This window comes from Tursiops truncatus, chromosome 2 (assembly GCF_011762595.2).
Source record: "Tursiops truncatus isolate mTurTru1 chromosome 2, mTurTru1.mat.Y, whole genome shotgun sequence".
NCBI classification, from domain to species: Eukaryota; Metazoa; Chordata; class Mammalia; order Artiodactyla; family Delphinidae; genus Tursiops; species Tursiops truncatus.
The window spans coordinates 10,784,230-10,925,701 of record NC_047035.1 but is presented as its reverse complement, the minus strand read 5'-3'; the positions used below and the strand labels follow the sequence as shown (position 1 = coordinate 10,925,701).

At 52.4% G+C, this 141,472-nt stretch overlaps 3 protein-coding genes and 1 non-coding gene across 8 annotated transcripts; 3 read left to right on the top strand and 1 right to left on the bottom strand.

Moving 5' to 3' along the window:
- Nucleotides 1-56,221: 56,221 nt before the first annotated feature.
- FAM181A (family with sequence similarity 181 member A) lies at nt 56,222-58,276 on the top strand. Its single transcript, XM_073799917.1, has 2 exons — nt 56,222-56,230; nt 56,996-58,276. Exon 2 carries the CDS (start codon nt 57,082-57,084, stop codon nt 57,958-57,960), a length of 879 nt encoding a protein of 292 aa, XP_073656018.1. The 5' UTR covers nt 56,222-56,230; nt 56,996-57,081; the 3' UTR covers nt 57,961-58,276.
- A 2,185-nt stretch (nt 58,277-60,461) lies between these two features.
- On the bottom strand, nt 60,462-110,685 carry ASB2 (ankyrin repeat and SOCS box containing 2). Of its 5 annotated transcripts, XM_033850682.2 has the most exons (11): nt 110,572-110,685; nt 108,603-108,736; nt 91,799-92,075; nt 84,768-84,866; nt 81,492-81,658; nt 80,506-80,661; nt 78,215-78,460; nt 75,046-75,217; nt 67,193-67,757; nt 66,087-66,240; nt 60,462-63,383 (listed from the first exon to the last, which is right to left on the bottom strand). In XM_033850682.2, exons 3-11 carry the CDS (start codon nt 92,002-92,004, stop codon nt 63,247-63,249), a joined length of 1,902 nt encoding a protein of 633 aa, XP_033706573.1. In that variant the 5' UTR covers nt 92,005-92,075; nt 108,603-108,736; nt 110,572-110,685; the 3' UTR covers nt 60,462-63,246. The 5 variants fall into 5 exon arrangements, with proteins under 5 accessions (XP_033706573.1, XP_073656193.1, XP_033706574.1 ...); XM_073800092.1 differs by lacking the exons at nt 108,603-108,736; nt 110,572-110,685 and adding an exon at nt 105,680-105,989 and having other exon boundaries at nt 60,462-63,380; XM_033850683.2 differs by lacking the exons at nt 108,603-108,736; nt 110,572-110,685 and adding an exon at nt 105,680-105,986.
- Nucleotides 110,686-121,606: 10,921 nt separating this feature from the next.
- On the top strand, nt 121,607-136,791 carry CCDC197 (coiled-coil domain containing 197). The gene is given in 10 exon segments (XM_073800091.1): nt 121,607-126,511; nt 127,242-127,493; nt 128,799-128,818; nt 128,821-128,874; nt 130,246-130,391; nt 130,393-130,428; nt 132,039-132,149; nt 132,865-132,930; nt 133,216-133,332; nt 136,488-136,791. Coding segments are annotated over 9 exon segments (945 nt in total). The 5' UTR covers nt 121,607-126,511; nt 127,242-127,386; the 3' UTR covers nt 136,776-136,791.
- TRNAR-UCU (transfer RNA arginine (anticodon UCU)) lies at nt 131,395-131,466 on the top strand. The gene has a single exon. It is a non-coding gene; the product is annotated as a tRNA-Arg (tRNA).
- Nucleotides 136,792-141,472: the final 4,681 nt, after the last annotated feature.

Sequence of the window (141,472 nt, the reverse complement as noted above, 5' to 3'; positions counted from 1 at the left end):
TTTAATTTATTTTTAATTTTTATTGTGAAATTTCCAGACATTCAAAAGTAGAGACAACAGTGAGCTGCCATGTGCCCAGCACCCAGCTTCAACAGCCATCAGGACTTTGCCACCATAGCTTTGTCCCACCTCACCTTTCCCTGGAGTATTTTAAAGCCGATTGCAAACTTCATTTCACTCATGAATACTTGCAGTTGCATCTCAGCAAAGAGGGGTGTGTGGACATTTTCTTACGTAACCTTGGTGTTTCATCTAATAACATGAACTATAATTCATCAACATAGCCTGCTATTCAGTTCGTATTTACATTTCTCTGAGGCCTTATTTGGGCTCACTGTATTCTCAGACACAAAGGAGGCAGCAACTGTAGAGATACTTTAAAACATTCAGCATTAAACCCATAGTCATATGATATGAGAGGATCCTATTTCCCAAACCTCGGAGATTCTTGTCCTGTTCTATTGCTCCTTCCTGGGCAAGGAGCAGGGTGATGAGCTCTGGTTGGAGACAGGACAGGTAGGAGATGGGAGGCAACATAATCCAGTAGAAAGAGGTCTTCAAAAGAAGACTGATCTGGCTCTGCTGTGTGACCTTGAGCGTGTTACTTAACTGCTCTGTGCTTCAGTTTCTTCTGCCAAGTGCGGAAAGTAATCCAAGCCAGTGATTTGTCTGTTTGTCCTTAGATCTGCTGTCTGCTCTTCGTCATCTGTGTCCAGAGGGCAGCAGCTTGAGGACCAAAGCTGTGCCCTGAGGATGGCCCAGGGGAAGGTTGGGAAGAATCCAGTTCTTGCTGCTGTTGTTGGGAGCATCAGAACCACTGATTAACTAACCCAGAGCCGCCCACCTCTGGGCTTCCTGCTGTGAGATACAAATATGCTGACAGCTTCACTAAAGGAATGGGAGTTTGGGCGATTATTGAAGCCAAATCCATTCTAATTAAGATGGATTTAAGTGTAAGAGATTTTCAAATACAATTCAGAGGGGCCTCAGAGCCTAAACAATTTAAGGAAGTTTTCCTCCTCATCTTTCCCCCAGACCTCCCCCAGGTCTGTGGTCATGTTTAAATCAGAGTCTTCATTAAGACTGAAGATAGGGCACACTGGCTCACAGACACGTTGAGGATACATTCTGAGAGCTATTAACACAAAGTATTTAAGCAGGTAAGTCCCTGGGGGTGAAGATAGCCCAAAGCAGGAAAGGAAGATGGAGGAACAGAGATTTCTCACACAGGGGTGACCAGGGACTGTCACCGGGAGAATGCTCTGGGGTTTTCCTCTTCGTAAAGCCTGGGTTTCAGACAGCGCCTGTCTTTGAAGAATGAAGCTGTGGCAATTTCATGGGTAGATCAAGGAAAAGACATGCTCCTGTTTCTCAAATTATCGAGGTCAACTGGGACACAGTTTCCAAGGCTGAAATACTCCAGGCTTGTCTTACTTCCCCCAGCTCTATCACATCAGAGTGTCACGGTGGAGGAAGACTCCCGGTACCAGCAGCCACTGCTCGGCTGTTGTGGGCATCTGAGGCCCAGAGAAAACGTGTGCCCGAGGACTTTCCTCACCTGGAACAGGGGATGTGCAGGGTGCTGCCCCCCGACTCACCCACCACCAACCTCACCCATGACCTGCTCCAGCACTGTTCTCTGACCACTTTACAGAAGGGAAGACTGAGGCTCAGAGAGCTTCTGCCTTGTCAAGGACACATGGCTTCTAGTGGCAGAGCTGATGTGCAATCCAGATGTATTGGCATCTGTAGGAGGTATTGTTTCCACTGTAGGGAAGTACCTGGCCTTATCGGGACCTGGAGCAATTCTTTTAATTGGAGAAAGGAAGGAAGGAAGGAAGGAAGGAAGGAAGGAAGGAAGGGAAAAGAAAAAGAAACCCATGGAAAATTAGTTGAGAAAAACTGAACTTCCACAAGAACTGAGTGTACCTGTATTTATACATGCTTTCAGAGAGACTTCATTTGAGCATGAATATTAAGTAGTGAACGACATAGTAATAACTGATGCAAAGTAATAGCTAGAGTCTGATTCTGTGGTCCACCACTAATTCTTTAACCAGAGTCCATTAACCCTGCCATTTGTTCATTCATCCCATGACTATTTATTGAGCACCAACCGTGTACCTGACACCATGCTAGATACTGAGAAATACAAAGATGAAAGTTACAAAAGATTACAGGCTTCAGAGATTGGGAGGCAGATCTGTAACTGGCTGGTAACTGCTAGAGAGGGGTAAGCACTCTGAGTGGTGATCGTAAGTCCCAGTTTGCTTGGGACAGTCTCATTTTATGCCTGTTGTCCTGGAGTGAATCATTAATAGTGGCTTTCCTTTACTCTCAAAAGGGTTCTGGTTTGATTGCTAATTACATGATCCCCTTAATAATGAGAGAAATATGAACAAAGTTCAGTGGTTTAAAAAAAAGTCACGATTCTTCTACATTATACTGGTAGTGTGTTGTCACTTTTACTCCATCCTGGTCCAGGCTGGCCTAGGCATGTGTCCGTGAGGGAATTGTCTCATGGACACAATCTTTTCTTTTTTTTAGTTTCTGTTTTGATACTAAATTTATACCTTGAACATAAAGAGTCAAATGCTGTATCTCATTGAATCTAGGATGATATTGATTGTAAGGTGAATTCTAATTTTATATACCAGTGAGAAAGAAAATAATGCTACCAGTTGTAACTGTCCGATGCCATTGATGGTTAAGCAGAATTTTAGTTTCAGAGATGTTAACTTGTGAAAAAGATGTCTTAGAATTTATGAAATAAAGTAGTTCTAAAAAGCTTGCTATGGAAATGGCAGTCCCCTGAGGCCTCTCACCACCATTTTCAAATGCCCTGAATCGAGCGCTTTCAACTCTTTCAGCTGACTTTCCCCCCATTGGTATCTGTGATGGTTAATTTTGTGTTAACATGACTAGGCTACAAGGTGCCCAGATATTTGGGCCAGCATTATTCTGGGTGTGTCTGTGAGGGTATAACTGGATGAAATTAGCATTTAAATTGGTAGGCTAGGGAATTCCCAGGTGGTGCAGTGGTTTAGAATCTGCCTGCCAAAGCAGGGGACACGGGTCTGGGAAGATCCCACATGCCGCGGGGCAACTAAGCCCACGTGCCACAACTACTGAGTCTGCGCTCTAGAGCCCACGCACCACAACTGCTGAAGCCCACATGCCGAGAGCCCGTGCTCCGCAACAAGAGAAGCCACCGCAATGAGAAGCCCGCGCACCACAACGAAGAGCAGCCCCCGCTCGCTGCAACTAGAGAAAGCCCGCGCGCGGCAACAAAGACTCAATGCAGCCAAAAATAAATAAATATAATTATATATATAAAAAAAAATTCGTAGGCTAAGTAAAGCAGATTGCCCTACCTGGTGTGTGGGGTGGGCCTCATCCAATCAGCTGAAGGCCTGAATACAACAAAGGCTGAGTTAGAAGGCACTCCTTCTGCCCAACTGCCTTTGAGCTGGGACACTGGATTTTTTCCTGCCTTCACACTTGACTGGGTCTTGAGCCTGCTGGCCTTTGGATGGAAACTAAACCATCAGCTTTCCTTGGTCTCCAGCTTGCCAATTTACCCTGCAGTTGTTGGGACTGGCTCATCCTTAATTGTGTGAGCTAATTCTTTATCATAAATAAATAAATATATATAAAACACAGATTACCGCAATGCATCGTCTCATACAGTTTCTACATTTCAGGAATCTAGGAGTGTCTTAGATGGGTGCTTCTGGATCAGTCTCTCATGAGGTTGCAGTAAAGCTGTCGGGCAGAGCTGCAGTCATCTGAAGGCTTGACATGGGGTCGGGGGTGCATTGCCAAGAGGCCCACTCACACGGCTGTGGAAGGAGACCTGAGTTCTTTGCTGGCTGTCGGCAGAAGTCCTCTGATTTGCCCATCACATGAGCCTCTCCTCAGTGCTGCATGAGTGCCCTCACAGCAGAGCAGCTGGCTTCCCCCGGGGGGTGGAATAGCAAGAAGCAGGGATCACGGGGGTCATCTTGGGCATTGGCTACCACAGGAGGCAAACAATTTGAGACTTTGCATTTCGGAGAGTCTAACTGGCAGTAAACTTAAGTGATAGTCTACTGGCTGCATATTTCTACACTGGAGGTCACTTTTCTTCAGAATCTTGAAGCTCTTCCTCCATTATTCCTGGCTTCTGTTGTTGCTGTTGAGAAATCCAACAACGTTTGGATTTGTCATCCTTTTCTCTCTTCTCACATCTCCTCTTTTGGCCCCCTGCATCCTGAAATTTCCCCAGCATGTTGGGGATAGAGGTATCAGCCCAGAGGCCATCTCTATGAATATTTGTTGAATGACTCATGGATGGATGGATGGATGGATGGATGGATGGATGCATGGATGACCAAGTAATGATCAGTCCCAGGCAGCGCGTAGAGGCATGCTAAACGACTGCTGTGCAAGTCATGAGCCTTGCAAGAGGAGAAGGGAACTGCAGCTAAGCTGCAGAATCCAGCTCCTGGCTCCAAGGCTGGGCTCAGCTTCTTCTAGCTATTAACTCACTAGTGAACAGGCGTTCTCAGTCTGGGTTCTCTCAACCCCCAAGTGGTCTGAAGATAGAATTCAGGAGTGTCCATGAACTTGGTGGGAAAAATTATATCATAGGCAACAAACCACGGTAATGTTAGCACTACTTTGAAACCAAGAAAAATCACAGATATTTTTGTATCATATTATAGTTGTCACAGGTATCTCAAAATATCATTTATGCTCCGCACTACTTTAATATTAGATTGTTATTAGATAGTGTGAGATATAGATTACTCTTGTCCAGTCTTACCATTAATGCACGGAAAAAATATATATAGTACTAGATCACAAAACTGGTTTTTACAATATTTTGATGAGTTTATTCCAATATCATTGTTGTAGGGTTTTTTTGGGTAATTCTGTGTATTTTGTTGTATGCACTTACAAATATTACTCAGAGAAGGGGTCCATCGGTTCCATCACATTTTACTCAGGGGTCCACGGACAGAGATGGTTAAGAATGCCTACAAGGGCAGGCCCAGAGTGTCCGGAAGCCCAGGAAGAGAGCTAAGCTCTGGTTAGACAGCCCCGGCTGGCTTGGCCGCTCTCACCCACTGCTCCTCTGAGCCCAGCGCACAGAAGTCGAGTCTCACGGGATGTGGAAGGAGAGGAGAGCCCATCACCGAGAGCCCCGAGCTGGGCCAGGCTCCCTCCTCAGCACCTGCACCCGGGCCAGTGGCAGCTCCAACAGCAAGAGTCCTTTAGGTGGACACTTCGAGGGTTCTGACATTCAGAAGAGAACGCTTCCTCCTAGGCCCAAGAGGCTAATGACTAGGTATTTTTGGGTCTCTTGGAGCCATGGGCCAAAGCTTGCCCCAGCTCTGCCGAAAAGGACACAGAGACAGAAAGCACATTTGGCTCAGGTAGTCAGAGCTGGAATTAGCGCCTAGAATAAGAGCTTGCGCAGTGCACTACCCAGCTGCCCCTGCAGGACCCAGGCATTCCCTCATTCTCCTGGCTGCCGGGACCTCCGACCGCTGGGGGCTCACAACTGAGTCCCTCGCCAGGCACTGCCTTCAGCTGGAGGGAGCTGACTCCCCTAAGGCCACTCCTCACCTCTGGGCAGCCTGCATCCAATGACTGTCCCTGTAGGGGTAGGAAGGTCCAGCCCCTTGTCTCAATATGGAACACTCTGAGGGCCTCCCCAGCTCCGGAGCTCCTGTGGGACCGGTTGGGGCCTCTGTTGCGTCTTGATCAGAGTTCAACTTCTCTTTCTGCCTAATCCTGGGGCTGGCTAATGGAGGTGGAATGACTGAGGGGTCCCCAAGCCACGTATGTCACCAAATTAAAGATGATGTCAGTAACGCACAAGCACACGGCCTGTCTGTGACCCGGGAAGAGCATCACAAACAATGGACAGTTGACCATAATCTGGGGACGCCTACGGACCCCTTCTCAGAATAGCGTTTGTAAGTGCACACAGTAAAGTGCAGAGAATTATGACTTTGGCTTTGGGTAAACGGCCAGTGGATACATGGTAGACCCCCATGTCATTAGGGCCTAGAGCTGAGAAGGTGGGTGTGACGTGTCAGATCCGACACACGAGGGAGACTGGTGGCGACTGTTAACTGCTCCCAGCATCCTCTTTTCTCTTCTTTCTAGTAGAATCACCACTCTCCCCTAAGTTTAAGTGAGGAGCACAGCCACCCAGTTGTGGCCTGCATTCGTTCGCTTGGGCTGCCATCCCAAAGCACCACACACTGGGAGGCTTCAATAACAGAAACTTATTTTCTCACAATTCTGGAAGCTGGAAGTGCGAGATCAAGGTCTTTGCAGGGTTGATTTCCTCTGACGGCTCTCTGCTTGGCTTGCAGACGGCCGTCTTCTCCCTGTGTCTTCACAGGGTCTTCCCTGTGTGTGTCTGTGTCCTAATCTCCTCTTATATAAGGACACCAGTCATTCTGGATTAGGGCCCACACCAGTGGCCTCATTTTAACTTAATCACCTCTTTAAAGGCCCTATCTCCAAATACAGTCACATTATGAGGTACTGGGGTTTGGGACGTCAACATATGAATTTAAGGGGACATAATTCAGCCCATAACAAGCCTACATTCCCCAGCCCCCTTGCAAGCCACGTAACTGAATTCAGTCCTATGGGCTATGCACAGAAGTGCTGTGCACAGCTGCCTACAGCTTCCGGGTCAATTCCCTAAAGGTAAGCCACGCAGCCGCCTGTCTTTGGTTTTTCCCCTCCCAGTGGCTCTGGAGCAGCTGCCTTGGACACAGATGGAAGTCACATGTTAGGATGGCGGAGCTCACTGCTAACCTGGGCCCACGGACAACTCCATGAAGCACAGCCGTCTGCCCATCCTGGATTGTCACTGTAATAATGACAAAATCTGCGTGGCCCTCAGCAGTCAGCATGTATTCCATTCATGTGTCTGCAGGCTGGCTGAGAGTCACGCAAGGCCTCTTATGAGCTCTTGTTTCACTGGCTTGTTTCACGTGTGGCTTCCACCCACATGCCATTGGTCATGACAAGTCAACTCACTGAGTATTATTAAGTGACGGTGCAAGGCAGTAAAATACCTGGCACCTCCAGTGGGGAAAGTGTAAAGACACACAGCAAAGAGGACAAATACAGGAAGGGGTGATCAGATAGGCCAATAATTTACTATGTTTGCCTACATTTAGACGATTATGCGAGAAACAGTGAAGCCTCTTTCACATGTCTTTTTGGATGCCGTGTTACAGTAGTTTGGCCTGTAGCCTAATACAAGACCAAGTGCATACCCGCCAGAGCAGCCAGCAGCGGGGAGCACTGAAGGGTGAGCCTGCAGACCAGGGCCAGAGAAGCTCGACCTCATCACCATGCCCATCACTGTGTCCAAGAGGCTAGTGGGGCCAGAAACAGGGGGCCAGCCTGAGAGGGCCAGGAGACAAGGAAGAGAAGACCACAAGTCAATCCATAACACAGAACGTGAAGCCAGTGCAGAAGAAAGATCCAGAGTTTATTGAGCACAAGGGAGGCGCTGGCCTCAGAGTAGGTAAGAGAACAGTAGGCAGTGAAGAATTCTGCCTAACGTCTCTCCAGGGCTGAAGGGTGATCAGGCGTCCAGAGTGGTAACTGGGAGCCTTGGAAGGCATTGGAGCAGGGGAGAAGCCCGTTTACATTTGTGCTTTGGAAAGATCTCATGAGGGGAAGGGAGCAGCTGTGTGACCACCATGCACCATCACCCCAGGGCAGCAACTACTGGTACATCTTGCCTGGAGCACAGATTGAGACAGGTGGGGCTGCTGGGGAGAAGGATCCACATAGATCTGACGTGACGGGGACTTGTGTCCACAGAAATCCCCTAGGACCGCTCTTCATCAGAACAGGCACGAATTCAAGGGATCAAAAGAGCTGGTGGCCTGTTGAGTTGAATTGGCATTAACACCCGTGAAATATAGTCTCTGAAGTCTCGCAGTCCATCTCTCATCTCGAAAGCTCTTGCAAACCCATAAAATTAATGGCAAATCGTTTAAAATCGGTTCAGTTAACTCTCGGAGCTTTATCTCAGCCTTGCCCTCCGGAAGCCAAGCCGCAGCTGCGGTGGCAACTGTTGATCATTGTCTTAGTTTTCCAGAAGCAGGGGACGGTCTTCAGTACGCTGCGTGGTTGATTTCTTTTTCAGGCCTTCTCCGTAGGGGTGGCTGAATTTGTGGCAGGTCAAGTGACTTTCCCCAGGGAGTGTGTCCTCTGGTCTGGTAGACTCTGCGCTGCCCGCTGAGAGAGGAGAAGTGTTCGGGCCAGCTACAGGAGGGGCCCGACCTGCTGGGCTTTACGTTTCAGAACAAGCGAGAGCCCTTCTGGGTTTAAATTCAGGGCAGCACAGCCCATCACTTCTCTCTCTTTGGGTCCCTGTCTCTCTCTATTACTCCTCTGTCCCTGCGAGGCGGCCCCTCTCTTTCTTCACGTGCCTTCACATTTGTCTTGGCCCTGCCTCTCTCTCTGCATTGAAATCTGAATCACTGTGCGTGCGTTTCTCTGTCTCTGTCTCTCCCTGTCCCCGCTCTCTTTATGTCTGTCTCTCTGTGTCCTTCTGCCTGTCTGCCTGTCCCTTTACCTTTAAGCCTCCAGCTCTCTGTGTCCATGTCTTCCTCTGAATCTCTGTGTCAGCGTATGTCACGGTGCCGGATTTTGGTCGTTGTTGTCCCCGGTGGTGACTTGTATCGGGAAACCCTAGAGCCCCCTCTTGGAGATTCAGGACACCCACATTAGCACGTCAAGAGCACAGTATTGCCCTGCAGAAGAGAAGCCTTTCTGGGTCCTGTTTTACCCTGTGCTTTCCACCTGACTTGTTTGGAAACAGAACCACATCCCCACCCGCAAACACCTACGAATAACCCGCAGAATAAGCTTAGACTTTCTGCTCTGTGCCCTGGCCCTGCTCATTGATATTTCTGCCTTTCCAGTTCTCCCTTTTCCTTTCTGCGTCTCTGTGTCTCTGTTTCTTTCTTTCTTGAGTACCTGCCCTTCCCCCAGCCCACTCCCATCTCTCTGTTCTCTCTCTCTTTTTCTCTCTCGGTCTCGTGTCCCCTACGCCTCGGGACAGCCTTGGCTGTGGGATGGGGGTTCCTTGGCCTCTCCCAGAAGCCAGGGGGCTGGGAGGGAGACGTGGTGAGCACGTGGGTCAGGGTGAGGCCGAGTGGAGTGGAGTCTCCAGCGGAGGATTGAGAGCCAGAGGATCACGATGCTGCGGCCACCGCGTGTGCTTCCAAGTCCCGAGCGGCAAGCGCAGTGGGAAGCACGTGGGGTCAGCTCGCCTGCCGCAGGACTGGGGAGGTGCCCGGCCCCGCTGGCTTCCACAGACACCGCCAGAGATCAACCCGGGCCACAGGGGCCGAGGAGTAACACGAACAGCGGTAAAATGGGGGAAGAGTGAAAATGGGCTTTGGAAAGCACATTGCTGTTTCTTCTTGCTGTCCACATTGTCCTTTCCCCTCTCTCCTGTAACTTACCCTATAACTCCTCTCCTTATTTTCCGCCTGAGGCCCTACTTCGTTTACCTTGGTCTTTTGCAAGCGGTTCACGTGTCTCTGCCCTCTGAGAGTGCCCTAGCAGGAAGGCCTGGCACCTACCTGATGCTTTAGACTTTAGATGTCACCAAGAACTTTACACACGCTGTTGCAACAACCCAGTGAGAGAGCAGCCCTGCTCCCATTTCACAGACGAGAAAAACCGAGACCCAGAGAGAGTGAGTGACTTGCCCAACATCACTCAGTAAACAAGAGAAGCTCAAGTCAGCCAACCCGACCAGCTCCCCCCGCCCCGGTGCACCTGTGGCCTCCTCCGGGGAGGGGCCTTTCGCTCTAGGAGGAAAACGTCACTTCTCTCATCCTCGTCCTGGTCCCAGTACTCCTAGCTTGGTGACTCCGGACAAACACTCAGATGACTCCAGAGCCCCCTGCACTGAGTCGGGGCCCAGGCCGTGGGGATGGGAGTCTGCCCCCTGGCCCTGGCAGGTGCTTTACTGACCTATCTTCTTTTTCTCCAGCCTCCGCTCGATTACGCCAGGAGGAGCTGGCCCCTGTACAGATCTTTCTGGATCCTGGAACACTGACCGTCAGCGACTTTGGTGGCAGGTGAATTTCCAATCCTGTCTTACATAAGGAAACACAAAATTCATATTCCCAAACATCCCAGAAGACGGTTCCTTAGCTATGACCTGCCCTCATTAGGGACAAGATGAGGATGAGTGGGTGGGGCAGGATGGGCCGGGAAAGCAGGGGTCTCAGGGTGGGGCTAAGCTGGCTCTCAGATGGGCAGCCGCAGAAGGCGGGTACGGATCCAGTAGCTGATGGCGCTGAGCAGCTGGGAAGAGCTGGTCCAGTGCGAGGCGCGGTGGACGTCTCATCTCCTTTAACCCTCAGAGCAGCCCTGCAGGCAGGGGCTGCCGTCCTCCATCTTTAGAGCAGGGATCTGAGGCTGAGCCCCCAGGCCTCCAAGGCCCCCAAACCAACCGTGTCTGAATGCAAACCCTGTTGGCCCTGCAGTGAAGCGACTTTCCCTTGGGGGTGACGAGGGCTTCGTTCCCGGGCTGTGGAAGCCATGACGCAGGCTGTTGTATAAATGGCAACAAACCTCAGAGGAGGCTTGCGCTAAACGCCTTTGGCCTCAGGAACTTGATTCTGACCATCCTTAGCCCGCCAGTGTGGCCGGAGCCCAGGCCTTTGCTGCGCATATGGGCTGGAGGAGGACCAGAGTTTACCTGGGGCTCCAGCGTCGATCTGGAAGGCACTCACCTGGGAAAGGAAATTATAAGACTTGAACGTGGTACTGCCACTTCGTTTACCAGAGCGAAGAATGGGGGAAAGCCTCGGTGCCCATCAGGAAGAGTCTAGATAAATAAGCAATAGATCAGCAACAACAAAGGCTTAGGGAGCTCTCTGAAACTGACAAGGAGAGAAGTCCAAGATATATCATTGTGTGATGAAAGCAAGTTGCAGAATATGATGTAACATGGGATGTCGTTTAGATTAAAAGACACACAAAGCCTTAGGTTTCTGTATGTAGTTATAAATGTGTGTGAACGCATAGTAAGAAGTCTGGAAAGAGACACCCCAAAGTGACGACGGCGTTCTCTAGGGAAAAGACTGGAATGAAGGGGGGCATAGGGTGATGGCTGGAGGGGCGTTGACAAGGGGGAATTGGGATTTCTCTGTGGAGTTTGAATTGCTTACAGCAAAAATATAATTATGTTCTTCTTGAATAATTAAAAATAAATGCATAAGATAATAACAAAAAATGGCAAATCTGCTTTGTGGATAATAAACACAGGGGGTGGCAGCTTGGTACGTTTGATTGATTCATTCATTCATTCACTCATTCAGCCAATAAACATTAAAGAGTGTGTATCCTTTGGGACAGGTCCTGTCTAGGGGCAGGAGCTGCAGAGATGAAAGATGGAGCTTAGGATCCAGTGAGGAAGGTAAATGTCAAAGAATGACAGTCCAGGGTGATAAAGTCATCCTAGGAGTTGTGACGGCCCAGGGAATCACATAATCCAGCTGGCCCGCAAGTACCCTGGAATTTTTATTAAGAGGTTAACATTTAGGTGGGGCTCTGCAGAATGAGTAGGAGCCCAACTTGCAGACAGAGAGAAGGGTCCCGGCAGAGGGGACAGCATGAGCAAACGCTGCAGAGCTGCAGAGCCCAGGGCCATTCTCCAGGGGGCTGGGACCCGTTTTCCCCTCCAGCTCCCTTTCTCCTGGAGCCAATGCATCTGATGGCAGTGTCCACCATGGCACCTGTATGAAGACACCAGATTCTAGTCTGACTCTGCCCTCTCAGTCACATAATCTCTCTGATCCTGTTTCTTGTCTGGAAAAGGGCGGAAAGCGGGGGTGGGAGGCAGGTGTTAATTCCTGTCAAATTTCCAGGATTGTGATGAAGATCAAGTGGGATAATGGTTGGAAAAGCGTTTCATAAAACACCAATATTATTTAGATTCCAGTCTTGCTTCTAGAAGCTGAGCTAGTTGCCTAAACAGAAAAATTAAATGAAAGAAGGAAAAGCTGAATATGCCCCTCTCATATCCCCAGACCCCCATTAACCAGGGACAGGCAAAACCATTTCAGGCCGTCTCCTTCCTGAGAGGTTAGGGATGCAGGGGAGAAGGGGTGGGGGTGAGGCAGGGAGGGCACAGCCTCGTCACAGCCATGCGTCGTGAGGACAGCTGTCCTTTCCAGCTAGCCTGTGTTGGGGCCAGGCCAGGCTCGGGCCCAGCTATGAAGTCACCAAATAAGATTTTCTTTGCGCTCAGACTTGGCTCTTTTCCATTTTTTTTTACGTCTTACCAAGGAAACCAACTCTTGGAAGATTCTGCGCTCTTTCCATCCTACAGAGGGGAGTTCCGGTCTTCCTTTTGGGGGTACCCAAGGGCCCCCCTGCTGACAGGGCCATGGTCATCTCTGGACTTCGATGGCTCGGGATGTGAGCGGAAGCGCCTCTCAGAGCCCCCAGGGCCCTCTGACTTTCTCAGGGATCAGAGCTGTGAGGTGAAGGGAGACGGCGCAATCAGCAGTGGGGACGGGGATGGTGATGGAGGCCCCAAGGCTCTGCTGAGCTTGTACAGCGTAGCTCACTGTGGATTTCCATCCAGAACCTCAGACCAGTGCTTGTGTGTAACTGCCCCTCACATACAGCGTTGGCCTGAGAAACCCAGGTTTATCATTTGTCGAGCAAAAATCAGAAGGCAGTTTAGGGAAAATCTATAGTAAGCTAGAGCCTTGTCTGTTGAATCCAGCTTGAGGTACGAGGGAGCAGCGTGGATGGTGGGATCTTGGGATGAAGATCTGGGTACCTGGGATCCTAGCTCATGGGCTGAGGGGGTGGGAGTGGGGTACAGACATGTGACAAAGCAGATATGAATGCTGTGGTGGCAGAAGCATTCAAGGGTCCCCAAGTCCAGGCTTGGGTTTAGGGTTAGGACTCACGTGACTCAGAGAGCTATTTTATTCATGGTTATGGTTTACAACAGTGAAAGGACACAGATGAATGGGTTAAGAGGCACAGGGTAGAGTCAGGAGAGACCAGGCACGAGCTTCCGCTTGTCCTCGCCCAGCAGAGTCCTACAGACAGAGCTGATTCATGTAGCAACGTGTGGCAACCAAAGATGCTCACCTGAGCTTCGGTGTCCGCATCAGTTGTGTGGGCATGGCTGACCTTAGTCTCCAGCCCCTCCAGAGGTCAAACTGGTACCCCGTGGCCCAAAGCCCCCAGCATAAATCATATTGTTTGTGTAGACTACCTGGCATGGCTCAAAGACACTCTCATCAGGAAGAATATTTCAAGGGTGAACGGGTTATCTCCCAGGAGCTAGTCCATGGCCACACCTCTCAGGGTGTGGACAACCCTGATCTGCTGCAAGTCAGCCTTTGCCAGCAGAACTCAGAGAGAACTCAGAGCCTGATTTCTTTTCCCTGCTGGATAAGACTGGGTGGAGAGAGAGGGCAGGAGAGAAGCTGGCCCGGCTGGGCCACAGCTGGCAGGAGAAAACTGCTTACCCAGACCTGCAGCTGCATTAGCCCAAGGGAGGATTGAGAGCAAGAAAGCACTCGGGGAAGACGCAAGCACCTCGGGGAAGAGGGAAGAGATATGGGAACATATGTATATGTATAACTGATTCACTTTGCTATAAAGCAGAAACTAACATGCCATTGGAAAGCAATTATACCCCAATAAAGATGTTAAAAAAAAAAGAAAGCACTCAGGAGGACCAAAGCGCCTCCATTCAGGGAGGGATGTTCAACTGGGTCAAATGTTGTTATAAAGATGCTGTGTAAGAAGAAGGGCAACTAGGACGGGGCTGAGGTGGACGGCACAGCTAGCCATCCTTGGCCCCTGGCATGGCCACTGTTGCATGTGAGCTGATCTCCAACCCAGAGAAAAAAGCAAGCTGGGGTAGCTCCTCAGACAACTAGGAATAAAATCAGGAGGGAGGCTTGGGCTCACATGCGAAAGAAGTTACTAACGACCAGAACTTCCAAAGGTAGGCAGGACTGCCTTGGCTGGTAGTGAGCTCCCTGTCACTGGAGCATGCAAACAGAGGCTGGGCAGCCACCTGTCAGCGATGCTGTGGAAGTAATTCTCACTCTGGGAGGAAGAATGAACTTAGACGAACCACTCCTCCTACTCTTTCCCCAGGTGACTGCACCTGGGCTGGGGCATTAACCACCTTTTATATGTTCAAAACTCCCCAATTTTAAATTCCAACCAAGACCACTCTCCTTAGCTCCAGTATCAAGTCGGTTTTTCCCATCGAATGTCCAGTACTATCTACAGCATGTCTGATACAAAGTGGGTGTTCAGTAAATATTTTTGAACAATTGGTTGAACAGAAGTCCCACCCCCACCCCACTTCTCTTTTCCACTGGTTTTGTACCATCATCACCACTTTGGGCAAACAGCTTTCCTCTTGCGAACCATGACCCATGACGCTTATACCAGCTGTGCCAGCTTCATCCTTCTCCACTCCATACCTCCACCCAACTGCCGGGACCCCCAGGGGCACAGACCAGACATTCTATGTTGCTTGCCCTCGTCCAGTGCCCTGCCACTGTGCACGAACCATCTTGTTGTGTGTTTGCCTTCTCCCAATACTGGGAGTTTCTGGAGGTAGTGATTGTACCTGATTTGTCATTGCATACCCAATGGCCAGCCCAGGCACTGGCATAGAGCAGGTGCTCAGAACCCCAGTGTGGCATCAAACTGCAGCATTCCCAGCTCTGACCTTAGCCCAGATGAGCTGGGGCTGGCTGCTCCTCCTCGTGCCTTCTGCCAGCAGAGCATGTATCAAATTAATGAACTAGCTTTTCCAGTGCTAGGAAATCTATTTCACTTTAATGAAATCCAATTAGTGCCTTCGCTGTGGAGCCCTGGCCCTTTCAGACTAAAGATGCCGAACTAGGGGACACCTCTTCCTGTAACCCAGATGTGCCTTCCCCGTCCCCATCTTCCTTCCAGGAACAGCATTGCCAACAACTATTTCTCAGCTTCTTTTATCCAAAAATACACATCTGCTTCCTACATTTCTCTATCTCATGATTCTATGAGTGTTACTCTGCAGAGTAATATGGGGAGGGTGTTCTTTCACTTATGCATCTAATCACCCACCTTCTCATTCTTGCACTTATTCATTCTCCGATCTGCCCACATATTCATCCATTCATTCACCCTTCTGTCTGAACATTCATTCATTTACCCACCTGCTCTCCTAAAGACGTATCTACCCAATCATCCAACCCACCCAAGTATCTACCCAGCTATCCACCCATAATTCCACCCACGCATCCACGCATCCACCCACCCATCTATCCACGCATCCATCCATTCACCCATCTATCCATGCAGCCATCCACCCCCCCATCCATCCATCCATCCACACATCCATCCATCCACCACCCATCCATCCACACACCCATCCATTCACCCATCTATCCATGCACCCATCCATTCACCCATATATCACCCACCCATCCATCCAACCATCTATCCCTGCACCCATCCACCCATGCACCCATCCATTCACCCATCCATCACCCACCCATCCATCCAACCATCTATCCCTGCACCCATCCACCCATGCACCCATCCATTCACCCATACATCACCCACCCATCCATCTAACCATCTATCCCTGCACCCATCCACCCATGCACCCATCCATCCACCCATCCATCCACCCATACACCCATGCACCCACCCATTCACCCATCCATCACCCACCCATCCATTCACCCATCCACCCATGCACCCACCCATTCACCCATCCATCACCCACACATCCATCCACCCACCTATCCATGCACCCATCCATCACCCACCCACCCATCCAACCCCCCATCCATCCATGCACCCATCCATCCATGCAAACATAGCCCACAGACGTTTCCTTGAGCACCTACTTTATGTGAAGTCCTTTGCCTGCCCTAGGGAAACAAGATGAACAAGATTCAGTTACTCCCCTGGAGAAACTTCCAGTCTAGCAAGAAAAAAGGAACACACAATGTTGTGCTCTTGCATTAATGAGCTCTTAGCTTAGGAAAATCTGGTGTAAAATACCAGCCCAACTACTCAGTAGCTCAAATTGCTTCACGTCTTTGTGCCTCCGTTTTCTCATTGCAAGTAGTGCCCGCCTCATGCGTAATGGGATGATTAAATGAGATATTCATGTAAAGTGCTTAGTGGGAATCCTTGTATGTATTAAGTGATCAACAAGTGATCAATAATATTATTCTTCATAATATTGTTACCATGATCATTATTATTCCCCCATACATTAATGATAAGATTTGATTACTTAGGCATTTAATGATTACTTTATACACTCAGTGAGTATTTATTGAGTATATGCTGCATATCCCAGCCTGTGCTAAGCCCTGTGCCCTTCAGGAGTTTAGAATCTTATTGTGTAGGCAAGACAGATACACTTGAAATAGTTCCGTAGTAGTAATAACCACAGAAATGTTTGCAATAATAATGACAGCTAATATTTATTGAGAGCTTATTATGTGCTGGGTGCTGTTCCAAGCATTTTCTCTATATGAACTCATTTCATGCTTATAACAGCTCTGAGACAGGTCATGGTATTTTTCCCATTTTACAAATTAGAAAATCAGGACAATATTGCAGAGCTGATAAGTAGAGGAGGTGGGATTTGAACCACTTTCAACAAAAGGGGGCTCACCCAGAATGCACTACTGGAATGTGCAGAGGGAGAAATTCCTGCCAGCAAGCCACTTGGAGAAGGCGGCCAGGTGCGGACGGAACGTCCTTGTGGAGACAAGCATTTGGCACAGCCCTTCCCCAGATGTGGGCCGTGGACTGGCTGCAACAGAGTCAGCTGTTCCTGAAACTCGGCCAGACACTCTGAATCAAAATCACTGGGCGGGGCCTAGGAATCTGCATTTTATGCACAACCTCCCACTTACCAAATCTTGAAAACCACGGCTCTGGTGTTGAAAGCAGAGGCTCGTCCCCAGCTTCACTACCTACTCCCTGTGGGATGTCAGGCACATCACTTAGCCCCTCCGGGAGTCAGTTTCCCCTCTGGGAAGTGGGGATAATAATATTTGCCTCTTGGCCCACAGTGGCTCCCAGGGTGGTGGAAGGGAGGTCAAGGGCAAGTGTGGGTGCTTTCAGAGTCTGAGGATCTCTTGTGAGCTTTGTGTCAGATCCATCAGGCTCCCTCTGGGTTTCCAGGCCTTCAAGGTACCTGCAGAAACTTCAGCACTGACCCTTCCTCACTGGGTGACTTGCCTGATGGCTCGGTTCTCCTTGGAACCTTCTTCCAGGACGAGTGGAACAGTGTGCTTGGGATCTGACGGGAGCTCATTGCCCTCGCCACACTCCAGCCCAGATGGCATCTGCGGTGGGTCCCCCACCACATGGCTAGGAAAGCTTTCTCACCCCTCCCAGCTTGTGAGTAGCAGACAGGGTGTTTTAGGATGCAGCCCTTGCTTCTGCCGGGTGAATGATGAGGTCGCCCCAGAAAGAGGGCTCTCTTGGGGCGGGGGTGGGGACATGACCGGGGGTCACCGTAACAGCTGAGAGATGGAAATTCATCTGTCAGTGCGCCTGTCACCTTGACTGTCACTGTGACGGAACAGCTCAGAGATCTGCCAGGCGCTCCTGGTGGCCTGTTTATTGTCTTTTTGAAGAAGACGGTGTCACCTTGGCAGCCAAGGGCAGCGTTAGGCTGGTATCTGGCCCAGAAAGAGCACCCACGTCGTGGCGTTCTGAGATTTGGATTAGCCTGGGTTTGGGAATCAGAGTCACTGCCAGTGACACGGGCATCAGGGCTGCAGCAAGGGAGGGGAGGCCTGCATGGTGTGGCAGGGGCAGGGGGCTGGGGGCACTGGAGAAATGCCACCAAGCCTGAGCCCGAGGCCCCAGGGGGGGTGGAGCGACTGGGGACCCCCAGATTCCAGGGGGTCTCTGGGGAGGGCACATCCACATCCACGTGTGTAAAGGGTGCTGACTTCAAAAAAATGCACAATGTGAGAGTTGTGAGTTAAGTTTTATTTGGGGCAAAATGAGGAATATGACCCGGGAGACAGCATTTCAGATAGCTCTGAGAAACTGCTCCAAAGAGGTGGGGGGAAGGTCAGTATATATGTGATTCTGGTGAAGGGGGAGTGCATGCAATCAGACACATATTTTTTTGCAGGTTTCTGCTAATCTCGTGAAGGTTACTGCTAGTCACAAGAAGCAGACATCATCACCATGAAGGGTTTTAGTGCTTTTCTAGGTATGAGGAGATGCAAGAATTGAGCTCATAAAATCGTCTCCTGAAAATATCTAACTCTCTGGAGGCCTGTTCTGCTAGTTTTTCCCAGAGCACAGAGGGCCTCATCTCTGCCCTCCACCCTGAAGTCCTCTCAGGGGGTGTTGCAAGTCAGCAGCTGCAGCAGTTCACGGTTTAATCCTTGTAGAGCTCGATGGTAAGTGCCCATGGCAAGTGACAGCTTATAGTTGACAAGGGGGTCCACAGCAGGCTCTCAGGGGTGTCTGAGGAGCCCTATGTGTGAGGAAGGCTTCAGTCCCAACCCTCATGCCTTTCAAGAATAAAGGCCCCTTCCGATCTCAATGGGAGTTTCTCACGCTGACGATGTCTGACAGGGAGGTGTATTAGTTCCCGGGGCTGCAGTGTCAGAGCATCACAGGCTGCGCGGCTTAACAAGAGAAATGCATTACCTCACAGCTCCGGAGGCCAGAAATCTGGAATCAAGTTATCAGCAGGGCTGGTTCTTCTGAGGCTGTGAGGGAGAATCCGCTCCAGGCCACCCCCCCGCCTCCTGGGGGTTTGCTGGCAATCTTTGGGGATCCTTGTCTGTAGCATTAACACGGAGATTGAGTCTCCACCTTCAGCACATGGTGTTCTCTCTGTGTGCGTGTCTGTGTCCAAATGACCCCTTTCCATAAGGATAAAGGTGACTTCGCTGGCATTTGTCCTGGGCACAAGCGGACAAGTAAACATTTACACCACGCCCCCATCCACTTAAATACCGGGTAGCCTAGACTTGAGGTGGCTGACAACTGCAGGATGAGTAATTCATGCTCCTCAGGGCTTCAATTATGCAGAAGCGCCGCTCCGTCTAGAGGTAGAGATATTTAGAGCAGGCCCTCCCACTGCTAGTCTGCGAGCATCGGCCTCTGTGGCAGTGTCTTGCCACCTGGGAGTCGCTCGAGAGTGGGACTTTGCCATCCTCCCTGAGGTCAGCCTGGCCCGGGGTGACCCCTGCCTACAGGCTGGCTGTGGAGACCCTCTTAGCATAGGTTAGTTTAGCCTAGGTTTGAGACGTTGCAAAGTCAGAATTATTGTTACAGGTTTGGGGGGCATTTACTGACCTGAGGAATCAGCTGGGACTCTGCTCAGAGCTCAGCAGGATGCAAGGAAGCTCATCCAACCATAGAAATAAGAAGGTCTGGGTGGGTTCAAGCCTTCTTCCTGCTGTGTGGTCTCGGGTAGGTCATTTAACCTCTCTGATCCTCTGTTTTCTCAGCTGGAATATTGGGGTAATGTGAACCATTGCCGTGTAGGGAGGGTCAGTGGAGATGACAATGTGAAGACGTTTGATGATGTACAAAGAGTTCAAATTCTAAAGGATTTCGCAAAACAAAACATTCAATAGGCAAAAAGTGAGCAAAGGATTCTAATATTTTAAAATTCTTTTTTTTTTTTTTTTTTTTTTTTACGGTACGCAGGCCTCTCACTGTTGTGGCCTCTCCCGTTGCGGAGCACAGGCTCCGGACGCGCAGGCTCAGTGGCCATGGCTCACGGGCCCAGCCGCTCCGCGGCACATGGGATCCTCCTGGACTGGGGCACGAACCCGCATCCCCTGCAACGGCAGGCGGACTCTCAACCACTGCGCTACCAGGGAAGCCCTTAAATTCATTTTTTAAAAACTTTTCCTGTGTGCATATATGGAGAGAGAGAGACTGAGAGGGCTGCTTACTTTTCAGAAGGCGTCTCACCTGAGTAATCTTGCTCTGACACCTACAAGACCTCTGGAGGGAAGGAGGAACAGGGATGATTTATCCCTATTGCACAGCTGAGGAAAGTGAGGCTCGGAGCTGCCTTGTGACTTGCTCCAGCTAGAGAACGCTCTGGCTTGGATTTGGGGTCACATGACAGCTTGGTGGGTAGGGAGGGCAGGACGGAGGACAGATGGTACAGATGCCTACTGGGCACTTCCTCGGCCCTGGGGTGAGTGCCAGGGCCTGGCTATGCCACTGGATGAGACCCATTCTTGCCCTCAGGAGGCTCACAGTCAAAGGCAGAGAGACAGAGTAGGCAGAAGTAACTATGGGCTCCCCAGGAAAGAACAGGGACCAGGGACTCGGGCCTGGGTGTCCTCAGGCCCACAGAGCCAGGCCTGGCCTCTGGAGGGCACTGGGACTGTCTGGGGAAGGCACAGCAACGGGTTATAGGCACAAACTGGATTGATCCCAGGGCTACCTGGGTGGCAGGCCCTGCCCACTGAAAGGGTAGGGGCTGGAGAGGAAAAACGGCAGCCCAGAATTCCTTCTCAGCACATTAGGATCAGGCAGGATCTCTTTCCCCTGAAATCCTCCCCATCCCTCAAGGCCAGCCAGTGTTCCCTCCTCCATGCAGCCTACCTGGATTCCCTCTGCTGGCAGGACCCATCCTTCCTCTAATTCCCAGGGCACGATACCTGTGCCTCTCTTTGGCTGGAATTACATCAGGCCATGCCATTGCCCCCGTCAGTCCCTAAGCCAGGAGGGCAGTCACCTGTGACGTAGCTTCTCTTCATCTGAACCTCCGGAAAAGGAGGCAGCCAACATTTGTTGAGTTCATGACACTTGACCATATGATCATCTGGTTTAATCCCCCGAGCAATGTCCCTTTGGCAGCTGTGGTGATGTTGTCACTGCTCATAGACCAGACTTTGAAATCATTCTTGGGTTAAACCTCAGATCCAGGGCTCCTACGGTGGGTGGACCTGCACTAGTTCCGGAGCCTCTCAGAGCTTGGATCTCCTCATCAGCAGGCCGGGACATCACATTTGGGCCTCACAGTAACTATGACTGTTACAGAAACTGGGCTCAGAGCAGGTGGTAATAAATGTATATTCAATGAATGGACACACAAAAGTGCAAATGTTCCTTGGCCTTGAGCAAACTTTTTGCAACTGGAAGGAGGCAGATGTCAGGGGAAACGATGGTGCAAATTGGAATTCAGATGGTGCTAAACCACTAGGCTTGGGGAAGGCGGCTGCGAAGTCATCCTCTTCTCATTTAAAGTGAGTTATAGGTCCATCCACCTCACTACAAATAACTCAATTTCGTTTCTTTTTATGGCTGAGTAATATTCCATTGTATATATGTGCCACATCTTCTTTATCCATTCATCCAATGATGGACCTAGAGTCTGTCATACAGAGTGAAGTAAGTCAGAAAGAGAAAGACAAATACCGTATGCTAACACATATATATGGAATCTAAGAAAAAAAACAGTCATGAAGAACCTAGGGATAAGATGGGAATAAAGACACAGACCTACTAGAGAATGGACTTGAGGATATGGGGAGGGGAAAGGGTAAGCTGTGACAAAGTGAGAGAGTGGCATGGACCTATATACACTACCAAACGTAAAATAGATAGCTGGTGGGAAGCAGCCGCATAGCACAGGGAGATCAGCTCGGGGCTTTGTGACCACCTGGAGGGGTGGGATAGGGAGAGTGGGAGGGAGGGAGATGCAGGAGGGAGGAGATATGGGAACATATGTATATGTATAACTGATTCACTTTGTTATAAAGCAGAAACTAACACACCATTGTAAAGCAATTATACTCCAATAAAGATGTAAAACAACAAAAACAAAAACAATAATAAAAATGACAACAATAAAGAAAAAACAGTGAGTTATAATTCTCCAGCAAACAGGGGACAGGGCACTCGCTCTAGCGGAGAAATGGAACCTGGTTGGCCAGGCAAGGCCAGCAGAGCATCCCTACCTCTTGTGCCCTGATTGCGTCCCCAGGGTCATCAGTACCAGAAGGAGAAGGCGGGCAGACCCCCGAGGGTCCAGGAGGAGCTGGTGGGGGCCTAGCCCAGTGCCAGGTCCCAGGGGAACACCAGGAATCTCTGCTCTGGGTGCTGTGAGGAGGGGGACTTACGGGCACACCCCTTCCCTGCCCAATTCTATCAGAAGGTGACCAGGATGAACAGAATCGAGTCGGGAAGAGGGCCTCCCTCATTGACAATAAAGAATGCCAACCCTAACAGTGAAATTTTGAAAAGGCTTTTGGGCACGAGGCCTGAGGGAAAGAGGTTAAATACTTTTCAGCACGATAACGATCAGGGAGAGTGGAGTGGCGGTTGGGAGTAGGCGACGGGATGCAAAATCCTTCCTAAGAAGGAAAAAACTGTCTTTCCTCCAAATGGAAAAGACTAGACTTTAAAGTAAACTCAAGATGTGTCTTGGGAAAGGAGGGTTATCTGTGAGGGCCCCTCCTCCACCTGAGGTGAGGAGACTGGCCCCTGGGTCGGGGGAGACACCCATTCACCCTCATGCCTGGTCCGTCCTCCCCCCTCCCCTGGGAGCCTGTGTGATGCTCCAGGGACAAATGTTTGGGGTCTCTTCTGCTCTAGGGATGGTGTGAACAAGCCCCTGATCAGCAGAGATTGCCCACTGGGGGAGGAAACCTGGGGGGGAGCCCAGCTGTGACGGTCCTGCTAGCAAGCCCACCAGGCCAGGATGAATTACTGGGGGTCAGCGCTGGAGGGGGTGTCTGAGATTGCCCCCAAACTGGGAGACTGAGAAACCTCCATTCCCAATGTCTGGTCCAGACCCGCCAGCCAGGGTCACAGGGGACCCAGGACAGCTCCCAGGGTTTCTGAGGCCCCTGCCCAGGACACACCTGCCTAATTGCTTCTTTCCCTCTCTGCAGGAACCTCTGGGAAGGAGGTGCCCGGTGGGGAGTGGAGAAGGGTCCACTGTGGGCTGGCAACTAGCTTCAGGTGGATCACAGCAACAAGTTTTGAGCACCTGCTGTGTGCCAGGCCCTGGGAAGGGACCAGACTGTGCTGTGATTGAAGCCCAGAGGAGAACCTAATGCAGCAGGGGTGGGGTGTGTTTGGGGGCATTGGGGGGGAGCAGGATGGAGGTGACCCTCTTCCTCCCCCACAGGGTCAGTTGCTAATTCCTGAGCCTGCAGGAGGGACCCAGTCCAGACGGCAGCAACCAGACGAGGTCCCAGCAGACGCTGCTGCCAGGGGGCCCTCTCCCCCTGGGGTCCTGGGGTCCAGCACAGACACAGCGGAAGTGTGCTGAGTCCCTCCTGTAGAATGATGCACGTTACCTAGGTTTCCAGGGCTACTTGCCTGCATCGGGGAGTGTCCTCAGGGCAAAGGAACGGAGCCCTGATGGGGTAATTTTGTGCAGGGGCAGAAAGCATCAGGCAGCCAGGTTCCAGTCCCGTCTCCCCTTTCCTCACTCTGTGACCTTGAGCTGACTCCTGAGCCTCAGTTTCCCCAAGGTCGGCCTGAGCTGGTGGATTTAGCTGGGTCCAACCCAAGCCTTTAAAAGGAGTGCTTCAGGGTCAGGGCATCTTTGCCCTCTTCCAGGCCCCTCAGGGATTCATTTGCATTCTTGGAATAAAAATGTGACTGTACTCCACGCTCAGCTGCACATTTAAATGCTTATGCGAGGTTTATTTTGGAGAAGTACCTCTTGGGACTGCTGGCTGGGCTGGCGCCACCGCCTCCCCTGGGTGAGGCAATCAGCCCCCCGCTGAGGCTGGAGCCCACAGGGGCCGAGCCTCCAGACTTGGGGGAGGTACCGTCCAATGAGAGCCTCACCCCAGGGGCTGTCGCGAGGCTGTTGGGAAATGTCTCATTTTTATATGTAAATAAATCCTTTCCAGAGATTGCTCTGATCACAGCAGCCTGCTGCTAAAATGTTTTAAGTGCGTCCTCTGCCACCGTAAACTTTGTTAAGCATCATTATCAAGTTCGGTTGTTTTCCTCTGCTGATTTCACAGAAATCGCCCCCTCCCGCGGCTCTAGTCTGTTCTGTCTTTGTACCCCGGCTGCACACCTCTGGGGACGGGGACCAAGCCACCCATTCCATAGTAGGGCACCCTGACTGACGGAAGAGTGAGCTGGAATGGAAATTCTCTTCCTGTAGCTGTCGTTTCTGCACCCTGAGCCACGTCTTGCTCTGGCCTCTCAGAACCAGCTTTTGCCCCCTTGGCCACCCTCCATGTATGGGACCAGGTTCCTACCTCCTTCCAAGGCCGGTCATATCCTCCATCATTTGGTTGTGGCCTCTTCCTCACCCTCACCTGCTTTCCCCCCTTACTTCCTAGGCTCTGAAGCTGTCTATCCCTCAAATACACAAAGCACAGTCCCACCTTGGGCTTTTGCACATGCGGTTCCCTGTGCCAGGACACTCTTTGCAGGTTTCCTTCTCGACGATCCCTCCTCAAATGTCGCTTCCTCAGAGTGGCCCTCCCTGGCCATCCTCGGTAAAGTGGCCCCTAACCCCATCACTCTTTATCATCTTATCCTATGTCATTTCCTTCAGAGCAGGTGCCATGGTTTAACTATAAAACAGTGCAATGTTTACCTAGTCACATGTTGCTGTCTGCCTAATCAGAACGTGAGTCTTCCGCCAGGGATTGGTCTTTATCTTGTTCCCACTATAATCTTGGGTCTAGCATCCGGGAGATGCCCAATAAATGCTTGTTCCAGGAATGCAGTGCCATGTCCTCAGAGCCTCCTTGCTGCTGGTTCCTCAATGGTCACTTGCAAAAAGTGGGTTCAGGGCCCTCATATCCACAGCCCCCTCTCTGGACATGTTTCCCTTTGTCTATATCACAGATGTCCAAACTCACTTAGCAGGAGCAGCTGTTTTCCAAATAAAATCTTAGCGGCAGGCCCACGATATAAAACAGATAAACAGGAAGGTAATCTGGCTGAAGTGAGGGAGGAAAGCAGGGTACCCCAGCTCCCAGTGTGCCCTACCAGGCACCTCCAGAGATATCTGGTTCTGCCTGCCAATACTCATGCCCTCTTTGGTAACAGGTCCTGATTTTCCTCCGGGGACCCACCCTTACCCATTCTCAGGCAGAGATTCCATGCACCAGACCTGGTCAATCAGCCAGTGCCACACTCTGGTTGCAGTGATTGGCGCTGGAAAGGCACGTGACCTGTGTTGGTCCAGAGTCCAGCGCTGGAACTTTTCCTAGAAGCACCAAATAAGAAGTCTGCTCTTTGTTCTGGGGTTGCTGGGTAGGTTGAGTGAAAGCCAGAATCTGTGGGCATCCACAGAAGAGAGCCTTCCTGATAAAGCCAAATCAGAGGATAGCAGACTCAGGAGATGGAGAGAAAGTAAGCAAGGACTAATGACATTGTTTGGACTCCTGGATCTGGCTGCACCTGCAACCCTGCACTTTACAGTTACCTGAGCTGATAGATTTCCTACTTTGCTTAAGCCTGTTTCAACTGGGCTTTCTCTCACTTAACAACTGAAGGAACCCTGACTGTTACATTAGGGTTCACAGAACAAGGTTTAAGAACCACTGTTCTATATCATCCTTCAGGTCAGGCAGAATGCATTGGATGTTTTAATTTCTGCTAGTTTGTTCTCATGGATAATAATAATACCAACAATAACTATCAGTTCTTCAGTAGTTTTCGGCTTTCATCAAGTTTTCAGAACACTATGAAAAAAATAACTGTTTCTGCCTGTAGATGAGGAAACTGAAGCTCAGTGAGGTTGAGGGAATTGCACAGTCACCTGATGAATAAATCACAGACACGCCTCTGCAAGGGTTTTTTAGAAGTTATGACCAATAAGAAAGAAATTGATTTATATTGATACTTTAATTACATAAAGAGCTCACAGAAATTGGCAAACTAAACAAATAAAAAAACAATCTTCCAGTAAATAAATGAGCTATAGAAAATTCTCTAAAGAAGTGATTTAAAAAATAAATTAAAAAATGAAAAAAGTATACAGGCTCACTAGTATTTTAAGAAATTCAAAGGGAAACAGGAAGATACTATGTTTCTCATTTTTTTTAATGTGTATATATGAAAGCAAAGCAAACAAACAAGCACTGAATGCTGTCCCGGATGCAGAAAGATTGATGCTCTTCCATGACAATCCTTTTGAAAAGAATTTGGCAAAAGTATGTTTAAAACAGGGGTTGGCAAATGTTTTCTGCAAACGGCTAGATAATAAATATTTTCAGCTGATTGAACCATATGGTGTCTGTTGCAACTACGCAATCTGCCACCGTAGTACAAAAGCAGCCATAGGGACTTCCCTGGTGGCTCAGCGGTTAAGAATCTGCTTTCTAAAGCAAGGGACGCGGGTTTGATCCCTGGTCGGGGAACTAAGATCCCACATGCTGAAGGGCAACTAAGCCCATACACCACAACTACTGAGCCCTCATGCCACAACTAGAGAGAAGCCCATACACTGCAACGAAGATCCTGCGTGCTGCAACTAAGACTTGATGCAGCCAAATAAATGAATTTTTTTTTAAAAAAAAAGCACCCATAGATGTGGGCAATGCTGTGTTCCAATAAAACTTTATTTATAAGAACAGGTGATGGGCTGGATTTGCCCCAGGGGCTGCGGGTTGCCAATCCCTAGTTTTAAACACTTACGCTTGAATTATTAAAATGATAGTCATAAAAACATGTACTTACAAGGAAACATACTTCGAATATAAAGTTAAATGAAAAATAGCAAGTTATCCAATTGTGTATAAGCATAACCATGCAAGAAAACCCATAGACAAATATGAGAGGAAGCAAATATACCTGAATTAGTTAGCTATGGCTACATAGAAATCTAAACTTTAGGAGCTTAAACCAACCATCATCACTTCTCCCAAGACCATGGGTTGGCTGGGCTGTTCTGTTGATCGGGGCCAGTCTTAGCTGTTTCCAGAGGTTTAACTGGGACTGGCACGTCTGAACTGGCCAGAAGGATGGCTCATCTCTGCCACATGTGGTTGCCTTTCCTCCAGCAGGTCAACCCAGGCACGGTCACCTGGGGATGCTGACAGCAGTCAGAGAGCAAAGAAAAAAAAGCTTATTTCTTTTTATTACTGAATAATATGTCATTCTTTTTGGATGTACTGCAGATTATATATTCATTCGTCTTTTGAAGGACATCTTGGTTGCTTCCAGTTTTGGTGAATTAGGAATGAAGTTGCTATAAACATTTGTGTGTGGGTTTTTGTGTGAGCATAAATTTTCAACTCTTTGGGTAAATACCAAGGAGTGAGAATGCTTAATCGTATGGTAAGAATACTTTTAGTTTTGTTAGAAACCACCAAGCTGTCTTTCAAAGTGGCTGTGTCATTTTGCATTCCCACCTGTTGTCCCACATCCTCGTCAGCATTGGATGTCCATATTCCAGATTTTGGCCATTCTAAGAGGTGTGTAGCTGTATCATTGTTGTTTTAATTTGCATTTCCCTAATGCCATACGATGTTGAACATATTTTCATATGCTTCTTCACTATCTGTTTCTCTTCTTTGGAGAGATGTCTGTTCAGATCTTCTGTTCATTTTTAAATTGGGTTGTTTTGTTTTCTTACCGTTAAGTTTTAAGGGTTCTTTATGTATAATGTACATGAGTCCTTTATCAGATATATGTTTTGCGAATATTTTCTCCCAGTCTGTAGCTAACCTTTTCATCCTCTTGACTATTTTTTCATTTTAATTAAGTCCAAGTTATCAATTTTTCTTTCATGGATTGTGCTTTTGGTGACGTACCTATAAACTCACTGCCAAACCCAAGGTCACCTATGTTACCTTCTAGAAGTTTTATTGTCTTATATTTTACATTAAGATCTCTTGTGAGTTCATTTTTATAAAAAGCAAAAGGTCATTATCTAGATCCTTTTGTGTTTTTTGTTTTGCTTTCTTTTGGTGGGGGGGTGGTGGTGGTGGTGAGTGGATGTCCAGTTATTCTAGCATCATTTGTTGAAGAGATCATCTTTTCTCCATTTTATCACCTTTGCTCCTTTGTCAAAGATCATTTGACTATACATGTATGGGTCTGTTTCTGGGCTCTTTATTCTGTTCCTTTGATCTACTTGTCTATTTTTTCATCAATACTACACTGTTTTGATTACTATAGGTGTAAAATAAGTCTTGAAGTTGAGTAGTTGAGTCAGTCCTCTGACTTTGTTCTTTTTCAGTGTTGTGTTGGCTGTTCCTGGGTCTTTTATCTTTCCAAATAAACTTTAGAACCAGTTCGGTGATTTCTAAAAAATAACTTGCTGGGATTTTGATTGGGATTTCATTGAATGTATAGATCAAGTTGCGTAAATGTACCTTTTTATAAATGTATGGTTGATGCTGGCAGGTGAAAATCATAATATAGATTCCATTGCGCACACATGCACATGAACATCTGCAGATTGCAGGCAGTGGCTTGGAAAAAAATCCTAGGGACAATGGCAGCATTGCCAGTGCCCACAATGGGCCAGAACCGACACCGTGTGGACAAACACGGACGTTATGACTCCAAGGCAAAGGTGGGCCCTGGGTGTGGAGAAGGTCTGAGAATGCCTTAATTGATTTATTTTGCTTATATTTTCCTTTTAATGTATGCAGAAGGGTGATACATGATTTAAAAAAACTCTAAGTCTAAACAAGTCTAAAGCAGTTATTTCAATAAATGTGAAGTGAGAAAAGGTGACAGGGAAGCGTCATAATTTATGGGTCTCCTTTGTGTCATCGTTATGACAGAGGCTCATTCTTTCTTAGAGGGACGTAGAAATAATAGTGCACCTTAAAGTTGATGCCCCTAGATTCTACGATGTACAGTAAAGGGCTGTATCTGTCAGCATCCCGGGAGAAAGCCCGTAGTATACGTAGCATATGTGGAAGAGGTCATGAGTTTAATAGAGGGGATATTTACAAAGTTGTGGGCAGGGTTAAGGGAAATCAACAAGGGTGGTGCAGCTTCTTGGGTTGGCCATGCCTGGGAGCCTGAGGGGCAAGAAGAAGGAACAGTTACCAAAACCCGGAGAGACTGTAGGAGAGGACGGCCTGACTCGTGCTGCCATCTTTGCAGGAAGGAGCGAGGGGAATGAACACCCCTGCCTCTCTCTCTGGTACCCCGATCCTATGCTCACGCCTACCGTTGTGGGACCCCACTGAGAAGTAGAGGCAAGAAGTCATTGAGGGCTTCCCTGGTGGCGCAGTGGTTGAGAATCTGCCTGCCGATGCAGGGGACATGGGTTCGTGCCCCGGTCCGGGAAGATCCCACATACCGCGGAGCGGCTGGGCCCGTGAGCCATGGCCGCTGAGCCTGCGCGTCCAGAGCCTGTGCTCCGCAAGGGAGAGGCCACAACAGTGAGAGGCCCACATACGGCAAAAAAAAAAAAAAGAAGAAGAAGAAGTCATTGAAATGCCCCCAGCGATTCCCCTGCTGGACACAGAAGTGTGTGGAGAGTGGGCGTGGCTCTGGAGGGGCAAATGGAAACCATCCCGCAGAGGGTGGGCCAGTGTTCCAGTGGGCTGCTTCTTTTTTGTTTTTAGTTTTTACTTTATTGTATGAAGTTTAAAAGTTTCTGAGTTCTGTTTGTTTGTTTTTTTTACTTTTTGCAAATAATCTTTAAGGAAAAAGTTGAGCTTGTTTTCACAAACTTACTTTTTTTTTCCACATTGAAGTATAGTTGATTTACGTTATGTTAATTACTGCTGTACAGCAAAGTGATTCACTTATACATATATATATATATATATATATATATATATATATATATACACATCCTTTTCTAAAAAAATATTCTCTTCCATTATTATCTGTGGGCTGCTTTGAATTCCACCTGCTGCTCTCACCACGGCGCCCTGTGCTGAGGTCCCACAGGCAGACGCTTGACCAGGTGCACGGGAGCCTTGAGCTCCATCACTGTCGAGAAGGCCCGCTAGCTCTCCTGCACCCTCTGTGGACTGTGCTGCTCCCACCCTGTGCACAGCGTGGCCAAGGTCCAGCCTCAGGAGGCTCCTCCCTCCCCTCTCCTGGCCCAGCACCTGATATACAACATGGGACTCTGTGGGGAGACATGAAGTGTCAGCTTTGGGGCTGAAACTCGGCTCAGGGCTGGCAGACGTCAGCTCACAGGCTGGGCGATGGATAGCTGGAACTCAGATCGCGGGCTGTGTATAGTTTATAAGGCGAGTTGTGCATATTTCAGTCTTGGCCCAAACACCTGCTTGCCTGATGACTTCTCAGGCAAAGTCTGTTCTGATTTAGCGCTCTGGACCTGCCAACTTGACCTTGGAAGCTAACTCTGCTGTTTGCCAAATCCACCTCAGATACGGGATCGAAGGATCTGCGTGCGTCAGAGCTGTGTCATCATTCCAGGGCTCCCTGTCACTGGACAGACCAGGAAACTGAGGCCCAGAAAGGGAAGATGCTGGCCCCAGGCCACAGCATGTGGGGTGGAACAAAGAACCTGGGGGTTGGAGTCTGCTGCCTGCGTTCAAGACCTAGCTGTGGGATCTTGGATAAGTCACCTGTCCTCAGTTTCCTACTCTGGGGCTGAGAATACCAAGCTCATTGGTTGTGAGACTCACATGAGCTCTGAGCCAGGCGGGCTGTGAGCAATTTTGAGCAATGCTGGTTCATGTCCATGTCCCCTGTGAGCAAGCCCAGAGTGGGCCTTAGTGTTTGTTGAGTTACTAACTGAGCGTGGAAAGGGTTTTACAGACTGTAAAGTGTGAAGGACATGCTACTCATTATGTTAATTGGTGCTCTGTAATGAGGTCGAGTTTCTGCAGAGAAGTGAATCTCACCAGCCCTATCCGTGGGCTTGAAGGTCTCCAAAATGAATGTCCTGTTTGCTCTTCTCAGTGGCAAATCCAGATGTTTCACTCATGGGATTTAAAGGAGATACTGATGGTTTGAACAAGAGCCACCCGGCTGTCAGGTGCTGCGGTAGCAACTGCTCAGCCTGGACATTTAACGCTGGTCTGGCAGCCAAGGCAGTCAGGAAGCCCTGGGTCATGGCCACAGCCCGGAGGAAGCAGCTGATGCAGGGAGTGAGTCCCCGGGGTTCCCAGGAATATGTGGGTTGGACTGAGCCCAGCAGAGGGTCTGCTCTGCAGTGTGTAGGCCCATGGAAAAGTCTCAGCTCCCAGGACTGGCAGGGAGTGGCCAAGAGAGGCCATGTGACCCTGTCAGTGCTGAAGTGGTCATGACCCTGGCGGGGTTGCTGCAAGTTCCATAGAGAAAAGTGAATTCTGGCAATGGGAACACAGAAGCTGAACGAGGCCTCAGAGACCCGCTTGTCCCAGTTACTTTATGGAGAAAGGGTCAGAGGCCCAGAAAAGGGAAGGTCTTGCCATGTAACACAGCAGGTCAGCCTTGAACTCAGGTCCGCGGTTTCCTGAGTCAGGGCTTTTCCTAGTCTCTCCAATCACATTAGAGAATAGTTTCCAGGCTCCCGGGAGTAGGCATTGCAGGTGTTCTGTGTGGAACATGTCCATGGAACAGCCAGGATGCTCTCAGCAGAGTGGCTGCCGTGCATGGCTCCCTCCTACTCTAGTCTAAAGAGATGGCAGTGCCTGGAGTTGTGCAGTGCGTAGCCTGTGCAGCTGTACACAGCAGCCCTGGCTGGTCTCGCACAAAATACACTCTCGTGACAGTGTGTAGGGTATGTCCAGGAGTGGCCCATTTGTAGTGTAGATGTCTCCATCATTCTTGCTAGCTGGTGTTTTCCTTAAGACATAGGGATATACTCTAATTAGACAACTCAGGAAGGTCCACACTATAAAGGCCTTTGAGGCCATGTCATCCACCCTTTTTTTTTTTTTTTTAACTAAATGATAAGGAAACTAAGGCTGAGAGGAGAGAAGGAATTTGCCTATGATCACAAAGTGAGTTGGTCCCAATTACTCTTTAGCAACTCCTCTGCAGACCCCTCTGTGGCCCTGGACATTTCCGTGAGCCTGCCCTTGGTCTCACTCACTTGGAGTCCACCCATGTCCCCTGCACTCCTGGATGCGTGCCCACCTCTGCATCCTCTCCTCTTCCAGCTGCTCTGTGCGCCACTGCGGAGGGAATTTTCCTACCATCTCTCCTGCTCCTCTTGTCAATCCTTCCTCTTCCCTCTGCTCCAGATTCATCTTCCTAAGGGGCCATCCTCGAGCTGGGCTCACCAAGCCACAAGCTCTCAGGGCCCCTCACACCCAGATGTTGTCAGCTGTCGGGTGCCCTGCCCCCTGCCCCCTCCTTCTTCCCTCTGGCCCGTCTGGTTGCTCTGTGGTTCTCAGCCCATCCATTCCTGCTGTGGACCAGCATCCCGTAGATGTCACAACCGAAACGTCTCCCATCTCTGCTGTCACTTCCGCTGCTCTGGCTCCCCGCTGCTCCTTCTATCTGACCTCCTTGTCCCTCAGTCCATGCCCTCGAGGAGATGAGAAGCCTTCAGAGGTCCTCGTGGGTTTCTGTGTAAAATCTGAGCATCCCAGCGTGGATTAGGAGCCCTTCCAGGTCCAGCCCCCCACAGAGCTCTCCCACCCATTGCCCGTCTTCTGCACCCTTCTCTCCAGCCTTTTCCAAATACATGTGGTTCTCATTAGGCTTTGGCAGTCCCCTGTCCCTTTGCACATGTGCTCTCATTTCCTGGAGCATCCTCTCACCTCCTTGAAGACTCAGATCCAGAATCCCCTCTACCTAATGTCATCCCTTAACACCCCCCTCCCCACCCAGTGATGTATAATGCTTGAAGCACAGAGACTCTCCATCTTTTCCACTGCCCCAAGGCAGTCTCAGCAGGACACATGCCTGTGGGTTGGACCCAGCTCTCTGCAGGGTCATGCTAAATCTACCCCAGAACATTCTGGAAAATGTGTCTTGCGTGAGAGTGATGTTTGTATAGGAATAACTTGAAATCTGCTTTCATTTGTTGAGTCCATCACGGACAAGTGCTGGGCTTTTGGCAGTGGTTAGTAAGAGTTGCCTTGCCTCGCAACTCATAGCAGATCACAGCGTCCCAGCGTGTATCCTGTCCCACTGCAAGGTCACCACTTCCCAGGCAGGGCCATAACAGTTTACATGTCTGCCTCCTGCCAGACTGAGAGTGGGGCTGTGCAAGGTGTCATGGTGACCCTTCTTCTGCCCTGGGGGAAGATAGCTCTGGTGCACGGGGCCAGCTCTGCACCAGGGCTGCGGGTCGGGACACCTCCCTTGTGAGTATTCTGTGTCGAGCCATATTCACCTCCACCGCTTGCCTGTGAGGAGGCAGGACCCTCACGGACGGATTTGCCTGCTCCATACTCTCTGCATCTGACTCTGGGTCCCAGGCTGTGCTTATCGACAAGCTCCCAGAGGATCTGACTATGGTCTGGAATTTGGGAACTTTGGGGCTGCCATTCCCACAGGGCTCCACATCCATTATTGTCGTAATAACTCTGAGTCAGGTGGCTATTAGCACACCTGTTCACAGGTGGGTGAGGGAGGCTGAGAGAGAGGAGGTAATGTGCTCAGGCCCCCTGTGCTTCTGCACCCCCCGAAAATTTAAGATTTGAACTTTCAGTGTTCTGTCGATTGAATTTACAATGAGGGGAGAGGGTGGGGACCAACGCTGAGCACTCTGCCCTCTTGCAGTCCCTAGGGGTGGAAACTGGATCTTTGGACCCTGAAGCTGTGGTTGGCAATGCCTGGGGCCACCTGGTGGCGGCCCTGGGAACTGCAGGCAAGTACCCAGGAAGACATAAGGGGCTTGTCTGGCACCAGCCCCGGGACCCCCGATCTGTGCACCTTTGGGTGGCAGAGGCCCGTCCATTTCCTATGGTGACAAGATGCCTCCACAGACCCACCAACATCCATTTGAGGTGTTTGCTCCTTTTGATTCTAGTTTAGACATCTAGAGTCTTTGAGTCGGGTCTGGCTGGGCTCCAAGCAAGTCAGGGCTCTTTGGGGCCTCAGTTTCCCTGCTTGTCAGAGAAAAGGCTGGCTTCGACCTCTGGGGAGTCCTCTTGGCTCTGAACATTTTCTATGTTATGACTAAGGACAAAAGATGGCACTCTGATGGAGCTAAAATAATTCTTTCTCAAGTCTAGGTTCAGGATTTGGCGAGAGGTCGCAGACCCCAGAGCTGGGAAACGTGCTTTATCCACTCCACGAGGAAGGGAAACACGGGCTGAGTCACACCCGGCTCTCCTCCTGGACTCCTGTGCTCGCCAGGCATTTTCTGTAGATGATCAAATTAAAGTATAATTGAAAAACGAGGCTGTAACTCCGGGATAAGAGGTGGCAGGGCTCAGGGCTGCTGACTTAATCAGCAGAGAGCGGCTCACTGGGGCTCGGACACTTTCCAGCTGGTGGGGCTGCTCTTCTGCCGCTTTTCACAGCAAACAAATGCCACTTGGGTTCTTTCTCCATTCCAGAAAATTCCCTGGAGTGAGATGAACATATGGGTGAAGCTGGACTTTTTCTGCTTCTCTCTAAAAGCTTGAGCAGGAAAAGCTAGGAAGAAAGGATGGTTTCTCCTCTGCCCGCGGGGCCCCAAGCCCAGGCTCCTGCCCCAGCCCTGGAGAAGCGGAGGCAGCTCACATGGGGAGGCACCCCTTTCCTGCTCTCCCTCGTCCTCTCTCCCTCTCCTCTCCCCTTCCTTATCCTCGGCACCCCCTCCTCTCTGTCCCCCTCCCCTGCCTCTGCTAACACACAACTGTGACCTCATCAAGCCCCAGACAAACAAAGGCTGGCATGGCTGCTCTGGGCTCTGCCATCTCCCAAATGCTGGGGTCCTCCAGGCTTGGACCTGGACCCTGGGCCTCATTTTAATTTGGGGAAATTTAACAGAGAAAAATCCTCATAGGAAAATGATGACATCACGTGTCCCCGCTACTCCGAACTAACTGCTGTTATTATGTGACAATTGGGCATTTTCACTCACAGGATTTCTTTTTTTTTTAAATCACTCTCTTCCTTTTTATTCAAAATGATACACACTCATTTAAGAGTAAAGGTTAAACAACACTCACCACCTGTTTCCCACCCGGAATTGGCATCACTGATACTTTCGCATATTTCCTCCCAGCCTTTTTGCTCTGTGTGTATTAAAGAAGCAAAAGAGAACAGTATCTAAATATATTATCCCTTAAAAAAATCAGAACATTATAGATATAATTAGAATTCCCAGGTCCAGCCCCATGTATTGCAGTGACACCCCTACCATGAAACCATGGTGGTCACTTTGTGGTGTCTCCTTTGAGCCCATTTAAAATGCATTTGCAGTATAGCACAGGGACCTATACTCAATATTTTATAGTTACCTGTAAGAAAAAAGAATCTGAAAAAAGAATATATAATGTATATTTATGTATAGCTGTGCTGTACCCCTGAAACTAACACAACATTGTAAATCAACTATACTTCAACTTAAAAAAATAATAAAATAAAATAAACTGCCTTTACATACAGTTAGGAATTCATAGAAAATGAGTAGATCATTTGGTGTTTTATTTTTATCATTCCGTACTTGTCATTCTCAACTTGCTTTAATCGCTCCATGTATCTTGAGCTCTATTCCCATTGATCTGTCTTGAGTCAATTCCCTCCCTCCCCTCCCCTCCCCCTCCTCTCTCCTTCCTCCCTCTCCTCCCCCTCCTCTCCTTTCCCTCTCCTTCCATCCTTTCCTCTCTCTCGCTCCTTCCCTCATGGCCTGTCCACTCCCCTGGCCTTTCTTCCCGACCTGGAATGGTTGACATGTCCATCTGTGGCTGCCGCAGCCCAGACCCGCCTCTGAGCTTCCTGGCCATTCTCCCACCCAGAAAGCCTTCCCCAACCATCCTCTCTCCTCCACCTCTGATTTTGTGTTATTCTTTTGTGTGTGTCCACTTCTACTATTGCACTTATCACATTATGAGGTTCTGGACTAAGAAGACAGAACAGCTTGTGTAGTGAGTTGAATTGTGTCTCTCAAAAAGATATGTTGAAGTTCTAACCCCAATATCTGTGAATGTGACCTTATTTGGGAGTAGGGTCTTGGAAGATGTAATAAAGTTAAGATGAGGTCATACAAGATTGAGGTGGGCCCTAAATCCAATGACTGAGGCCTGTGTAAGAGAAAGGAGAGGGAGATTCGGATACAGACACACAGAGGAGGCACCCAGGAGAAGGTCATGCAAAGATGGAGGCAGAGATTGGAGGGATGCAGCCACAAGCCAAGAAACACCAAGGATTGCTGGCAACTGCCGGAAGCTGGAAGAGAGCAAGGAAGCATTCTCCCCTAGAGCTTTCGGAAAGAGCACGGCCTGCTGACACCTTGATTTCAGACTTCTAGCTTCTAGAACTGTGAGAATCAATTTCTGTTGTTTTAAGCCATCTAGTTTGTGGTACTTTGTTATGGTGGCCCTAGTAACCCGATACAGCTTGTTACACAGCAAAAACTAGCTGATACACCCATAGATTCATTAAAAGATAATCATGTGACCTTATAAGAGCCAATGAGACTGTGTAGGGACTGCTGGCTGCTCACCAAAAGTTCATTTCCTCTTCTTCCTGGGCAGATGCCAAGCTTGGTGTGGCCCCATGGCTGGGGCTACTTAATGGAGTCTGGGCTGCAGTGACTTGTGCCACTGCTGGGCCAAGACTTGGAAGAAGTGGGTGTGTCACCTACTAGTTTTTCTTTTCCCTTCCACTGTCTAGATACAGATGACAAGCCTCTAGGGCAAGGGGGCAGCCAACTAAGGCCTGTGAGCCAGGTCTGGCCTGTGGGCCTATTTTTGCTTGATCCACAAGCTAAGAAAGGTTTCCAAACGAAGAAGAAGGAAAGGATGTGATAGAGAACTACAAAGCCTAAATATGTACCATCTGACCCTTTACAGGAAAATTTTGTAGATTCTTGCCCTGACAATGGTAGGATCACAAGATACAAAGAGTCAGAATTCTTGAACAACCATATGGAGGAAGGACCAGGAATACCCACCATGGATATTACACGAGAGTGAAATACAATTTAATAGTTTGAACTGTTATCACATCATTCTGGGGTCTATTTGTTACTGCAGTTTAGCTTTGTCTAATCAATACAGAGACAGTGAGATTCTCACTTAGATTTCTGGGAAAGAGATTTTTATTCTTATCTCCTAGACCTGGAAACTGAGATGAGGTAGGGACAGAACTGATGGCCATCCTGCTACAGGTGAATCCTGGGGCCTAAGCTACAGAGGGGAGGATGTGGAAGAGTTAGAGAGCAACCTGGTCCTGATAACATACATTGTCTGGATCCTGGAGCCAGCCATACCTGCAGCTGACACTACTTTGGACTTCTCAGCTTACAAGAGCAAATAAATTCTCCCTTTTATTTAAGACAGCTTGGGACTGTTTCTATTACAGGCAACCAAAAGATTCCTAACCCATTTTTGTATTATTAGAGCAATAACTTTAAATCTTCTGACATTCATTCAGAAAAACAATTAAATCATTCACAAAGCTTTGGTGCTTTACGTACTAGTTGTTACAATTAATTGGCAACAGACCTCCCAATAGCAGGATTTTACAGGGGCATTTGAGGACCATGGCTTGGAATAGCTGCTTTGGAAACAGAATCCTGGCTTCAGGAAGGGGAGACCAATTAAGAGCCTGCCTTTATGCAGGAGCTCATTTACAAACTGCTGTGGACTAATCACTAAAATAAAGTCAGTAGAACACGTTAGCACAGACCCGTGGTCAGACGGAGTGTGCTGCCCTTTGCGGACAAACGTACACAGACGGGAGGAGAACATGCGTGTCTACACTGGCAGCTTGGAGCTGCCTAGACCACCTCTGGAAGGATATGCCAAGAACTGGAAATGTGGCGGCCTCCAGGGAGGGGACCTGGGAGGCTGGGGCAGGGGAGGGTGTGAGAGTCTCTTTTCACTCTCTATTCTTTTGCATCTTTAGGGGACAACGCATGTGTAACTCTCCTTGGCCATGGAGGCTGATGGGGGCTCCAGAGGCAGGGCAGGCTTGGGTCTGGGATCTGAGGCTCACACTTTGGGCCACACCTGGAAGTGGATCCTTCCACTGGGGCTGCCTTCCTTTCTCCTGCATTTCTGTTCATGGTGACATCCTCCCTGCCGGGGTCAGAGAGACCAAGCTTCTCACCAAATCAGAGACGACCCGGGAAGACCGAACATCCTTGATAAAGAAGCTGAAAATCGCGGCAGTGACCACTAACACGATGGACACCCCCTCAACAGATTTTATTTATTTATTTATTCTTGGCTGCATTGGGTCTTCATCGCTGCACGCGAGCTTTCTGTAGTTGCAGTGAACAGGGGCTACTCTTCGTTGCAGTGCATAGGCTTCTCATTGCGGTGGCTTCTCTTGTTGCGGAGCACAGGCTCTAGGCACGTGGGCTCAGTAGTTGTGGCTTGCAGGCTCTAGAGCGCAGGCTCAGTAGTTGTGGCGCACGGGCTTCGTTGCTCAGCGGCATGTGGGATCTTCCCGGACGAGGGCTTGAACTCGTGTCCCCTGCACTGACAGGCGGATTCTCAACCACTGTGCCACCAGGGAAGCCCCTTGTACCCTGTTTAATGCCCTGTGTGGGGCCCATCATTGCCAGAAGCCCTGATGTGTTCAGGGCCTGTCTCTGGCACATGATGGAACAGGCTGGGCCTTCTCTGGTTCCTGCTGTGTCCCAGCATCCGGGGAAGCCCAGGCACAGAGCAGCGCCGCAGGTGCATCTGCTGGGTGTCAGGCGGAATGACCAGGGAGTCCTCAGGGCTGGGAGCTCAGGCACCTGGAGCGTGTACGTGGGAGGAACTGAGAAGAAGCTTAGACAGGATGGGGAGGGGTGGTGGCCTAGCCCTCAGAGCGCTGTCGACTCCAGCCATTCATTTCCCGGCTACAAGCCCGACTCATAAGCGCCCAAGTCCATTCTCCTTTTAAAGTCAGATACACGCATTTGGAAAGGAAAGCATCATCTGTGAGGTCACCGCACGTGGGGCTGTCTTCTGCCTTGGGAGTCAAGGCTGGAAATGCCCCTGTAGTGCCTGGCTTGTGGCCCCGTGGCCCCTCGTGCGCCCCTACTCTTCATGCTGTGCCCTCATCGTCCGTGTCGGGGTCTTACTCACCCCACGACCCACATCCTCCCGCCTGCCTTGAGCACCCAGTGCGGGCCCTGAGAACCCAGCGTCCTCCACCCTAGGCCATTGGACCAACTCCTCCAGCAGGCGTTTGAGGAGGTTCGAGTGCCCTCTGCTGGCTGCTGGCTGAGTTCCTACATGTCAGAGAAACAGCTAGGAGTTGAGAGAGGTGAGCCCCACCTCTGTCCTTGTCCCTGCCCCCTCTCGAGCCCCATTGCGCACCACCTCCCCCTGTGGTCCTTAATATGCAAGATACATCTCCCTTCTTGGAATGCTTTCCCCCTCAAGGCTCCTGCATTCCCACTGGTCCATCTGATACACTCCAGTCATCTCTAAGACTGTACTCACTTCCTCCAGGAAGCATCCCTTGATTTCACCCAGGGAAACTGACCTCGCCTGCTTTCTGTCCCTGCTGTCCCCGGGAAAACACCTATGACAGCTTCTGACAGGCTGTAAGGTCCTTATCTGTTGACGTGCCTTTCCCTGTGGGGCCTTGTCCCTCCTGTCCTCCACACCCAGCACAGAGCTCACGGAGACAGGGGCTCACACAAGGAAATGTTTGGGGAATGAATGATTTTAGTGTCAACCTACTTCAAAAGTTCTGCGCAAGAACATTCTGAGGCAGGTGTCTCGGCGCAAAACCATATATAATATTTATTATATTGGGTTGGCCAAATGTTTGTTCTGCTTTTTCCGTAACATCATACAGAAAAATCTGAACGAATTTTTGGCCAGCCCAGTATATATGGGACAAAAACATTGTGCATAAAAACGTGCTCATTAAGAAAAAAATCAAATAATATGAATGTTTATGAACTGAAAAATGAAATCTTCTTCAACCCTCTCCCATCCCTACAGTCTTTCATAAATCACCACTGTTATCAGTTTGGGGTATATTCCCTCCAAACTTTTCCTCAGCATTCCCTTCTACTTTATTTTACCTTTACTTTTTTCTTTTCTTTTCTTTTCTTTTTTTTTTTTTTTACCACAAATGGGGTCACACTATACACATAATTCTGTCCTTTTTTTTTTTTCATGAAATGATCCATCTTGAGATCCTTCTAAGTCAGCACCTGTAGGTTTATGCCATTCTTTTCAGTAGCTGTAGAACATTCCATACTCCAGCACTACTGCACTGTATAAATTCCAAGTGTTTGGGGTTTTTGTCTTTGTCTGTTTTTTTGTTTGTTTCTTGAGCGCGAACAAGATTTCCAAAAACATCTTCACGCACAATTCATGTGCACATATTTCTGTAAAACTGACTCTTGGGAGTAGAGTTGCTCAGTCTAAGGGCAAACCCACTTCACTTTTAATAGATGCTGCTGAAGGATTCTCCAAAGAGTTGATGCCAATTTACACGCACACCAGCAATGCTTAAGTGTGTCCCTGAGTGTTATTAGACTTTCTAAAAATTCTGACCTATGTGATCATCTCAACCTTCAAATCCAGCTGAAGTCTGGTTAAAATGGGCATTTAGGGTGGCTTCCATAGGAAGAGGTTTGGAAAGGGTGCAGGGTAGGTATGTGAACCTCCAGCCTCTCAAAGCACTGGTCCCACTCCTCCTTGACCAGGAAGAGAAAGGCCCTCCGCAAACCCTGCTGACCCCTTGATCCTGGATCCATTGCCCAGGACCCTCAGCGGGCCTCCCACCCGGGGGCAGGGGGGCTCCTGGACAAACCAGAGCCCCCAGAGAGGCTGCTTGGTCTCTGGCAATGCCTTCCTGCCCACGTGGGTGAGATCCCAGATGACTCCGTCCTGCTCTTTGGGAGGGGAATGTATTTGGGAGAAGTGGAGAATAATACACTCGGTGATACATGGCCGGGTGAGGAGAGAATCCAAAACAAAGAGAACTCCAGGCTTTAGAATGTAAGCATGCTTCCTGTGATGTTTAAAGTGGTCCACTGGGCACATGGAGGGGGCGGCTGCAGCATCCCGCTGGCTCACCTCTCATTCTACCCATACCCCAGACCAGGAGGACTGTGTTTGGAGAATGAAATTTGGAAATCGCTTGTCATTTGTGTGGTTTAAAAAGATGGAAAAGGGGCGATGGGGCAATGCCAACATTCAAACAGTGCTCCTCACCCCAGACTCAGGTCTTCCTGGCCAGCACCCTTGGGGTGCAGGGGGCACAGTGCCCATAGTCGCCTGGGATCATTTCCATAGTCTAAAGATCATTTCTTTAGTCTTCTAAGAGCTGCAAGATGGCCTCCAGGGAGGCTGGCTTGCCTTTCTTCCTGCTTTTATTCTAATAGGCCTTAGGAAGGACCTCACAATGACTCAGGAAAAAGCCAAGGTAGGAAAGAGGGGTGGACAGCCTTGGTGCGGTCAGCAGCAGGGTCCCTGAGGGGAATGTCATTAGGGACCCAGGAAATGCATCTGCCAGCAGGTCAGGGGAGGGAGGGTGTGTGCTGGGGACCGTGAACTGGAGGCTTACTGGGTATAGCCCTGCGAATGATGCAAACCCTGGTGCTGAAATATATATCCCCATGTTGGCATGGCTTTTTAGAGTTTCCAACATGCTTCCGTTTTCAGTCATTGCGCCTTCTTTCATTCTAAGAAGAAGCAGAGTAGGTGTTAATTATTATTCCCATTTACAGATGGGGAGAAGTGTCCAGAGTGGGAGTCCTCACCCAGAGGCAAGGGTCTCCCCTCGTGGCTGTTTTGAACCGGGGGCCTTCTTTACTTGGCCAACTCCTTTGCTTCCTTTAGGATTCAAATCAGGAGAACCGGCCTCCAGAAGCCCGCCCTGGGTCTCCCACCCCCGGCCCCTCTGCTTGCTTCGCAGTAAGGCACTGAAGAGCATCCTGTCATCAGGGTTGTAGCTAAGTCTGCTCCCCTCCTGGAACGTTCCCTCTATGAGGCAGGGGCGGTGTCCCATGGATGATGCCCCTGGGCCCTCCTCCATCCCCCAGGCCTGGCCCCGCCCACCCGCGGGTGCTGAGCAGATGTTGGTGGGTAGAGGGATGGGGGTGTGGGTGGAAGCAACGAGCAAACAGCATCACTGTGATCCTGGACAAAAACAATGCGGGGTTCCCGAGGATCCCAAGACTACTCAGGAAACAGAGATTAGATAATCCTGGGGTGGAGGGGCTGGAGGGTGGAGGTGAGAGGGAGATAAGCAGGGACTCTGGAATCCCTTCAAGGTGCTGGGGTGGGGTGGGACGTGGAGGGCTCCCTTTAGAGTCCTGAAGGGGCAGGAGCATGGGCTGCGCGCCTGGGAGGCCATGAACCTTGGGGCAGATGGACCTAAAGGCTCGCTCACCCTGAATGCTGGAGACCCTGAGCAATTCTGAGGGCGCCCTCTCGTGGCCCCTTGACGCCAAAGCCGAGCGCTCACAGAAGAATCCTGCACTTTCCTCTCCAGACCAACACACGGTGCAGGAAAGGGGCTTGGAAGAGAGGGTGGGAGCGCTGGTTTTGGAGTTGGGAGGCTCGCCATGCCACTCATACACCAGGGTGCTTTGGGCAAAAGCCATTTCGCCTCTCAGCTTCGGTTTCCTCATCCGATCAACAAGGGGCTTGGATAAAATGAATGGCCTTCACAAGGGGAAATGACCACTGGCCAGCCCTGGGCTAAGCACACGCCCGTGTTACCTGGGCGTCCTCCAAGGGCAAGACAAGTAGGTGACAGAGGGGGAAACTGAGGCTCAGATTGCTTGAGTGGCTTTCCTTTGGTCACCCAGGTGATAAGTGGCAGAAAGGAGGCTGTGATTCCAAAGCCCTCTCTCTCCACCTCCATATGGGGTTTCTCATGGCCTTCAAGGTCCCTGCCACCTCTGTCCTGTGGTTCAAGGTGTCTGATGGAGAGAAAGAGACTAACAAGAGCCCTTAGGGTCCTGGCAGGCAGTTAAGACAGGAAGTAAAGAGCCAGTCAACAGGGCTTTCATATACAAAATGCACTGTCTATGGGAGTTCCCTGGTGGCCTAGTGGTTAGGATTGCAGACTTCCACTGCGTGGCCCAGGTTCAATCACTGGTCGAGGAACTGAGATTCAGCAAGCCACGTGGTGTGGCCAAAAAATAAAACAAAACAGGGCTTCCCTGGTGGCGCAGTGGTTGAGAGTCCACCTGCTGATGCAGGGGATGCGGGTTCATGCCCTGGTCCAGGAAGATCCCACATACCGCAGAGCGGCTGGGCCTGTGGGCCATGGCCGCTGAGCCTGCGCATCCGGAGCCTGTGCTCTAAAACGGGAGAGGCCACAACAATGAGAGTCCCGCGTACTGCAAACTAGACAAAACAAAACAAAACAAACAACAAAAAAAGCAAAAATGCACTGTCTTTGCAGAAGAAATTATGACCACCACTCAACTAGCCATCAAAACTATGTTCTCTGGGCCAACTGCTTACCCAGGAGAAGATCCGGCTGCCCCAGGGCGCAGCTCTTGTCCTCCGCCCCGCACAAGTGGAGGATTTGATGAGTGAACTTGAGTCCCAGTGTGTCTCCTTACAGTGGAAGTAAGGCTCTGGCCGGTGCTTTCTGGTCTCAGGGAGCATCAGCTCCCAACAGGAGGCATCTGCTAGGAGCTCACAGGGGCCCAGGGGCAGGCTGGGTGGGAGTGGAGGTGAAGATGACGCCAAGGCAGGCCCTCCTGCGCTGCTCCAGGTGCCTCAGTGGAAGTTGCCCAGCACTGAGGTTTGGGACTCTTTTTTTCTTTTTTTTTTTTGGTCCAGGCTTTGGACATTCCCTCCAATGAGATGACCATTTGACAGGATTGAAGAAAAAACAAAAAAACAAGAGTGATTCTCCAACATTCACCTGTGTCCTCCTGGGCACTGTTCATTAATATCTAAGTTAACATTCGTTTTAATTATTTCAAAATTAATTATTTTAGCTTACTTTAATAGAGGTTAATTAATATTTTAACTGAATTTAATTAATTAAAATTGAAAATAAACCCTGTAACTATCTTGCAAATTGCACCATTATATTGCAGTGCTTTTCTGTGTTAGGAGAGCATTATTCTGTCACACATAAACATTTAAAATACCACCATTTCTGTACCTTCAAAAGACACTTTAGAATGTCTTTGGAAATGTTTTTAATATGATGAGACCTTCATGCAATGGAAGTGGTACAGGGCTTGCCTGAACCCAGGCTGGGTGTTCCTGGGGACAGAGTCCATTCATCATGGGACTCAGCCTCCCTGGGGAGAGACCTGGCAAGAGATCTGGCAGAGGCCCAGAGGTATGGGCCAGACCCATGCCCAGGAGTCTGGGAAACATTCATTCATTCAGAACTTATTTTTCGGCACCCTGTGTGAGGTGCTGTTCTAGGCACTGGGACAGAGCTGTTAGCAAGGTCCAAGTTCCTGCCTTCCGTGCGACTGACCTCTAGTGGCAGCAGACGGTAAAGCAGGTGAGTAAATAGCCGCAGTGTTCCGGAGGTGAGGGCGATGGAGAAGAATAAGCCAGTGGAGGAGGATAGGATGGGGGGTGAGAAGACACACCAGGAGGCTAGTGGGGCAAGACATAAAGGAGGTGAAGGGGCGAGGCCTGCAAAGATCCAGGGCAGGGGGTGGCAAACTTTTCTGTGAAGGACCAGATAGTAAATACTTCGGGTTTGCACGCCCTCTGGTGTTTGTCACAGTCCCTCCGCTCTGCTGCTGTCACCCAAAAGCAGCATAGACAACAGGTCAATGGATGGGCATGGCTGGGTCCCAGTAAAGCTTTACACAAGCAGGTGGCGGGCTGTGGCTTACCAATCACTGATCTAGGGGAAGGGAGTTCCAGGGAGAGGGAACAGCACATGCAAAGGCCAAGTGCCTGGTGACTGAGGAATAGCAAGGAGAACGGTTATACCATGTACCAAGCACAGGAACGCAATACAAGGGAGAGACGGTGGCCAGGAGAGCTCAGGCTCGGTGCTGGGACAGAGGTGAGGGGGCCACTGCATTCACCGTGGCAACTCTTCTGACTCCCCTCTCACCTGATCGGGACCCATCGGGGACCTCGGGAATGGAATGCACAAAGCCGGCCTGAACAGCCCATTTGCTGCTCATGCAAATGTTCCTCTCCTGTGGTAAGACTTTGTTCAGAGAATTCTTTAAAGGGGTTGTTTTGGGTTGGATTTGGGATACACACAGAGTTGTGATCAGATGTCAGGAAATGCAGTTAGGTGATGAAAAGGAGTCCGCTGTATATGACCAAAGTGGGACAGTTGCTCCAGGCGGGGAGCAGAGGGCTGGAAATCCGTGAGGTCAGAGACAGACAAGAGGGGACAATGCCCCCCCTTCTCTGAGGGGTGCTGCGGTCTAGACACAGACTGAGGTCAAACCCAGCTCTTCTGCTGCTCAGCTCAGTTATAAGAAATAGTTCTTCTACCTCCCCAAGTCTCAGTTTCCTAATCTGTTGAATGGGAAGGACAATGCCCACCTCAGAAAGTATCATTCATTCATTCATTCACTCACTCATTCATTCATCGAGGATTAAACAAGATGGCAGATATAAAACCCTGAGCACGTTGCAGTATTCAAGGGGAGTCAGACCCCTGCCCCACCATCTTTCTCTCGGGAAATCCCATTCCCAGGGAGCAAAGGCTCCTCTTGGGAAATCCCATTCCTAGGGGGCAAGGGCTCCTCTCTGATGATGAGAGTGTGTTGTTTGCGCAAAGCAGGCGAGAGGGAGAACTGTGGCTGGGAAGGCCGAGCACTGAAGAGGCACCTGTTTACAGGTTGTTAGGTGACTATCTGTTGAGTTCCCAAGATGACTCAGAAACCGACCAATCATTTTGCTCCATGTTCAAGTTTGTTCATTAAATCATATACTCAGCACACTTTATTATGTGCCTACTGTATGCAAATATACATGGAGGACAACCTTCCTTTCTAGCCTTTTCCTGCCCCACTCCCTGTGGCAACCTCTCCTCTCCATTGCACTAAACTTCTCACTGTCTTCATTCTCCAGCATGCCTAACACCCCAGTCTCAGTTTGGTGAACTCAACTGATGAACTCTGGCCTGGGAAGTGCGAGCACTTCAGGGAGTCGCTTCCCTTCTCTGGGGCCCTGATCCCTTGATGAAAACCCCAGAGGTTGGGTTACCAGAATGCCAAGCTTCATACCCCTAGCTTTGCATCCTTTGATATCAGACAGGATTCAGGGACACCTAGCCCATCTCTATCCAGGCCCACAGAAGACACCACTAGCCAATCAGGGCATTCTAACTGCTGAGCCCTGCGGGGCCCTCAGAATCTTTCCAGGGGGCACCTGCCAGCCATTACCAATCAAATCCGAGTTGACAGTTGAGATTAAACAGACTTTCATTCCTGGCTGGTGCCCTGGATGAGGTGAAGAGACACATCAGAAAGGCACCAGATACAGTCAAGGTGACGGGCATGTGGAGGGTGGCAGGGATCAGTACGGGGCAGTGGCGAGAATGTGGGGGCAGCGGTCCATTGGGGGCACCCAACAGGGGTACTAAGACACTACTTCTGTGTCATTCCTGTCACATCAGCCCCTTTATGGGTGAGACATGCCCAAGGTGGGCTTCACCTGCCAGGTTTGGACCCAGCTCAGAGGGGAGGAAAAAGTGAGGGAAGGGCATTAACTATGAGCCAGGCACCATGTTAGTCTTTTTCAAAGATGATCTTTCCTATTTCCCATCATCCACCCTGCCTGGGAACTACTGTTAGCTCCATTTAAAGATGAAGAACCTGAGTCTCAGAGCTTATTGAACATGATGATTAACCATAAAACCATAATAATCTGCTGGGGTTGGACTCCAGCTTCACCTCTTCTGGCTGTGGGGTCTTAGGCAAGTCGCCTAGTCAGCCTGTGCCTCAGTCTCCTCATCTGTAGAGTGGGGGTAATAGCAACAGCCAGCTCATTATGAAGGAGTTAATATAGATGATGTTTTGGGAACATCCTCTAGCACAGAGTAAGAGGTCTATTTGCTAGGCTGTTTGCACGGGTGTCTTATTTATTTTGATATCTCCAGCACCTCACAGAATGCCTTGCACATAGTAAGTGCTCATTAAATGCTTTGGAACTGAGCCATTGAGCTCTGACTATCCTTAGAAGAGTCTCGCATAGCTCTCCTTGTCCCCGTTTCACAGAGAGAAAAACTGAAGCTTGGTGTGATAAGGTGACCTGCCCGAAGTCCCAAAGCTAAGAAATGGTGGAGCGAACTTCCACTCCAGGTGTGTGTGAGCCCGGAGGGCTTCCCTTGCCCCTGCCTCCCTCAGGGGCTTCGCCCTTCGCTTTTTCCTTAAAATGTTCCAAAGACTCACCTGCTGTTGAGCCCCTGAATAGAGGATATGTAACCACGTGTCACAGGAGGATGTGAGTGGACAGTGATTCTGACCAGAAGGAATTAATTAACCAATGAAGTCTGAAAGCTAGATCTATAAAGTAACTGAGATATGTGATAAGTGTGTTCCGAGCTAACCTTGATTCGAGGCAGTGGAAGGTGAAGAATGAACATGATATAAAGTGAATTAAGAGAGTTCAAGGTGCCCATAAGCTGGGTAGGGACTGACCATGGGTTTTATCTTATTTGGTGGAGGCTGCTGAAAGGTACAGAGCCACTGCAGGGGTCAGCAGGAAAGGGTGCTGACTTGCTGTGATGTCTGCCCGGGGATGGATGTGAACAGTTGGCATCTGTGAAGGAAATGATAAAAGGCTGGTTCTTTGGCTGGGAACTGGCCCCAGGAATGGTGACGAAGGGATCCTGAGCCTTTCCCCAATCTCCTGATGCTCACTCAGTGACTCAGGTGTTTTGTGAATGGCCAGCCTCTAGAACAATTGGGAGCATTGACTTCTAGAGAAACTGAGCATGGGCTAAGAGCAGAGCCCTCCTTGGTGAGATGGCCATGTGTCTGTCTCATTCTTCCTAACTTCAGCCACAGGTTTACTTCACTGTACTAAGTGACTTCTAGCCTTGGAATTATAGTGAAGTTTCAGACCTGGACACGTTTCCAGGCTCTGTGAGGACCTACACCTGCCCAAGCTATCTGTCCTGGAAGGAGTCTCAGAGAGCATCCAGGCAGTGAACTTCCATCCTGGCTGCACATTAGAATCACCTGGGGGGGCTTTTAAAAATACCGGGGCCGGCCTCACCTTCCCCCGCACTGCCCCAGTAAAAAAGATTCTGAATTTGTTGGTCTTAGGAGGAGCCTGGCATTGGGTAGAGAAGCACTGATTTAGGACAACAGTAAAATGATGGCAACGTGTTGAAACTAATAGACTGTAACAGTTATGTATGTACACTGAAATATGTAGAGCAACCACTAATAAAACTATGCAGAGAGATATATCCAAAGAAACAGAAAACAAATGACCAAATGGCAGACTTAAGCCCTAACATATCAACAGTTAATGTAACATAAATGGTATAAAAATTAAAAGAGATTGGCAGGGTGGATTAAAAAATGACCCAATCACATATTGTCTACAAGAGATTCACTTCAAATATAAATATATAGGCAGGTTGAAAGTTAAAAGATGAATAAAGATATATCATGCAAACATTAATTTTTAAAAGCAGGAGTGGCTATATTAATATCAAGTAAGGTAGATTTTAGAGCAAAGAGAATTACCAGGGATAAAGAGAAGCATTACATAATGCTAAAAGCATCAACCAACCAGGAAAACATAGCAATCTTAAATGTTTGCACATCAAACCATAGAACCGCAGAGTATATGAAGCAAAACCTGATAAAACTGGAAGGAGAAGTAGACAAATCCACAATTATAGTTGAATACTTAGACACCCCTCTCTCGGCAACTGACGGAACTACCAGACAGAAAAGCAGCAAAGACGTAGAAGAACTGAACAGCACCATCAGCCAGCAAGATCTAATTGACATTTATAGAACCCTCAAGCTGACAGCAGCAGACCATACATTCTTTTCAAGTGCTTGTGGAATATTTGCTAGGATAGACCATACCCTGCGTGATTAAACAAACTTCAACAAATATAAAAGAATTCAAGTTATACCGTGTATGTTCTCTGACCATAATGAAATCAAAGTAGAAATCAATAGCAGAAAGATTACTCCCCAAATCTCTAGGCACCGGAAATTAATCAACATACCGCTCATGCTTCTCAGTAATCAGTGGGTCTGTAATCATCTGTAATTAGTCAGAGTTCTCCAGAGAAACTATATCTATCTATCTGTCTATCTAATCTATACACACACACACACACACACACACACACACACACACACATACATATATATATGGGAGAGAGAGATTTATTATGAGGAATGGACTCATGTGATTATGGAGACTAAGAAGTCCTATGATCTGCCATATGCAAGCTAGAGACCTAGGAAGGCTGGTGGGTGTACTTCCAGTCTGAGTCCAAAGGTCTGAGAACCAAGTGAACTGAATATGTAAATCCCAGTTCAGTTCAAGGGCAGGAGAAGACCAATGTCCCAGCTCAAGCAGGGAGGCAGGGAGAGAAGAAATCTTCCCTTCTTCTGTTTTTTGTTTTATTCAGACCCTCAACAGATTAGATGATGCCCGCCCACACTGGGAAGGGCAATGCCTTCTTCTCAGTCCACTATTTCAAATGCTTATCTCTTCCAGAAACACCCTCACAGACACACCCAGAACTAATGACTAACCAGACATCTGGGTACCTCATAATCCAGTCAAGGTGACACATAAAATTAACCATCACAGGGTCAAAGAGGATATATCAAGAGAAATACCAAGGACGCACTGACCCGATGGAAATTTAAGATAAACGATGTCAAAATTTGTGAGATGCAGCTAAAACAGCACTGAGAGGAAATTTTATAGCACTAACTTCTTACATTAGAAAAGAAAGTCTCAATTATCTAAGTTCATGAAAGTAGAAAAAGAAAAGTAAAACAAACCCAAAGAAGGGGGAAGAAAAGAAATAATAAAGAGTAGAAATCAATGAAATTGAAAACAGAAAGACAATACAGAAAATCAATAAAATGCTTGTTCTTTGAAAAGATCAATAAAATTGATAAACCTCTAGCAAGGCTGACCAAAAAAGGAGACACAAATCACCAGTATCAGGAATGAAATGAGATAGCACTACAGATAACATCAGACATCAAGATGATAATAAAGGAATACTATGAACGACTCTATGCACATAAATTCAACAACTTAGATGAAATGGATCAATTCCTCAAACACTACAAACTACTAAAGCTCATCCAATATGAAGTAGATAATCTGAATAATCCTATTACTATTAAAGAAATTGAGATTGTAGTTAAAAACCTCCCCCCAAAGAAATCCCCCGGCCCAGATGTTTTCATGGGAGAATCCTACCAAACATTTGAAGAATTAGCACCAATTTTATACTCTTGTAGGAAAAAAAAATTGGAAACACTGCCAAATTCATTTCTGAGGCCATTGTTACCATGAAGCCAAAACCAGACAAAAATAGTACAAAAAACAAAACTATAGACTAATACACACAATGAACATAGAGAAGAGAAAAAAAAATCCTCAACAAAATATTAGCAAATTAAATTCAGCAATATATGAAAAGAATTATACACCCTAGCTGAGTGGAGTGTTTTTCCCAGGAATGCAAGGCTGGTTCAATATCTGAAAATCTACCAGTATAATTCACCATATCTACAGGCTAAACAAGAAAAACCACATGATCATATAAATTGATGAAAAAAATCATTTGACAATATTCAACACTGATTCGATTCATGATTAAAAAAAACTCTCTGCATATTAGGAATAGAGGAGAACTTTCTCAACCAGATAAAGGGCATCTACAAAAATCCTATAGCTAACATCATACTTAATGGTAAAAGACTGAATGCTTTCCCCCAAGACCAAGAACAAGGCACGGATGTCTGTTCTCACCTCATTCAACATAAAATTCTTTCTCTGAACCCTGCCCTTCCTGAGAACCCATGTGATGAATGAAAATTTGAGGCTCTAGCCTCTCTTCCTGGAGAGTTGGGTCCTCAGACTCACCTGCTCATTCATATAACTTTCCAGAAAGCACAAGAGAATGCAAAGGAGTTCACCTAACTTTATTATGCTGAATCTGCTCTAATTTATGTTAGGAAAAAGCACACTTTCTAAGTTTGGAACGTTTGTAAATAACACTGACTTGTGACACACCAGCCCCACACCAATGACCATGTGTGCAACATGGAGGCTGAGAGCTGCTAATGTAATCCAGCCAGGAAACTGAGGCCCAGAGAGGGTGAGTGACTGGTCCAAGATCACACAGCCAGGTATGGGCAGAGTTCAGAGGTCTTATCTCCAAAGCCAGTCTCCCTTCTGGCTTCATAATAATGCAGTGAAATCACTTCCAATATGGGACTTGATCACACTGACATTTGTCTCTGTCACTGCAGTCGAGCTGTGGCCCAGGACACAGGGACTGTCTGAGCTGGGCTGTGACCTCTCCAGGTCATCGTGAGGTCTCTAGCTGCTCTGAGGGCACAGCCAGACTAATGTTCAGCCTCAGTTGTGAGGCAAGGTCGCCAAGGCCAGAAACCCTCGGCCCAGCACCAAATTTCAACCCGACACCTCCCATTACAAGGAAACAGGAAGCCCGTCTGCTCTAATTACAGTTGACAGCGAGCCTCAGGCTGGTCTTTCATAGAAATACTCCCATTATGTAAGGAGGTTACATAAATCATCTTGTGATGTCCGCGTCATACATCCACAGAGGTGCCGGCTGGACCACTGTGCCCTTGCCCCCAGTGTAGCCTCTGTACGTTTCCTGAGCGGGGGTTGCTGGACAGTACAGCTGATGTCAGAATGTAATCTACAGGCCCTTATTTCCACATTCCCTGTCATCAAAACAGACTCCTTGCTCTAATCCACTGTTTGCAAAATAAGTAGAAAGTATGCATTTGTGTGTGCAAAATCAATCTGTACTCACCACACACTGCTGTCACTGTTTTACATGTTGGACTCCCACACACTATTTCTTAATGGGCTTCTCTGCATAAAAGCAGTTTGAAAGCGCACTGCCCCAGGTCACCTCCCTAGGTTCCCTCTGGCTGGGCTGGCACAAGACATGGCCCACTGCCTCCTTTAGCTTTTCAGTTTCAGGCTGCACCGGTGTCAGCTAATTCTAGAAGAGGACCATGTCAGATGACATCCAGAGATTCTGGATGGGTGGTCCCTAATAGTTTGTTTGGGAAGCCAAGGAAAGTTAGGGTGTCGTTCGTTTCACCGCTGGATGGGCCCGAAGACGGATGCTTAATCATCAAGACAAAGTTGATCTCTCCCCGCCAGTAAGTTGCCTTGGGAACAGAGAAGCAAGCGAAATGCTCCCACCCTTGCACGCTCTGGTCCTGGCACACAGTAGGTACCGAATGGAGTCCCTCGTGATGAATAGCGTGGATAAACTTGAGGCGGGGTTAACACGACTGGGACGTAGGAGATGCATGGCAATGACAGCAGATGGTTGGGACGGGACCCTCAAGTTCAATTCAGCACAGCTCACTTGCTTTCAACAGAGCTTTCTAGAGCCCCTGCTTGGCGCAGGGGGATGCAATTGTGAAAAAGAGCTTCCTGCTTTCAAGGCAGGAACACACAGTCGAGAAGGAACACACAATTTCTCATCGAGTGCAACCATGGCAGCCACAAGGGTCAGTCATGAAGGCCTGCTCTGTGCCAAGGCCATTCTAGGCACCAGAGATACAGAAATGAACCGGCAGACAGAACTCCAGAACCTGGAGCTTGCCCAGGCAAGGCTGGGAGGGTGGGGCAAGCAATGAACAGTAACACTAGACAGGAAGCAGTTGCTTCCAGTCCAAAGGATACATTCTATTCGGCAGGATGGCCAAAGTATTTAATTCATGAAACACTTAATGAGAAGCTACTCTGTGCCGGGCCCCAGGAGGGCTCAGATTCCAAAGGGCCTTTTGTGTCAAGCCAAGGAGGTTAGACTTCATCTCTGAATCTGTAAATGGAGGGATGGGAGACGGTGTTGCATACAGTGCTGGCAGGTGGAAGTCTTCCTGGATGTTTGAGCTGGGCCTTGAAGAATGCTGAGGGGACAGGGCTGCCTGAGTTGGGCGCAAGAAGCAGAAGCCTGAAGCTTGTCTTTGGGTGTGTCACCAACTGTAAACAGGGAGAACAATTCACTCCCTGCACAGGACCAGGACCGCAATGAGAGAATGACCGTGGAAGGACTCTCTAGAGGGAAGCATGATTATCGTTAGTGATGTTTTTCCACCTGTATTTACGGCCCGTTGGAAAATCACGGAGAAGCCTTCCCCAGCAGGGGTCACCGGCAGCGCCAGAGGCCTGGCCTGAGGCCTGGGGTGCGGCCGCGTCCATGTGGGGCCGTGGATCAGGTTCTCAGGCCACAGTTCAAGCCACAGCTGGCCCCGCTCCCCTCGCCTGGTCACCGATAGCCACGGCTCCCATGTTCCTGAGTCGGAAGTTGAAAGTCACATTCCAACAAAAGGACGCAAGAGCTGAACCCAGGACTTGATGTAGAAAATCTGGTCTGCGAGGCCTCCTGACAGCTCAGGGAATCAGCGAGGCCTGGTGGGACTGACACGGGCTTTGTACACAGACAGTCCTGGCTTCAAGTTCAAGTGCTGCCGGTTAGTAGCTGCGGGGCCTTGGGAAAGTAACTGCACCTCGTGCTCCCCCTCTGTGACGGCCACACGCACACCCTCGGAGCTGTCTCAGGGCCACGCGAGACGGTCCACGTGCACGCGTCTCAGTGCGAACCAGATGCCCTACAAGTATCGATTGTCTTCACCCCATGTTTTTCTCCCTCCCTCCCTTCCTTCCCTCTTTCCTCAAAAAGCATTTGGTGGAAGAACAGCCAGTGTTAAGAGCTCTGGAGAGTTTTAAAGATGCAGACTCAACTCCCACGCAGCTCAGGGACCTGTTGGGGACGAGGGTCCATTACTGGCTGAAAAGCAAGGGGATGTTGTCACAGGCAGGCAGCATCAGGTGGGTTGGAGGGACCGCAGGTGCCCTGGAGTCTAAAAGGAAGCTGAGATCTGAGCAGAGTGGCCCGAGAGCATCTCGATGCTCTTAGAAGGGAGAAGGCGTTCCAGAGAGAGGGGCAGGCAGGAGCAGACACGGAGTGTGCCGGAGGCCAGGCAGGAATGGGGCCAGTGTCCCAGCAGAGAGTAATGGAGAAGGTGTCTCCTGGGCCGGCGCTGGCTTATGGAGGAACCGGAACGCACATCAGACTGGCTGACCCAGCCTCCACCGGGCAGCAGGCAGTGGGGAGCCGTGATGAGAGCAGTTCCAGAGCCTAACCTGGTGACCTCAGGCATTAGAGTGTTTTCTCCAGCCGTGTGTGTGCAGGGCATTTTGGAGCAGAAAGGATGTTTCTTGCTTCTACCAGTCAGGGTGGGCTGGGTTATGCTGCAGAAACAAGTAACCCCTAAATCTCAGGGGTTTACAGTGACAGCGGTGTAGCCCTCGGCCACACAGACGCTGCTGCAGATACGGGCCAATAATCCAGGATGCTCCGGTCCAAGGTCACCTTCATCTCAGCAGCAGGGGAAGAGGGCACAGAGAACAGGGCACTGGCTCGTAAATGCCTAAACTGAATTCTCCTCCGAACCCGTCATTCTGCCTGTAGAGACTCTCAGGCCAGAGAGGAGGCGGCTTGGAGCCCAGTGCTGTGGGCAGGCGCCTCGTGCTGGCGGTGGCTGCCTATTGGCCAGCAGGAGGGGATGGGACCACCACTCCTGGGTGAGTCCTCCTGCCCTGCCAGTGCTCCCAGTCTGGGGGAGTGGGAGCCTTGGAGAGGAGTCCTTGGCATTATAGGTTGTACGTCAAGGTGTGGGTTGGTGTCAGCTGGCTAGGGACAGAAGGAGAAGGTGGCAGAGGAAAGGGGGAAAAGAAAGGAAGAGAAAGGAAAGGAGGAGGGGAGAGAAGAGGCAGAACATGGGATGGTGGGGGCCCACCCAGCTGGCTGGCATGGAGGCCTCGCCCATCAGCATTTCCCAGGCAGCTTCCCTCCGCCTGCGGCCTCACCTTCCCTCTGGGCCGTCAGTGGGCAGGGCCAGAGGCTGGCTCTAGGCTCCCTTACTTGCTCAGAGCGGCCCTGCTTGCGGGCCCCGCCAGCGTTGGCACGGTGACAGTAGCCAAGTGTGCAAACTTGTGCCATTGTCCCCAGGCCAGGGGGAGCCATGGAGACTGGCTAATATGACACAGGAAAATGTTTGCTGATGGCAATTCTATGGGCTTTGTCCACCTCTTTCTCCATCATGACGACTCGATTTAAGTCCCTAACTGTTTGACTACAAATGCTAGGGGACCGTGCAACGCCAACCTTTTGTCCGGCCGCGCTGAATGGGCAATTCAGGCTTTGTGCAGCTCAATTGAGGAAGCAAACATAAAGACAAGATTCCTGAGAGCTCCAGTTCCCTTCCCATGGATATCCCAGCACCTCGTTAGAGAGTCCTGCCCTGGCTACCTCTCCAACATCAGTGTGCTGCCCGCCCTCGCAGGCCTGCCAGCGCCCGATGCCTTGGGAAGGGGGTGGGGAGAGAGAGAGGACAGAGGATAGAGGGAAGGAGGGAGACAGAGAGCAGAGAGAGCCACTCAACACTCAGGGACAGCGGGGAAAGCAGCCCGCCCTGGCTCACCCCATCCGATTGTCTGTCTGCACTGGAGCATGGCAGCTGTAGGCCTGGAGTCTGGGGGAGCTTTGCCAGCCCATCTCTTCTGGGCCCAGCCCCTCCTCAATCTTGGACTTTTTAAACGTGCGCGCGCGCGCGCGCGCACACACACACATACATACCCGCGCTCGTGCGCGCACGCGCGCGCGCGCGCGCACACACACACACACACACACACACACACACACACCCCGCCCCCTCGAGAAATCAGGGAACCGAGGTCAAGGGGAGGAGGGGCGTGGAGGCCGAGAAGGAGAGTGGGCTGAAGGGTAGAAATTTACCGGGAAATGATTGCATTTGGGAGCTGTCTTTTTTGTGATGGTCCCCATGGTGACAATTTGTGACGGCAAAGAATGTGGGAACGGGGCGCTGCCGCCTGATTGGGATGCTTTGTATCTGGAGAGGCGCTCCTGATTGGCCTGAGGGGCCCCCCAGCTCCGGGGACTCGTCCTCCATTCAGCCCGCTCGAGGGCTGCACAACTGCCTCCAGCCGGACCACGGAGCTCGCCGGCCGCGCCGGGCCTGGCCCAGGTCTGCGGCGGGGAACCTGCCGGGCCACCTTGGCGGGGCCCGGGGCCCCGCACCCTCGGTCAGTGTGGAGGTCCAGGCGTCTCAGGCCCCACTGGGTGGGGACGTGGGGCAGGCTGGGGCCTGGGGGAGGGGCGAGGTGCTGCGGGTGGTGGCCCAGGAGGCATGAAATTGCTGCAGATGCTTCTACGGGGGAGTCCCTGCTGCCCACAGCCTGAGATCAGCCCGCCAGGCAGGCCTCGGCTTGAGTGCCAGACAGGGGTCCTGCCTGTCCTGCGTGAGAACTGTGGGTGGAGCGTGGGGACTGAGGAGGGGGGTGGATGCTAGCAGGGCTGGGGGCGGGGGTGGGAGGAGGAGGGCACCGCCGGAGAGACAGGGGGCTTGGCCTTGCCTTAAAGTGGAGCGGTTGCCTCGGCTCAGAAAATGAAAACCTTGCTGGCAGGTTGTGGATGCCGGCGGCGTGGTATGTGGGAGACACAGTGGGCTCCAGCAACGCCACTTGTGGCTGGGTAGCCTTGGGCAAGTCGCCCGACCTCTCTGAGCCTCGGCTGCGCGTGCAGGGCAACAGACCCAAGAAGACGAAATGTGTTTGTGCATCACAGATGCGCTGGGAAGGGTTAGCGGCTCGAAGGAGCGTCCCACGACCCAGGACTCTGTCTAGGGCTGAGGGGTGTTGCGGTGAGCACCGCTGTCTGCAACCATGTGGCCTCTGGGGAGGGCTGAGTGTGGTTGCCCAAAGAGACTCCAACGGCTGCTGTGTCCCTCCAGGTCAGCTCCGTGCCCTTCCCTGGAGCCGCCAGCCGCCTGCAGAGCCGCCCTCTTCATGGAAAGCCCCGTGCAGCGGTCCCCTGGTGATGGCATCCGACAGCGACGTGAAGATGCTGCTGAACTTCGTGAACCTGGCATCCAGCGACATCAAGGCGGCCCTGGACAAGTCTGCACCCTGCCGCCGCTCGGTGGACCACCGCAAGTACCTGCAGAAGCAGCTCAAACGCTTCTCCCAGAAGTATTCCCGGCTCCCGCGGGGCCTCCCCGGCAGAGGGGCCGAGCCTCACCTGAAAAGGGGGTCCGAGGACCGGCCTGGGAGGCTGCCCCTCGATTCTGGCCACAGTTCCAGCCCCGGCGGGGGTGGGTGCTGCAAGGAGAAGGCGTTGGGGAACCCCTACAGGGAGGAATGTCTCTCTAAGGAGCAGACCTTACACGGGCCGGATCCAGAAGCTGCCAGGCCTGGCCAGGTGCCCATGAGGAAAAGACAGCTGCCGGCTTCCTTCTGGGAAGAGCCACGGCCCACCCAAAGCTACCCCGTGGGGTTGGAGGGGGGACTGGGCCCCAGGGAGGGACCTCCCTATGAGGGTAAGAAACACTGCAAGGGCTTGGAGCCCCTGGCGCCCGAGACAGCCCCAGTGCCCGCATCCCCAAGGGCACCCGCTGAAAAGGAGCCACTCAAGATGCCTGGGGTCTCCCTGGTGGGCCGTGTCAATGCCTGGAGCTGCTGCCCCTTCCAGTACCATGGACAGCCCATCTACCCAGGCCCTCCAGGGGCCTTGCCTCAGAGCCCGCTCCCCAGCCTGGGCCTCTGGCGGAAAAGCTCGGCTTCCCCCGGCGAGCTGGCCCACTTCTGCAAGGATGTGGAAGGCCCCGGGCAGAAAGTGTACAGACCCGTGGTTCTGAAGCCTATTCCCACCAAGCCGGCCATGCCCCCGCCCATCTTCAACGTCTTTGGCTACCTCTAGCCGGGCCGGGAGGGCCTTGGTCCCCACCGCTGGCCTGCAGGGGTGTTGGAGACCCCGGGAGCTCTCCTGGTGAGCAGTGGGCTGGGCAGTGGTGTAGCCTCTTGAGAGCCTTCCCTTTGTGTGTGGGGGGGAGGGGGAGGGCAGGATCGGGGCAGGGGCTTCTCAGGCAGTTGCCCAGCCAGCCCTTGCAGCCTTGGGAGCGGTGGAGCCGGGCTCGGCCGGCCCCCCTCCACCCGGGTCAGAGCCCGAAAGATCACCCGTAGGCCTGTGCAGACCTCAGTCGGCGGGGCGTTGCTCTGGCCTGCCAGCCGTTCCAAAAGCCAGAGTTACGCACCTGTGCATCTGCCACCCACTGTGTAAGCCAATCTCAGTTCTGTTCTTCTTGTTCTTTGTAAATATTAAGAAGGCTACAAGAATAAAGACATTTCTTTTGCAGTTTTCACATCTCGGGTCCATGAAGTTGAATGGTCCCCAGGCCTAGGACAAGCTAGCTGGCCCAGACGGAGGGCCACCTGCAGAGGCTGTGGGGGAAGCCTGGAGTGGCCCAGAGACCTCTGTGATGTCTGGGGATGGGCACTGGGGCCCAACTGCTCAATTCCAAGGAAGGAGGGTGGAGACAGTTCACGGGAAAGGATGCTCTGATTCCCCACGCCAGAGAACAGAGCGGGGAGGGTGTGGCTACCCAGAGGGTCCAAACTGCTCTAGAGAATAGGGAGGCTGGGACCAGGGCAGGGGGACCTGTGCTCCTGGCTCTGCCGTGGGATGTGGGGCTGGAGCCTTCCTCTTGGGGCCTCTCTGCCCCACCTGCAGGATGAGGGGTGGGATGAGAATGGTTCCCTCTGCAGTACCTTCCACTCCAATCACAGCCTCAGGGCAGAGACTGGGCCAAGACCAAGCAGGAGCAGAGCCCCTTGTGGACAAAACAACTGGTTGTTTGACCAAATTGCTCCTTTTTTCAACATAGTCTTTGGTTCTAGGTCCATGGGCAAAATCATCATCATCATCATCGTCATGTCTAGCTCATTCAGATTCCTAGGTTACCTGCCAATGGCTCTCTTCCCGGGCCTGATGCAGTCCCTGGCACACCCTAGGTGTCCTGCCAGTGGAATGATGAGGGCCTCTGCCTGGGACAATGCACAGAGGGGGGCACTGGTGGCGGGGAGTGGCCCTTGGTTTGGCCCCAATAGTGCCCAAACCAGCAGCCTTGGGAGGTGGGGGGCCGGCAGAGCCAGAGCCCGAGGGATCCCCCGCATGCCTGTGCAGACCTCAGTCGGTGGGGCATTGCTCTGGCCCGCACCGCACACTGGCCCAGGATCTGCGCTGCTGTGTGTGGCATGGCTCCGTGGCTGAGAGCGTAGGGGCTGCCACGGGCGCTAAGCGGCTCATTTCATCAAAACACAGTTCTCACGACCGGGACAGGTGCAGGGGACCAGCCTGGTTGGGGACTATGGCTCCCAAATCAACAGCATACTGTTGAACAAGTTAATGCCCGCCCTGTGCCTCAGTTTCCTCCTCTGTAAAGCAGGGACTAGATCAAAGATAGCAAACAGATGCACCCACCACTTCTGAGTCCAAGGCAAGTATCATCAACTGGTCACACACTCTCTCTGTTGGGGCCCGGATATGGCCTCAGAATCCTTCCTAACACAAGGTCTCAGGATTAGTGATTGCTAAGGCCCCTTGCTACCCTGCCTGTTTTTACTCCAGCATTCCCCTGGAGAGGGGCATCCACATGGAGGGGCAGCGTCACTGGGAAGCCGGTGGGTTTCTGGTGGTTTCTGCCTGATGGTCTCAGAGGACTTCAGAGCCATGAGGCCACATGATGCAGGCAGGGTTGTCCTGAGTTATTATCTGGCTCATGCGGTAGGGAGTCCTCAGCCAGAGCCCTTGCCTCAGGCTGCTCTGGTTTTAAAGAACAGAGAGGGGGCCTGGAGGAGGCATGTCCCCTTCTCTCCCCACCTGCACATCATTACAAAGGCCCTGCAGGACCCACTGTGATGAGGTTCGGCCCCTCCACATTGTACAGCAGGGTGTTAAAAGCTCTAATCTGGGCCCTGCCACCAGCTAGCTGTGTGACCTTGGGCAAGTTACTTGCCCTCTCTGTGCCAGAACGTCCTCATCCAAAAACTGTGATTGAAAATAGACCTGCCACGTGGGTAGCCGTGGGGATGCTGTGAGTGCCGGGCACTCTAGTACTTCACAAAGGATGGAAAGTGCACCAACCCAGAGTCACCCCTCCTAGTTATCGGACGGTGTCTGTAGGTCCTTCCACACCGACATCTCAGTGTCGTTTATAGAGTGCACAACCCACGGGAACGGGTGCCCGGGTCATCCAGCCACCCGCACTCCTTCAGAGAAGGAGCCCAGCTCTGGGAGGCATGTTTTCTTGGGGTGCTGCTCGAGTACACCGGGCCTGGGTCCCCACAGCTCCTCTGGGGCTCAACCTTTCCCAGGGGATACCTGGCAGTGCCTTAATTCAAATTCTGAGAGCCTTGTCTGGAAGCAGAAACCTTTACTAAGGTGCCACTCAACAGAAACACCCGACACCGTGATTTTCCACGTCGAAGCAAGTTGGGGAAAAACACAACTTGGAGAACTTCAGTATTAAAAACAAAGAAACAAAAGACAGCCGCAGTAGCAGGGGCAGCTGCTTCCCTAACCAAGAAGTGAATGGTGTTGTCTCAACATGAAACCCAGGAACTCATCTCCTGCTCACAGGCTCAGATCTCCAGCACTGGGTCAAATGTGCCCCTGCTCACGAAATGAAGACACTTTCAGGACGTTTACTGTTTGGTGATGCTGTCCAGACACCTCTGTGGCTGAAGTCTTCCCAGGGGCTGGGTAGGCACAGGAGTGGTGTCTGTCCAGTCCTCCTGACAGCAGAGATGGTCAAAACACGGAACCGCTGGCACAGTGTGAGCACTGACCACTCAGAACCGACCCCCCAGGGGGAAGCAGGGCATTTACGCTTTAGCTGCTGGGTGATTCGGAGGTGCGGGGCTGGGCAAGGCACTGGAGTGGAGGGGCTCTGACCAGTGGCTGCGACTGACTGGTATGGACGTACATCAATATTCTAAGAACCCAAGGCGACTCCTGTGCCTCCCAAGCCGGGCCCCACATCCTGCAAATAAACGGTGCTGATGCTGAATCAGGGGCTGAGCTCTCCCTTCCCACATCTCCCACCACCTCCTCAAGACTCACCTCCTCCAGGGGAGACCTCCCTCAGACCAGCGTCCCCATCCTGCCCAATGCCTGTGGCCGCTGCCTGTTAGGACCCTCTAGGACATAAGGCAACCTGAGAAGTGCTGTAGGTTTAAGAGTTTTGCCTGATACCCAGCCCCACCCCAAATGCCCCCAAACAACATCTTTCTGCTCTGTCCCATCATTGACTGCCACCCCCTCTGGCTCCCAGGTCAGCAAAGGCATTCTTCATTCAGGGCTTTCCTCTGGCTATGCACTGAGCCCGCCTTGGCCCCTTCCCCTGGGACCCTGGGGTTGAACATCCCCAGTCTGGGAGGACGCAGGTTCCCTTCGATATTTCCTCAGGATCTCTGAAGCAAGACAGCATGGGACTCTAGCCAAGCACTGCTGGGCTGGAATCCCGGGGCTTTGCTGTGTGTACCCAGGCAAGTCCCTTCCCCTCTCTGGGCCTGTTTTCCCTCCTGTACCGGGAGGGAGCGGGCAAGATGTGGCCTGGTTCCCTCTGACCCCTGGCTGGGAGGTGTCATTTGTCAGACTCATCCTCTTCAGGAAGACACTGGGACTTACTGGTTCCATGGCAAGTCAGCGTGTCAGAGCCAGCAAGGCCACCAGGGGCCACAAGGATGGCAACCTGAGGCCCCAGAGGAGTGAGCCGACAGCAGAGCCAGCCTGGGACCCAGAACCTGCCCTGCTGCTTGTTTGCCAAAAGCCAGAAACTCCGTCTGACCTCGCTGAAGCCTCTCCTGGGGCGGGGCCGGAGCAGACTCTGAGGAAGGTCACCTGCTCTGGTGTCACCTGAGTGGCTTTAACCAGTGAGGGAAGGCAGCGCCTATAAGTCACTGGGACTTCCATGGAAACAAGGCAATCTCGGCGAGCCGAGCGGGACTCAGACGGCGAGAAAGAACTAGAGCCGGGCCAGACCTCAGCTCTCTCACCTGCACCACCCCAAATGGGCTCACAGCTCCTGCCGGACTCCTCCCGCACCCACGTGAGGACGGAAGGATGCAATGGGGGGCACGAGGCTTCCTGTCTCTCAAGTGTGGTGCCTTTGCAAGGGCTGACGATGTCCATCCCTCCGGCGATTGCTCACAGGAGCCGGTATTTGAATGGTTTTTCCCAGTATCTCAGCTTTTGTAGCAAAACGGGTAAGACGTGAAGACAGCGCCAGGGGACACGTGTATAGGACAAGCCCAGGTGTCAGGAGACTTGTAGGATCTGAGACCCTGTTTGTGATGAAGCTCCAGTTTCCATGACAACTGAACCGGGAGAGAAAAGCCAACCGTGGCTACGCCAACCACAGGGCAGGAAGCTGTCCCCTCTCCTGGGGCTGTCAGGTCTCTTCTGGTGAATGAAGGACACATTCTCTTGGGCCTTTCGGAAGCCCAAACCAAAGTGACACCATCAGGGGTCCATGTGCCCTGTCCCAGCACCTGCTCCTCCCCCACTCCTGCCAGGAGCTGGGCTAAGGACCTGAGGCCCCGGAGGGGTCTGGCGAAAGGGACTTCACCGGGCAGGGCACCATCTGTGCAACATTTATTGTACCTAAGGAAGCCCTCTGGGACCGAGGTCTCCCCACCCCACTCCCCTGGGCCACACCTTTGGGGAGAGAGCTCAGAGTCAAGTGGAGAGTTTCCCAGAGCAAAGGGGGAGGGGCACAGGGACACTCTGCAGCAAGGCTGTCTGGGAAAGACAGACTCACCCCCAAAAGCTCTCCAGCCACAGCCCAGAGGTGGCGCCAGGGCTTCCCTGCTGGCCCCTGCCTTCCCCAGACCACCCCAAGTCCTGCCCTGGTCCCATCTCCTGGCCCAAGGAATGGAGCCTTCTGCCATCCCTGATGGCAGAGAAGGTCGGGGATCTCCTTGTCCATTTGAAAACAAACATGGTTCTTCTCCTACGTGACACATTCTGTCCTCTGCTCTGGGCAAAGCTCTGGCCCGGAGGCCGGTGAGATCACGGCGCTACCCCAGCTGAGACGGAGGCAGCCCACAGCCTCATCTGTCACCAGGTCCTCTTGGATTTGGGGCCACTGCTGTCCTGACACTCAGTGAACAGTCTGAGGAGCCACTCCTCCTCCACGTGCCCCGGTTACTGGGTGTTCTCATATTTCAGGTATCTAATCAGCCTGCCTGGGAGCGGCAACGTGTCCAAGAGTTTTATGCGGTATTTCCCAATGGCTTTTCGAACTTGCAGCCGGCAAAGGTGAGCCAGGGGTCTTGGACCTTCTGGAAAAAGGAGAGAGAGATGCTGATTCGCCGTTTGCAAGCGGCAGAGGGTTTGCATCTGTGACCCTGGCTTGTGGGAAGTAGCCAACCCACATAGCTGGCTAAGAGAGCGGGTGCCTGGACTACCCCCACGCTCCATGACCCCGGCCCCTGCCAACTGAAAAGACGTCACCCCTCATCCGTCTGCACAGCCCAGGGAAGTAGTAGGGCAGGTACCAAACCCATTTTACAGGTGAGGGCTTAGCAGGGATCACACCTGGGACTAGAACTGGCATTTCCTTTGTCCTGTGCCCCCTCCTCTACACACCAGCCCAGAGCCCGCCCCTCCCCACAGCCTTAGCGAGTATGACCTCTTAAGTGCCCCCATGCATGGAATTCAGCTCTGGGCTCTGGGGGGTGCAGAGAAGTCAGGGTCAAGGGGCAGGGACTGGGCAGTTTCCAGCAGGTCCCAGAATCCTACCGGGCTGCCTCCTCCAGGAGGCCCCCGGGATACCTCATTCAGTGGAGTTTTCTCAGCTGGGGGGCGGGGGGAGCGGGAGAGAGAGGTAAGAGCAGGGCCTGATGCATCTAGTAATTCATTTCAGCCCTGGGAACAGGGTAGGTATTTGCTGAATCAAAGAATGCCATTCATTCATTCAACAAACACATGCTGACGCCTTCACTGTGGCTGGCCCCGTGCTTGGGCCAGAGATGCAGGGGTACCCACTCAGGAGCTTTGGGGAAAGGCTTCCACACCAGATGGCGCATCTGAGCAGGGTCCCGATGGGTGGGTAGGAATCTGCCGGGTGAGGGAGGGAGGGAGGCAGGGCATTCCAGGCAGCGGAAGCAGCAGTGCCAAGCCAGAGGCCACCGCCACTCAGGGAAGATCAGGGTGCAGTAGGAATGTGGGGGGAGGGGGGAGCCCAGCCAGCTGCAGGGCTGTCTCACTAGCTGCCCATCGCGGCCCTGCTGACACTTCCGCTGCCCTCTGGGATGCTCAGCCCCGCTCTCTGCTGAGTGAAGTCTGAGCTTGTGGGAAGGCAAAAGGCCACTGCGTAGGCAAAGGACACAGGGCCACCAGGGCTGGTATCCTGGCTGGCTTTGGAGTCTCTGATGTCAACGTCACAGCATTAAATGAAAACGCACGTGGGAAAGTGTTTCGCAGATGGAGGGTGGGCTTTAAAGTAACCGGAAGAAGTATTGGTTAAGAACTATTTGTTCTTCCTGTTAATAAATGTTTGTAGCACACTAAAGGGTTCAGCAGATTTTTTCCCATGGACACAGTTTGGTTGGAAATTACCCTTCCCAGGCAGGGCTTGAGGCGAGGACAGTGAGAGGTCGGACGACATCTAAGCAAGGACCGCTCTATTCTCTAGTGGCCTCTAGTGGCCAGTCACGGTGATGGCAACCAATTATTCATTAACTCAAGGAATGTTTGTTTATTGAGCATCTAGAGTTCCCAGTGAGTGGGCAAGTTCATCCCATCCTCCCCCGTCCTCCGCCCCCTCCTCCTCCCCGCTATCGCCAGCCCAGTAACTTTATTAAGGGCCTCAATTCAAGAGCTCCCAGGCATTTGTGCAAGTGGAAAATCCTACGGCAAGTGTGGGTTCAAAGGGGCACAGGGATCAAGGAGAACCTGGCAAGTCAGAGTTGGGGCACTGGGCTGTGGGACAACTGGACAGGTGATGAGGCAGCGTCTTCACCTGGGGACAGCAGCAGCAATGGTGGGATAATAATAACTTTCTGTGGGTCAGCCTCTGTGCTACGTGATTGACAAGCACTTGGGTCAGAGACAGGACGGTGCCCCCTAGCGCCAGAGAAAGCCCTGGGGCAGCTGGATTGCCTCGGGGCAGGCATCTCCTCAGTATCGGCTGCAGCACCCAGTTCAACTGGCTCTGACGCCTCACCTGCCCGTAATTTCTTACAGGAATTCTTGGCCTGACTCAGCTAGGCTGCCCCATCTGCACTGCACACAGCTGCTGGACCGCGGCCAAAGCCCCCTCACCGTGCCAGGTACACGCCCGGCCCTGCAAACACCCCCAGCTGGCAGAGCTGGGTGGGGCTGGACACTGAGCCTGCCAGCCTGCTCTGTTCAGACAGGGATACTGAGGTCCAGAGGGGAGTCCTGCCCACGGTCGCCCAGCAAGCCCCTGGTTCCAGAGCTCCGGCGGCCTGGCCCCTAGACCGGTGACCTGACGGCACCGGCACCACCCGGGAGCATGTTGAAATGCAGACTTTTAGGCCCCGCCCCAGACCTGCTGAGGCAGACTCTGCATTTTTAAACAAGATGCTCAGGTGCTTCGTGTGCACTTTGCAGTTTGAGATGCCCTAGCCCGTAACTCCCTCCTCCACCCCACCACACTGCTTCCCAGCGGCCCATGATCCTGGGCGACTTACTCTAAAGGTCCTGATACCCCGCGGGGAGCCGGAGTTTTTGTTTAAAGCATCCTAGAGAGATTTAGGGGCGGGATGTTGGGGTCGATCAAACCTGGGTTTGAAGCCCAGCTCTGCCACTAACTAGTGGTGAGACGCTCGCCAAGTGACAGTCTGAGGGTCAGGCTCCTCACTTACAAAACGAGGAATCACGGAGCCACTGGATGTGACACGCAGCACAGAGCCTGGCACGAGAAGGTGCTCATCAAATGTCAGTAACAGTCACAGGCCCCGAGTCCCGGCCTGAGTCAGGCAGGGTGAGCTGCCGGCCGCAGCAGTGACAGCCCCTACCTGCTTTCTCCTTGATGACAGCCCAGTCCTCGAAGCTGTCAATGTGCTCCTTCAGCCGGGAGCAGAGCTGCACGTTGCCCACGTAGTCCAGGAGGACGTCGATGATGGGCCCTGCCCAGCGGCTCACCTCCGGGGCAGACAGGATCTCGCAGAACTGAAAGGGAGCACACACCAGTGCTGGGACACCCAGGACCAAGGGCACTGCCTCGACAAGCTCATCCTACAGGTGGGAACCTGCGGCCAGTGAGGGCAGGGGACACGTCTGAGGACAGACACTGGGCATGCCCAGGGTAGATTCCAGTTCTCCACATCCACACCCCTCTCTCATCAACACAGGCCTACTGCTGCCAAAAGCAGGAGGGGGGCAACTTGGGCAAGTCACGTCACCTCCCTAAGCCTCAACGTCCTTGTCTAGAAAATGGGTATATGACACCAACTTCAAGGGTTTTTTTTTTCTATGAGAATTAAGGTAATATAAACATAAACTTCTCTGCACACAGAGGATAGCCCATAAGCGATGGCCATTAGCCATTGTTAATATCTCCAAGAGGAGGGTGTTTCTAATTTCCTTTTCATTTTACATTCTGGCTTATTTAAGTCATCACCATGGACAGGTCTTGCCGCTGGGGTCACTGACTTTCTGCACCTCGCCTGACCTTGTACCAGCCTGCTCTCACCTCCACCCGGATCCTGGTCAATTAACCTCATATTCCAGGTGTAGGTTTGCTGGGGGTGATGAACCCCTCAGTTTTGCAGAGTTCCTCACCAATCCCCTGCTCCACTGTTCCTTCCCCCAAAACAGCAGACCAAAGAAAGGACTTAATCGTTCACGTGAACCACTAAGTTCTGCTGCCTCTAAAGCATGCTAACACCGGGTTCTGCTGCCTCCGAAGAGCGCTAAATACTAGCTTACACTCCCTCCAAAGTGCCCTGACCATGCGTCCACACTGCCTCCAAATCCTGCTAACCATCATCTTCTGCTGCCTCCCTAGTGTATTCCACCCCGCCTCCGGTGCACACAGCCTCGGGAGCGAGTGAACCACTAGTCCCCCCAGCCTCCGGAGCGCACTGGCCCTGGCCGCACTCCCCCAGACGCGCCTTCCTACCTGGACGACGCCTGGCGCCTTGTTCGAGCCGGGCGCGTTGTTGAACCTGTTGGAGGACGACGGGGCGGGCGGGTGCGGGCCGTTGCCGTACAGGCACGAGAAGCAGGGCTCGCCGTTGCAGCCGAGGTCCATGAGGAACTTGAGCAGCGACAGGCACTTCATGGAGAACATGATGGTGGCGGGGAAGGCGGTGGGGTGCGTGGCGATGTAGGCGTCGATGTTGGCGCCGTGGTCCAGCAGCAGCTGCATGGTGCGCAGGCAGCCGTGGCGGATGGCCACCAGCAGGGGGTTGATGACGTCGCGGTTGGGGTCGGCGCCGGCGAGCAGCAGCAGCTCGGTGGCGTACACGTTGTTGTTGACCACCGCGAAGTACAGCGCCGAGCTGCGCCGGTCCTCGTAGAGGCGCGCGCGCTCGGGCGCCAGGGGCGCGTTCACGTCGAAGCGCGCGCTCAGCAGAGCCTCGAGCACCTCGTCGTTGTTGCGCTCGGCGGCCAGGTGCAGCGGGCTGATGCCGCTACGGCGCACGCGCGTGCGGCTGGTCACCGGCAGCAACATCTGCACGATCCTGCGGGCGGGGCGGGCACGCGCGGGTCACGGGGCGGCCCGCACCTCTGGGCCGGACCCGCGCCCGGGGGGAGCGGAGGGGCCAGGCTCGGCCACTCGCAACCACTGAGTGAGGAGGCACGGACCCACCAGCAGGGGGCGCCGCGGAGACAGCCGTTCTCACAATTACCACTTGGGGGAGAACGGGTCTGCTTTACAGATAAGGAAACTTAAGGCTCAGAGAGCTTCCACCACCTTATCAAAATCACAGAGCCAGTAATGAGTGGAGCTGGGCTTCAAACTCACAACCCTTAGCCTCCAAAGTCTGAGTCCTTAAAAACCTCAGCCAGACTGGCCCGTGGTTTCAAGAATCTCTTGCCGACTTATTTCAGGCTAAGGAGTGTTGCCCATTCCCAGCTCAATTATCTGAAGGAATTGATTAGAAGGCCCCAAACCTAATGACTGTCTGGGCTACTGTCTTCAGGAGGCAGTAGAGCCACATCGTGAAGCATGGAGCTAGACCCTGCCCTGCCTGGGTAGGCTGGGGGTGCGGGTAAGCGTGGGCGGGCAGGGACAGCCGTATCCAAGGGCTCACTATGTGCCAGGAGACATCCAAAGGCTTTACAAACGCTATTCGGTTTACTCTTTACAACACCCCAGAAAGTATGTCTCGTCATTCCCTTTAATCCAGATGAGAAAACAATGCTCAGAGCGGTTAGGGGGCTTGCCCAGGCCGTACTTCGGGAGACACAAACCAGGATTTGTACCCTCCTCTGACTCCAGGGCTGAGCTGTCCTGCATCTCTGTCTTGCTGCCCTGAGGCCTTGGTGGGTCCACCAGGTCCTGGGGGACAGGAGGGGACAAATCTGTCTGGCCCCAGCCACTCCTGCCCCAGACCCCAGTTAGCCCTCAGTGACCATGAGTTCGCCTCCCTGGTCCTGGGAGTCTCAAAGCCTCTTCCCCTGAAGGCTGACTCTAGCCTCTCCCAGGCTCTCTGCCCTGCCTGTGGCTCGGAGAGGGTTGATCAGCTGCGGCTGAGGCTGGAGATTGCTGCCAGCCCTGACTCTGCTCTCCTCTGATGAATCAGGCACTATTCTCAGCCCTTAACCTACGCTAATCTGTTACATCCTCCCAACAGCCCTATGAGATGTGTACTAGCATTAACCTCATTTACAGATGAGGAAAGAGAAGCCCAGGGATACACAGCCAGTAGGTGATGGAGCCAGGATTGGAACCCAGCTAGTCTGATTCCCCCTAGAGTGAGGAGCACACTCTTAACCACTCCTCTGCTTCTTGTGTGGCAGTCAGGAGACAGCTGCTATGTCACAGGGTTTTACATTCTTCACAACACATTACTTGCCTGCCCCATTTTATCTTCACTGCAGGCTGTGGAGGTAGCCAGAGTGGGTCTGTGGCCTTTGTAACAGGCAGGGCTCAGAGGGATGAAGTGACTGATCGAGGGCCATAAAGCAGTTCTGGGGCTTGACCCCAGGAATCCTGACCCCTTGTATTTGCTGTCTTCCCCTAGATCCCTGCCACCTGCCAAGCTCTTGCCACTGACGTGATTGTAGACCCTAACCCACACATTCCCGGCTGACAGGTGACCTTGTGTGGGCTCCAAGGAAGTGGCCATGGCAGGGCAAGCAGGCGCCACCAGGCCCATTCCCACACCTCTTTGCCTCCTGGCACTTGGGCTCCTGGGGCTTCTGGCTTCTTAGAAATGTGATGCCAGGGACCTCCCCTTAGGATCTCAGTGGAAAGTATTATTATGGTTAGTGACGCTGTGTTTGCTTAAAATCTGCCTCTCAAACCTCAAAAGGAAATTCACACACCCAGGGGGGCTAATTGCCTCCTAATTTCTATTTGTGCAGGCTCAGGAGGCCTGACCTCGCTCTGTTGAGGTGCTGGTCAAAGGCGGGGGCCGGGGCCTCAGCCTGGACCACAGCCATCGCCAACAAATGCTCCCTAACAGCCGTAACATGCCCAAGCACGGGGAAAAACAGCGAAAGGGGCTGCCTGGGGCCACTGGCCAGATGGGCTGGTATCTCTGACAGGTCGCAGCTGGTCTCCACTGGTCCTTTGCCGAACCAAGGGAAAATGGCAGAAATGTGGGAACGTGACTGGACGTTGCCTAGAGTCCCAGAAAATAACACAGTGAAATTATCTAATTGTTGTACGCTTCTGGAGGACTTGGCCAAGCTGAGAGTAATTGTAATGCTGGGCGGGGTCTGGAGATCAGTGTGTCCAGCCTCCCATTTTACAGAGGGTGAAACTGAGACCTGGGTGTGGGGTGGGAGGTGGAGGTTGGACTGGAGGTGGATGGCAAAGCCAGGGCAGAATGCAGGCATCAGAATGCCCAAGACCAGGCCTTTCCATGATGCCCCAGTCCCCCTAGGCCTGGGGAGTGTTGGTCGCCCCACTGCATGTCATCACTTCTCTCCCACAGACCAGTTGGTGGGAGGAGGGCAGGAGGACGATGGAGAGACCCCACAAGACAGATTGGGACATTCCCCTTTCTCCCATGGGCAGGTCCTGGGACCACAGGTGCTCAAAATGCACCTTAAGAAGAGAACAAACGTACTCATTGCCTGGCAGAAACTTTGGTGTCTGGGAGGCCTAGTTCCCTGTCCCTCTCTTCTCCTTTCCCCAGCATGGAAGCTGCACCCACCAGCTCAGCCTCCTGGGTCACCGGGTCACGGTGGTGTGACCTCTGCCAGCATTCAGTATAAATTTGACCATGGACTTGACTTTCACAAGGGAACCAGCTGCCCACAAATGGCTCTGCTCCCAATACCACTGGTAGCACTGTGTCAACCTGGCAGTGTGTGCGTGTGTGTGTGTGTGTGTGTGTGTGTGTGTGTGTGTGTGTGTGTGTGTTGAGGGAGGATTACCTCTTTTCTGAGCCCTTACGGAGCCAGCAAAGGCTCCACCAGTGGAGAATCTGCCTGAGGGTGTTCCCGAGGGCACAGTGGGACTCCTGCCCACGAGGGATCCTTCTGGGGGAAAGTCTGCAGCTCTTCCCCTGGGAGCTGGAGCAGAGGAGCAGGTCCTCCACGAAGGAGGAAAAACAGGCCCACTGCCACTCTGTGCCCCCTGCTGGATGAACAAGCAAGCCTAGGGGTCTCTGGGTCCCCGGAGAGACAGTGGAGCCTGCTGAGGATACAATCTGTGTGCTCTCAATCCCTGTGCAACTCAGAATCCCTGAGGGAATGCTGAAAATGCAGCAGGTCTGGGGAGGGGCCCTGGAATCTGAGGTGGGTGATCTATGCATCACGCCTTGAGAAACTTTGCTGCAAACCTTCATTTTCCTCCAGAAGGTACAAGCAGTAAACCAGTTTTCTGGAGTGGATGGGGTTAGAGAAAGGGGCCTGTCCTCTTATTTTCTGGGAGGCCTTGAGCTCTGAGCCTCAGTTTCCCTTTTAATTAACGGGCATGCTAACTTGCTTATGAATGTGTTGAAAAATGCATTTTAATTTAATGTATTAAATGTTCTCTTTCTGCCTTTCCCAGAAAGAGTTTTAAGTGGCTTGCAAAGGTAATATAAATTAGAAATAAAAGAGAAAGGATATTTAAAAATTAAGGAAGGCCCAAAATACACGTCAGTATTATATGTCAGCCACAAACGACACATTGGTTCTCCCCTGGGATGCCTGGTAAAATCAGCTGAGGGCTTTTAGGAATCCTGCAGCCCTCGCCCCAACCCAGATTGCTTACAGCGATATCTCTAAGGGTGGCGCCCAAGCCTCAGGGTTTTAAGAGTTCCCCAGGGTTCCAGTGTGTAGCCAAGGTTGAGAACCAGTGGTTTCAGTGCTATTCTAAATTCAGTTTAAAGGGATCCTGCACCATCTGCTCTTGTCTAATACTACTTCTTAATAAGTCTATCTTTGGTGCTGAGTTTTAATCTCATAAGGTGTCTTTGCTAAACTGGAAATGAAAAATAAGAAAAGGTGTGTCTTGGGGCTTCCCTGGTGGCGCAGTGGTTAAGAATCTGTCTGCCAATGCAGGGGACACAGGTTCGAGCCCGGGTCCGGGAAGATCCCACATGCCGCGGAGCAGCTAAGCCCGTGCGCCACAACTACTGAGCCTGTGTGCCACAACTACTGACCCCGTGCGCCTAGAGCCCGTGCTCCGCAACAAGAGAAGCCACCGCAACAAAGAGTAGCCCCCGCTCGCCACAACTAGAGAAAGCCCATGTGCAGCAATGAAGACCCAACGCAGCCAAAAATAAAAAAAGATGAATAAATTTATAAAAAAAGAAAGAAGAAGTGTGTCTTGGAGGTGCCTAAGACTTTGGGGTCTTGGGGGCTCCTTTCTCAGCCACGCCCAAATGTCACGCCCTCCAGTTAAAAGTGCTGAAGGCACCATCTGGCGAGCACCGAGCCCAGATGCTGGAGCCACCTTCCATGCTACGGACAGGCGGGGCGTCCTGGCAGGTGGTGGGTGCGGAAGGCCTAGGGAAATTCACATCAAATCCCCAAGCAGCCAAGGGACGACAGCGTGGAGAGGGCCACATGCCACATGCCCAGGGAGTGAGTGCAGCACTGGGGTCTTGCCTGGCCGCGGGCCCCGCCAGGTGGCAGGAGCTGCTGGGAGTCGGCTTTACCCCTTTGTAGGGCAGCCGTCAAAAGGTGGCCTGGCCCCCTGTCTTGGGGTCGAGAGGGAACTGAGGTCTGAGAATGGAGGGTGAATAACCAGGGAAATGGCTTTGGGGGTCAGCACGAGTCCAAAGCAGGAGACTCTGGGAGAGCATAAGCCATTCACGTTGGCGGTTCCAGAGAGGCCCAGCCTTTCTCCCTGGCCATCCTTAGCCACACCCAGTGCTCTTTCAAACTCCCCACCAGCTGGGGCCGGATCGCTGACATCTAGTTCCACCTGAAGGCATTGGGCGTGACTGGAGGATGCCAAGTGACAGTCCCAGCTTGGCCACTCTCTGGCAAACCACTTCCCATCTCTGTCCTCGGGTCTCTCCTCTGCAAAATCAGGCTTGGATTAGATCAATGTTCCCCCCCAGAGGTCTGGCTGGGCTGTATGTGGTTGACCCAGAGCTTTTCAGTGATAGAGACTTGGGCTCCTTCTCTCCTGGAGATTCTGGTTCCGTGTGTCTGGGATGTGCCATTTAAAAAATAGCCCAGAGGGCTTCCCTGGTGGCGCAGTGGTTGAGAGTCCGCCTGCCGATGCAGGGGACACGGGTTCGTGCCCCGGTCCGGGAAGATCCCACATGCCGTGGAGCGGCTGGGCCCGCGAGCCGTGGCCGCTGAGCCTGCACGTCCGGAGCCTGTGCTCCGCAACGGGAGAGGCCACAACAGTGAGAGGCCCGCGTACCATAAAAAAAAAAAAAAAGAAAAAAAAAATAGCCCAGAGTGACTGTGCTGTACAGGCAAGTATGGGGAGCCAGCGTACCGGGAGGTTTCAAGGGTCAGCCCTTCTGTCTCCTTCCCTCGGGATCTCTCTGGAGTCAGGTTAAGAGAATCCATGTTTGTTGACTGATGCTGGATCTTTCTGGAGCTGAAGAGCAAGATGCTATCTTGCCCACCACCTCTGCCTGACTTAAGTTGCTTTCATCCCTTCATTGATTTCACTGAAAAAGTATGGAATGTCCCCTCCCTACATAAGAGAGAATGCAGACCCAGTGAGCACCTACTGTGTGCCAGGTGCTCTGCTGAGGCCTTTATTTCCATTCTATAGCCGCGTATGTCCATTTCACTAGTCCCCGCAACAGCCCCCGAGGCAGTGCAACCTACCTCCCGTTTCACACAAGAGGGAATTGAGGCTCAGGAAGGTTAAGCAAGCTCCCCAGGGCCTCAGGAGGCATTCAAACCCAGATATGTCTGCCTCACGGCCAGCTACTTGGTCCAGAGAAGGCGGGGTCTCCTCTGTGCATGTATGGGGCATGGAGCGGGGAGGGCATCCTTGGATGGTCATTTGTGCGGGTACCTACAGAGCAGGGCCTGGGGCCCCTGAGAGTCAGCTCTGTCTCCTTGTGTCTCCACTCCATTCTCCACCCCCCTTTCCCTCTGCCTTAGTGGAGACCACCCACACCCTCCAGCACACACGATCTTCTCCCTGCTGAGGACAGGGCTGCATTTCCCAAAGTGTGTCGTCTGGGGTACACGAGATGGGATTTTAGGTGAGAAGGTTTTTGTATTAATTGTAACTTGATCATTTTAACAATTTAATAGTGTGATAAACGTTCCCTTTTGAAAATAAATTCATTGAAAATAATAACGTCTTGAAAGGAAAATACTAAGAAGTGAGGGTACAGATATCTAAAATCAGGAAGAATGTCTGTGAATGCTCAAAGTTTGGGGAACACTGGTCGAATGGAAATTACTGGGCCCTGTGCATCCCCCACGGGCACCTCCTAGGCGAGTCTTCCCTGACCCTCCAGCTAGTGGTGGTGCAGGTGGAGGTTTAACAACTTGCTCTCTGGGGGGAGGAGGGGCCTCTGATTTCTAACAATCATTAATTTCCATGGTGTAAATACTCTTACCATGGCCATTTTCAGGCTACCAATGTGACCAATCAGCTCACAGGAGCTGTACAAGCCAGCTCTAGCACTCCTCTGCTTCCAGCCCATGCTAGTCTCTAGGACCACCACGGACCTCAGCTCTTCATGCTCTTTCATTTGTCATGAATTTGTGTGTGTGCGTGTGTGCGCGCGCATCTTCCGTCCCACCAGATTGCTCCCTGAAAACTTAAACTTCTCTCATCTCACTCAAAGTACCTAGCGCACAGTAAGTGCTTAAGAAAAACTAGCTAGTATCAATGGTACTATTTGTATTATTGTAGGTATCCCCTGTATGCCTGCTAACTGCCTAAGAGGTTATCTTTGCATCCCCAACAGAAATATCCACTAGTCCAGACTCATATCTGGCTTTCTGTGTGGAATCCAGTAGATGTGACGTTTGGAACAGGTGAGTTCCTGTCATTTGCAAGCTGAGTGACCTTGGGCAAGTTGCTCAACCTCTCTGTCTTAGCTTCCTCATTTGAGAAAAAATGAAAATAATCGTATCTACCTCAGTAGATCTGTTAAAAGAATTATGAAAAGTACAGCTGTTAAAAGGATTGAACACATTTCTAATGTAAAGTGCTGGAAAGTGCCACATAGGTGTTGGCTATTATTATTGTTCCTGGTGTTGTAAGCATTCACTCTAGCTTGCCGACTGCTGAGGGGTCTTCCTCTTTTCCACCTAAAACGTGGCCTGGGCTCTGACCTCTCCTGGGCCTCCCTACCCCCGTGGGCGGGGCATTCAGAGGAATGGGCGGGGCGGGGAGGAGCCTCAGGGGGCGGGGGCGGGGCCTGGGCTGACCTGTAGTTGCCCTTCTTGGAAGCGATGTGCAGCGGGAGTATGCCATCCTTGTTGGCCTTGTTGGCGTCGGCACCCTGCGACAGCAGGAACTCCACCACCTTCTCGTGCTCGTTCTTGCAGGCCTCGTAGAGGGCAGATGCGTGGTCGCTGGCCTGTGTGTTGATCTCAGCACCTGGCAAAGGAGAGGCGGATGAGTGAGTGATCAGGGCGGTCACTGTCCTTGATGTAACGCCCACCTCGGGCTGACCGCTGCTGCCCTAACCACTGTGATACATTGGATCACCCAGAGGACCTCCAGCTCCTTTCTGCTACGTTGAGACCCGCTGTCTGCCATCCTGAGCTGCCACAACGATGCTGGGATTTACTGAGCACTTGCTCTGTGCCAGACGCTGTGCCTTACCTATGCTATCTCTTTGAGTCCGCAGCATATTGTAACCCCATGCAATCAGCAACAACTTTATCTCCATGTCACAGACAAGGACGACGAACCTCTGCAACTGGCCCCAGAACCCCCAGCCCATAAGGGAAGAGCCCAAACTTGAACCCCGATGATCCGATGGCAGAAGCCTTGACAGATGGTCAGATGGCAGAGACCATGCTCTCAACACTCATTCCACCTAAAGGGATCCAGATCCTGCCCTGAGGAAGGCCCTCACAGCTCTAGGAGGGCACAGAGCCTCCTCGTACAGCAAACCCTAATAATTGTATTCACTGGGATTTGCTCTTCCCTGCCTTCCATTTCAAGGAATAAGGGAGGAATTACTTCTTGTCTCCTCTGAAGGAAACACTACACCGTGCTGCAGGAGGGAGGAATCCAGCCTGGTGACAGTCTCCCGTGAGCCCAGTCCCCTATGCCTTCTCCGTCTCCTGGTGGTGATGGAGAGAATGCAGGGGTTTCTCTGCAAAGAGCGGTGCAGCCTGTTCCCAGTCCCTCCCTATTCCGGAAGGAAATAGAACTGAGACGGCAGTGAAATGTCAGTCAGGGCTGAAATCAAGAGCATCTGTTAACCACAGATCCCCTCTCTCTGGGCATCCAGCTTATCACAAGCTTTCTTGTAATTTAAAATTTTTGATGACTGATTTCTGGTCTAGCGGAAAGAGCACAGGCTTTCATGCCAGACAAGAACAAGTTGAAGTTTCTGTTTCATGCTTTACAAGCTCTGTGGCCTTGGGCAGCCTTTAGGAGCCTCAGTTTTCTCATCTGTTGACCGGGAATAATAGTACCTACTCAACTGCAAGGAGTAAATAAGGCAATGTAAGCAAATATCAGCTATAGACTGAAACACTCATGTCCCCTGAAAACTCTTACGAAACGTAATCCCCAGTGTGATGCTGTTAGAAGGGGGAGCCTTTGGGGGGTGATTAGGTTATGAGGGTGGAGCCCTCATGAATGGGATTAGTGCCGTCATAAAAGAGACCACAGAGAACTCCCTCACCCCTCCACCATGTGAGGACACAGAGAGAAGTTGGCTGCCTAGGAAGTTGGGACAGGCTCTCATGGGACACTGGATCCACCGGCACCTTGATCTTGGACTTCCCAGACTCCAAAACTGTGAGAGATAAACCTTGGTTGTCCGTAAACCACCCAGTCTGCGGTATCCTGTGAACTAAGACAACCTCCCCACCAGGTGGCTGGCACAGAGGGGCTGCTCAGCAAATGCGAGTTCTGCAGGATGGAGGGGCCGGGGCGCAGAGGCTGGTTCTGCCTCCACCCCGAGGGAGACTTGGCCAGCGGCTCTGACACTGCCGAGCTCTCAGAGTCAGGCTCCCTGGAAGCCTGGACCCCGCCGGCCTCAGGCAGAGCCGCCTGCTCACACAAGAAAAATATTTGCATTTGCAAGTGGACTCAGCCCACAACGGGAACAGACCCTGACTCAGGGCTTCAGCGGGAGAGCTGGGTAGATGTCTAGCGTTAGCCAGTTCCCCTCGCCTGTCTGCTGAGCACCCCGCCCTTTGCCCAGCCTCCTTTCCTGGCTCCCAGGACCCTCCCTGTGCCCCTCTGTCCTCAGGCTGGTCAGCCCAGATATGTCCCCAGCGGTAAGGAACTGCCCTGGGTCTGTTTTCCCAACTGCTCGGGCACGTGCTGAGTAGGTGGATGCTATCCAGGCCAAGCCCCAGGATGGAAATTCTCGAGGCCTGGGGCGGGGTGGCGGGGTGTGAAGAGCATGCAGTTTGGAGTCAGATGGACGCAGTCGGAGTCCAGGCTCTGACTGTGACCAATCATTTAACCTCTGCGAGCCTCGGTCTCCTCATCTACAAAATAGCATGAGGACACTCCCTACCTCTTAGGGCTGTGGAGGAAACCCCACTGGCTTCTTGTGCTCCTGCCTAGTGCAGTGCCTGGCACACAGTGGGTCCTCAACAAATTATTCCAACTCAGCCCCAGCATCTGGCCTACCTCTGGGTTCTCTGTTGCTCAAGTGGAAGGGTCACTTCCCATGGAGAGAGAAAGGAAATCAAAAGTGTTCTTGGGGTAGATCAGAATATAATACTCTTTAACCAAAAGAATGTCGGCCAAAGTCTTGGAGTCTTCTGTTACTGGGACATGATAGTTCAGGCAATATTATTTTATTTTGTCCCATTAAGTGAACAAAGATTTTTCAGAGGCAAGGAGTGCAAAGACCAGGGTTCAAATCCCAGTTCTAATTTTCCGTGAGACCTTGGACAAGTCATTTTCCTATTCTGGTCCTTGTTTCATCACCTATAAAGTGAGGAGGTGACCTAAATGTTGTCTGAAGTTCCTTCTGGCTGTGATAGAAGAGAAGCGGTTAGGGTGTCGGGAGACTAAGATTCTGGCTAGTTCTATCACTAATTTGCTACGTGATTATAGATAGATAAGTCCCTTCCTCTTTCTGGGCCTCAGATTCTTCATTTGTAAAATGAGGTTGTTGGGCTAGGTTAGAGATGGCTAATATACAGCACGTGTGCCACCCCACTCCAAGTTTGTGCCTAATTGCGGGGATCACTTGTGGAGCTCAACACATTTCCGGCTGAGCCTAGACACAGCCTCAGAATCCTTCTCAACACAGTACTCCCGGAAGATAGCATCACTCAGTCAGAGTATATCCATAGAGGACCCCTAAACTTGCCTTCCCTTAGAGTTGGTCTCTGAGGTCCTTCCCAGCTGTGCCCCTTGGGAACTCCATGACCCAGGGACCCTAGCACTCACCGTGTTTGGTCAGGAACCTCAGTGCGTCCAGCTGCCCACTCTGGGCGGCCACGAACAAGGGGGTGATGCCATAGGCATTCTTGGCTTCCACCTTAGCACCTCTGCTCACCAGGATCTCCATGACCTCCAGGTCATTGCGAGCAACAGACTCGTGCAGAGCCGTCCAGCCTCGGTTACAGCGGTGGTTCGTGTCTGCGTTGTACTGCACCAGAATCCTCACTGCCTCCACGTTCTTGCGCTCACAGGCTGTGCCCAGGGAGAAGCAAGATGGTCAGCAGGGCCCCGGCAGGAGCTGGCCAGCCAAGACTTCATTCATTCGTTTGTCCATCTACCCATTCACTCATCAGCCGTAAGTGGATTCACTCAACAAATAACTCCTGGATCTGCACTAAGTTTCAGTCTCTGCATAAACCTAGATATACAACTAAAAGTAATAGTAATACGAATCAGAATTAATATTTGCTGATATGTGTCTGGCACTGGTTATGTGCCAGGCACTCTATTCTAAGCACTTTGCATAATTAACTAACTAAATTTAGTTCTCCCAACCACCCTTAAAGGATGTAGTGTTATTCCCTTTCACAGATGAGAGAAGTGAGGCACAGAGAAGTTAAGTGACTTGCCCAAGGTCACACAGATAGTAAGTGGCAGAACTGGGATTCAAATCCAGGTAGTCCGTTCTGGAGTCTCTGTCCCCTGGAAGGTTCTGGAATGCCCCTACCTCATCTCCCTTTCCAGTGTTACCTGCTTCGGTCCTCCACGAGCCAGAAGGGGAGGAGGAGGGCAGTGCCATCGTCCTGATCAAAACACTTCCTCAAAAGCTACTCACTTGATTTGGGCTAAAATCTGTCTTCTGAGTCTGCTCAGACGTCGCTTATAAGCCTCATCTTGCAGTGGGCCCTAAACACAGCCTTAGCTCTGGCAGAGCTTCTACCAGGGAGGCTGGGCACTTGTCCAAATTAACCCTCCCTAGAAGCTTCTCTGAGTCAGTCAGAGGGGGTGGTGAGAAGGACGGGGGGCTGCCTGTGTAGTGTTCCAAACAGGACCCCAGGCTTGGTTTCCTCACCTGTAAAGCACAGATAATGGAACCTTCCCGAGAGGATGCCATGGGAGGGTGGAGAGAGGTAGCACACGAAGGCTCTAGGGTGGAGCTTGGCACATCGTGGAGCTCATGCAGGACCAGGGCCCAGGCTTCAGCTGTGAGTCACCCAGCATATTGGGCGCTCTCTCTGGGTCAGCTGAGGCTCCAGGTGATGGCTCCAGTGCCCAGGGGACATGAGTTCTAGGCAAGACACTTCCACCACAGGTCTGCAGTGGACCTGGCTCCTGCTGCCTATGGAATGTCCCAGGTGCTGGATACCAGACACAGGGAAAGTTGGAGATTTCTGTAGTTTCTCAACGTGTAAAGGTCCTATCATTTTTGCAAGCCCCAAAGCTGATTGCTTAAGCGTATAGGCATGAACTAAACACTTGATCGTGGAGTAGTTCAGAGTGTGGTGCTGGCATCCAGCTCGCGGAGTTTAGATCCCAGATCTGCCCTTGCTGGCTGTGTGATCCTGGCTGCCTCATGTCAGTTCTCTGTGCCTTACGGCTTCATCTGTAAAATGGGATACTGGCATCGCCTACCTCGTACGTGGATGGATATGAGGGTTAGAAAAAAGAACAGAGCCTGGTAGTTAGTAAGCACTCAATAAATACCAACTGTCATGAGTATTCGGATTTTGACCCTGGGTACTGCCAGGGCAGCCAGTGAATGTCCTTGGATGATGTATTGGGTAAGCCAGGAGTGTTTCCTTTTCTCGAACATCCTGGAGGTACAAATTCCCTCTCACGCCTCTTTGCTTTTGCCTATGCTGTTCCCCTTGCTTGTCCAGCTGGTAAATCCCTCCCATTCAGGCTCAGCTCTGGGACCCCCTCCTGCAGATGCCCTCTTCCACATCAGGGCCCCTCCCCAATGTTCCCAGGTGCCTTGTGCCAAGCTCTTCAATGCCAGTGGCTGACTATTACATCATCTGCGAATCGACGCCCACCAGATGGGGAGAGCACACGGACACGGACCGTATCTTTTCATCTCAGGGCTCTCAGCATGCCTGGCCCATGGGAGGACTTGGGAAATGCTGACTGAATATGTACATGAATGAATGGTTCAACTATGGAAGTTATACATCTAAACGAGGCTGCATCATCAAAGTAGACCCCCTTGGGGAGTTGTACAATTTGCAAGCAATCCTCCCCATTGCCCACCTAGTTTCTGGACCCTCCCTCGGGGAAGCCCACCCTAGTGGGCTCACCTTTGTAGAGTGGTGTCTCTCGGGCCTTGTTGGAGATGTCGGGCTCAGCCCCAGCCTGGAGCAGGGATTGGAGGCAGTCCAGGTGTCCCCTGCATGTCGCCAGGTAAAGGGCCGTTTCCTCCTGCAGGGTGCGCTGGTCAATGATTGCCGGGTATGCTGGGGAGGATAGACCAGGAAATTCAAAAGGAGGAAGATACCCACCTCCCCCTCCAACACAGGGGTGGTCCCGATTTCCTCCCAGTTCCAGGGACAGATGTGAGTGGCCTCCACCTGAATTTACCATCCACACTGCCGCACTGCCCTGGCCTTGGATTCAGTCACTTTCACAGGGCTGTTTCAGCTTCCCGGTCATATTAATCCAGCTCAGATGCCACCTCCTCTGGGAAGCCTCCCCTGGTTGAACCCCCTCCTTCTCCGAATGACCCTGTCCTTCCCTTACACTCCCACCAGCCACTGCCAGAAGTCCGTCTCATGTAGTCGCTCCTGCCCTGGAGTGTGGTGGGCTGCCTGGGGTCCGTGCTTCTTGACAGCAGAGGTAACTCCTGTCTGCAGGTGTTCCCCATCCACATCTGGCCTGGGGGAGAGCCGAGGCTCAGAGTGTCACAGCTGCTGGAGACGGCCTTGGCAGGGCACAGGCACAGCTGCGGTATTTTCCACACCAAATCAGCCCCTGGAACATTCTCGAACAAACTGGCAGTGGCTCTCCCACAAGTCAGCCTTCCCTCATTCCTTTTCTAGGAATTAGGCCCTCCTGTCCTGGGAGGCCTGGAGAGGTGGCGGGATGGGCGGGGCAGCGCTGGCGGGATGGCTTGCTTTCCCAAGCACTTCTTTGCTTCCAACTTGATGACTTTAACTCTGCGAGCGGGGTGGTAACTTTGCCTCGCCCCTTTCACCATGGTGGTGGTGAGGCAAAGCTCCGCAAGGAGAGTGCCCTTGCCCGTGCGTCCGTCCCCACCTGTGGCTGCGCACAGAGCCCAGCGCCTCACCTTGGTGCAATGTCTTCAGGCAGCTCAGCTGGCCGTAGTAGGCCGCCTCGTGCAGCGGCAGCCAGCCCTCCTTGTTGGGCTCTGCGAGGTTCTTCCCCGCCTTGATCATCGCCTTCAAGGCCTCTTCATCGCCTTCCTTGATGGCCTTTAGCACAGGGTCCACGGGCCTATGAGAGCAAGGGGCAGGTCATTCCTCCGGACTGGGGCAGGCAGAGGCAGGGCCAGGTGGCCTTTCTCCCAGAAGGAAAGCAGGGCGTGCTGGTGACCAGGAGTGGGGCTGGCTGTGGGATCGCACAGTCCTGCCTGGCCCTGCTACTCTGGGACAGGTGCTCAGCCCCTGCAGCCGTGTCCTCTCAATAAGGAGAATAATTTTTCCTAACCTACATGGGTGTGCCCTGGAAACTCTGCCCTGACCTCGGCCCTGACCTTGGCCTCTCTGACTCTCAGCCCTGTCACGGCTTCCTCAGCCTGCCTGTGACTGGGTCAGCCTCTCCCTGCCTCCGGTCCTAAGCCCTCAGCTAACCACTGGCTTTTACATGTCTTTGATTGTTTGCCCACTGTCTGTCTCCCCCACTGGACTCTGAGCTCCAAGACCACAGGGCCCGTGTCTTTCTTTTATCCTTTATGATTTGGTTCCCACGGCACAGCTCAGTGGCTGGTCCATAATAAGTACTTAATAAATATTTGCGGCTTGAAAGAGAGAGAGAGAGAGAGAAAATATGAAAGGAAGGGAGGGAGAGAGGAAGGATTCAGAATTTAAGAACCCTGACAATTATTTCACTCCTTCATCCCTTCTATTTCCAAAAAGACAGCCTCTTCCCTGTTAGAGTTTTGCTTGTGTCTTTGGGGATTGTATTTATATCTCTTTCAACACAGTCTTTGCAATGGCTTCCTCTGAGCGTTTGGAGGACGCACTGGCCTAAGAAGATAAAGGTGAGGGCTCTGGATCGGGCTTTGCCCGTGTTCCGTCCCCGTGTGAGCATCCCTGGGCCTGGAGTATTCCCATGCCTTTATCTCCAAGTTGGGTACCACATTGGGAAACTCCACTAGAAACATGGCCGGCTCATTCACTTCCACAGATGGAAACCAAGGATCCCTTTTAAACAGAGCTCCTTGGTGGCCAAAAGAGAATCAGGGGACCCCTCTGTCCCTGCAGCTTTCAGTGGCTGCATCTGCTATACCAAGACCATTTCTACCAGGAGGATTCGGGCTTCCAGTGTCGGCCCCCCAAAGGGATGGATAACTGACCCCACTGGAGGTTTTAGTGATAATTAAACTCCTTCCCTGAGCATAGCACTCCAGAGTTTACCAAGCACCTCCACCTTCGGGGCCTGTTTGCACTGAGACAAAGGCGCAGACCCTTCAGAGGGGGAGTCCGTACAGTGAGCACCTCTCTGGGGTCTTCCCAACCCCTTTCCTTTCTCCGGACCCTTCTCCTCACCTCTAGAACTTTCAGCTGCTGAAAGATTTAAGTACCTGAAGGATTAATACGTTTGACACCTTCACAATTTAAAACTTCTGAATATCCAAAAGATTTCAGGGCTAATATGAAAGATAACTTCTTAGCTTGGCTCATCCAAGCCACTTCGTTTGTTCGTTCGTTCATTCATTCGTTCATTCATTCATTCATTCATTCATGCACTGAGCTGGCTTCCCCCATCCCTGGAGAGTCAGTGAGGACAACAGACTGCTGTGGGTCCACTCTTGGGGAAAGAGCTGCGTAAGTGGTCCCATTTCCCTGATGGAGGAGGTGAGACTGGAGGCAGGCCTTGTCCCAAGGCTATCATCCCTGTCAGTGGCCATGATAGGCCCAGAGTGTCTCCAGGGCCAGCCCCTTTACCCTCCCAGCTGCTCCCCCCTCCAGCATGAGCAGCACTTCCTCCTGACTCTCAGCCTCTCTGGTTATTAATAGCTTCAGAGCACAGATGCCGGTTAAGGACAGACCCAGCAAGGACGATGGGTAACTGACCAGATAAGCCCTGAAGTCCCCATCAACGCCATCACTGCCACCTTGATGAGTTCCGCTCACGAGCGGCCCAGAGCAGCCCCGGTTGGTGTCAGGAAAAGCCCCAGTGGGGTAGGTGTCCTGTCTCTCCCGGAAGGTCTCCTGTGGGACCCGTCTGAAGTGGAAGGGAGGAGGGCTGGCTGTTCTTGTGGCTTTGGCGGGTGTGCGGTGTCATGAGAACATTCTTAGGACGCACCGCTCAGCTTGGGCCTCGTCCAGCTGTGGTGCAAGGACCCTGGAGCGCTCAGACACACACACCGCCAGCTTCTGTACGAGCTCAGCCAAAGTGCCCGCCCCAGGGCTGGGGGGAACTGCTGCGGGTATCAGACCATCAGAGACCGAGGAGCTGGACAGGACCCTGGAGGCCACTCTGTCCTCTCCAACCTTCTCTACGGAGAACGGAGACTAAGTGAGGGTCAGCGACTCACAGGCAGTCTCACAGGAAGTGGCAACAGCGCTGAGACCAGAACCTGGTTTCGCTTTTCCAGACTGTCAAAATCCTACCTGCAGCGCCAAGGAAGAGAGGGGTGGCAGGACTTGAAAAGGGCTGGGAAGAAGAAACAAAACATCGGCCAATTGTCTCCTCTCCACAATGTAACAGATCAAGGAAACAGGGGCTCCAGCGACGGGACCGCTTTTTTGTTTTTAGCTGCTTCTGGGGTCGAGCAGAGAAGGAAACAGCACAGAGCTATTTTCTAAGGACTCACCTAGCCCAGCACCCTGGTGCCAGGCAAACAGAGCCTTTCCTGCAGCTCGGATTATCTTGGTTTTAGCACCTGGCACTTAATAAATAAAGGCAACAAAGCAAACCAAGACTTGTGGGTGTGGGCGTCGTGGGTGTGCTCAGATAGAGCCACGGTGATGGCATGCGGGAAAGCGAGGCAGAATGGGGGGCGGACTCATCGGCCTCAGCTCTGAGCCCCTGGAGTACTAGAGCCGTCTCCCCAGTCCCCCTCTCCCTGGGTCCCCAGGTTCAGAGCCCTACGGGGCTACTCCAGCACGCAGGGCCCATTCTGGGGGAACTGAGGGGTTAATCACAAGCTCAGCCTGGCTGGCAGTTCCTAGAGGATGGAGCCTGCGACCACCAAGCCCAGCTCGGCAGGAGCTGCTGGGTCTCAGGGGGACACACCTGGGAGGGTTGTTCCTTGGAGTCCCTCCAGAGTACCCCTCTTCCTGGGGGCTGTGGGACTGCTTCCCATCCCTGCACCCCAACCCCAGTTTAGAGGAGAATGAGCTTGGATGGTCTGGGGGCCGCGGGGGGGGGCACTTACGCCAGCTGGAAGGACTTGCTGCGGTTGTATTTCTGCATAACCTCCTGGAACAGGCCCTTGGGGGCTGCGGTCGTGGCGCTCTCAGGAGACACAGCGGACCTGGAGGGTGCAGGGCAGGAGTGAAAGAGGGAAAAATACTCTGCATATGAGAAGCGGGTCATGGCCGGAGGCAGGAACGAGGATGGAGGGAGAGCGAGGGGGAGAGACTGACAGACAGACACAGGGCTCTGAACCAAAGCAGATGGCCGGGTCCTCCCTGTGCGCTGGACACAGCTGCTGTGTCTCCAGATTATTTTTGGCCCTTGAGGAAGCCCTGGGAGATTTAAATGACCATATAAGACAACAATGAGGTTAACCTCACCCCACCCCCGAAGGTCCCCCTCCCCAGCCAACCACGCAGGAGGCAGATATGAAGCAAGGTGACATTCTTCACCCAGGAGGATGTGAGGAGTAGTCAGCAGCAGGTCCCAGGATGAAAGGGGCTCAGTCCCAGGGCGGGCCAGGCTGGGTCCCCACAGGGATGGACAAGAGATTCACCGGGGTGGGGGGCTAGGAGAGCACAGCTGGGGCGCCAAGCCAGGTCTGTGCTCCCACCCTCACCTCACTGGCTCCTCGTTAGAGGGTCCTGCTGTCCCAGGGTCGGGAACAAGCAGTACAAAGGGTAGAGCAAAAGGATGTGCGAAGAAGTTCATCGGAGTCAGGGCTTGGAGTGAGAGTGACACGGGTTCAAATCCAGGCTCTGGCACTCCCTGGCTGTGTGACCTCGAACAGGTGCATCTTCTCTGGGACTTAGTCTGGTGAGGCCTGAATGCGTGAATGGTGTAAAGTGCTTACCAGAGGGCCAGGCACAGGGCTCCACACGTGTCCACCATTCATTGCATCATTATTTCGTCTCTCTGAGTCTCAGTTTTTCCCACCCCACTGGGCTGTTGTGAGGACAGGAGGGGTGAAAGGAGGGGAGGTGGCCACTGCACAGATCTGGATTGGTTGGAGCTGGAATGGGAACAGGGCATGCTGGCCCATCTTCCAGCTGGTTGGGGACCCTGGTGCAACAGACACCCCAGCGGACCCGGCCTGGTCTCCTGCGCCCCTCTGCGGAGTCCCCTGCGGGATTGGGAAGGGTGTTGCTACAGGTGACCAGTATCCTGTGGGCCACGGAGGTGCTGGAACTGTGACCCTGAGGCCCTGCAGATTTTGTGGACACCCTCAGCCAGGCCGGGGCACAGGGAAAGGGAGGGAGCAGAGAGAGACGGGAAGGATGCCAGCCCCCTTCACCTGCTGCACCACGGTCATCACCTGCCACCTTCCTTCTCCCCCACCTGCTCCTGAGCAGCGAGGCCGAGTGTGATGCCATGAACGCTAGAGCGGGTGCCGATGCCACTGCCTTTCCTAGACTCAGAGACTGGGGCTCCTAGAGGCAGGAAACGGCCCCAGGGTCACACGCAGCTGCAGAGTCGACTCCTGTCTGCCGCGGAGCTCCGACACATGCTCCCTCCTCCAGAGGCTTGGTGCCTCCCGCCCCTTTGTCCCTTCTTTGGCTCTCAGGCCGCCACGCTGACAGGCCCTGAAACTGGGAACAAGCCCCCACCCCTCTCTGTGCCTCAGTTTCCTCCTTTGCAAAATGAGGAAGCAGGACCTGACCAGGGGTTTCCTCGCTGCTGTTGTTGCTGTGGAGCCTTCACTGCAATGAGCTCACATGGAAACTCAGGATGCCATACAGATCTCACACCACATCCTGGGGACAGGGGTGCAGAGACTGGCCCTGCCAGGGCCCCTTTTCCCCAGCCCTGAGAGCTGCTGTTTCAGTGTCATTATCTGCACTTGCTCCCGGCCCTGAAAAGCGGAGGATGCTGGGCAAGACGGAAGCAGCCTGAGGCCAGGCCCACCTGAGCAGTCCCCAGCCCTGTGGTCATGACAAAGCCCTGGGCTTCTATCTCTACGTGGCCCTGGGGACCCGGTCACTCTCATCATTGATCCACGTGTGGCCTCCCATCACTTTTTGTTGTTAGAATGCTTTTAGCCAGGTAAAACTCATTGATGAAAACCTACCCGCCACCCTAAAATTAGGACATATCTCTGACGGTATAATAATAACAGCAACAATGGAACGGTGAGGCTGGTGGGGATGGCAGCGAGACGGCGACGGTGACATTCCCTCACGATGGGGCATGGCTTCGCCTCCTTTCTATGCTTGCACAGCCTGTGCTAGGGCCGGGGGTGCAGATGGATGGCATATTTCTTTTTGTTGATCCTCAGGTGTTCAGAGGCTCACGGGGTCGGGCGGGGGTGGTGGTGAGGACACACACCACCACAGAGCCGCAAGGGAGGGGCTGGGAGAGAGGCAGGAGGACCGCTCTGGGCGCTCTGAAACTGAGCGTGTTAACTAGGCTTTAGGGGTAGGCAGCATGAGTGCTCAGAGCCGGAAGGGGAGCCAGGCCGCTGACCGGGTTCCGTGCTCTTTCTGATCAAGGCGACAGGCCCCATTTCATCTCGGGTCCAGAGCAGGGAAGTTCCCAGCAGAGAAAACCACTAGGGCTGAGTCATCAGAAGTGAGAGGAACATGGCAGGATGTGGGCAAAGGTCATGCCCTGGAAGGGGCCCAGGTAGGGCCCCACGTCCTTTGTGTGGGCGGGCAGGTCGGGGTTGGTAGTATGTCACCATCACCAGCTCCCAACAGCCCTGTCCTGGAGACCAGCTGGTCCCGGCTTCAGACACAGGTCAGGCTCGGTGAGAGTGGGGACCAGGGCTGTGATGACAAGGCCCCCTGACTTCTCAGTGGGCCCTGTCTGAGTTAATGAGAAGCCCAGGCCAGCCCCAGGAAGGGTGTTACATTGGCCTGGACCTGGCTGAATGCGGGTGGCAAGCAGGCGTCTTAATAGCACAGGGAGCTGACAAATACAAGAGTCTTCCCATGCCTGCCACCGAGCAGCATCCCATACCTGTCCTCCCATCTGGTCCTCACACGAACACAGGTGTCATGAGTACAGGGCCTGGCACCACAGGCACTTGATAAATTTAAATGAATGAAACAAAACAAGCAAACAAAAGCCTTTGTAGGGATAGTGTCCCGTATGGTAATCTTGGTGCTGTGTGGTTGTATGCCAAGACCTCAAATTCCTGGAGAACCAGCCCCCTGCCCTGTTGGCTGGAGAGAGGAAGAGCTCACACGGGATTGCCCCCTCCATGCCCATTCCCCCCATGAGAGTTCTGTTTCCCCCGCACCCACTGGCCAATGCATCCTTTCTGGGCTGGCCAGAGAGGACTCACATGTAGAGAACATGGATTCCAAGCTGCAGCAACTTCTGCCTTCCCATCCATGGCTAAGATTCATTGAGAGCTTGCTTTGTACCAAGTCTTATGATAGGCACATGGCACAAGTCATCTCATTTCATCCTCTAGTCCACTTTGTGAAGGAGATGAAATTGGCTCCCTTTTGCAGATGAGGAAACTGAGGCTCAAAGAGGTTTGCTTCCTCTAGCCTGTTTGGCAAACTCCTATTAATCCTGCAAAGCCCACCTCCTTGACTAAGAAGTAGATCAACCCTTCCTGTGTCCCTCTGACACCGAAGCAAGCCTCTTTGCTGCATCCATCCTGTTGGATGATTATGTACCTCTGGGCCTTTGCCCTCATTAGACTGAAAGCTTAGGGAGAACAGGAACCAGGCCTGATGCACATCCAGGTGCAGGGAAGTCACCTGGCACATCGTAAGTGTACAGTAAGTGTAGGTGGCTTATTTGAATTGTTTGCAGCTGTGCACACGTCCGCCCGAGCAAGTTCCTGCTTCATGCTTTCTTCCTTCTTCTTCTTAGAAATTTAACCTTAAATAAAATGCAGAAGTTTAAAGACTGGAAGACTCAGCTTCCTGGGGCCACTCGGACTGCTATTTTTGTACCCTTGGGCTCCCTGTTCCATGAGTGCATGAACCCTACTTCTCCACTGGATGGGACGTTGGTCTGCCCTTCGGGGGGCCCTCAGCGGGCCAAGGCTTGGAAAATGATCCTCATACACGTTCAAACTTCACCCCTTACCTCGTGGTGGGAGAGGAACAAATTGGAAGATGACTTTAAAAGGGAATATTATATTTTCTCTGGGATGCTGAGCTGACTTTCATTTCTAGGATCCCAAAGACCTGCTTGACCTTTACGTCCACGTTTGCCATTTTGGTCACAAGCTGATGACAATAAATTATATTTCTAGAGAATTTTATTGGATTCAAAATGCAGGGACTTCCCTGGTGGTCCAGCAGTTAAGACTCCACGCTCCCAACGCAGGGGGCCCGGGTTCGATCCCTGGTCAGGGAACTAGATCCCGCATGCCGCAACTAAGACCTGGCACAGCCAAATAAATAAATATTTTTTAAAAATGCATTGATTTGCCTGAAAACATTCATTGGGCATCTACAATGATCCAGGCTCTTTGCCAGGTACTAAGGATACAAAAGTGAGTAATATCTCTTCCCTGTCCCCAAGGAGGTCACACAGTGTCCCTGGGGACACTCTCAGGAGGCCGGGCAATGCCTTCTTAGGGTGACACAAAAGCTTGTCCATGATACAGAGGCAGCCTTGAGATGGGCACTCAGGGTCCTCAGGTAGGAAGTGGAGCGAAGTTGTTCAGGCTGCAGGATGTGGGACAGCACCCACCTCATCTGATTAGCTTTTCATAAGAATACTGCACGGTAGGCCTGGGCAAGTTTTTGTTATTGCCATTTTAGGCATAAGGCTGCTGGGGCTCAGAAAAGTCAAGTAACTTGCCTAAGGACACACAGCCGGTAGGTGACAGAAGAAGGAGCCGAACCTCCCAACCCACTCCTGTTTCCGCTCTAGTCTGCCACCTCCTCACTCATTCACCCTTTCATCCGTTCACCAAGAGCTATGAGGTGTTGCCACGGGTCAGGCCCTGTGTGCTAGACACGAGGCCTCACCAGAAGGAAGACGGCTGAGGCCCCTGCCTTCAAGGAGTTCACAGGTTAATGGCAGAAAGAAATACATAGAGACTGTTGTAGTCAGGGCAGTGAAAGAAACAGTCAGGAAAGTAAGAGAGCAACTTGCCTGACCTGGGAGGCTGGTCAAAAATGAGGCGGAGCTGGCCAAGTGGAGCCTCTGGGGACATATGTGATGTCCGCTTTCTAAACCTGCCGGGGGTCTACTTAGATGAACACTATGATATTTGGGGGAAAAAGTGGACAAGGACCCTATTGGGCCCCATACTTACTGTGACACCATGTCTGAGTGTGAGCACAAACCCGTGTGTCTCTTGTCTGGGGGACCCTGAATCTCTGTGGGGAGACGTCTCTTCAAGGTGGAGGAGGGACAGGAAATAGAGAGAGGCTTTTGCAGAATCAACGGAGCTGGGCAAGTGTCTGAACTTCAGGGTGGGACAGACCTTGGTTCAGTTCCTGGCCCTGCTGGGCGCGTGTTTTGTCATATGTAAAATGGGCACAGAAACGTCCACCTTGCGTGGCTTTTGTCGGGATCAAGTGAACGCCTGTGGGCTGGGCATGTGGAGGAAGAGAATGTGATTAACAATCCCGTGAAAGGGATTTGCTTCCCTAGCAGGGCCCAACCCAGCCTCCTTTCGGAGATGAAAGGGCAGAACAGAGCCTAGGAGGTTTCAGGTCACATCAAGAGTGAGGAGATGCAGGCTGAATCCTGCCCTGCCTGACTGTGCCTGGATCTTGGGTGAGGGCCGCATGGCCTTGGATAAGTCCTTTCCCTGCTGCGTGAGCGCTTTCTTTCTCAGGATAGATGTTCACACCCCACGTGGGGCCGCCACTTCCTTACCACTAGAGGAAGGAGGAGGTCAGGGCCCAGTTCTAATGTTTTCAAGTGTCTACAGCACTCCTGGAGGGGGTTCCCATGCTGGGGAGAAGGCTGCAGAGGCCCCAGGACATATGGCTTGTGCTGCAGGCCGGGTTGGAGGGAACTTGCTCTTCTCTCTCTCTGATCCCTCTGAGAAAGAGGAACCTGTGGTCTGACTTAGGCTGAACTGGCCAAAACAGGAACCAGGGTCTCTAGAGCATCAGCCACCACGAGTCCTTGGCCCTGGGCTTCTGTTTTTCAGATTGGGTCTCAGGATGGGATGTCCTTGTGGTCAGCTCAGTAACCTGGAGCCTTCATATTCCTTCCAGCTGCCCAAGGAGGTTGCCTGCCTTCCCCTTTAGGGAGGGGGCTCCTGAGTGATGGGCATCCCAGGCCTTTGCCCAGCCTTCCTGGCAGAAGTGGTCCAGCCTTGGAAGGGCCAGAGTCACTTGGGGAACACCCTGGTAGGTTTCATCAGGGCACAGGGCCAAGATGTACCGTCACCCACCTTCATCCGTGTCGACTGGCTCTGGACATCGGAAAAAGTCTGTTTATTGTTGCTGCTGTTATTACCATTGTTGTTTGAGGTTCAGAGAGGTTAAATGACTTGCCCAAGGTCACACAATTCAAAATTGCATCTGTGGAACTGCAGTTGTGGACCGTGTCATATTTCTACTGGTGTGACATGGAACTGCTGTAGATGGCCCTGCTAATGGGAGGATGAGGTCGTGCTGAGATGCGGAGCCGGAACAGGAGGCAGGATGGTTTTGCTGGGCAGATGTCATTGCTTCTCAGACATGTTTTTCCAGGGAGATGGCATAGAAAGGGTTGGAAACCCTGGCCAGATTCAGAACATCAGTTCCTTTGCATCCAGACATAAAACCAGCAGTACAAGGTCGAGCCATGGGCTCTGGAATCAGATAGCTCCAATCTCTGCACCACTGTCTGCTAGCTGTGCGACCTTGGGCTAGTTACTCAGCCCTGAGCTTCAGTTTCCTCATCTGTAAAATGGGAATGTAGCATAGAGCCTCCTAGAAGGTCCTTAAGAGGATAAAATGAGGCAAAGTGTGTACAGCACTGAAGGTGGCACTTGGTACCTTCAGAGCTCAGTAAGTTTAGATAATAAATGTAAGTGTGAAAATGCATCTTAGTGCCCAGGATAACTTGGTCTTGGATTAACAGTGTTTGGGATCTGTACCTGATGGACGCCCCACCTGGCCTCCCCTCGCTCACCTGGTCCACGGGTAGAAATGCGCAGGTTCGCGGTTGACACGCGTGGACACAGGGGCCTCAGTGGTGGCTGGGCCCCGAGTCTTGTCAGCCAGGCTCTGCTCAATGGCCATCTGGACCAGCTCATCCTCGCTCAGGCTTCTATACAGGTTGTACTCCTCTTGCCCAATGGCACGCTGTCTGCCCTGAGCACTGATCTCCGTGGCCATCCTCTTCCACCTCTCACCTTGGCCTCCAGAAGACACTCAGTGGGGAGGAGCAAGCATCAGATCAGGAAAGTCTGTGAGGAGATCAAAGCCACCCTGGTCACTAAGAGTTATGCAAGGTAGCTATGTTTACACACAGGGAAGGCTGCGCTTTCTTGTGGCAATCACACAATCATTTTTCATCCATTCATTTTGTCCTATGATCCACCCAACCACCCATTCATCTACACATCCATCCACCACTCATCTATTCATCACTCCACCAGCCTATCTAACCATCTGTCCAACCAGCCACCCATCTATCCAATTATTCATCGTCCCACGCATCCAGCCGTCCACCCACCCACTCATTTATCCACTCACCCTCCCATCTGTTCACTTAGCCATCCATCTGTCCAACCATCTAATCATCTATCCAACATCCATGCTCCCATCCACCCACTCATCTGTCTAGCCAATCATCCAACAATCCACCTATCTCTCCATTATTCACCCTCAGATGTATCTGTCTATCCACCACCCATCCCTTTATCCATCCATCCATCTGTACATCTATATATTCAACCAACCATCCACTCATCCACCATTCATTTTTCCATTCCGGACAGCCTATCTAAACACGTGTGCATGCATCGTTAACTGAGGGATAATTTACTGAGCACCTCTTCTATGTCTGACACTCTTCTAAGCACTGGTGATACAGCAACACGATCCCAAGAGACAGAATCCCTGCCCTCAAGGAGATTACACAACCGTGCCCACACTCCTTCCTTCCAATCATCCAACAACACCCTATCCACGCATTTCTCTGCCTTGTGCTAGAGGTGAGATTATTAGAGATGAATCACATGATCTAGTTAAAACCGATGGTTAAAATCCTTTGCCGTGTAATTCCAGGGACCGTCTTCTTAAAAAAAATTGCCTTAAGGAGAAATGGACTTTGGTTGAGTCAACTGCTCTTAGGAAATGAAGTCAAATCAGCTTAGCCTGATTTCCATTGTGACCGGCTGACATGCAGTGTGGCTGTAGGTCAGTGATTCCGAGCCCTGACTGAAGATTAGAGTCACATGAGATCTTTTCAAAAAACACCAGTGCTGTAATTCGGCAAATATTTGTTTGCTCGGCAAATATTCACCCTCCCCTTTCCCCTGGAGGCAGAATGTTGCCCCTTCCTTCCCCACTGAGCTTGGGCTTGGCCGTGTAACTTGCTCTGGCCAATGAATGCTGGTGGACATGATAACGCAGCCACTTGACGTGCGCGTGTGCAGTGGCACTCGCTCTTCTGCCATCGCCAGGACTCCCCCTTGGAGCCATTGCCCTTTAGCTGGGCCCCAGAGTGAACCCACCTGGGGCTGCCACAGCCCAACCTGCACAGAGGAGCTCTGTCCAGTGGGCCTGCAGCCTGAAGCTGAGGAGCCCAAGCTGAGTGACCCAGCCTGGCCTGGCCTAGATCGGCCTATCGACCCGCAGCGCCAGAGCGCGAGACTAAATGCTTGTGGCAGGTGCTTTGTCATGTAGAATTCTTGTGGCTCTAGTTAACCAACACCCAAAAGACTAGGCCGGGCACTTCACAGAGAGGACATCTAAAGGGCCAACCACCAAACGCAAGGGTGATTAACTTCCTAAGTGTTTGGGAAGACCTCAGATTAAGACCCCAATGCAATACCACTGTACACCCACCAGAATGGCTCAAGTGAAAACGATGGGAAATGGCAAGCATTGGAGAGGAAGTGGAGCAACCGGAATGCTCCCCACTCGTGGCAGAAGTGTCAAAATGGGATGGCATTTGCTAATGCTGGGCATATACATGTCATGTGACCCCCAAATCCCACTCCAGTCTCTATGTCCAAGATAGGTGCACATATGTTCACCAGAAGACAACTTTGAGAATAATTCATAGCAGCGTTATTCAAAATAAACCCCAATGGGGCTTCCCTGGTGGCGCAGTGGTTGAGAGTCTGCCTGCCGATGCAGGGAACGCGGGTTCGTGCCCCGGTCCGGGAAGATCCCACATGCCGCGGAGCGGCTGGGCCCGTGAGCCATGGCTGCTGAGCCTGCGTGTCCGGAGCCTGTGCTCCGCAACGGGAGTGGCCACAACAGTGAGAGGCCCGCGTACCGCAAAAAAAAGTAATAATAATAAAAGTAAACCCCAATGGAAACGCCCCAAATGTCTATCAGCGTTTGAATGGATTAGCGCACTGTGGTGTATTCAGGTGATGGGTAGCGTATGCACCATTGAAATAGTCAAACTGCCGCTACGCACAGTAACAGGATGCATCTCACAAACCCGAGTGAGCAAAAGAAGTCAGACAATAAAGAACATACGTACACGATTCGATCTGTAGAAAGTTCAAGAACAGGCAAAACTAACTTACGGTGACAGAAGTCGGGAGAGTGGTTACCTTTGGGGGTTACTAAGTGGGAGGGAACATGAGGGGGGCCAGTCACGCTGTATTTCTTGATCTAAGTGATTACATGGTTGGTTGGTTCCCTTCGTAAGAATCCCTGGAGCCGTTCGGGTATGATCTGTACATTTCTGTACATGATACCACAGTAACACATCTACTTAAAAGGATATAAAACTGGTTCTAGAAAGGATTGGTGTTTGGGCCCCGTCTCAGACCCATTAAGTCAGAATCTCTGGGAGTGTGGCCTGAGCATCCCACTTCTTCGAAGGGCTCCACGGGTGACTGGGAACCACCACTTGGCAGGAGGACCAGCCATAAAGCACAAGCGGGGGGGGGGGGTCACCCATCTGGGGTGGGAGCGGGGCGAGGGGTGGGATCTGACATGGGCTGAACCCTTGGTAGATATTCTTCCATCTACTTCCTGTCACAACCCTAAGAGTAACACCTACTGCGCCGTAAGGCACTAGCAAATGAGAGTTGTTATTACCACACAAATGTGGGTTTTCCAAACACAGCTAGACGAGGCTGCAGCTCCGAAGGCAGCACACAAGGGCACCTGGGGACGGCGGTCCTGTGCCCTGCCTCAGCCTTCCTGGGGTCATTCCCCTCCACCCGCTTCTCCCCACCAATCCTGCCTGGTTCAGTCCTTGATTTCCTCCTGCTTGGCCTCAGCAGTGGCCTTCATGGTGGTCTCCCAGCCCCACACCCCAGACCTCACCAAGTCCTTCCTCTGCCTAACAGAATAAAGCCTGCACGCCTGGCCTTGGCCTTCCACCTCTTCAAAATCCAGTTCCCATTCTCCCTTCACCCTCTTCCTCTGCATCCCTGACTTTCCAAGTAAGGCGAGGGCACACCTCTCCCCCAGCCCAGCCGTGGTTCCTACCCCAGTGCCCTTGCTTGAGCTGTGCTGGACACATCTCCCTCCTTCCTGCATTTTAAGAACTCCTTCTCATTCCTCAAGGTCCAGAGCAAGTGCCTCCTCTTCCAGGAAGCCTACCCAGTTTCTTCCAAGGAGCATTCTGCTGCTAGAACTTCTCCCTCCGGGCTGTGGTCAGTAGTTCATGTGTGGACTTGACCCTGGGTGGTCTTCCCAAGGCCAATGCCTTACAAGGGGAGAATGCCTGGTTCAAGTTTACTGTGCAGGTGGCTGTATGTCTCCACTACCGTAGGGTACAGCAGACCCTCTTGATTGCCCACCCAACAGCCATTTCCCCCAATTTCTCTGATAGCAGAACCTGGCTTTGTTCAGGCAGCAGTGTGCCCTCTTCCATGGATGAAGCATGACTGTTCCAAGACAACTGGAACCCCCTTGGCCAGTGACTAATTTAGGGGTAGACATGTAGCCTGGTTTTGTCCAAAGAGACATAAAGGAAATTCTGCCGGGGTCTCCCAGGAAGGACTTTCCTTTTCCTAATAAAAGAGAAAGCAGTGAAGAAAATGACTCCTCGCCCACACCCCTGCTTTGTGTTGGAGGACTTGCTGCTTGGAGTGGTGGCAGCTATCTTGTAACCATGAGAGGGACAGTGTCGCAACAGTGAGTTTGACGGAGTGAGTGACAGGTCTCCTGAGTCCTTCATTATATTGTTGAGCCGCTGAACCAGTGCTGGGTCTGCCCATCCTGGCCTGCTTATTAGGTAAAGACTGAAGATCCTTATGGTTTAAGCCAATGTTAGGTGGATTTTTTGTTATATGCAGTCAAAAATCATCTTTAAGCGTGGTTCTTAGGCCTGACCGAGAGTCTTGAAAACACGCCAAGGCTCTAGTCCCACCCAAGACCATGAGCTCAAAGCCTCCAGGGCTGGCGGCCAAGCATTGCAGTGTTCAAGGCTTCCTTGACCATTTTAGTAGGTAGCCAGTGCTGAGAACCACAGTTCCATATCAAGTGTCAGGTAGCTGCTCTGTGCTCCACCCTAGGGGAGGGAAAAGGGACATTCTGACCTCAAAATCACTTTGTGCCTAATGTTTGGGGTACTATTATTATTACCATTATTATTATTTTGCAGCACCGACAACCTCAGTTTTGTTTATTGTGCAAAGAGACCGGCAATCAAGAGACTTGGGGGTTTACGTCCCAGCTCAGCCACGAGCATCTCTTTCTCTCTCAGGCTCTCAGTTTTTCCATCTGTTAAATGGCGGGATGGACTAGAACCGGCCCTCCATCCCTTCCATCCTGGAAGGGGGCACTGTGCAGCCAGGTGGTCCCCACCCCCAGCTGACCCAGGCCCTGCTTCCCACCCCTTCTTTGCTTCCCTGTGCCTGAGGTCCCTGCCTTGGCTTTTCCAGAGCTGGAGTTTGGCTCTACCCCCACCTGGCACAAGGCAGAGGCTCAGTTCATGTGGTGCTACCCTGACCGGAAGTGCCGATGCCCAGTGCCTGCTCAGCGTCGTGGTGCCCTGGCCTGAGGGCATCTGCTCCAGACCAGGGGTGAGGGGGAAGAGCACAGGACTAAGAGTCAGGAACCTGGGTTATAGTCTCCAAGTTGATGCTAAAGTGCTGTGTGACCTCAGCCACATCCCTGTCCCTCTCTGGGCCTCAGTTTTCTCATTGCAAAAAGAGGATTTTGCCTAAAAGGTTTCCAAGGGTTCTTCCAGTTCTAAAGCTTCTACAACTCGTTGAGATGTTTGGTTAGCTCTGTGCTAGTGAACACCAAACTCTCTGTCCCTGGGAGTCCCTTATGGTCACTTCAACAGGTCCACCGTATGTATAGAGCTTAGCATCGGTCATGGGGGAATAGCGAACCAAGCAGGAATGGAAGGATCTCAGATCTGAGTGTCAGGAACCCTAGGTCTAGTTTCAATTCTGCAACTTACTAGCTATGTGACCTTGGTCAAGTCACTTCCCCTTCTGGGTCTCCGTTCCTTTATCAGTAAAAATGGGAATGAGACAACCCACTTCACCATGTTGAAGGGGCCATATACATGTGCTGGTCGAGTGCAGGCAGCTGGGAGGGGACCCCTCCAGCCCCTCACGCTAAGGCAGCATTGGCCCTGCAGCCTGGTGTGGGTAGCTCAGAGGTACCCGGACAGCACCCGGCTCCAGCGAGCACCCCTTCCTTGACCAGATTCCTAGGGAGGTGAGGACAGCCAGGTGATGGTTACCTGGAACTGCCATGTCCCGCAGCTAATTCCAGACTCCCAGGCCCTCCTCCGTGGATCACACAGCGTCCAGAGACTTTCCCTTTTGTCACTTATTCCATGGCATTGCCCCCAACAACTGCCCTAGAAAGTAAGAACGTTTTTTGTTGAATTAACTTATTCATTCTTATGCATCCTCTCTCCCATCTGATAGACGAGGCGAAAAAGGTTCCAAAAGGGGAAGGGGAAGGTTTGCATGAGGACAGGCAGCTGGAAAGTAGGATTTGGAGCTCAAGCTTCCTACCTCAAGTCCAATGCTCCTTCTGGGAATTCCAGGGACACCAATCCAAGTAAGTGGCACTCACAAGGGTTCTGAGCAGGCAGGGGTAATCTAGCCATCCTCACCCAACCCAGCACCTGCGCGGTGGGGACCACGGTGGGTTCCCACAGATGGGGGTTGACCTTGAAGGGACCTTGAGGGAGAAGAACTTCCCCACCCTCACTGTGGGGTCGGACATCTCTTGATTTTCCCACTGAGACCCTTAGCCTTTGAGGGGCTTTGAGTAAGTCCCCATCTTTAGAATCCTCCTGTTCAAAACGGAGACGCTGGTAAGTACTGTGGTTAAGGAGGTGGCGGTAGAATTAAGAGGTTCAAGCACGGACGGGCCTAGTGCTGGGCCTGGCCGCTGGTAAGGAAGTGTGTGGTACCAGGCTACTTCCCCATCATTGCGCCTGTGCAGTTACAGGCTAGCGCTGCTGCCAGGGACACTGGCAGGTGGCACTGCTCAGCCTTAGCGTGAGGGGGCAATTAGGAAGCAGCCTAGGGGGGACTTCTCTGGTGGTCCGGTGGTTGAGACTCCACGTGTCCACTGCAGGGGGCACAGGTTTGACCCCTGGTCGGGGAACTAAGTTCCCGCGGGCCATGCTGCATGGCCAAAAAATGAAAAAAAGAAAAAAGAAAAGAAGCAGCAGATGGGGTCAGCTTGGACGGGTTTAAATCACAGCTTTGCTGGTTGTTAGCTCTGTGACCTCTTAGAAGCTCAATTTCTCCACCTGTAAAATGTACCTAAAAGAGTACCTATGTCATGGCAGAGTGAGGGCAGGGGTGAGGAGGTGAGATCCTGGGTGATGCCCCGCCCCTCTCTTGCCCTCAGTTTCTCATCATCTTCGTGCTGTCCAGCTTGATTTCTGAGGCCTCAGCCTGGGGGCTAGGCTACCTTCTGGGCCTGAGTCCTGGAGAGAGGCCAGCGGTCTCAAGGAACCCTCTGGGAGGCTGATTGGGGTTAAAAAATAGCCCTTTCCCAGGGAAAGCGAGAGTGTAGTGGGCCCTGCCAGTCGAGCCAGGGGCCTGCAGAGGGAGCGGTGGTCGAGAGTAGCTGACCCAAGGCCCGCTTGGAACAGGAGAGACTGGAGCCACCCCTGAAGCTTCCAGGGGCTCCTCTTTTGCCTCCTTTGTGGGGCCCCAAATTCTGGCTCCAGGGGAGCTCCCACCTCTCCCAGGGCAGCTATAAAATTGGCATAACAGTGGCTGTGACGGGGCTCCTTGAGTTAACACAGTAAAGCACTCAGAACAGTGCCTGGTCCATCCACAGCCAGTGCTCTTCTAAGTTGGGCCTCAGTTTTTACATCTGTGAAATGGGCATAGAAACATGGACGCTTGCAGGACTGGAGTGAGGACTAAATAATAGCATTTGAAAAGTGGTCCTTCTTCCCCCCAGTTCCTTCCCCTCTCCACAAATCCAGGCTCTCTGACAGCCAGGGTCTCTCTGGGAGCTGCGGTGGGGTCTCTGTAGCCGTTTGGGGGCCTGCGGCGGGAAGAGTGGCTTCCTGGATGTTTTATCAGAAACTGGGGGTGGGAGGTGTGGCTGGAAGGGTTGGGGGCAGAAAAGGGACTGGCAGTCATCCTCCAGGGCATCAAGTTCCCCCTCAGCCGGGGACTTGAGTCAGGAGTGAGAGCCCAGACAAGAGGCTTCCTGTCCTCTGCTCATCTGCCTTCCCTTCCCTCCCCTCCTGGCCTCATCCCCTGGCTAGTCACCCTTCCAGACGCAGTTCACGCAGCTCCTCCACCAGGAAGCCTCCCTGATCTGACAGCTGAGGCGTCCAGAGCTGCCTCCAAGGGCAACCCTGACGTTCTAGTGCTCTGACTGCCTACTGTGGGCCTGGCTCCCTAGAGAGTCTGGAAACTTCCACAGAGCAAGCCTGTATCACATTTGTGCCATAACCCCAGGACATACCCAAGGCCAGGTACACAGTAGGTACTTAATAAATGTTGGATGGGCAGGCGAATGAATGATTAGGTCAAACCCTGGAAGCACAGCTATTATGAGAAGACACTGTGCATGGTAGAGGGCGTGACCACAGGTGTCTGACCGCCTGAGTTCAAAGCCCGCTCTGCCACCAGCTGGCCGTGTGATGGGGAGCAGCTTACTCCACTCCCTCTGCCTCGTTTTGCCCCTCTGTAAAATGGAGATAATGATAGCATCCGGCCTACAGAGGTGCTGTCAGACAAAGCGAGGCAACATATAGAAATGTGGGACAGGGCGCTCGGCATGGGGCCCAGGAAAATCCGCTAGCATTAGTCCCTGGCTCCCAGGATGCTGCGGTTCTCTGCTCTGACCCATTCCTGCTGAGGTGCTGTCACCTGGAACTCGTTCCCAGTTGGCAGTTTCCATGCAAACTGTTTTCCCCTGACAGTGGTGGTCAGGAGGGTCGGCTGTGGCTGTCGGCCCCCAGGCTGTCCCGGGTAGCCCCGAGGGATGCTGCAGAGACCCGCTGGGTGGGTCCAGGGGTCAGTAACAGGGTCAGAGCTTGGGAAGGAGGGAGATCTCCACGCTTTCCCTAAACCCAGCCTGGGTGCAGGATGGCTTCTCCCCACCACTTCCAAATCCACTGCTCCCCAGGGCCCCTCCCTCTGCCGCCTCCCTTCCTGCTGGCACGACCCGCTGTCCTAGGAACTTCAGAAGGACCCACAGCCCAACCCACTCCTCTTCATCCTGGGTTTGAAGTCATGTATGAGGTGACCACCTACAAATGACAATAGTGGGTTTCTGGTGAGCACTTAGTTCTTGGATCAGGGCCGCACGTAGTAAGGGCAGGATGAGTATATCAGGCAGGGTCCACCTGGGTGTTTTAGGTGTGAGTGTGGACTGTGCAATTCAGCTCTTATGCAAAGCACTATGGTTCAGACACTGCAACAAGCACTGGGAGAACCACAGCCCTGACGCCTCCCTTTGCAGTTAATTTACACTCTTACATATGTTGTTAGCTTGAGCTGTGTGATAGATTTGTGATGAGGGTACGGATCCCATAGATTTGTGATGAGGGTATGGTTCCCATTCTACAGATGAGGAAACTGAGGCTCAGCAGGAAGAAACTGATGAGGAAGAGACCAGAGGCTACATCTTCTGACTTCACACCTAGCCCTCATCCTATGTAACCCACAGCCTCCAGTTCTTTTTTAAGTTTTGAGTAAAGGCCTGGGTTAAACTAAATTAATTATCTATTTATCTACCTATCTATCTATCCATTCCAGGGCCTCACATCACATGACCTTAGCCCAAGGCAGTCCTAAATACCTGCCGCTAGGCGAGCCTGGGGCCAGTATGAGGAAGTGAGGAATTGACCTGGGCTGTTCCTTGGCCCCCAGGGTCCTCAACCCCCTCTCCTTGCAATGCCCAGTATGTTTACGTCAAAGCTTATCTTTCTGATCTGCTGTTCCCCCAGGATCCAGAGGGGTCCTAGGAAATCTGAGGAAACACTTCCAGCTGGAGAGCTCGTGAGTATAAACCATTAAAGCATTCTCTCCCCCTCCTGGGTCCTGTGGCTTTAAAACCTAGACCGTAAGAAACGCTGGTGCTCACACTACTATATAAAATAGATAAACAACAAGGATCTTCTGTATAGCACAGGGAACCATATTCACTATCTTGTAATAACCTATAATGGAAAAGAATCTGAAAAAGAATATATATGACTGAATCACTTTGCTGTACACCTGAAAAAAATAGCCCTTTCCCGGGGAAAGCGAGAGTGTAGTGTGCCCTACCAGTCAAGCCAGGGGCCTGTGGAGGGAGCGGTGGTCGAGATCCAAGGCCCGCTTGGAACAGGGGAGACCGGCGCCACCCCTGAGGCTTCCAGGAGTTCCTCTTTTGCCTCCTTTGCGGGGCCCCAAACTCTGGCTCCGGTATATCAACTATACTTCAATAAAATTTTGAAAATAAAAATAAAAAGGCTGATGCTGTGGGTCCCTGCAATGTTTCCTGGCCAATTTCATGTATTACACCATTTGACTTCTCAAAACCTCCAGAGTCAGGGGAGGATTCTTCCCATTGCCCAGATGAGGAGACTGAGGCCCGGATTGTAAGTGGCAGAGAGCCTGCCTGCCCCTCTTTTCATCAGACCTTCTGACACCGAATATTTAGGGCAGGGGCCAGGGGTTTCAGTTACTCTGGAAGTCTCTGCTCTGGCTAAGGGGCGAACCGGCCTTGCGGGGGAGGGAGAGTGGAATCCAGGCCACCTTCATTGGCCCCCAGAGGGGCCCAGGTCAAAGCCCCAGGGTGGGCCTTTGTAACAGGCAGTGCTGACAAGCCTTTGGCTGCCGGCGTCCAGGGCCTGGCAGCTAATGGGATTGGAGCCTTTTGTCCAGACTCTAAAGCTCAAAAGCCCCTCCCAGCTCTGCTAATCCCAGAAACTTTGATGCTGGTTACACACTCCTGGCTTCTCTCGGGAGTTAGGACTTTAGGTTTCTGAAGCTGGGCCAGGGTTGCTGGAGGTTACCGAGGGGATCTTATCACAGCTGACCCCATAGCCCAGGAGGGAAAGCTGAGCCCCAGGGATGGGGCATGACAGGCCCAAATGACCCAGGTAGGAGGTGACGGCCAGGGATTTGAACCTGTCCAAAGCTGCTTCCGCTCCCACGCCACCACACCGCCAGACCCTCTGTGCCCACTGTATGTTTGGGAGACCAAAACTCCATCTGAAATGGGCTGAGCGCCCCTTGCTAACTTGAATCAGGGCGAATCACTCACAAGTGGTCTAGGACCCTGATGACAAGTTTTAGAAGATTATTTACTTATTGTTGTACATTGAGGAAGCTACCCCAAAACAGAGGGTGAGAGGGAGAGAGGGAAGAAGAAAGAACAAGAGGAAAAAACCTCTTTCCTGTTTTTGGTGGAAAATATTCCATTTTCCGAGGAGAAGCATAAATTCCACACAGGCCCAGAGGCCCACAATCTGAGGTGGCACCATGAGCACCAGCTAAGAAAAGCATCGTGAACGCCAAGTGGGTTTTGTTGTTGTTGTCTTTTTGGGTTCACGGGCCTCTCCCTTTGCAGAGCACAGGCTCCGGATGCGCAGGCTCAGCGGCCATGGCTCACGGGCCCAGCCGCTCCGCGGCATGTGGGATCCTCCCGGACCGAGTCACAAACCCGCGTCCCCTGCATCGGCAGGCGGACCCTCAACCACTGCGCCACCAGGGAAGCCCGTGAATGCCAAGTTTTAGCTCTTTGGGCCCCATGCTATTGAGTCCCCGGGCTCGTGGGTTACCTTCAGCTCAGCCTCCCAAGTGGAGGACACGTCTCTCACCCCTTGGCCCTGCAGTGGCTGGAGGTGAGCCCTAGCTATGCTGACCCTGGCACAGCTAGGCGCCTTCCCAAGGTCCCCCTTGTCCATCTCCCTGTCTTTTCCTGTTGCAGTCAGCCTGGCTCGCTTGGCACATACAGTCTGGACGCAGGACTCCAGGCCCCTGCCCCAGCCTCTGTCCAGGGCTCAGCGAATGCCTTGCTTTGCCATCTGTGCCAGCACCCCACACGGTGTGGGGCTGAGCCTCTGACAGCCGCTGCTCCGCCCCTCTGCAGCCCAAGTATGGCCTTGCCTAGCCCTATCCTGGGTACCTGGAGCACAGGGACTCTCCCTCATCTTGGCCCCTGGGTGGCAGAAGTTTCTGGAAGCTCTAACTCCAGGCTTCAGAGGGGGAAGTCTCAGGCGGGGCTGGGGTGTCCTCCCAGAGCCCCCTCCTCACCCAGCCTAACCACACGCAGGACTGACTGGAAATTGTTTCCTTCGAGATCACACCAAAATCAGCTAGTGTTGTTCTCCTTTCTGTTTTTTTTTGTTTGCTTTTTGCTCTCCTGCCTTGATTTAAATATTTTTCTTCTCTCTCTCTACTTCTCCTCTCTTTTTCCACCCCTCTCTTCTGTGCGCTTTTCTTCAAAAACTTCAGGCAGGTTAGGAATCACCTGACTTTTACCTTACCACCATCTCCCCGAAACGTTTCCCTCAACCGCAAAGCTCTTAATGACTTCATTGATACCCCCAGGCATTAATGAGTCCAGAAGAAAGTGCTGAGGATGGGAAGTAAAGATATAAACAAGTCCTGTGACAGCCGCCCACTCCGGGCCGCCTGACCCTCTACAGCTCAGCAGTGGAAGGACAGTGGGTGGGTCCAGAGATATTTTTGTGCCTCCTTTGGGAAGACTCTCTTGGATCCAGCCTGTCCACAATATACAGCACCTTATGATGCTTCGAAGGTGCCAGGACGTGTCTGTTTACCTCAGTGCCACTCCCCTGGGAGGCTGCAGAGACCACGGCTTAGAGGACAAGAGGCCAGGATTTGAGTTCCAGCTCCAACTCCTCCTAGCTGTCTGGCTTTAGGCGAGACCCTTAACCTCTCGGGACTTCAGTTTCCACATCCGGGAAATGGGAGTAACCATCACCTTTAACTTATGCCCATGAGAAGAGTCATTGGGAACAACCGCCACAAGCCCCGGACTGAGTGCCTGGCTCACGGTAAGTGCTCAGTGAACACTCACAGATACTGATTACTCTTATTAATTGTAAGGTCACCAGGGGTGGGTCATACTGGGTCCCCACCCCAAGGAGGAGGAAGAGGGCATCATGGGCTGGCCTGTTTGTGCAAGAATGGATGATGCAAACTAGAAGGGTGCCAGTGGAGGCGGCTGCCAGCCCCTGGAGGAGGTTGTGTTGTAAACAGACCTGCCACCAGCTGTCGGGACCCGTCCAACTGTTCCAGAAGTGACTGGAGCATCTGCCCCTGGCTGCCTCACTGCGCTCTGCCCCAGGCTCCGACAGCACAGATCAGGACCTATGGCTGGTGGGCTGGCCCCTCAGGATCTGTCTGGGCCCCTGTGAACTCCCTCAGTCCCTATCTCACACATAAGCTCTTCCATCCTGGGCAGGGGGCTTGGCCTCTGCCCCGACTCAGGTCTTCATCACTTACCTAAGGGTCACTGCCTCCCTGCCTCTTCATTCCGGGCCATCCCCCTGGCTTCCTGGGGAGCTGCCTGAAGTCAGATTCCACCCACGCCTCCTCTGCTCAAAAATGATCAGAAAATGTTCCATCTTCCTGCCTCACCTGGTGGGACCCGCATCCCCCATCCCCACCCCCCGCTTCCCCTCCCAGCATCACCCCCGCTTCTGACCCTTTGCTGACCCTTTGCTATAGCCACACTGCACTTCCCACCATCAGCCCAGACCCACCCCGGCTTGTCTGCCTTTGCGCGAGCCGCCCCTCCACCTGGAGGTCCCTCTCCCACCCACCCGCCACCCGCCTGAAGACATCCACCCATCCTTTCAAAGGCCATCACCTCCTTGAATATGTCCTCATGTTTACAGACACACAACGCTTCTCATTCTTTACGTGGTGTCATAGTTTTTGTTTGCAGATCCTATTCCCTCTCCTAAACCCCACGTCATTGCAGGCACAGCCCTTGGCATCCAATGCTGCTACCACCTGCCCCCCCCAATACTGCACACACATAGATGCTCCCTAAATGGCACATGAAATTGACGCCCCCATGCATGAAAATATCTTTCATTCAACCTAAAAGCATTTCTGAAATTCATTTGTCTGACATAGACATTGACCAAGGCCTATGGAACCAACAATAGCATCATTGATAACTCCTTTTGCATTTCCATTTTTAGAAGTGCACAGCAGAGTGATATTCTGAGCCAGAAACCTCCAGAAGATCCGACAAGTACGTGCAAACAGCCGATTCTTGTCCCCCAAATCCAAAATGAAAATCACCAGCTTGCTTTGTAACTCGAGAGAATAAGAGAAAGAGGGAGACGCAAGAACATACTTTGACTTTAAGAGGTTACAGATAGGCACCGCAGCGGTAAGCCCCAGCCAGACAAGCAATCTTGCTGTATAAGAAAGTTGAAAGCATGCATTACCTGTTAGGCTCTGAAACAAGGGTACAATTCAGGGGTAATAAAAAAGATTTTCTTGAGAGTGTCTTAATTCAGAACATGCTCCCTGAGTTTGCCTTCTGCCCTGGCCCTGGGCTCCTGGCTGCTGTGCCAGGCAGTTCTGAAACACTCTCCTTTGAACCAGGGAGTTTATTTTGGGCCCACCGCATGACCAATGATGGCGAGCCAAGCTATAAGATGTTATGAATCTCAGATTTCCTGTTTAAAGATTGCACTGGGGAAGCCGCGATCCTGGTTCCTCCAGGGCGCGTCAATTACGGACTTCACTTCGGAGAGCATCTCGGAGCTTTGGCCCTCCCGTGATGTCATCACTTGTGATCCCTGACATGGAGGCCATATATGGATATGTTTCTGGAACTCCCCAGGAGGGAGCGAGAGAGGAGAGAGATGCAGAGGGTAAGAGACACAGAGCTGGGAGAAAAAGACACAAGAGCAAGGAAGGAAGTGTAGGAGCGATGAGAAGGGAAGAGAATGGGGAGAAAAGAAGAAAAGTGGGAAGAGAGGATGGAGAGAAGAGAAGTAAAAGGAAGGAGAGGAGACAGGGAGGCTGGGAAAGAGGAGAGGAAGGAGGGAGATGGAGAGCAGGCCGGAAGGCAGGGAGGAGGATGGGCTGAATGAGAGGGAAGGGAAGATGAGAGCGTTCAGCGTCAGGGCCTTTGCAGAAATCACTGCGTGCGTAGCAGGTGGCCCAGCCTGATATTTGGAGGTACCAGGATCCAGCTGCTGGAGGCCATGGGGTGGGGCTGGAGCTACAAAGGGCAAATAAGCATGTGAGCAAGCCTTGGGCGGAGGCACACAGCAGAAGGGAGCCCTTCCTCCAGGGCCAGGGAAGAATACCCCGTTTCTGGAATCGATGGAGTGCCGCAAAATGTCAGCCTGGGGTGGTAAAAATCAACACACATAGAGGCACACGCACTGGGCACACGGGATGCCAGGCCCCCATATGCCTGCATCTGTGTTCAGATCTCAGGTGTCAGAGTCAGGCGGCTGGAAGTGTCACTTGGTCATTTCCTCTAAGTAGAAAATAATTTCAATTTCAAAGACCCCTTCCCCCTTTCCAGAGAGTGGATTTATGACCCGCTGGCGTGGCTCACTTTGCGTAGTTCATCTGGAAATAAATCTCAGTGAGTTCAGGGTGCCCTGTAGTCGGGTCAGTGTTCTGGAGGGCTCACCCGGGGCTGAGGACGGGGGGACATGATTAGTCTCAGGCTGTCTCCAAGCTACTTACATCACTCCCGCTGGGACAGTCCCCCCGGGCCACTGTGGCTGGCGACCCTTCAAGGACAGCTCACACTCAGCCCCTCCCAGACTGTGTGCCATGGTGGCGGGGTGCAGGAGAAGGTGGCGGCTGTCTAGGGCTCTTTAATGTCTGGGAATTTTTCTCAGTAGGAAGGAGTTCTAGTGGACTCCGTGGAATGCATCCTTGGGGTTCTGCTCCTTCCTTGGCATCCCTGCCAGACATGGGGCAGAGATTCCTCTCCTGTCGATGTGTCACAGACCTCAGATTTGGCCTGGGAGGGCTGGACCATGGGCAGACACAGGGCCCCTTCTCAGGTGACCCTCTGCCTTGCCTCTCCCTGCCAGTCCAGACCAACCACTTATAGTCAAGAAACCTGGGGAAACTCAGTCTCCAAATCCTGTTGCCTGTGCCTGCACTCATCTTTTGAAAATTCAGAGCCCAAACGGTAGGTGAAGGATCACGGGGAACAGAAAGTGCATTGGGGGTGGACAGCAGGGGGAGGGGACTGGCCAGATACACTTTGACTTGTATATGATAACGTCTTCTGGCTGTACTCACACAACCTTTCCAGCAAGTGCTCCTGTCACCCCATTTCACTGATGAGAAAACTGAGGCTCAGAGAGGCTGGGGAGTTTGTCCATAATCCCAGAATCTATAAGTGACGGTTTAGCAGTTTGAACCACATCTGCCTGATGCAAAAGCCAGTGCTTTTAGTCAATGCAGGTCTATCCCCCAGGTAATGGGAATCCAAATGTTGGGGCAGAACAAGGAGCCCTGCAAGGCTACGACTCTAAATTGGTGAATACTTGCTGTTCCCCTGGTCCTTCACTCATCCCGCTTGGGAGGCTTGATGCTGCAGATACAGGTCCACAGACCCTGAGATAAACACCAGTTGGCCTGTCTGTTGACATCACAGGTCACTCAACTCCAAAATGAACAGGTTGGGCTAACCTGGTGATTCCCCACCTTAGCTGTATGTTAGAATCCTATTAAACCTAGCCACGCCTGCCTCTACCCCAGAGATTCTGATTTCATTCATCCGAGGCAAGGCCTGAACAGCACCAATCTTTAAAAACTTTTCATTAAATAATAATATACCCACAGAAAAGCACACCTATCATAAGCATACAGGTCAATCGACTCCCAGACACCCCAGCATCTATGTCAAAGAGAGAATATTACCAGCACCCCAGAAGACCCCTTTTGCTCCCTGCACCCATCTCAATACCACCACCCACCACCTCCTGCCAAGGGTGACCACTCTCCTAACAGCTAGTGGTTCAAGTTGTTTGAACTTCATGTGAATGGAGTCACGCCTGTGTCTTCCTCCACTGAACTGTGTAGTGTGAAGTCCGTCTATATTGTTTCATGTAGTTATGGACTGTTCCTCCCTGTTGCTGGGGAGCTTGCCATGCTATGAATATATCACAGTTAATTCACTCTACTGCTGATGGACCTTTGGGTGGTACCTAGTTTTCGGCTCTCATGAGCGGCATAGCTGTGAACTTCCTAGACTATCTTTTGGTGAATACCCATACCCTTTTCCGTCGGGTCAACACCTAAAACAGGACTCGCTGGATCAGAAAATCAGCATAGGCTCAGTTTCAGGAACACTACCAGTTTTCCAAAGTCGTTGTACCAACTTACCGTCCCATCTGCCGTGTGCGAGAGTTCCAGTTCCTCCGCAGCCTCCCCAGCACTGGGCAGTCTCCACCTTCTCTCTCATTATCCATTCTGATGGGCGATAGTGGTAGCTCACTGCAGTTTTAATTTATGTGTCCCTGATAACAAATGACACAAGCGTCTGAGAAGTCCTGGCCCCAGTGATCTTTGGAGCCTTTGTGCAAGGCCCCAGAGGTGGTCCTGTGGAACAGTCCTCCAGGGAAGGTTTTTATGGGGACAGAAAGGGCTAAATGGGGCAGAGATGCAGAGGCAGAAACCAAACAACTGGTCAACCTGCAGGGCAGCAGAAAGAAGGCTGGGCCCCCAAGAGAAAGCCCCCAGGGCTCACGCGTGGCACCAGGAGGGTTCTACTCTCCCGATCCTACACAGAGCCTCCCCCCCCCCCTCTCTATCTCCTTACCCTGCTTCATTTTTCTCCATAGCACTTATCACCCCCCCTTAACTATTATATATTTATTTGTCACTTGTTTATTGCCTGTCTGTGCCATCTGGAATAGTCTTTCTGTTCACTGCTGAGTATCAGTACCTACAATAGTTCCTGGCACATAGTAGGTGCTCATTAAATGGCTGTTGCTATATGTGCTCACACGCAAGCCACACAGCTCCTGGATCTAAACTGGGAAGGGCTGTGGCACGTCCACCAGACTCATCCTGGTTCTTGGTGGCACATACTCTCACACACACACACACATACACAGACACACAGACACACAGACACACAGACACACACACACACACACACACACACATACACACACACCAGACCTCTCCCTTTCAGGCTTCCCTCCATGTTTATTTTAATCTGAATTCAATGAGTAAAGTTTTGGGGAGGGAGGCAGTTCATAGAGCCCCAAACCTAGTAGGCACCAGAGAGGGAGCCAAGCCCAGCATGTTTTCCATATGACAGCGATACCTCTTTCAGGAAGGAGAGAAAGAGAGAGAGGGGAGAGGAAGAGCCAGAGAAGGAGAAAAAGGGGGCGGGAGCTGGGATGTGGTTCAGTGCCGAGTCCTGGGACAGTTCTGACCCAGTGATGGAATATCACCTGCTAAAATAAGCACCCCTGCAGCCTTGGCGTCCTGGCCCCCAGCCCTGGCTGCCTCTTAATATCAGTTTATTTTGGTTTCAAGAGATGAAGAGGGACAGGAAAGAGTCAGATCCACACCCTGGGCAGAGTTCTGGGAGGGAGAGCACAGAGGGCAGCCTGCAGGGGTGGGGAGGGCAGACGAAGGCCCCAAGTCCTGGGAGGGAGGGAGGTGCATCGTGGAAAGGAAGGAGGGGGCGAGGAGAAGGCAGAGGGAAGTCCCCCACCCCTCTTCCTTTCTTTACAATGAACGCTGTGCCCTCTGGGGTGTGGCCAACTGATGGTATATTTCCTCTGGAGCAGTCTGGACCCCCATCAAGCTCCCAGCTCTGGGGTCCAAGGAGAACTCCTGGGAGAGAAGACAGTCTGCCCATTCATAGAAAGCAGAGGGAGGGTGTAACCCCGCCCCTCAGATAGGAGAGAAGGGCAGGTCAGCCTCACACCCCATCGACACCCTAGACGTGCAGGTGACACCCCAAGGATGAGGGGGACCCTGAGGACTGGCGAAGGGCAGCCTGACCCCGGCCCTGCTCCCTCCAGCAGCCCCCATGCATGTCAAGGGAGGAACAATGGTGTCACAGTTAGCAGATTTGAGGCACAGATCCATTGTGGGACACGAGCTCTTTGCAGCCGGCTGGGGCCTTCCTGAGCCATGACCATCCACGACTGACCCTTCAGACGAGAGCGGCCAGGACAGAGCAGCAGGACAGAAAGGAATGGCAGAGCCACGGCCGCAGCCAGCCTCACAGTTCCCTGCTCTATACCTCATCCCCGTCATGCAGATCACCCGCCATCCTCGGCTGGAAGCGCCGAGTTATCCCTGCCCAGAGACGCAGAGTAAGGCCGTCTACCTCGCCTCCTGGGCTTCAGCCCTCGAATGTGGGACGTCTGCAGCAGAAGCACTGTAGCCCCAGCACCAACTGTCTGTAAGCTCTTTCTCCGAGGAGTGTCTTGCCCTTGGAGGAGGTCCCAGTAGGGGGTGGTCCTGGGCCTGGTGGGGACACGCGTGGTCAGCCCTGTGCAGACAACATCTTCCTTTTGCGGAGACACCACCCACATGCAATCCCAGTTAGCACCGCCCTGTCCTGTTTCCAGCACGGGCATTGGTGCCGGCTAATCCCAGCCCAACCCTCGCTTGCTGTGGGACCTGGCTACAGCCCTGCACCCCTCTGAATCTCAGTTTCATCATCTGAGAATAGGAGAGTGATGAGTCTTCTCTCCCATGGCTGTTTAGGGGTTAAATGAGGTCCCAGGGCTCAAACAGCCCACCCAGGGCCCAGCACTCAGGAGACGTTCATCCATGGTACTTCTTCCTTCCCACCTGCCACCTGCAGGGGGAAGGTGTGTGCAGGAGGGGAGGGCATCTCCCATGGGTCAGGCAGGCTCAGGTGACCAGTGGGTGGGCCTTGGACTGAGCCATCCTGGAGGCTGCTGAGCCTGTGGGCCAACCTGAGTCACCATGCCTAAGTCACTGTTGGGAACTCGAGTTAGCTCTGTTAGCTGCTGGGAACAGATTATCCATGAACATAAACATGTTTCAAGCAGGTCTGGGAACTCTCTATTGCCCTTTGGCAAGAGGGAAAGGCATCTCATCTCCCAACCAAGACTAGCATGGAGCAGGCCCTCCCTCCTGCCCCGGGATGGGCCAGGCTGTGTCAGACGCTGCATTTCCTGCTGGACCCAGCAGCTCCTTGCCGGCCCAGCGCCATCCCTCCATAACTGCAGTGGAGCAGTGAGGGCAGGAGCCTTTCGTCTTCAGCCCTGGCCAGCCGCTCTGGAGGCAGAGCTTGCGGGGAGCAAAGTGACAACTCCAGAAATGCAGCTCTCACCCGTCTGGCATCTCTGCAGGGCAGCCAGCTGAAAGGCAGCTGACTGCTTCACCTTGGCCTTACTCCTCGGGGAATCCAAAGTGGCCATGTGACACTGCAGAGACGTCAGCCAGATCTGGCGCTCCCGGGCTTGCTGCAACAAGGAGGGCCTGTGTTCTGGGTGGGAGGCAGGGCTGAGGAAGAGGCAGGCAGTGGACCAGGCGCCCCGACATCCTGGGGGTGGGAAGAGATGCAGATGCCCCCGTTTAGCAGCCCCTGCAGGGGTCCAGGCACCTGCATGGCCATCCCGGGAGGTAAGTGTTATCATCCTGATGGAGGAACCAAGGCCCTCCTGGGACTCGCCTGCACTTGGTGATGGTGACACCTCTGTCCACATAGCCTCGGTCCCACAGAGAACTGAAAGATCAGAAGATGAAGAAATGTCAGAACCAGAAGGTCCTGGGGCTCGTCTGCTCCATTGTCCTTCTTCTGAGAAAAGGGAATTTGAGGCTGGAGGGTGAGAGGGGCTCACCAAGGCAGAAGCCGCAGCTTCCAGAAATCCATTCTGCTTTCCGCAGCTCCCTCCCAAGCTTACGGTGTGATCATAGTGGTTGATAATCACATCATGCCCTGAACCCTAAAACCCCAGTTGCTGGGCAGATTGGCAGGAATCCCACCATGTCAGAGGGGGATGGGCCCAGAAAGTAGGCCAGACATCCTCATGGGCACATGTACGATGCCTGTTACCCCCTGGAGACTCCCAGAGATGCTTCGAGGCAGGGAGGTTGTGGTTTGCAATAGACCACAAGCCCCAGTGACCAGCTGGGGGCTTAAGCACAGGCAATTTGAGTGTCAATGTCATCGTGCTTCCTTGTTCCCACTCCAGGGGGTCAGGCAGGGGCCACTCCCAGCACAGAATTGCTTGTAAGTTGACTGCCCCAGATCTCCCTTGCAGAGCCAAGCGGCTAAGAACCAAGACTCGAGTCATCTACCAGCTCCACTACTTGTTAGCTGTGTGACCTTGGACAACTTACTTAACCTCTCTGAACTTTGGCTTTCTGATCTATAAAGTGGGGAAAAAATGATAGTACCTATGCGTCATAGGAAGGTTGCAAGGATTAAATTTTATATATAGTAGTCGCCCCCACCTTACCCTCGGTTTCACTTTCCATGGTTTCAGTTACCCTCGGTCAACCGCAGTCTGAAAATATTAAATGGAAATTTCCAGAAATAAACAATTCATACGTTTTAAATTGCAAGCGGTTCTGAGTAGCATGACAAAATCTCACACCATCCTGCTCCATCCTGCCTGGGACACGAATCATCCCTTTGTCCAGCGTATCCCGGCATTAGTCACTTAGTGGCCCTCTCAGTTATCAGATTGACCGTTGCGGTACCACAACGGTACTGGTGCTCAAGTAACCATTTCACTTAATAATGGGTCTAAAGCGCAAGAGCACTGATGCTGAGAATTCGGATGTGCCAAAGGGAAGCCGTGAAGTGCTTCTTTTAAGTGAAAAGGTGGGAGCTCACAAATTAATAAGAAAAGGGAAAAATCGTATGCTGAGGTTGATAAGATCTAGGGTGAGAATAAATCTTCTATCTGTGAAATTGTGAAGAAGGAAAGAAATTTGTGCCAGTTTTGCTGTTGAACTTTAAACTGCAAGAGTTACAGGCACAGCGTGTGATGAGCACTTAGTTAAGATGGAAAAGGCACTGAATTTGTACAATAGGTATTTTGAGAGAGAAAGAGAGAGGGATCACACTCACATATCTTTTATAACTGTTCAGTTTTATTATTAGTTATTGTTGGTAATCTCTTACCATTCCTAATTTATAAATTAAACTTTATCATAGGTATGTATGTATAGGAAAAAACAGTATATATAGGGTTTGGTGCTATCCATCATTTCAGGCATCCACTGAGGGCCTTGGAACGTATCCTCCATGGATAAGGGAGAACTACCGTATATATACATTTCCTAGAATAAAAACTTACGTCAATAAATGTTAGATGTTGTTATTCGTTTAAACTTCCTGATAGAGACAGAGGGGATGGTGGTTGGTTGAAACAGTGGTTCTTAGCTGGGGACAGTTTCCCCCCAGGGGACATTTGACAATTCCTGGAAACATTTTTGGTAGCCACAACAGAGGGAGGTGGGTTTCCTACTAGATGCGACTGCATCTAGTGGGTAGAGGTCAGGGACGCTGCTAAACATCCTACAATGCACAGGACAGTTTCCCCAACATAGAATTAACGGTCAAAATGTGCACGGTGAGGTGGTGCAGTGGGAAGAGGGCGTGCGAAGGGAGGAAGAGGTCTTCTAGGAGGGAGAGAGGGTCCCCAAGGATGGCTTTGGATTTCAGGAATAGCTGCCGTCAGGAGGGCCAGGTGTTTGGATTTCAAATACCTTGTGATTGGTATAGGGATGGCTCACGGAAAGGGGCTCATAAACAGCCCTGAAGGTCACCAGCAGAGAGAAATGCAGCCGTAGTTCAAGCAAAGCAGAACCAATAGCTTCAGGGGTCACCATGAAGCTTGGGGTTCTCCATTAAGCAGGAAAGGGGGGGACTCAGCCCTGCTAGTGCCGGGCGTCCCCGCTGGTAGCTGGTGCATTCAGACAGACAGACACACAGAATAGACACAGGCGCACACACACACACACACACACACACACACACACACACGTGCTGTTGATGCTTAGATCACACACACTCTACACACACAGCTTACCTTCTTTCAGTGAAGAAAAGAGGTGAATTTAATCTACCAGTTGGCAGGGCAGTTAGCAAATGAACTAGTCTTATAAATATATTAAGTAACTGTTGATGTCTCTTGTTTCCTAAAAATATAGATCTGGGGCTTCCCTGGTGGCGCAGTGGATGAGAGTCTGCCTGCCGATGCAGGGGACGCGGGTTCGTGCCCCGGTCCAGGAGGATCCCACATGCCGCGGAGCGGCTGGGCCCGTGAGCCGTGGCCGCTGAGCCTGCGCGTCCGGAGCCTGTGCTCCGCAGCGGGAGAGGCCACAACAGTGAGAGACCCAGGTACCGCAAAAAAAAAAAAAATATATATATATATATATATAGATATAGATAGATAGATAGATAGATCTGTCTTTCTTGGCGCATGTGTGTGGTAAGAGGCACCTGGCACCTTGGGAAGAGCTCAGGCCTGGCCTTTAGGGTGCTGGTCTTGGCCCTTCTGGAAAGTTCTGTGTGACCCTATGCAAGTCTTTCCCCTCTCTGGAGCCCTGAGAAAAGAAGGAAAACACGGCCCTGAGAGCTGTTAAGAACACTGGCACCTCCAGACTCTGAGCGCCTCTGAAACCAGAGTGAGCAGCTGTCAGTTGGGGTACCCACATCTCTTTGCTCTCTGAGAATAAAAATTCTAATTGTAAGTCAGCTGAATTCAAATCAAGCCTATGTAACTATTTCAAAATCAGAAATTAAAAATGGGACAACAATGGCTTTGGACGAGTATCTGAATCCTGGGATTCAACCTCCCATTACACATAACTGCAAAGTAACTAGCTGTTGGGCAGAATTCAGTCAATACATGTGTTTGCACAGGTCACTCTCTCCCACACCCATGCACACACGGGCTTGTACACGCCCCAGTGAGGCTGACCCTCCAGGAGGCCCTGGGGTGAGCGGACGCTGGAATGCGGTGGCCGAGAGCTTGGAAAGCATGGGCACTTGTGGTCAGCCTCGCGCTGTCCTGAGGGGCGGATGTGGCAGTCACCATTTCACAGATGAGGAGATGGAGGCTTTAAGATACATTCCCAAGTTCACTCGGTCAATACAGGGGCTGGATTTAAAATTCTCTCTGTCTCTCTCTGTTCTTTCCCTTCCTCTCTTACTTCCCAATTTTCCTGGTGCCACTGAAGCCAGCCAGCATCGCCTCCAAACTGCACTGTCATCGCTCCTGGCCTGGCCGCCGAGAAGCGTGTGACCTGGGTGCACACCGGTGCTGCCAGCAGTCAGGGCTGTGCTGTGGGGGATGACTGCCAGCCCCTGGGCTCCTCTTCCTGTTGATGCAGGGCCTACGGGTGGCCCCAGATGGCCAGCTGGCCCCTCAGTCTTATCCTTCTCTCCAGGCCTCTAGGTCTCTATTTAGCCTGACCAAACGGGATCAGGTGTCTGCTGTGCCACATGTCCTGGGATAAGGACCATTGGGGCCTGAAGATAAATCTCCAGGCTGCGGTGCCCAGTGGCCTCTGGTTTCTGACCCACGCAGTCTGGTGCCCGTCGGGGTGAGGGCTGCTGCGTCCCCAGAGGGCACGTGGATGCTGAGAGAATCAAAACAGGCTGCATCTGACGCGTGCTGCCCAGGTGGTCTTGGTGGGATCTCCGAGGCCTCTGCGGTCATCCCCCCAGAGATCATCCCCGCCTTCTGCAGCCTCGTTCCCTCAGTGCCCCCAGCCTTGCTCCATCGTCTGCACGTGGCTGCACTGGGCCCTCTTGGAGCGGCAATGCCCTCTCCCTCCACCCTTTGGGCAGGTTCTGCACAGTGGCTGCTGCAGGACTAGAGTAGATGCGGCTTGGGTGGTCTGCTGAATGTCCCCTCTCCCTCCGCTGGGCGGCTTACTCAGCCTTCTCGGGGCCCCAGGTTCTCCCCTGTAACTCAGGAGCCATAACTAGCACCTTCCTCCTGGGGCCGATACAGGGTTTCAATGAGAAGGTCTAGGGCAGTGGCTGCTTGAGGCTCCATAACTGTAACTATCACTATTTTTATCCTCGAGGCACAAATGAAATGCCAGGAGCCCTACTAAGAGCCAGAAGCAGTGTCGGCCGCTGGGATGTAGAAACCCTACATCCCAGCCCCAGGGAGGCACAGCCTGCGGGGCAGGGAGCAGGGGCCAGGAAGAGGGGGAGGGGGAGGGAAGGGGAGGGGAGGGGGAGGGAAGGGGAGGGGAGGGGTTAGTGCGGGGGGCGGGGGGTGTGGGGCCGGGAGACCTTCCAACAAAGGAGGAACAGGCCACCCTGAGTCTCAGCAGGTGAAGGTTGTCTCGGTGCACAGGTGGGCGCAGGGCATCGCAGGCAGAGGGCACAGCATAAGCCCAGGTCCGTGGCCTTGGAGCCCGCGGCCAGCTGGGCAACCACAGGAGGTGGGCCTGGCCAGAGTGCAGCGTGTGGGGAAGGGCAGCCGTGGGCTGGAGGAGTCGGCAGACGCTGGACCAGGAGAGCTCTGCAGGCCACACTGAGGGCCTGGCCTGTGGGGGAGATGATGGAGAGGTGCTCTGGTTTCCTTCGGGGCTACCAAAGACAGCCCTTTACTCCTCTCGCGGATCAGTCCAAGGTCAGCGTTCCAGGTGGGTAGGTAGCTGGCTTCTCAGTCGGTGACCCGAATTCTCACGTTGCACTGACATCCCTTAAGGCCTGGCATCATCTGTATGTTTGAGGCAGGGTTGCCTCCGGCTCCAGAATTCTGGAGGCTGGGAAGACCGAGCTCAATGTGCTGACAGACCCCGGCTTGTAGGTAGCCGGCTGTCTTTTCGTTGTATCCTCACATGGCAAAGAGCAGCCTGGAGAGGGTCCTTTCATTTCTACAGCCTGGTGCAAGGTACACGGGTGGGGGGAGGGATGGAGGGAGGGAGGGAGGGAGAGAGACAGAGGGAGAGAGGGTCTTTTCTGGGAGATACTCGGATATAAGTTTGGGGTGGATGTGACTCCCACCTCATTCTGGGTCTTCAGAGGAAGGGGAGACGCTCCGCACAGCAGAGAGAGAAGATTACGGCCCCAGGAAGGAGGCAGTGGGGGAGGGCGATGTGGAGGACCAGCCCTGCACCCAGGGGCAGTGGCGGAGGGGGGAGGGGTAGCACCCTCCCACCTGCCTGAATTTCCCAGGAAGGTCAGTCAGGCTCCTGAAGGGTGGGTGCTGTAGACAGTGAGCCTACAGGGGGAGGGGTTCAGTCTGGGTGGAGATAGCCAGCCTGGAGCAGGGGCCTTGCGGGGCAGGAGAACAGAAGCCCTGGAACTGGTAGAAGTCTTGGGAGAGGTTTTGGACTCAAAGGGCCAGAGACCCTAATGAGCTTGGAGCCAGTTGGAGCCATGCTTTGAGGCCTGCACCCGGAGCCTCTTCCTGGAGGACTGGGGGCCTATGTGTAGCATCTGTGACTCTGCCCCATCCCCGCCCAGCCTTCTGGGAAAGTCCTCTGTAAATCTCGTCAAGGGGACAGAGCCTAAGGGGGATTAAGAAGCCCTGGTTTCCTTCTCCACACTGTGCTGGCTGCCCCTTTGCTGTCAGATCCCTGCTCTGCCCTTCTGTGCCCGGCAGGCTGACCAGAGCATCATCAAGGTCCCTGCCCTCTGGCTTTTGACTGGGTCCAGCCAATGGGAAGCCAGGTGGGCGGGACAAGAGAGACGTCGGGGGGTGTTCATTTCCCCAGCTCCCCCTCTGCTTTGGGCCTGGGTTCCCAGGGGCTCCATCCTCCATGGCTGCAGCTCTTCAGGCGGCTTCTCACCAGGCTCCAGAGCATCATTTCCTCCCTGGGATGGTAACAGCTTCCCATGGCTCCTGGACCAGGTGCCTCAGTCTGCCTTAATGCCCTTGACCCTGCCCACCCCTCTGTCCCCTCATCAACTTCATCAACTCTTCATTTAACCTTTTGCATGTGCCTGCTGTGTCTTGCATTAGATAAAATATAAGATATCCAGTTAAACTTGACTTTCAGACACAATAAATTGTCCTTCAGTCTAAGTACGTCCCCCAAATTGTGTGGGATATATTTATGCTAAACAACTCCTTGCTGTTTATCTGAAATTCAAATTTAACTGGGTGTCCTGTATTTTTCTTTCTAAACCTGGCGATTCCACCTGCAGGGTCCCTGACTGATACACTAACACATCCCTCAGGTCATGGGCATTTCCAGCCACCCCTGACTAGAGGAATAGGTGGGTTTCAAGCTCTTATACTCTGCGCTGCCGAGACGGAGCTACATACAGGCTGCTTCTTTCTCCTATTGGGGCAGTGGGAGGCTTCCCTGGGGGCAGGAACATAGTCTAAAGATGAGGAGACTGGCCCAGACATCTCTGCAGTTGCGTGGCATCATCCCCTAAAATGCCTCCAGGGCCATGGGCAGAAACGGCCCCAGTCCCTGTTCCCATGAGCAGGTCCTGGCCATCAGCAGAGACGTGGCCGAATTCTCAGCCTCAGCTTTGAGCTCACAGCAGAGCCCCGAGGGGGGTGGCATCCAGGACAAGGACGTTTGGAGAGAGAGGGCAGGGTGTCAGATGGACTTGGAGTCTTAGACTCGCCCCTCTGCCACCAGCGGGAGAAGACGCGCTGCCTTTTCAGGGCTCCTGTGATTACATCAGACCCACCTGGCGATCTCCCACTTCTCAGTCCACTGATGCAGAACCTTAATTACACCTGCACAGGTGATGTAATCACGAGTGTGATGGCTCGTCGTATTCACAGTGCCGGGGCCTGGGGAACCCTGGAGCCAGGTGAGAACTTGGTTCACCTCTGTCCCCTTCCTCCTGGCCTTCCGAACTCCACACCGCCCTGGTCCTCCTTCCTCACTGCGGCTCCTGCTTGGTCTCCTTCGCCCCGTTCACCCACCAGCACCAGCATTTTTAGGAACACCGGGATGCCCAGAGCATCTAGGGAGCTGGCAGAAGCCACCCCAGCTGGGGATTCAGCCCCTACTCGGGGAAGCTCGTGGCCTGGGGTTTGGGGGCCTTGCCTCCAAGCTCAGTGGTGGAGTGACCTCCCAGGGTCAGGTAATACCCCAGGAGAGTTTGGGAAGTGCTGAGACTCCACGGTGAGGGGTCCACGGTGAGGGGGCAGCTCTGGCAGCTGGGGGTGCACGTGGGGTGGGTGACCCAGACAGAACTGGCTCTTTTTCCAGCTTGGCTACAGAGCTTCAAGAGAGGGTCTGGCCTTAACCAGAAATGGCTGTGGACCCGAAAATGGCACAAATGCTGGACTAACATCAGGCAGGGTAAGAGCGATAATATCAGCTCTTTTGTGTCGGGGGGCACTTACTACGTGCCAGCTGCTAAGTGTGTGTGTATATCAGCTAATTTAATCCCCACGGCTACGTAAGAGGTAGGTACTATGTTAACCCCCATTTCCCAGAGAAAGAAACTGAGGCTCAGCCAGGTCAGGAGACGTGCCAAGACCGCACAGCTCATGACTAGAGCAGAGCTGCTGAGGTTGTCACATCTGCCTTCACTGCCGTGCCGAAATGTGACATAAATCTGTGCTCAACATTAACAACGTGGTTATGACGACACAAGACTTTCTGCGGGGAAGCAGTTGAACTGGGACTTAACGAGGGACACGATGAGGAAACATATTTGCCTTCAGTGTAAGGAAGGGCAGATGTTCTGGCGGTCAGAGTGGCCCAGAGGTGGACACGGCTACTTTGGGAGGGAATGAGGTCCCTGTTGCTGGATATATGCAAGTGAAGAGGCTGTTTCCATTTTCTGGGGCCCTGGTAACAACAGATACTGTACTGAACATCCTACACATGTCATCTTTAGGTTCTCACTGCTCCATCACATAGGCGCTGCTGTCCCCGATTTACAGATGAGGAAACTGAAGCCCAATGAGGTTAAGTGACTCAGTGATGGTTATGTAGAGGGTTGGTGGGGGAGCCGTGACTCAAACCCAAAGCTGTGTATCTCCAAAGCTGTGCTTGTACCCATACAACTATCGAACGCCTGCTGTGTGTCTGGTACTATACTTCTAGACGCTAAGACCCAGCAGGGACAGTTTAGTCCCAATCCTTGCCCTGATGGAGATCAGATTCCAGTAGGGAGAGAGACAGCCCAGAGTAATGAGACCAAAATAGACCTCAACGAGAATGAGGCAAGACCAAAGGTAAGCAGGAGTCAGGGGGGTTCAAGATGGTCAGGGGAGGCCACTCTGAGTGGTGCATCTGAGCTGAGATCGGAAAGGAAAGAAGAAAAAGTATTATGAAGAACTGGGAGAACGGTGCTCTGGGCAGAGGCAACCACGGGTGCAAAGGCTCTGAGTGGGGCAGGAGAAGAACAATGTGGGAAGCATGGCCAAGCTGGGGGCCAGATCACTGGGGGCCTGGTCATCCAGGGTTTAAGCTTCATTTGTAGTTATTAGAGGGTTTTTAAGCAGTGGAGTGCTGCAGCCCACTGATGCCCGCACATGAGAACCACCTGTTAAATCTTCAGGATTTTTGCTGTTGTTAAACTATTAGTAGCTTGAAATCAGCCATGGTGGGAGTATTTACACCATGGAAATGGGCAGCAGGTGGGTAAACATTTATCTGCCTCAGACTGGTTTTAGACAGGGAGGTGGGGAGAGTGGATCTGCGCCTGAAGGAGCGCCCTCTGGCTGCAGGGGGGAGAATGGTCTGCAGGGGACAGAGAAGCAGGGATGCCCTGCAGGGAATGTCATTGCAGGGATGCCCCGCAGGGAAGGCCATTGCCTTGGTCCATGTTGGAGAGATGGGGGTTTGGACCAGGATGGGCCAGTGGATGGATCTGAGTGATTTTGAAGGCAGAACCAGTGGGCCTTGCTGAGATGACCCCATTACTGAAGCTCAGAGCAGGGAGGTGACCTGCCCAACGTTACACGTCTGGAATATGGAAGAGGTGTGATTGAGCCCAGGCCTGCCAGGCCCCTAAACCCTTTCTGTTCCCTATACTTCAGTGTTTCCCTAAGTTGCCATGAAGATTCTTCCTGGGAAGCTTATGGTCTAGGATGAAGAGGAAATAATGATGTCCCTGGCTGCCTGTGGTCAGAGCACCCCTTTCCGACACCGCTTCCCAGGAGGGTGGGTCCTCTGAGCTGCGGTTGGGGGTGGGGCGTGGAAGGAGCCAAGATGTCACCGTCATAGACACTGGGAGGCCCAGCTCCCACTGGTGGACACTGGGGCCATGGCGTCTGTCCTCCCTCCCAGGAGGGCCCTAGGAGGGCTGCCCCAGAGATGGTCTTGGAGGGTCCTACGACCTGCTTGGGAGATTCCCAGTTCTGGGATGCGGGACCTCCCCTGGGGCAGGGCAAGGACCAGGGCTGGAACCAGTCTAGGACCTCAGAGGAGGAGCTGCCACAGCACAGCTTCCCGGGGGCCGGGGCTGCTCTGGTTTTTGCTGGGGTGGGAGGGAGGGGATAGGGACAGATCTGAGAGCCTAGCTCAGTGGGAGCGGGGGATCTAAGCAGCGCCCGGTCTTAGCGAGATGCCGGCAGAATCACTAGGCCCCGCTTGTCTGCCTGCACCTGCCCCCGCCCCCTCGCCCCCCACAGGCTTCACACACTCCCAGTCCCTTCCCTGAAGCCGCCTTTGGCACCAGTCCCAGCAACAGGGCTCATCTGCTCCAGCCCCTCCCTGTGTCAAAACTCACTCTCAGAAAAGGGTCCTGTACTGGGGGATCACTGTCACTGTGACCTTCTGCAAGAAGCGAGAAGGGAGGAACAGAAAACAAAACTAATCAAATACCTACCAGGTGTCAGGCAGAGCTGCTTGCTTTCCTCAAAGAGTTAAAATTACAGAAAGGTTTCCCCTCATACTCAGCCCCTAAAATAAGGCTCTAAAAAGTTTACTCTTATCCTTCTAGACTTTCTTCTTTGTACACACACACACAGGCTATTTTTTTAAAAACTGAGATAATGTTACGTGTTCTATGTGGATTATTTCATTTAATCCTAGGTTGTTATGATCTCTACTTTGCATTTCAGGAAACTGACGCTCAGAGAGGTTATGTACCTTTTCTAAGGTCACACAGCTGGTAGAACTGCCTGGCCCCACAGCCTCACTCTCTGCATCTTGGGCATCACCTATGGGTGCAGAAGGCCAGCCTTGTTCCTGTTGGGGGGAATTTGGGGCTGCAGAGCAGGTGGGGCTGGAATTCTGGGCAGAGGCCTGATCCGGCCTTCCCTTCTGCTGTGCTGTGAGACTCAAGCCCTGGGGTCAAATTCCAGCCCCACTGAGTCCTTGTTAATGATTTTTAAAAGGGGATTCTATTGCCATTTAATTGCGGCTCTGCCCTTGAAGCAGACTCCCAGTTGTCTGTAACAGACAGCTTAGCCTTGGATTTCTCTCTCCCAAAGCCCAGGGGATAGAGGCTGCACTGGGAGGTCTGCGACCTGGGCCACTCACCAGCTGTGGAACCTTGGCAGTTCCTGCCTCTCTCGCCTTGATGTCCTCTTTTCAAAGTTCCTTTCAGCCCCAAGGTAAGCCCATGACTCCACCCCTAGTCACTGCAGCTTGCTGGAGAGAAGAGGGGGAGGAAGAGGACGAACCGGAGCAGAGAGGAGGGCTCGGGGGCAGCTTAGTGGGTTTGGAAGGGAGTGGGTGTTTAAGAACAGGTTCTGGAATCCCTAGACCTGGGTCCAAGTCCCAGGGCAGGACCTATGCAGTTGTACAAGGCCCAGGCTCAAAAGATTCCCGGGGCTTCCCTGGTGGCGCAGTGGTTGAGAGCCCCCGCCGGTCCGGGGAGATCCCACATGCTGCGGAGGGGCTGGGCCCGTGACCATGGCCGCTGAGCCTGCGCGTCCAGAGCCTGTGCTCCGCAACGGGAGAGGCCACAACAGTGAGAGGCCCGCGTACCGCAAAAAAAAAAAAAAAAAAAGATTCCCTACTTGGTTTTACGTTCTGTCATTGCTGTCTTGAAATTCTTAACTTTCTGAGTAAGGAGCCCAGCATTTTCCTGTTACGCTGGGTCCCACAGATTGCACAGCCAGCCCCGCTACCGCGTATGAGCCGTGTGCCCTTGGCAAGTGATTTCACCTCATCGATCCTGAGTTTTCTTATCTGCAAAACGGAGTGATGCTTACACCCCCTGGGAGGATTGTTCTGAGAATTCAAAGAGAGGTGCCTGGTAAAGAGCCAGGCAGCAGTAAGTCCATAACCCGTGTCAAGCCCTGGTAATTGTGGCCATCTTTCTGTAGGGCTCTGTAGGACCTGACAGGGAGAAATATCTCCGGAGCCGCAGTCTCTCTCCCAGCCTTGTCCATGGGGGCAGGCGGGGGGACACATTTCAGGCCAAAAATAAAATCCTCGGGCTTCCCTGGTGGCGCAGTGGTTGAGAGTCCGCCTGCCGATGCAGGGGACACGGGTTCGTGCCCTGGTCCGGGAAGATCCCACATGCCGCGGAGCGGCTGGGCCCGTGAGCCATGGCCGCTGAGCCTGCGCGTCCGGAGCCTGTGCTCCGCAACGGGAGAGGCCACAGCAGTGAGAGGCCCGCGTACCGTAAAAAAACACAAAAACAACAACAACAACAAAAATAAAATAAAATCCTCACTGGGAAGCGAATGGTGCCACCGTGCGCACAGCAACCCCTGCCTGTGGCTATACTGGGTCAAGTGGTTTAGGGCCCTAAGTCCTGGGAGCTCAGGTGCTGTGGGCTTTGAGCCTGGGGAGAGATGAGGGTCTGGTGAGGATACTCCAGCACCCACTTTCAGCCGGGAGAGGGTCAGTCACGTGACCTTCATAAATGAAGGCCTGACGCCTAGAGGTGCTGATGGAATCTCCCCAAGGGCCGCCTCCTTCACTCTATGTCTTGGCTTGTAGGACCCCCAAGGTGTTGTCCCAGCACCTCAACCTCCCAGATGTTTCCAGAGTCCCGACTTCCTGGATTCATAGCTCAGCAATTTCCCAACGGTGAGACCTGGAGCAAGTTACTCAACCTCTCTAGGCCTCAGTTTCCCCATCTGCGAAACACTAACAGGTTTGACCTCGTGGACGTGTCGTAGTAAATCAACGCCCGCATGAAAAGTGCTTACAAGCATGCAGACAACGTCAGCCGCTGCAACGGCTGGCCTGCCTGCTTCCACTCCGCGCTGAGCCCGACAGCGGGCTCCGAAATGCCAGTCTGACCACGCCTCTCCTTCAGCCGCTCGTTGCCTTCAGGATGAAGCCCAGACTCCTTGTTCCGGCTCCTCTGAGCCTCCATGTGGTGAGGCCCAGTTCAGGGGCCATTTCCCCTTTTAGAGTCCACAGCCTCAGGATCTGCTCAGGGAAACCTCCGGCCCCCAAGGCAGAGCCTATGATGTGGCTGTCAGTCAAGCCAAGAGGCGGGCACATGACCCAGGCTCAGCCAGCTGGGCACCTTCTGTAAGGACTTTGATTATTATTATTATTTTAAATAAATTTATTTTTGGCTGCATTGGGTCTTCGTTGAGGTGCGCGGGCTTCTCATCGCGGTGGCTTCTCTTGTTTCGGAGCACGGGCTCTAGGTATGCAGGCTTCGGTAGTTGTGGCGCACAGGCTTAGTTGCTCCCTGGCATGTGGGATTTTCCTGGGCCAGGGTTCGAACCTGTGTCCCCTGCATTGGCAGGAGGATTTTTAACCACTGCCCCACCAGGGAATTCTCAGGACTCTGATTCTTAAGGATGGAGAAGCTTATGGAAAGGGGTTGGGAGGGTTCATTTGGGAGGTTATCCCCCTGAGTTCCTGCTGCCTGGATCTCCAGGGCTGCCCTAGGCCCCGGTCCTCTCTGGGGCTGGGTTTTTAGCCTTTCTTCCGATTCTGTGCAATGTCTCACAGCCTTCCGTTGATGCTCTCTTTGTCCAGAGTAGCCCTGTCAGTTTCTGTTGCAGGCATTCAGAGATCCTGGTGGACACACTCTGGCTCCAGACACATCCCAGCTTTGACCTTCACCTTGTGCTTTTAAGTATCTGCCTGCATTTCTCAGTCCATGCATGCTACTTTGTGCCTCTGAACCTTTGTCCCTGCTGTTCCTTCTGCCGGGAATGTCTTTCCCACCTTATTCTCCTCATTCATTCTTATCCCAAGAACCACCTCAGACATTGTCAGCTCTGGGGGAACTTCCTCCAATCCTCCTCTATACCACACCCCCGCCTCCAGGCTGGCTCTGACCCTCTGGGCAGCCCTAGGCCCTGGGCTTCTCTCCCTCAGCAGCAGCATTTCCTCGTCTGAACCCAAGACCAGATGCAGGCCCACCCACCTCCATTTCTCAGTTGGCCACAACAAATGTTTTTTGGGCTCCAGAACCATGGAGGGTCATACAGGCAGCTCCCTGGGGACCTGCTCAGGGATTCCTCCGCCAGCTAGGACCAAATCCATTGCCTGCTGCTGAGGGGTCACGAGGGGAATTGCTGAGGACTGCGAGATTGGGAATCGTCCCAGAATAACAATGAGCCTGACTCCTCCGGGTTGGCCATTGCTCCAGCCCTAGCCTTTGATCCAGAGCCTGTGCCAGCCTTTGTCATAGCCCCAGCCGCTGCCCCAGCTCAAGCCACAGACCTGACCTCACACCCCACCCTCGGCCCCAGCCCTGTCTCTGCCCCTGCATAGGCCCTTCCCCCCACCTCTGCCCTCACTGCAGACCCCCAGCATCCTTCCCAGTGAGACCCACCCAGGCTGCCCTCCGTAGAGGCCCTGCCTCTGATCGAATGGGGCTTTCGGTGGGGAAGGGCTGGCCAGTTAATTGGGCGGTGAATAGAGCAGGTATATCAGAGGTAGGTGCCGCGCCCAACTCCCCTCAGTGGCACAAGACCTGCAGCTCCAACAGTTGGTGACAGAGCCGAGCCTTGGGCAGGGGCAGGGGCAGGACCAGGTTTAGGTCCTGAAGGTTCCTTCTGTTCCTCACCTCCCCTGCCCTGGGCCAGACTATATCCTGAGCCGTGGACAGGGCTGAACCCTCCATGGTTGCTGAGTGCCCCAGCTGGGGAAGTGCCCGAGCTATAGCCACCCAAAATCAGGTAAAAGGAGGCAAAAGGGGGAGTCCCAGGACAAGCCGGTAGGCTTGGGGAAGCTTGCAAGGTTGGGGTATCAGTAAAGACCACCACAGATGACCATCCTTGAAAGAAAGGCAAAAACAGTCCAAGTCTCCCCTGAGGTCACCAACGCCTCTCCACCCCTTCTCCTTGGGAACTGAACCAGGGCAGCAGGGGTGGGGAGGGCCACAGGACCTCGGGGAATCAGGCCGTCTACTCCACCCACAGGTTGATCCTGCAATGGACACATCATGAGGACAGAAGCCAGCACTGTGATGTCACAGCTCAGCTGCGGCTTTGTGCTCCTGGAGCTGTCCAGTGAGTCAGCTGGGCCCCTTCCTCCTTCCCGTGCTCATGTACCTGTGTCCGATGCTCAGGGCTGGACAGGTTGACTGTGTAGCCCCACCCCTTCTCTCCCTGCTCCTCCCACGTGCTGGGGCGGGCCCAGCAGATGGCCAATGAACAGCACGCTTAGGGAGACTGTCTTCTTTTGGCCATAACTAGCGACCAGTCTTAGGTGAGCGGCCCAGGAACTCTTTGCAAGGCTGTGTTGAAACCACCTGTCAACTAGGCCACCTTCCCAGCTTGACCGTGAGCTCATTCAAAGGGTCTATCCCGGTCCCCAGTCTAGCTCTGTAGAAGCTCAGAGTATATGATGTCAGTTAAATGCATAAATGGCTGGAGGGACGGGTGGGTAGAGATAGATGGCAAAGGTATCTCCTTCCTATGTGGGCTGCTCTCTCACCCGTCCCCAGCTCTGACCCTCGGAGTCTTTCCTGAATGCTCTTGGAAGCTAGCACCTGTTGGAAGCCCCAGGCATCTTGGCACCCATGGGACTTGACGGTGACGGAGCTGTCCCAGTTATGGGGTGACAAAGGCAATAATGCCACTGCAGAATGGCACATTTGGTCCCTCCAGAGCTGGGGGGCACAGCTCAAAGACCTCAGACTTTGAACTTAATGAAAGCCGAGTCCAAATCCAGCCCTGTTGTACATCCTCAAGCTGGTCACAGGGGCCTCTCTGAACCTCTGTTTCCTTTTCTATGAAGTGGGAATGTGAACTGGCTTCTGAGGACCGTCAGGAGAATCAGAAGAGAAAGCTGCTGTCTTGACTGTTGCTGTGGCCATCCATCTTCTTCCTGCCTGGCCCACGTGGCCCTCATCCTCCAGTGTAGCCTGAGGTGGTGAGGGGCAATGTCGGCGACCGTGGACACAGGCCAGGAGGCTGGCCTGAGCAATACCGGTGACAAGGACAGGGACCTGCAGGTGCTGTTCCAGGAACTCTGCCAACTCCAGGCAAAGTACGAGCTGTCCCAAGCCCCGCCGTGCCCCCTGCCTCAGCCCCAGGGCCACCTGCGGTGGGCTAAGCAGCTGGGACTGAGCAAAAATGCCTGAGGAGGCCAGGCCAGGAAATGCACGGGGAGGGGACTGAGGCCCGCGAGTAAGTCAGCAGGGGCAGCTGATTGGCGAGTGGTGGGGAGGTGGGGGGCTTGGCTCCCGCCCTTTGAACTCAGACCTTGGGCCAGTCCCAGGCCCTGTGCAAGCTTAGTCTCCCTCCACGAAGGCAGGGCTGTGGGTGACCATCCCTACGCCTCTGTCAGCTCGGCCCCTCTAAAATCAGCCTGCGAGGTTGCTGCTGTGCCTCCAAGCAGACACCCTGAATCCTTGCCCCTTGGTGACTCTCAATTTCAGGCTGCCCACGAAAGCCTGAGTTATATGCAAAAGGATGGATTGATATCTGTGAGTGATTTTATGGAGAAAAGTCCCAACCGGTCCATCGGATTCTCATGGGGCTTCCCAACCTCCCCACCGAAAGGTTTAGCACTGTAGCTCACAGGGCCCCACGTGGTATTTGCAGGGGGAAGACAATTTTTTCCTGCATTTTTCAGGACTGTATGGATGAGAAAATCGGGCCTGAGAGGCAGAGTGGCTTGCCCTGGGGAAGTCAGCAGTCACTCAGAGATACCCACCACAGCCTTTCCTACTCTGCCCTCTGCCCTCTTCCCTTGACCACTAACCTTGAAGGCGACCAGGGTGGGCAGGCTATTGGAGACTCATCTTGCTTGATGATGCCCCCTGATGGCTGGGCAGCAGCACGTGGCTGTCGCCCCTCTGGGGGCTGCTAGGGCTCCGACCACAGACTGAGTGCTTATGATGTGCTGGGAGCCCCAGACCCGGTCCCCACCGGCCTATGAGGGAGGGGTCTGGTTACCCCTGTTACGGACGGGCCAGCCAGGCACAGAGAGGCAAAGCCTGTGGCCGGATCACCGGCTACTGGGGGCTCAGACCATCTGCCACCAGCTCAGCCTGCAGGAGGGGCTCCATAGACCCCATGCCACAAAGGCCCGGCCTCACTGGTCCCCAGGCCCCTTCCTCATGGCCTGACCACAGGCATCTCTTTGACCTCTTTGTGGCTCAGTTTACTCAGCAGTGAAATGGGGGTGGAGAGACTCAAGTCAGCGGCCCATTGATGGGGTCAGTGACCAGCCCAGCCCGGATCCGTGCAGATCCACAGAGGCTGGCCCTTGCCAGGGGCCACAACCTGGAAGTCCCCAAACCGTCTTCTCACGTCTGGCTCTCTCGCCGGCACTGAAATGTCTCTACAGACAGAGGAAGCTGAGGAGAGAGGTCATAAGGTTTTTGAAGACTATCTGATCAAGGTCCTTGAGAAAGTCCCCAAGGGTACGCAGCTTCCTCAGCAGGCACCTCCCAGCCTGGGAACCTGGGCGCGTGTGAGCTCGCTGAGCACTGAGCTCCCCTGCAGAGTGGGGATCCACAGGCCGGTGCCACCGTGGTCGAGCCAGCCAGGGCACCAGCCATGTGGCCTGCAGCAAGTTCTCAACGTCTCTCTTCAGTGGGAACAGCAACAGTTCCGTGGGCTGGATCCTTTATGAGCACGTAGCCTGGAGCCCGATGTCTAGCTATAGCACCCAGTAAGTGTCAGCTGTTATTATTACCTCATCTGTCTTTGATTTTGCTCTTAGGAACTAAAATTACACAGGCATCTGAAATGAGTTTTGTGTTCTGTTTTACCATGATTTGCACCAGAATCCACTGTTATCAGTGCTGAAAACTTGATAGGAAAGAGAAGGGGAGACAAACATACATAATTTTATTATCGTCATTGTCTTTACATCACCAATAATAAAAGTAACTATTACTGTTTATGAAATATTTACTCTGTGCTAAGCTCTTTAGTCAATCTTTTTTACCCCTCTTTAGGAGCTGCTGAGAACTGTGTTACCCAGGCTCAGTGAGGTTAAGGGACTTGACCAAGGTCTCCCAGACAGGAAGTGGTGGGGCTGGGTCTCAGACTCTGGTCTACCTGATTTCAGAGTCACTGTGCTAAGTGCTCTGGAGCTGCAGGAGCCCCAAGGACTCTGTCCTGGAGGTCAGGGAAGGCTTCGTGGAGGAGGGGGCCATTCATGGGGCTCACATGCGTTCAGCAAAGGGGAACAGCACTGCAGGCAGAAGAACAGCACAGATGCAGGCTGGAGCCAGGCCCTGTGCAGTGGGTTTGGGGTTGAGTTCCAGCGTGCTGGAGCGCCATTATCCGCCAGGGGTCGCTGGGAGATGTGATTGGAAGGTTGAGCAGCACCAAAGAGCCTTGAGCACCAAGGGGTGTGAAGCAGACCCAGCACCCAGCGCTGCTTCTAGAAGCCTCCTAGTTTGGGACCTTCCTAATTCAGCAGTTCAACCCTGTTCAACCCATCCAGAATGAGCAAAGCTGGGGACCCCGTCACGCGGGACAGCAACAATGCCTGTCCTCTTCCTGCAGGCTCCCCCAGTCAGCAGCCCCTGCCGGGGTGGCGGTGGGGGGTTCTCCTGCCTCACTGGGCAGCCTTGATCCAGAATGCTTGCTCTCAGCCCGCGGTGGCCTTTCAAATGCAGATTCTTCTCTTGAAGAGGTGGGAGGTCAGTGATGGGGCGCTCTCAACTTCGGGGCTCCAGTGGACAGCAGAAGTCCCACCTACATTATTAGTATCACTGCAGGGGGCAGGTGAGGGCTGGGCATTCTATGCCCACCCCTCCTGCCATGCACTGTCTCTATAGGCTACAACCAAGGGGAGGAGCCAGAGGAGGCCCCGGTGGAGGCCATGGTGGGGCACTATGGGAAGCTCTTCGCAGTCAGCCAGGACATCCAGAAGCTTCTGGAGGCCTTCTTCAAGATGAGCCAGGCCGTCCACCAAAGCCTGGAGGGAGTCTCTAGAGGGAGGCCATAGGGCTCTTATCCCGGTAACAGCTGCCTGAAGCCCGGCTCATCCTCCTTGGCCCAGAGAACTGGGACGTAGGGACCCCCTTCCCTCTGCACCCCCAGAGAAGGCCTGAGGCAGGGGCGGGCTCCTGAGAGGGTCTGAGTGGGGCGCTCACTCCAGAGCCTTGTTCTGTACCCCTTTCCCTCCCTTTCTGCCGGGTTTCTCCTGAGGAAGACTCAGCTTATACTTAAAAGGTATTCTTCGTGGTAGAAAACCCAGGAGTTCTAGATTCAGACAGACTGGGGTTCAAATTCCAACTCAGCCTCTGACTAGCTGCATGGCCCTGGGCACGTTTAGACCCCCTCTGAGCCTCAGTTTCCTCATCTGTGACGTGGGGGCAATTCAACCTAGTTGGTAGGCTGTTGTGAGACACTGAACACAAACTGTCTCAGAGTTAAGTGCCCCAAGAGGCCATCTCCCTCATAGTTGGTTCATCTTCTAATAAATTGAACTTTCACCCCAAGGGATGGGCATTCCATCCGGAAGAAACTGCCCTGGCAAAGGCATGGCATGATGAAATTTTGTGCTGCAGCTGGGGCCTGGGGACACGGAGAAGACAGAGGATGGAGACACGGAGAGGAAGGGAACAGGGAAAGGGAGGCTGGTGAGTGGGCTGATTCTCGCAAAGGACAGTGGCATGGCATTTGCAGCCAGTCTCTGCCCCCTAGTGGTAGCACTGAAAACCTACACCATTTTGTACGGTTTTTTTCCTTCGTGGGCGGGGCACTGTGAGAAGCACTTAACAAGCTTTATCTCATTTAAACCTCACCCCAGCACCCGGAGGCAGGTGCTTCTATTCCTAGAGCTGAGACTAGAGGAGAGGAGTGAGGTGAGCATACAAGTAGAAGGTTGGATCCCAACTTTATTGAGAATTTTAATACTTTGTTCATCATGGATTTTTTGTTTTGCATTAACTTTGTTTTTGAAAAACACTGCATTTGGGAATTCCCTGGTGGTCCAGTGGTTAGGACTCTGCGCTTCTACTGCAGGGGCACAGGTTCGATCCCTGGTTGGGGAACTAAGATCCCGCAAGCTGTGCAGTACGGCCAAAACCAAAACCAAACCAAAAAATTGCATTCAAATATTATTTATATTAATTCTGAGTTAAATGTTGCACCCTAGTCCCAGGCATGCCATTTTTCTCATTTTCAAAGTAAGAAAACTAGGCCTCAGAAAAGTGTGGACACATATATATCCTGTGTCCTCCAAACACATCTCCGCGGGGCCTGGCGTGGGAGTGCACCCAGCACATCCTGTGCCCCGCAGGCCTGGGCCGCAGAGGCTGTCACAGCCTTGCCCCCTGGTGTCCTCCCAGCCGTTCCTGCAGCCGGAAGGGCCCAGACAGGTGGTTCTGCTTATGGTGAGAAAAACGGGCTCCAGGAGCTGAGCTGGGATTCGAACCCTAGTCATCCTACACGTCCATTTTCCTGCATCTCCTGGTGCCTTAAAGGGCCCTGACCACCCAGAACTTTCCCCTCCTCCACCCCCATCATCACTCAGACCCCTGAGCCGTGAGCTCCTCGGGACCAGGCCCAGGGCAGGTGCCCCGGGAGGTCAGCTGCACCGAATTGACCAGCCACCCTACCACAGAGCCTCAAGATCCGGCTCTTCCAGCTGCAGAAGAAGTGTCACCGCAAGCAGGAGCAGTGGCGGCAGCTGGAACACGGTGTCACCTACCAGAAAGACACAGGCAGCTGTGATGTGAGTCCAGTCCACTGGCTGGGGTGGGGGGCGGGCAGCGCAGGGGCCGGGGGCTGCTATCTCCTGGATAATGGTCGGCCCCCAACACACACACACACGCACACACATGCGTACGCACACGCACACCACTTACCCACTTACCTCTCCTTGGTGACTGTTAGTTTTCAAAGGGCTTCTCTAAGACGAGCCAGATGTCATGTGACAGGTGGGAGAACTGAAGCCACAGATAGTTAAGGACCAGCTGGGATGCCCCCGTACAGTCCCAGGGCCTAGCATCTGCACTCCTAAATATTGGTTGATTCTTACTCATATCTATTCACAGATGAGAAGAACGAAGCTTGGAAAGAGGAAGTCAGGGCTAAAGTCCAGGGCCAGGATTTCTGGGTTTAATCCCTTGAGCTACTCCTTCCTGGCCTGGAGAATGTGGACTAGTTATTCTCCGGACCCCCGGGTCCTCCCCATAGCAGAGCCTGTGCCCTTCTGGCCTTGGGGGCTGCCTGGAGGACACGGGGGAGCAAAGGCTGGGGCACAGGGCTGTGCCAGGCACACTCCACCTGGGCAGGGCGCAGTCAGCAAATGTGGGACCTTCTCAGGCTCTAGTTTGGAAGACATGAGGGTTGGGGTCTGTGGGCTGCTGACTTCCAACCAAGGAGCTTTGACGGGGAACTGGATTGGCCACAGTTTATAGAGTCTGTTATGGGTCTTCCTCTTGAAGGTGAGAAGTAAGGTTGCTGATCACAACCCTGAAGGCCTGAAGTCCGCACCTCTGGAGCTTCCCAGAGTGAGGAGCCCTGGGTTCCCCCATGTCCCCTCCTGGCCCCTCCCCTGGGTGTGGACCACGGATGTGCCCAGCTGGGAGGACCCTCTTGGAAGTTAGTCGGTCCGGTGTCCCTCTTTGCAGAGGCGGATGCTCTGGCCCCGAGGTGGGGAGGGACTCGTCCAAGCCCCTTTGGTTGTAGAGCCCAGACCAGCAGGAGGAGGCGGCTCTTGGCTTCAGGACACGTCTCTGGCCTGAGTGAGCTGGAGGCAGGGGGCAGGGAATTCTGGGAGGGGCCCGAGTCTGCAGAGCCGGCTGCTAAACTGCATGCAAATGGTCATCAACAGCACGGCCCAGCAGTGCTGCGCCTCTGCCCACGGCACGCCCAAGGGCACGGGTCTCTTCTCCAAGCTCGACCTCATCCGGGTGAGGACTCTCGTGCCCGGGCTGGCCTCCGGCCTGAGCCTGTCCTCGGCCTCGGCTCATGGGGCATGGATGGTGAGCTGCCCTATTCCTCCACGGCTGCATGGCTCCTGCACAGGTGCGGTAGGGTCTCAGGGTCTCTTTTAGGCTCTCAACAGACTTGTAATGAACGCTCATTGGTGCAGGGTCAGAGGGTTGTAAAGGAACTCCTGCCCTGCCTGGTCTTAATGTGGAGCCCCACCCCGGCACATCACACACATACACACGCACGGGGTACACACTCACACAGACACTCCTATGGGCTCTCCACACACCCTGCAATATACACAAAACATACGCTGACACACTGCAAACAAACACACCAAGGTGCACACAGATGTAGTCACGTTTACACAGGAGGCACATTTCAGTGACCGACGGAGCCTCTGTGCAGGGTCCTCATTTTAAACTTCAGACTCTCGTCAAGTCCACTGAGATTTCCCTTCTCAGTTGGAGGGTCCCCACCAGGACCAAACTCCCGCCAGTCATAATGCTGATGCTGCAGTCATGGAGGTCATGTGATCAGGTTGGCTTCCACCCACAGCAACATATCTTGTTTTCTTTTTAATAACAGCTTTATTGAGATATAATTCTAGTACCCTAAGATTTACCCTTCTAAAGTGCACACTTCAGTGTTTTCAGTACAGTTGCAGAATTGCGCAACTATCATTAGTATCTAATTCCTGAATCTTGTCATCACCTCCCCAAAATACATTTTGTATCTGGCTTCTTCCACTTCGCATGATGTCTTCAAGTTTCATCCACATGGCAGCACAAATCATTCCTTTTTTTTTTTTTTTTTTTGCGGTACGCGGGCCTCTCACTGCTGTGGCCTCTCCCGTTGCGGAGCACAGGCTCCGGACGCGCAGGCTCAGCGGCCATGGCTCACGGGCCCAGCCGCTCCGCGGCATGTGGGATCTTCCCGGACAGGGTCACGAACCCGTGTCCCCTGCATCGGCAGGCGGACTCTCAACCACTGCGCCGCCAGGGAAGCCCAAATCATTCCTTTTTATGGCTGAAAAATATTTTGCTGCATGGATAGACCACACTTTGTTTATCTATCCATTAGTTGATGGACATTTGGGTTGTTTTCATTTGGGGGCTATTATGAATAATGCTGCTATGAACATTCATGCCCATGTTCTTGCATAGACATGTCTTTTCAGTTATCTTGGGTATATACTTAGGAGTAGAATTTCTGAGTCTTGTGGTAACTCACGAGGTAACTCAGCGAGGAACTGCTGAACTGTTTTCCAAAGTGGCTGTGAAATTTTACAATCCTATGATCACAATATGAGGATGCCAGTTTCTCCATATCCTTGTTAACACTTGGTGGTCTCTCTTTTATAATTTAGCCATCCTAATGGGTGTGAAGTGGTATCTCATTGTGGTTTCGATTTGCATTTCCCTGATGATTAATAATGTTGAACATTCTTTCACGTGTTTATTGGCCGTTTGTATATCTTCTTCGGAGAAATGTCTATTCAGATCCTTTGACCACTTTTTAACTGGCTTCTTTGTCTTTTTATTGAGTTGTAAATATTCTTTGTATATTCTGGATAAAAGTTCCTTATCAAATATACGATTTGAAAATATTTTCTCTCATCCTATGGGCTGTCTTTTCACTTTGATGGTGTCCTTTAAAGCGCAAAGATTTCAATTTTGATGAAACCCAATTTATATATTTTCATTTTAGTCACTTGTGCTTTAGACATCATATCTAAGTAACTATTGCCTAATCCAGGGTCATGAAGATTTACACCTAAGTTGTCTTGTAAGAAGTTTATAGTTTTAGCTCCAATATTTAGGTTTATGATGTGTTTTTAGTTAATTTTTGTATATGGTATGAGATAGGGGTTCGCTTTCATTATTTTGCATAAGGATATTCAGTTGTCCCGATACCATTTGCTAAAAAACCTGCTCTTTCCTCATTGAATTGTCTCCTCATTCTTGTCAAAAATCAATCGGCTGTAAATGTGAAGGTTTATTTCTGGACTCTGAATCCTATTCCATTGGTCCTTACGTCTGTCCTTAGCACTGTCTGGATCACTGCAGCTTTGTAGTAAGTTTTGTAATTGGGAAGTGAGTCCTCCAGCCTCACTTTTCCTTTTTGAGGTTGTTTTACTCTTGTAACTGCATGTCTTGCATCGTGCGTGGAAGTTCCGTGTCTGGGTGGGTTTCAGGTCTGGTGTGACCCAAGGCTCAGTGACACCACGAGGACCCGTCCTTTCCACCCTCCTTTGTCTGCCAGCTTCGGCATTGGTTTCATCCTAAGTCATAACTTGCTTTTCTCTTTCGAGGCAAGTTCAGTGGAGTTGTTTGAACTCGGGATTCTTAGCGCCTCTGGGACACTGGGGGCGAGTCCCACGGCCAATGTTTTCTAGCAGCAAGAGTCCACAGTGAGCGAGCCTGCGTCTTGGTTGAGAAGAGCTCAGGAGAATTTCACAGGCAGTTGTCAGGGCCTCTCTGCTCCATGGCACAGCTCTTGGGGCACCGTTCACAGTGAAGGCTGCATAACTGGCATCCCCTGAGGCATAGATCCTTCACATCATGATATATGAATGAGCATTTAAGTAAGGGCACATTTGCCCTACAGTCACAGTGTATTAATTTCATCTTCTTCCCCCGCAAAAAGGAAGAAATTACCCAGTGATGTCAGGGTGTCCCAAAGATCTCCCTCAGCAATCAGTCAAGTCTCAGAGTCACCCACATGCGCTCGGCATGGTACTAGGGAAAGAGAGGTGGAGGGAGATAAAGGTCACCTGGCCCTTAAGAAATGAGTGCCGCTCAGAGAGGGAGGCTGGGGGCAGTCAGGGTGGGCTTCTCGGAGGAAGCAGTGAGAAGAGGCAGGCAACCACATTCAGGAAGCTGCACAAGGACCTGGGCTTGGAGCCATCCAGCCCTGCCACTGCTGGGCTGTGTCGCTTCAGACAAGTCACTTAACCTCTCTGAGCCGCAGTTTGCTCATTTGCCAATTGGCATTGATACCACATCTTTGGCTGCGCCCTTGTGAAGACTAAAGGAGACGCAGGTCAACCTTGATGTTGCTTTGGTCCCTGGGAAGTGGTGTCCAGGGGCCAGAGTACAGTCAAGTGAGAGAGATTTCTTTTTTCTCCTAGGAATTTATGTTGGACACAATGGAGACTGTGAGATTCATCTCACTGCTCAGGGGACCCAGAGTGTGCTGGACAGCAGACAACCCCAAGGACCGGGGCCTCAGAAGGTACCCCAGACCATTCAGGAAACATTCAAAGAGTCAAGATTCGATCCCCAGGACCCCCTTTCCTAGCACCCTGACTTCAGAGTCCCCAGCCTGTACTGACACAACCCAGGGCCACCAGCCCTGCCAGCATCACGACCATCTCTTTACCTGCTTGGCCTCCTTTTTTCACCACCAGCGCTCCTGAGTGGGTGGGAGCCAGGGGAGGCGGAGGTCAGTGAGAGGTGGGGCAGCTAGGGCCAGGGGGGTTGAGGGGGCACTGTTCCCTGCATTGGGGGATTGGCAGGGATCGGGGTGAGGCCTGCCTGGGACCGTGGGCGAGACAGAGGGAGGTTCCCGAGTCAGAGGCAGCAGCCAGGTGGGAAGTCCCAGGTTGGAGACCTGCACCCAGAAGCCGGGGATGCATTTCTCGCTGTAATTGGTGGGTCTGTCTGGGGCCAAGGAGCTTGAATGGACGCCCGACTGTTGGGAACGCTGCAGTCATAGGAACTCTCGCAGAGAGCCACCCTGAGCTATAGGATGCGTGGGAGCTGGCCTGGCCCACAGCAGACCGAGGGTACTCAGCTTGTAGGAGAACATCTCATCACTGGTTCCCAGAAGCTGGATACCAGTTTGGTGCCTTCTGCCCACCTGAGGGTCCCTGAGCTGCCTGGAATGAGTGCTACTCTCAGGGGGACTGGGGGCAGGGCAAAGCCCCTCTCTGGGCTGGTTTTCCCACGTGTGAAATTGGGTGCGAGGATGTCTAAGGGAATCCTCTCTCCAGTCTGACGTTCTTAGGTCAAGGTTGGAAAGGCCTCTGCGTGGATGGCACTGGCTTGGTGTTATTGAGCCACGGAGGCGAAATCACCCTGGCAGCCACCGCAGCCCCGAAAAGGATTCACTCCTGCGCGTCTGCTGATGTTAACTGATTTAGGTTAACTTTGCAAGTTCGGAGCAACTGATTTGCAGCAAATGGTGGGGCATCAGCAAATTACCTTTCAAACGGGAGTTTCAGAAAAGACGCTGCTATTCCTTCAACAAGCACCGAGGGTCTGCTGTTTTCCAGGTGCTGTTGGGAGAGGGGACGGGAGGCTCGGAGGGAGGGGGTGGGAGGCTGGGTAGGACTTGGGCACTGAAATATTTAGGGGAGCTAAATATAAGAAAGAAGGTTATGTAGGGTCAGGTCTTAAGAGCAGTTTTTTTTAAAAGGCCGGGGGGAGCTGCAGAGAAAGCATCATTTTGAGTTTCTGACTCTCAGGGCTTTGGGGCAAAGAGAGCATCCCAGGTAGGGCTTGAGTCAGATTTCAGAAGGGAGAGGTTGGGGGAGGGCTGAAGAAACTGAAGGGAACACAGGGTAGGGCTTCCAGTTTGGCTGGAGCACAAAGAACCCGACGGGCAGTCTGAGATGGTGGGCTGGGGAGCCACCGTGGGGTCCCAGAGGCCAGGCTACGAGGTTTGGAGGCCATACCTGGGGGTGTCTTAGACCATTCTGGCTGCCATAGCAAAATACCATACACCAGGTGGCTTAAAACAACAGACGTTTATTTCTCACAGTTCTGGAGACTGGAAGTCGAAGATGACGGCATTGGCAGGTTTGGTGTCTGGTGAGAGCCCACTTCCTGGTTCAGGTGGTGGAAGGGGAGATGGAGCTCCCGGGGTCCCTTTCTTAAGGACACAAATCCCATTCATGAGGGCCCCACCCTCATGACCTAATCGCCTCCCAAAGGCCCCACCTCCTAACACCATCACACGGGGGTTAGGATTTCAACATAGAAATTTAGGGAGCAGGTACATTCAGTCCATTACAGGGAGCATCTCGCCTCCATACCTCACTGCTTACTTGCTCTCCACCCAACATCCACTTTCCAAAGAGATCGGAAGTATCTCATTAGCCTCCCTGTAATGTGGGCACATGTTAGGCCAACAATCCTTAGATTTGAACGTTCCTCAGGAGGGCTTGTCACAGCAGAGTGTGGGTCTACCCCCAGAGCTTCTGACCCAGCAGGCCTAGGGTGGCCAGGCCTTAGAATCTGCATTTCTGACAAGTTCCCAGGTGATGCTGCTGCTGCTGGTCTCAGGCCCACACTTTGAGAACTGCTGCTTGGGAGTAACGGCAAATCCCAAACGCCTAAGCTGGGCTCTGCTTCTCCTGGAGTACCAACTCCCCCTGCCTGGCCTGCAGTCCCCATCTGCACAATGGGGCAAGCGTCATGGGGACCTGGCATCCTGGGAGGGCCATCCCCACCCCGTCTGACCTCCTGGGAGGTGCTGAACATGACACCCTGTTAGGGGCCCAGGGAACAGTCCTCTCACTTTGCCCACAGAGGCTCTGTGAAGAGCTGTTGTCTTTCTGTCCTCTGCCATCTGCCTGCTGTGCACATGTTGTGTGTATGTTTGCAGGTCTAGTTCAGATGTTTGGCACGCTCCCTGGGGAGGAGGGCCATCAGAACAGATACCTGGGGTGGCAGTGACCTGGCCATTAGTCTAAGTTTGCAGTGGGCACCTGAGTCTTTTAGGAGCTCCCAGCCTCCTCTGGGCAGAGCTTGGGTCATGAAATTGACAACTGGGCACTGCGCTTAGGGGCCCTGATCTCTCAGGCTGCTGGCATGTACTAGAACGCTGGGGTTTATCCTTGCTGGGCTTTCTTGTCAGACAGAAAGCTCTCTCAGCCCTGACCCTGTACCTTTAAAGCACTTTCCTCCTGGGTTCCATATTAGCTGGAGAAAGGCCTTCAAGGGCATTTGGAGAAAACCACAGTGGTTCAGGTACCTTATGAAATATCATTTCATCTGACTGCTCATCCAGATCCTGAGACCCCAAGACACTAGGAGGCCCAGGGCTTGGACATTTTCTGAGACTGAGAGCTCATTACCTGACATCGAATTCCAGCTTTAATTTTCTTCAAGTGTGAGGACATTCTCTCTACAGACCATTCAGGAAAAGTTGGACTATTAGCTACTGGCTGGTGCTGAGAAAATTGCCTATTTGGCAGGAAAATCAAATTATGTCCTTTTTCCACACCACATACTGTAGTATATTCCAGTTCCTTTGAATGATGGTTTTCCAACTTTAATGTTCATTAAAACCACCTGTGGGGCTTCCCTGGTGGCGCAGTGGTTGAGAGTCGGCCTGCCGATGCAGGGGACACGGGTTCGTGCCGCGATCCGGGAGGATCCCACATGCCGTGGAGCGGCTGGGCCCGTGAGCCATGGCCGCTGAGCCTGCGCGTCCGGAGCCTGTGCTCCGCAACAGGAGAGGCCACAACAGTGAGAGGCCCGCGTACCGCAAAAAAAAAAAAAAAAAAAAACAAAAAACCAAGAAACAAACAAACAAAAAACCCACCTATGACACTTGCTAAACAGGGCTCATTCTCAGAAATTCTGATTCTGGCACGAGGCCCCCAAAATCTGGATGTTGAACAAGCATCCCAGATGGTTCCAGTGCAGACTGGTCTCTAGTCACAGGGTGAGGAACACTGAATATCTCAATGTCAAAAAGGAGAAAAGCTGCTCCACATTTACCTGGTCTTTAGTCAGGAAGAACTTTGGAAGCATGAAAGCAACAGAAGTGACACCTGAAAATAATTTGACCATGTAAAAATGAAAAATGCATCCACCTCAGAACACAGCCAAATATCTAAAGACAATAAACTGGGGGGAAATGGTGAGAAATTTGAAAAAGAATCAATGTTTTTGATATTTAAAGAACGCTTACACAGTAAAAAAAAAAAAATGACATCAATTGTTCATTTCAGCAAATCACAAAATAAATAAAAATGGCCTATAAACATGGAAGGTATTTCACTTCACTAAAAATAAAATTACACCTCATAACTTCTGCCCATCAAAACATTTTTAGTTAATACACTAATGCATATAAGATAGGCTCTCCAACACTGCGAGGCTGTTTGCATAAACTCTCTGGAAAGCAATTTGAGAAGAGATCTTAAGAGGCTTACAAAATGTTTATGTCCTTTGGCTCAGCAATTCTAGGTCAAGAAATTTAAGTTAATAAAACCAGAGCTATTTGGTTCAAAATGACAGAAAGCCCAACTCAACTTGGCTTAAGCCAAAAAAGAGAAGGTATTGGCTTATGAGACGAGAAGACCAGGGATCGTAGAGCTTCAGGAACAGCTCGATCAGGAACTCAGTGGCAACAGAATTCAGTCTGTCTGTGGGCTCTGCTCTGCCGCAGCTTGGCTTCATTTTCAGGCTCAGCATAAACAAGATGGCTGGCAACAACCTCGGCCCCACATCCTTTAAAGTGGAAGTCAGAGGAAAAGAGAGAATGTCTCTTCCCAGTAAACCCTGGCAAGTCCCAGGATTTACTCTAATTGGATCACCTCGAGTCAGGTGTCGCTCTAAACAAATCTCTGATTGGCTAGGCCTAGGCTCCCTGTGCGTCCTGAATGAATCTCTGTAACTAGGGGAGATTCCATGCTCTGATTTCCAGGACTTGATCAAATTTTTGTTTGAGTTTTTGTGAGGTGGAGTATCTTTCATGGCTGGGGACCAACCATATGAACTGAAAGAAGGGTTCCCCAAAGGGAAATCAGGCAGTTGTTATCACAGGGAGGTGAGGCCTGGCGCTGGGCAGGCACAAGCCAGAAATGCCCGTTACGATACAGAAACGGTGTCTGTACCAAAACGTCCACCACGCTGTCACTTACAGTAGCCAAACTGGATACAAACTCAATATCTCAGAGGAAGAGTTCAGTCAATGATGCAAAACTTCATGATTTTATAATTCTGCAGCCATTAAATTCCATGTTTTCAAAAATAATGTAAGGAAAATTATCTAGAGGGTGTAACGTTAAGTGAAAAAAGCAAGCATTTTTTTTAAGTTGAATATAAACTCAATTTAGTAAAAATTATATATGTAAAAGAAGGAAATAGACTAAAGCAG

Bases quoted from the DNA above. Each gene is read 5' to 3' on its own strand.
- ASB2 (XM_033850682.2), bottom strand. From the start codon at position 92,004: ATGGCCACGGAGATCAGTGCTCAGGGCAGACAGCGTGCCATTGGGCAA. The intron at 81,659-84,767 runs GTAAGTGCCCCC...TTGCTCTCATAG, and splicing joins AGCAAGTCCTTCCAGCTGGC to GCCCGTGGACCCTGTGCTAA. The intron at 78,461-80,505 runs GTGAGCCCACTA...CCCTGGGCACAG, and splicing joins AGAGACACCACTCTACAAAG to CCTGTGAGCGCAAGAACGTG.
- FAM181A (XM_073799917.1), top strand. From the start codon at position 57,082: ATGGCATCCGACAGCGACGTGAAGATGCTGCTGAACTTCGTGAACCTG.